The sequence below is a fragment of the Onychomys torridus genome, chromosome 2 (genome assembly GCF_903995425.1).
Source record: "Onychomys torridus chromosome 2, mOncTor1.1, whole genome shotgun sequence".
NCBI lineage: Eukaryota > Metazoa > Chordata > Mammalia > Rodentia > Cricetidae > Onychomys > Onychomys torridus.
Window position 1 is genome coordinate 123984585 of NC_050444.1, and position 141894 is coordinate 124126478.

Below are 141894 nucleotides of genomic sequence, written 5' to 3' on the forward strand. Positions count from 1 at the left end.
TTATTCCGTGACTGTACTGTCCTTTCACACACCCTCACTCTGAAAAAAGGGGAGCTCAAGGAGGCAGTTGTGTAATAGCAGGACATCATGACAACCCCTGGACTCCATGGCACTTTCCCTGAGCCAGGCATGGTTCTGAGGTTTTGCTTATGAATCCCCTGGAGAGGCACTACTGACGTCCTATGTTATTATTCGGGATACTGAGGCAGCTTAGTCAATGCCACATAGTTAGAACAGATACAGGCTCTGGCTTTCAACCAGTCCACATCTCAGTGTGGTGTTTATTAGCTCAGAGAACTTACACTACTCTGAGCCCTGACTCCCTCATCCACAAATGGGGATAATAATATCCTTTGGGGCAGTGTGGTGGTTTGAAAGAGAAATGGCCTCCAAAGGAACCTCATTGAAGTAGGCGTGGTCTTGTTGAAGGAAGTGTGTCACTGTGGGGTTGGGCTTGGAGGTCTCCTTTGCTCAGGCTACACCCAATGAGACAGTCTACTTCCTGTTTCCTACATATCAAGATGTAGCCAGCACCATGTCTGCCTGCATGTCACCATGCTTCGTGCAATGATAAACCTCTGAAACTGTAAGTTGCCATTCCAATTAAATGTTTTCCTTTATAAATAGTTGCCATGGTCATGATGTCTCTTCACAGCAATAGAAACCCTAACAAATATAGAAGTTGGTACTAGGGACTGGGGTATTGCTGTGATTTGCCTAACCATATTTTTGTTTGGAGGAATTTGAACTTTGGTACTTTGGGTTAGGAAAGCAGTAGAATGTTGAAGCACTGCTTAATGGGTCGTACCAGTAGGATCATGGAAGACAGTGGTGCTAAGTGTGATCTGAACTGTGGGGGACTGGCTCAAGAGGCTTCAGAGGAGAAAAATTCTAGTGTGTGGCCTAGAGATCCTTCTTGTGATATTTTGGTGAAGAAAGTGGCTGCTTTTTGCCCTTGTCCGAAGAATCTGCCTGAGGCTAAAGTGAAGAGATTTGGATTAATATTAATTAATTAAGGAAATCTCAAAACAACCTAGTATAGACTCTGTCATGTGGTCACTAGTTCTTGTTTATAAAGATTTGTGATGAAAAGGAGCAAGCTGAGCAGGGGAAAAGGAGCATCAGAAAGCAGAATGGAGCCAATCCTGTATTCAAGGGGATAAACATTAAGAAATGGAATAAAGGGTGGTGAGGTGACTTCAGGGCAAGATCCCAACCAGCTAGGTTTTCCACTTGTGAAAAGGAATTACAGAAAAGCTTAGAGCCAGGTGTGGTGGTGCACGCCTTTAATTCCAGCACTCAGAAGGCAGAGGCAGGCGTGTGCCACCAACGCCCAGCTCCTAATTTTTTCTTAAAGTAAAACAGCCAAGCATAGTGGCACATTCTTTTATTCCCAGTATGTGGGAGGTGGAGGCAGAAGGATCCATTTGGGGATAGCTGTGGCTACTTTAGAGTTTGAGGCCAGTGTGAGATACATGAGACACTGTCTCAGTGAAATGAAATAAACCAGGTACATGTATGAGTCAAATGGTCTGACATAGTTACACACACCTTGAGTCCCAACTTAGAGTCTGAGGATTGTGAGTTCACAGCCCACCAGGACTATGTAACTAGACCCTATCTCACCTAAATGAATAAGTCAATGCCACATTAAAATGTTTAAAGTGGGCTGGGTGGTGGTGGCAGCGGCAGCGGGGCGCATGCCTTTAATCCCAGCACCCGGGAGGCAAAGGTAGGTGAATCTCTGTGAGTTCGAGGCCACCCTGGTCTACAGAGTGAGATCCAGGACAGGCTCCAAAAGCTACACAGAGAAACCCTGTCTCAAAACACCAGAAAAAAAAGAAGAAGAAAAAAAGAAAAAAGTTAAAGTGTAGCCCCCAAGGCAGAGTCAAGGAGAAGCTGTTTGTAAGCTAGCGTGTTTCCTGTGTGTGGTCTCTCGTTGCCTTTAAAAGAACTTTGTTGTGATGTGAACAGTTGCGTCCCTTCAGCAACATTTCACCAGACAATACGCACATTTGATATGTGCCAGGTGTGAGTGTTCTTCTTCCAGAATGGGGCTCCTCCAGCAAATGATATTGTAGCTGATGAAATCACATGTGGGCGATCATAAATGATAGATCAGACCATCACAAGTCAGAAAAGAAGATGTACAGACCACACGGACGCCACTCAAAATGGACTGACAGATTTTAATTATTAGCTTGTTGCCTCTTTTGACATTTTAAAAAATCAAGTCACAGCGGTGTGCACTTGACACTGTGACCATCATAAGTAAATATGAAAAGGGGCAGTCACAACAGATGGCCCGATGGTTGCCCATCAGTCCGATGTCATCTAACACGAAGGACCAATAAGAGACGTGAGTCAGTGGAACAGAGTTTCACCAGGGCCTGCATGGCAGCTTTTGCTGGTGCCTGTGATTCGGTTTGGTCGAAGTTATAAAGCTTTTGGGTCAGCACCAGAGAATCAGAGAAGTTGAATTAGATATGGGTTGCTATGGAAACACCTATCACTAACAATGCCAACTGATTTCAATCTTTTGGCTGGAAAAGGGTCTCTGTGGTCTTTGGTTTCCATTTCCTCTGCCTTCAATTCCTCATCTCTCATTAACAAGTAGAAATACGTCCTCTGCTTGGTACTTTAAAACAACAACAACAACAACAACAACAACAAAAAAATGTTCAATATTTTAAATGACTGATTTTATGAGTGGTGAGTTTGGTCAGCTGGATTGACTGAATGCAAAGGATGCCGTATCACAGCTCTTGGCATCATCAGAAGAGTCTCTACACTTCAGAAGTCTTCCCAGGAGCTTGAGAGCCCTCCCACAGAAGGTGTTGCACGCCGGGTTGGTCTCTGCCGTGGGAGCAGTGCGGAGTTGCGCATTCACTTTTGCTAACAGCTCAGTATTGCTTTATTTTTTTCTGGTTGTAACAATTTGTGCTGGTTTTTGTGGTATGACCTGCATTGCCTCCCTGGGATTTATTTGTTTAGATCAGAAAAATCTGAGCTGGTAATTCAGCTGGGAACACAGGGCAAAGATAAAAGACATCTGGACTGGGGTGAGGGAGCACCAAGCTTGGGGAACCCTCTCCTTGGTTCCCTAGAGCTGAGCCATGTGTCCAGGTGAAGGGCAAAGCTTTTCCAGGACAGTGCGGACTTCCTCTGGATTATAGTTCCAAGGGCCAGGTTTACCCTGAAAGAGAGATGAGTCAGATGTCATCGGCCCTACCCTCCAACACATGTCACATCTGGGGTTTGTCTGAGAGATCTGGGCTAATGATATGTCCATGGGAATTGTCAATGCAGGCAGATGCAGCCTTGAGGTAGGTCGTGCCACTCAGGGAAATTGTGGAGAGTGGCACCAACATTTAACGTGAAGAGTGGGCAGGGAGTTAGGAGGGAGGCCAGAGGCAAAATGACAGAGGTTTAGGAGAAAGGGACTTGCACGTTCTTGCAACATCAGCCTTGACACTGAGTTCTTTCCATTCTATAGAATGCCTCTGGCTCTCCAGACCCGCTGTCCTTGCTCAGGCCTCTCCATCCCAATTTGGGAAACTATAGTACTTTCTGTGCCTGGTCCCCGTTCCCTTTGTCCTCTCTCCACAGACACCAGTGATTTTCTAAAGTGCGGATCTGATCAGATCATGCCTCACCTGTTCAAAACCTTCCTGTGGCTCTTCTTGGCCTTCAGAAGAAGATGAAATTCCCTGGTCCAGAACCAGATCCCGGTCATCTAAATGATTAATTCCCTTCCTCCTCATGCCTTGCCCCAATGTGCCTCACACCTTACCCACCTGCATCCTATATTCTCAACCAACTTCCCTCCTCACGATGGCTACCTGAGTCCTTGCAGCTCAAGGCACAAGCTGGCCGGATCCTTGGAAAAGCCTGTCCTTCCCCTAGAAGCTGGAAACCTGAAGTCTGAGAGCCAGATCAATTCTGACACCCACGCTCTTTCATTTGCATGGTGTCCTCAACAACTCTGGTGTTCAGTGTTCTGACAGCAGAATTGAATTGTTGGGGATTCAGAGACTTGGCTCATAAAGTAAAATATTTACCCTGTGACTCATCAACAGAAAAGCTTCCCTGATCCCTGCTCTGGAATCTCACAGCACTTGGCTCAACCTTACCCCCTCCCCTCTCTCTCCCTTCCTATTCTCTATATGAAGCAAGAACTCATGGGGTCCAAAAGAAGGTATGAGAACCCCTGAAGCTGGAGTTACAGGTGGTTGTGAGCTGCCCGACCCGGAAGCCAGGTCCCCTGGCAGAGCAGAACAAGCTTTTAACTGCTGAGCCATCTCTCCAGCTATAACCTTGTTTTTTGAGACAGGGTCTCTCTCTCTCTGGTCTGGGGCTTACCAATTAGGTTAGACTTCCGGCCACAGAGCCCCAGGGATCTGCCTGTCTGCAATCTTGGCCTCAGTGACGATATCTGTGTGCTGGGATTAAAGGCATTCACCACCGCTGCCGCAGTAATGATGTCTGTGTAAGAGCTGTCAATCCAGGGCGGTTCCAATCCCTAGCCCTAGAATTCCAGGGGCATGCATGCCCTGGGCTCAGCTTTTCCGCGTGGGTTCTGGGTACCAAATTCAGGCCCCTGTGCCTGTGTGGCAAGCTCTTTCATGGCTGTTTTTCCGTCTCCACTGCTCTTCTTTGTATCTTCCTTAGCCTCCAGACTACGGATACTGTCGACATAAGTCAGGGGTCATTTTAGGTGCGTTCTCTATTTCTTGTACTTGCACATGGCCTAACCCAGGGTAGGAACTCAGTGCCCAGGTTGCCTCAATAGTGCCATCAAAAGATGAGGTCTCAGGGAGAAGGGAAGATGGGTTTCCTGCTGTGACCCTTGCCCCTGGGGCTCCATCTGTAGTCATTCTTTGTTTTACCAGCAGGCTGTAGAGCCAGCTTGTCATCTATGTGGCTAGGCATCCATAGTCTGTTCTCTCTCTCTTTTATTTTTTTGAAATTTACCAGAGCTGAGGACCGAACCCAGGGCCTTGTGCTTGCTAGGCAAGCGCTCTACCACTGAGCTAAATCCCCAACCCCCATAGTCTGTTTTCAAGGTTTGAAATCCCTTCAGAACTACACAATTTAGCTCCTACCCTCCAGATAGGCTAATGGTGTCTGTTGGGTCATGGCTATGATTACCCTCTTTACCCTAACCAGGCAGAGACCTTGAGGGGGAAATGGTTGCTATGAGGCTGGCCTGACTCGGTTTCCAAGTCATTTTCCTGCCTCATTTCTAGCTTTTGATCACCCAGTCCGTCTTAGCAGTGACAGTTCCAGGGCCTTCTGCTTGCCTGGTGACCTTGGGTGAGCTGTCCCTTCTCTGAGCATCATGTAGAAAATGAGAACATTTCCCACTCCACTTAAAGCCAAGGGCCACTGAGATACCTCCGTGGGTAAATGCGCCTGTTGCCAAGCCAGATGACCTGAGTTTGATTGTCAAGACTCACCTGGTGAAAAGAGAATCTGACCCCTACAGGTTACAATCTGACCCCTACAGGTTACACACTGACCCCCTCCCCAACACACACACACTCACAGTGGCATGCATGGGCCCTCCTTCACACATGTGAGATCAATAAAAAAATGTAATTAAAAAAATTAAAAATAAAGGCTGGGCATGGTGGTACATGCCTTTAATCCCGGCACTTGGGAGGCAGAGAAAGGCAGATATCTGTGAGTTCGAGGCCAGCCTGGTCTATTGAGTGAGTTCCAGAACAGCTGAAGCGATGTAGAGAGACCTTGTCTCAAAAACAAACAAATAAACAAGAGATAAGGATTAGGCCAAACTCTGGATGCCGAGGCAGCCAGGAGGTTGCAGCTCCAGTCAAAAGCTGGCATGTGCGTGGGCACACTTCACTCAGCACCGGTGGAGACCAATCTCATTTTGCAGAAGAAAGAACTGGAAGGTTTTGAGGTGAAAGGACTCGCCCAGTTACATGGTGAGGAATAATGGAATACAGCTCTCCCTGGGCTGACACCCTCTTCTGCCCAGTGACACCAACTCCATGCCCTTTCCCAGACCTCTGATCCCAGGTCACCACCTTGTAGCAGATCCTGCCCTCCTGTATGACATACAGCCTCTCAGGTAGAGCTGCGTAGAGCTGGCAGCTCTGGTTCTGCATTGTGTCCACCACCACAGGGCACTGGGGACCCCTGTCCAGCAGCAGGTGTGCGGCCTGCAGGCGGTCCTGGAGGCTCCGGTGGTGCCTGATGTCCACGTTGTTCTTGAAAGCCCAGCCATCTGCAGGAGGAAAGTTAGGCTGCAGCCCCACAGATGCGACATGCAGTTCCCATGGTCTAAGTCCCACCCACTCCCCCCGCCCCCCAGACAGGGTTTCTCTGTGTAGCTTTGTGCCTTTCCTGGAACTCGCTCTGAAGACCAGGCTGGCCTCAAACTCACAGAGATCCACCTGCCTCTGCCTCCCGAGTGCTGGGATTAAAGGCATGCGCCGCCGCCGCCGCCGCCGCCGCCGCCGCCGCCGCCACCCGGCCCCACCCACTTTTAATGGAAAGCTCTACATGGCAGTGCCTTGTTAGAAATTGGCCAAGTCTCCTGTCAGAGGTGAAATGCAAGGTCACACAGGGATCACCAGAATTCAACACCTGGGATACTGACTGGCAAGGCAGACCTCGGGTCTTCAATGAGACGTAGTTGGACAAAGTGTTAGTGATTGTTAGCCTACATTTGAGCCATTGGGGGCTTTGCTAAAGGAAAAGTCTGTCTAGGGGTCAGTGGGAGTGTAGCCCGCCCCCAGGATGTCAAGGTTGCTGGTGCCTCAACTGCACGTAAAGGCAAAGGTCAGAGCAGTGGTTGTCTGGGTGGAGTGGAGTGTGTGTGTGTATCCCCACCCCCCTTCCCCAGGAGCTTCTTAGTCACCAGAATTCCCAGCCCTGCTCTAGACCATAGAGGAACGGGCTCTGAAATGTATGTTTTCACAGCCTTCTCCATGATTCTAACGTACAAGACAGTTTAAGGACTTCTACTCTGAGTGACTGAGCAGCGGTGGCGCACACCTTTAGTCCCACCACTCAGTAGGCAGAGGAAGGCAGATCTCTGTGGGTTTGAGGCCAGCCTGATCTACAGAGAGAATTCCAGGACAGCCAGGGCTACACAATGAAACCCTGTCTTGAAAGACCACCACCTTGCTGGGCGGTGGTGGCGCACGCCTTTAATCCCAGCACTTGGGAGGCAGAGGCAGGTGAATCTTTGTGAGTTCGAGGCCAGCCTGGTCTACAGAGTGAGATCCAGGAAAGGCGCGAAAAACTACACAGTGAAACCCTGTCTTGAAAAACAAAACAAAACAAAACAAAAAAGAAAGAAGAAAAAAAAACAGGGGGAAAAAAGAGAAAGAAAGACCACTACCAGCACCACCACCATCAACAACAACATCAACAATACTACTGTGGAAACTAGACAACCTCCCTCCCCTAACTATTTCTCACCATGGTGTCCTTTCCAATATACAAATCTGTTGATGGTTGTTTTTTATCTTCTACCCAGCTCCTAAATAAATCTCACATGGAGGCTTATTCTTAATTATAAATGTCCAGCCTTAGCTTGGCTTGTTGCTAGCCAGCTTTACTTAACTTATCCTGGCTGTCTTCGGCCTCAGAGGCTTTTATCTTTCTCTGTTCCTGTATGCCTTTTCTTTCCTTCTTACTCTGTGTCTGGCTGTGTAGCTGGGTGGCTGAGTGGCTGGCCCCTAAAGTCCTCCTTTCTCTCTCATTCCTTCTTTTCCCCCAAGATTTCTCCTTCTCTATATCCTCTCTGCCTGCCAGCCCCACCTGCCCTTTCTCCTGTGTTGACATTGGCCGTTTAGCTCTTCATTAGACCATCAGGTGTTTAGACAGGCACTGTAACACAGGCTTCACAGAGTTAAACAAATGCAACATAAACAAAAGTAACACACCTTATAATATTTCCAACACAAATCTGCCCTTGTCACTCTCCTGCCTAGATCTTTTGATGGGCCCCTATCACCCTCCAGCTCGATCCCCGACTCCTTAGTGCCTTTCAGCTCTAAACGTGAGCGCCTACAGGATGGAGGAGCTGTGTGTATTTTGTTTCACACTTGCTGGGTCCAGCATGAGCTTGAGCAGAGACCCAGTGCTGGCTGAGCATGGTTGAGTGATTCTGCAAGGCAGCGGCTGTTGCTCTACTCTGAGGCAGAGAAACAAGTCTGAAAGTTGAGTGAGCTTATGTGGCCAGCACATGCTAGAGCGGGAACTACACCCAAACTTTGGCTATAGACCCCTGAGCCCCTAGGACTGGTGGACTCTGGCTCTGCACACTTTCTTTCTGAAGTTCATGTCCAGTTGTCTGTCTCACAAAACAAGCATGTCAGAGCAGGAGGTGGGGAGGAAGAACTGTCTGCTGGCAGGGAGCAAGACACAGAGATGACATTGTCAGGACAGTGCCAGGGAGCTTTCCCCCAGTGGCTCAGGTGGACAGGTCTGGGTTCTGGAAAGGGTGAGACTTGCTGGGCCTGACTTCAGGAAAAGTGCAGCAGGCATGAGAACCAGGAGTTGGTGCTGGGGGTGATCTCGCCCCCTATTATAGCTAGCAACTTTTCTTTTGGAAATGAATGTGGGCCCTCTAGGATTCAGCTCCTCCAAGTGTGGTCCCTGGGCCAGCTGCCCCGTCTCTACCTGACCACACCCGGGTACCCTGGAAGTTGAGAAGTACCACCCTGGGATCTAATCAGCTCTGGCTAAGCTCCAGCTGTCATCTTGGAGACTGTCAACGCCCTGTCTCTTCTCAGCTAGGGAGATTACAGATCTCAGTGGACTGCCCAGGGCCTACCTCTCACAAAGAGATTCACTGTGCCTTGTACTTGAGCTCCTGCTGCTCAGGCTGTTGCTAAATATATATATATATATATATATATATAATGGAAAAGTTTAAATATGCATAAAGCTACAGAGAATTGCACACTTGGGCCCACGCAATTATTACTCCACGATATTTTAAGTTGTCCCCCAAATGTGAGTGAGAACAAAAGCTTCCTTGGGTAAGAGCTGTCCTATAGCAGTGTCCCTTTGAGTGTGGTTCTCACACCAGAGACAGAATCGTCACCTAGAACTCAACCCAGATCTGTGAAGGCATCTGCTTCAGCGAGGCCCCCAGGAGCATGGGGGCTCACCAAAGTTTGGTGAGCTATGTTCCAGACAGGCCACAGTGTCTCTTTGATCTTAGGCTATATCTGAATATAGCCATTTTCATCTGTGACACCTCACAGCTCAATGCCTTGAAAATGTGCTCAAACCAGCTGCCCTCCCTTGAGCCTCCGCTTATCTATGTTCCTCTTCAGACTTCTGCTCTGTGTGCCCTGGCTGCAGCAGATTGTGGAGAGAGAGGCAGAGGCAAAGCCAGTGCAGGGCTTCCCTGGCCCTCCCTCCTCCCCCACACACTATAAGATGGGCTTGGGGGATGGGAGAAAGAAGAGGGTGGGAAGAGTAGAGGCAGAGAGTCCTTTTGTACCTGTCGCATGAGCTTCTTCGATGTAGATGATGAGGAAGTCTGCTGTGGAGGCGAAGTCGTCTACAAGTCTCTTGAATTGGTCAAATTTCAAAAGAAATGAAGGTCAGGTGCAGCTGCCGAAATTCAGCACCAGCGGCCTGTTGCCTGCAGCAAAAGGGACCGTCAGGAGCCATGGCCTGTACAGTTTCCTTTTTCCGGTAACGGCTTCCCTCCTGCATTCACATCTGTTCCTTTTGTCCCTGTGGGACGCATCCTAAGCACAATGTAGAGCCCAAACCTAGACAGCATAGCTAGTGGTGGCTAAGGCTGGCTTTTGCCCCCTGAAACCAGAGGTTTTGTTAAGAGGTTTCAATGACCACTGTAGATGCTAGATGGTAATTAAAATAATAGAAGAATCCCTTCCTTCTCAGATTGCAATTTATAAAGTAGGCAGACGTCCATCCTCTATGAGATGTGATTCCTTAGTATTCAGAGTGGGTAGTTATCCCCCCTTTTTCTGAGACAAGGTCTCACTATGTAGCACTGGCTAGCCCGGAACTCACTATGTAGACCAGGCTGGCCTTGAACTCACAGAGATCTGCCCCCTAGTGCACCACCATGCCTGGCAGTTCTCTCTCATTCTCAGGAAGCATCTGAAGCTTATGGACTTGCTTCAGCACCCACACACAGCAGGTCAGCAGTGGAGTTCAAATGGACAGTGTCTTCTGGACTTGCACGTCAGTGCTCTTTCTATTAAAAACTACCTCAGTTTTCTCCTTGTGGGCAATGGACATAATGGTGAATGCTCTGCAGGGAGCTGGAACAGTAGTTCAGCAGTTTAGAGCACTTCCTGATCTTGCACAGGTTCTGTTCTTGACACCCACATTAGGTGGTTCACCACCACCGGCAATTCCGGTCCGGGGATTAGGCGCCCTCTTTTGGTGCCTGCGGCACCAGGCACACAGGTGGTGCACATACATACACACAGGCACTCACACATACAATACAAAAACAAGTCTTCAGAGAACACATACTTTACAGGATCATTACGAAGATTAAGTAAACTAATGCAGTTGAGGACTTAACATGGCGCCTGGCACAGACGAGATGCTCAGTGAATGTACACTATATAGGAACTGGTATCTCTGGAGTAGTAAAACAATGTAGAGGGCATACCAAAGGGAACAGGGATGGGACCTGCTGCAACATGAAATCCTCAAAAACGAAGCTGGTGCTGCCAGATTTGCTAAACAGATTCCTCGTGCCTTCTGTGGTCTCTCTCATCACCTGGCCTGGTGTTTTAGTTAGCTGCTGTTTAATGCTGTACTTCCCTAAGCCCAAAGATATTGGAAGGGTGAGAGCAGGCACCCGTGGTCACCGTGCAGCTCAGTGGGCTTTACATGTATCTCGCATCTCCTCCAGACCAAAACACTCAGCCAGGAGCATAGAAGCGGAGGCAGAAACTTCCCTCCTGCCTGCCCAGCCTTCTTCCCACTGGGCATTGCCTCTTCTATTCCTGGGTGTTCCAGGGTCCTCCATGGCATAGAGGCTGACTGACAAGGAGCCTCTCCCTCCAGGTCTCTCCCAGTCACTTGCCAAACTGCACAATGTCAATGCCAGTTCATGATGGGGACAGTTCATGTGACACTGGGGAGAGGTGCCCACACTAGACCCCACCTTTCCTGTTCAGTGATCTTCCCCCTTCTGGGGCAGAAAGTGGCATGAGTCACTGTGGGAGCAGGAGAGCACACCCAGTGATAGAAGAGTGAGTCTCGGAGGACATGTCTCAGACATTCAGAAAAAGGCTGTACTTGTGTGGGCTGACATTCAGGTCCTCAGAGCTCATCCGATATCCCACAAGGCTTAACAACTACATGTAGTTACAGGAATGAAAACATGAAGCCGGGCGGTGGTGGTGCATACCTTTAATCCCAGCACTCGGGAGGCAGAGCCAGGCGGATCTCTGTGAGTTCGAGGCCAGCCTGGTCTTCAAAGCAAGTTCCAGGACAGGTGCAAAGCTACACAGAGAAACCCTGTCTTGAAAAACAAACAAACAAACAAACAAACAAGAATGAAAACATGGCTAGACATATAGTGGTACAAGCTTGTAGTCCAGAACTGAGGAGACTGAGGCAGGTGATGGCTGTGAGTTTGAGACCCTGCCTCACAATCCCACCCTCTGAAGATGAAATCCTGAGGAATTTCACACTAACTTCTGCAAAATACTAATTCCCAAGCATGAGGCTCTTCTGAGTGTGGGACCCTGTGGGAGTCCCTGGTTATGCCAGGCAAGAGCCTTCTTAACTCCTCACCCAAGGCTAAGGAAAGCCCTGGGACCTACTACTGTAGCCTGAGGTTTCTATGGTGGACGCTGAAACCCTCTTGAATCCTTGTCACACACCTATTGGAGGCTGGCTGGCCCTACACAGTGACACGGCCTATATGAGCAACCACATCTCCCACGCTGCTCCTTGCCCCTGAAGGGGTCATACTCATGTCCCCATTGCAAGCACACTTCACATTCTACCTATAAGCATTTACTGAGCATTCACAAAACCAGGCGGCCGCCTCTGGCAGACGTCAGTACCGAAGGAGGCCATCAGGAATCTGACTCCGCGAACAGTGAGGTTTGTTTAGCTGGGAGACAGACCACAAGCAAGTAAACAGTCAGTGAGCGTTGTGAAACTGTGATAGTGTAAGGAAAGAGATCATAAAGGAATGGCCCACTGCAGACAGGTGGGGCAGGGAGAGCCTCTGGAGAGCTGCCATTCAACGTGAAAGGTGAAGGACAGGAATGAACCAGCCCCAGGGAAAGGAAGAAGGGCATCCCAGGCAAAGCAAGTCCATGGACAAAGTCCTCGAGGAGGGACAGAGGCCAGTTTGTTTAAGGACCTGCAAGACCACTGTCTGGAACCTGGCAGGGGAGCGCCAAGGGCAGAGTTGGCACTGGGTTTTATTCTAGCTGCAGTCCTGGAGCTATAAAGCAAGGGGGGTGGGTATATGCTATGATTCTTGCCCGCCTGGTTCCTTAGTCCCTTTTCTCATTTGGAATTCTGTGTATGACTGACAAGACAGTGCCCAGCTGTGCTATGTGGAAGACAGAAGAAGCAGGTATGCCCTCTGCCTCAGCAGCTGGGGTCGGGCAGCACTCCCCATCCGGGTCTTTGATTCTGGAGCCACTGAGATAGAAGAACTCACAGCTTGGTGGTGGTAGTCAGGGATGGATGTCCCAACTATGGTGACGGCAAGATCTGGTCTAAATAAAGATACCCCACACCCAAGTGTCCAGAGACCTTTAGTCTTGGGGAGCCCAAGCTCCTTTTCATATGTTCCTTGGCACTTACATGAGCATGGTGTGTGTGTGTGTGTGTGTGTGTGTGTGTGTGTGTGTGTGTGTGTGTGTTTGTGGTATGTGTGGTGTGTGTGTATGTATGTGTGTGGATATGTGTATGTGTGGTATGTGTGGTGTATGTTTATGTGTGTGTGTGTGTGTGTGTGTGTGTGTGTGTGTGTGTGTGTGTGTGTATTTAGGTAGGTAGATAGATGCCTGTGTGGAGGTCAGAAGATAACCGTTTGCAAAAGTCTATTCTTTCTTGCCACCACTTAGGTCCTGAGAATTGAACTCAGATTGTCTGACTTGGTTACAGATGCTTTTACCCACTGAACCATTTTTTTGCCAGCCCACAAGTTGTTCTCTGACCTCCACACATGCATCATGGCACACTTGGGGAACACTTGTTCCCACACTCATGTACATATATACACACATACATATACAAATAAATTAAAGTATGTAATAAAATGTTAAAGGAGACCAGAGTGAGGTCTGTTGCTTGCAGAAATCCCTAGCTTCATGGAGCAATCAGATTCACACTTGAAAGGCATGCTGGCTGTTGTGTGGAGTGGGATGGAGGTGGGGGGGGGCAGCTGGACAGCACTGGAGAAGGGGAGCCTCAGCCAATGCGCAGGCAGAACTGAAGGACATGCTGGGGGCAGAGGGCTCCTCGGTTGGCTCCTGCTTCATGTCATCAGTTACACATCTTCCTGTTCTGCACAGGATTTGAAGCAGCTTGCACATATGTTAAAATAGCAAAGAGTGCCAGGCGATGGTGGCGACGCCTTTAATCCCAGCACTCGGGAGGCAGAGCCAGGCGGATCTCTGTAAACTACAGAGGCCAGCCTGGGCTACAGAGCAAGATCCAGGACAGGCTCCAAAGCTACACAGAGAAACACTGTCTCAAAAACAGAACAAAACAGCAAATAGTAACCAAGGGAAGAGACCGAGGCCATCTGAGAAGTGAGGGACAGGAGGGCAAATGGGCAGGAGGCTCTAGGTTGCTCTGCGTCTTTTGAAACTCAGCTTAGTTTTTGGCAGTGCTGGAGAGCGACGTGCGTGGTAAGAGTTCAACAACTGGGCTGTGTCCCGGCTATTGTGCATCCATCGTAACAGAGCTGTGCACTTGACTTTGCATGTTCTAGTGGACAAGTAAAAGGAGATGCACAAGTCTTTATAATTTCCTAATATGGGGCCAGCGAGATGGCTCAGAATTCAAGGTGCTTGCTGCTAAGCCTGACAACCTTGGTTTGATTCCCTGACCTCCACACGTGCACTGTGGCATGTGCATGGGCACGTGTACCCACACACACTAAACATTCAAACAAATAAATAAGTAAAGCCCCAGAGTCTCAGCCTTCAGTGTGAGGGGTAGACATGCTGGTTTCTCTGCAAGACACAAAGCCCTCCTTGTCTGGCCTGCAGACTGTTTTCCTAGGCGACCCTGGGAGGTCCCAGAGTGGGGCCTTGTCCCTGAAGGTTGATTGCATGATGATTCCTCACCACATGACAGGGAGGCCCAGGCCTTAGCAGGGGAGGCCAGTCACTGACGAGCAGCTGGTCACTGGACTGTAATGACCCTAGAGAGCTGCTCTTCAGATAAGAAAGGTGCATTCAGGTCAGGACCAGCTCAAAATGTTTGCCGTCTGGAATTTTGCTTTTAATGGGCAAAAATTCAACAGGCCCTAGAAGGGACAGAGACATTTGTTTACTTAACTAGAGAGTGGTCGTCATGGTGATGAGTAGCCAGGGCAAAGTCTACACTTCGTGCCATGCCAACCTGGCAGCAGAGAGAAGGATGGGTGCTCGTGACTGGCGCCCCACTAGTGTCCACAGGCCACAGTCCACACTGTGAGGGTGTCAGGTAAGGACTCCAAGTCAGGTCTGCTGTGTTGCATAAATAGGAAACCAGTTCTAGAGCGCAGCTGGACTGGGCTTGTGTTTGTGACTCCCGGGCCAGCATGCGAGCTTCTGGCCCAGGCTCTCTCCATAGAGAACCCCCTTTTATCATTACTAGGTGATGATGCCTCTTCTGTGCACTTAGAGAGACTGCAGGTCCAAGTTTGCTCTGTGCATGTGTGTGGTGCTCAGGAGTGTGCACATACTGTGTGTGTGTGTCCTTGTTCAGGGCCGTGCAGAGGATTGGAAATGGAAAGAATCTCTCTGAGGCCCCAGGGTCCCACTCGACAGTAAAAAGCAAGCCGGAAGCACAAGCTCTTGCCCCCACTCCCCTGAGAACTGCTGTGTGACCCTGAACGGGTTCTTGACAACTCTGGTCCTTTGCATCTGAAACAGTGAAGGGGTTGTTTAGATTACATTATCTGTAAGGACTCACTCGCCTGGCCTCCCAGTCTATGCCTTGAAAATGAGTTCAATGTTCATATCCAAAGCATCCTTCAGAGTGTTTCAAAGGCCTGGGAGGTTTCTGAAGTATTATGGGATGTCTTTGTAATTAATAACTATTCGGAAAACCTTCCACAAAAGGCACAACACTGTCAGGAGTGTGTGTACCTCCAGGCAGGAGACAGGACGCCTTCCAGCTCTGGTCCCTGGTGACCTCAGCAGCCTCCCCTTGTACCCAGTTTCTACACGTGGGAACTCAGCTGCCCCTCCCATCTCTCCTGCTCCATTCCCTGAATTCTTGTCCCCATCTGCCCCTGGTTCTGGGGCTGCTAGGCTGTCAGCTTCCCAGTGAGCTCTTGGTAGTTATCCCAAGTCACTCAGGCCCAGGAGCCTTCTCTGACACTATCTTCTCTGCTCCAGAACTCCTCTCCATTCTCTCTGTCCCTCTGGTGTGCTGGGGCAGAGGCCGGTGACGTGACTCCAGGGCACACTGGGTCAATGTGCTGAAAGTCAACTCCATTTTATAAGTGAAGGGTAGAAGGTCTATCTCAGCCCCTCACATCCTTTGTTCTCTGATACAGCCCTAGGCGTCAGGGACAAACTGCACACTCCTTTTTCTTTTCTTTTTTTTTTGTTTTTTGTTTTTTTCGAGACAAGAGTCTCTCTGTAGCTTTTTAGAGCCTGTCCTGGATCTCGCTCTGTAGACCAGGCTGGCCTTGAACTCACAGAGATCCGCCTGCCTCTGCCTCCCGAGTGCTGGGATTAAAGGTGTGCACCACCACCGCCTGGCTTCTTTTCTTGAAAAGGGTTTATTTATTTATTTATTTTTGGTGTGTGTGTGTGTGTGTGTGTGTGTGTGTGTGTGTGTGTGTGCATGTGTCTAGGTGTCTGCAGAGACCAGAAGAGGGAGGTGGATCCCATGGACCTAGAGCTACAGGCAGTTGTGAACTGCCCAACATGGGGGCTGGGAACCAAACTCAGGCTTTCTGGAAGAGCGACAACCATTCCCAACTGCTGAGCCCTCTCTCCAGTTCACTACTTCCCACTTTATTTTAATCAGGGTTCATGTACAACTCTCAAGGTAGTGTGACCTTGAACTTCTGATCCTCTTGCCTCTGCTTCCCCAGTTCTAAGATTCTGGGTTCCTGTCACCATGCCTGATTTGTTCTTATTTCAGTTCTGAGGATCGAACCCACGGCCTTGAGTATGCTAGGCAAGCGCGCCACCACAGAGCCATGTCCCCAGACAGTAGTTTTCGATACAGTTCTCATTCATTATACAGCCCAGGTTGGCTCTGAACTCCAATCCTCCTGCCTCTGCTTCCCTAGTGCTGGGGCAACAGGTATTTGCCTCCATGCCTGGAAAACTGAACTCTTGGTAACTGAGACGCGCAGTTCCGTGAACTGGCCCCGAGGCAGGGTGGCTTCAGGGCCCTGCTCTTCAGATGGACAGGCAGCACATTGTTCTGGCCCTGCAGTGTCTGGTACACGGTAGTCTGCACAGAAGCTGCTGCTCCCATGGCTCTTACTGTCAGTGCCCATGTGCTGTTGGCTGGAGAAATTAAGGTCCTTTTCATGTTATAATTTAAAATCGTTAATGAGGAGACAGACCTGTCCTCCCTCTTCTACACTGAACATTCTCCTTCTCAGCCTACAAAAATCATATTCATTCGTTCTAAGCACACTTCCTCCAGGAAGCCTTCCAAGTCTTGCAGGGAGTCAGGCCCTCCCTGACCCCTGTATTTCACAGGAACATTACATTTGCTTGTTCTGTTCTCCTTTGCTGTGGAGCCATAAAGCCCTTGAGCCTAGGAGCAGGGTCTTGCCTGGGCTCCTGAGGTCTAGTTGAGGGTCTGGCGCACAGGGACCGCCCCCTGAGAAATGGAAGGAAGAGTCTGATTCTGAGTCTGATTGGTCGGTCACTCACTCACTCACTCACTCACTCACTCACTCAGTCTCTCAGTTCTTTCCATTCCCCTTCTGGGACAAGGAGACACAGTAAGGTCAACATTTCCCAAAGGGTGGTGTTGGGAATCAGCTGAGGCTCAAAGGCTTTCCTTGAAGAGAAAGGACTGTGTGGGAGTGCGGGGTGGGGGTTACTTTACAGATCTGCTTTTAGGCCTCAGAGCCTCTCTGGACCTGCCACAGACCCACTTGTCCTTGGCATCGCAGGAGCTGACACAGGATGTGGGGGATTCCACACTAGTTTGGCTGGGGAACTCTATGTGGTGAAGCTTTTCCGAGGGGATTGGGTTCCAAAGAACATACTTTGAAAAGCACTGGGTTATCCCCCTGTCCTCGGAGCCCAGGAGGTTAACTGAATCAGACACAGCTCCTCCCCCACCCCCAACGAGAAGCTCAGGTGGTGGGAGCTGGGTAGGAAGTAGCAGTTCTTTGAGGGGAGAGGCGTTAGGAAAGCCTGGGTCCAGCTGGGAGAGAGCATCTCCCTCATAGAGACCTAAGGTGGGGTCTCAGAGGATGAGGCATGAGAGCTGGGTCCTGGTGCGTAGGGAAAGTGGCTGGGCACACAAAAGGTGTTCCAAATCATTAGGTGGTAAGCAAAGGTACACAGAAGCCAAGTTCAGGTGGGCAAAACCTCACATGGGTCTACTGGAGTTAGCGTGAAGGAACTTTGGAAATAGCGATGGGGTGAACATCCCAAGCTTGGCCAGGGAGGACAGTGAACACCAGGCTGAGCCCAGGGCTCCTCTGAATGCAGATATGCGATGCTGCAGGGCGCTGTGCTGGGTGGTCTTAGGAAAAAGTGATCTGGCAGCCGTTAAGTGGAGTCTGAAAAGAGTTAAAGAACTCAAGTCGAGAGTTGAGTTCAGGGAGAGGATCAGTGAGGACTAGTTAGGGTTTCCAGAACCCAAACAGACCATATGGTGGATGAGGAAGAGGATGGAGGGCTGAGAGATCTTCAACTGCTACCGTGTGCCCACATCAGACATGGAGCACTAGAGTGGCTTGGAGCTCTGGTCCCCTCCTGGGGAATTTATAGGCTAGTGAGGGTGGCAGGTGAAACTTAGGAACCCACTCATAACTGCAAACCTTGAGTGTCGATAAAGCAAATTTTAGGATGCTAGTCAGCCTAGAACAGAGGTAACCTGGGGAAGTCAGGGCTGGCTTCTTGCAGGAAGTGGCACTGTATGTCAGCCTGGAGGCTGAGAAGGATTTCATCAGATAAAGATGAGCTGCCTACATCTAGGGGCTGTAAAGCCAGAGTGGATGGCTTGTGAAATGAACCTGGAGAGATGCCAGCTGAGAGAGAAAACCTCAGAGAATCCCACCACTTAGCAGGAGGCCAAGAAGCAGCCTGAGCGATGGTAGAAAATCTGGTGTTTTCCGATTCACTTCTCCACCCCACCTGCCCCCACTGCCCCAAGCCCCCGAGCTGAAGCAGCCTGCTGACCTTGAATGAAATCCCAGATGTTGCACTCTTGTCCTGAGAGGCGGACCACCGTGCAGTTGGGGGCCAGCCCCCCACACTCAGCCCTGTCCTCCAGCCTCTGCCACCGGACCTTCAGGACGAACCAGAAGTACTGGATGCTGAAGAAGGTTGGGACCCAGTTGTCGGGGGAGAATCGGGGATTCCTGGCCATCCCGGTCTTTTGGCCCATGGCTAGGATGTTCTGCTTGACTCTCTCTGGGAACAGTATCATTAGCACCTTGCCCACAGCCACCTCCACGGCTACCTGCAAGAATATCCCTAGCCGCTTCAGCCATAGCCCTAGCCAGGGCAGCCCCATCTCAGCAAGGGGTGGAACTGACTCTGAGGCGGATGGACAGACAGAGAGGCCCCAGCCAGACACTACTGGGCGGAGCTGGACAAAGGTGCAGGGCGTAGTAGCCAGCCCTGACAAGAGGACTGTGCCAGACAGAACAGCAGGTGTTTGCCTTGCTGTCAATTGGATGGAAAATTCCAAACCATGGGCACAGAGGTCTCTTTAAGTTATTTATCTTCCCAGGTTCTTTGTTGCCTTTTGAGAGATGCTTGGTTTCCCTCTGGGTGATTTTCATTTTTATTTATTTTATTTTATTTTTTTACAAACTCTTGAAAAGATCACATTGAAAGGGACCTTGTTAAGTCATAATGAATCCCACTATTTTATACAATTAACATTGTACAATAGAAAATAATAGTCATTTTTTAAAATAACAAAAATGGAATGCTATTAAAAGATCTCTTGCGGCTGTGGTGGCCCACACCTTTAATCCCAGCACTCAGGAGGCAGAGGCAGGAGGATCTCTTCGAATCTGAAAGCAGCCTGGTCTACAGATCGAGTTCCAGGACAACCAGGGCTACACAGAGAAAGCCTGTCTCCAAGAAGAAGAAAAAAGGAGGAGGAGGAGAGAGAGGAGGAGGAGAAGGAGAGGAGGAGGAGGAGGAGAGAGAGGAGGAGGAGGAGAATAGACAGGAGGAGGAGGAGGAGGAGAGAGAAGAGGAGGAGGAGAGAGAGGAGGAGGAGGAGAGAGAGGAGGAGGAGGAGAAGGAGATAGAGGAGGAGGAGAAGGAGGAGAGGAGGAGAAGGAGGGGAGGAGGAGGAGAAGAGAGAGGAGGAGGAGGGGAGGAGGAGAAGGAGAGAGAGGAGGAGGAGGGGAGGAGGAGAAGGAGAGAGAGGAGGAGGAGGGGAGGAGGAGGAGAGAGAGAAGGAGGAGGGGAGGAGGAAGAGGAGAAAGAAGAGGAGGAGGGGAGGAGGAGGAGAAAGAAGAGGAGGAGAGGAGGAGAGGAGGAGGAGAGGAGGAGGAGGAGAGAGAGAGGAGGAGGAGGAGAGAGAGGAGGAGGAGGAGAGAGAGGAGGAGGAGGAGGAGGAGAGAGAGGAGGAGGAGGAAGGGAAAGAAAAAGCAATCTCTTGGAAATGACTAGCTTTCAATGTTAGCCACCTTTCACCATTTTTTAAAATTATTTTATGTGTATGAGTGTTTTGTAGAAAGTATGTCTGTTCACCATGCATGCCTGGTATCTGAGGAGGTCAGAAGAGAGTGTAGAATCCTTTAGAATTGGAGTTATGGATGGCTGACATGTGGGTGCTGGGAGTAGAACCCAGGTCCTCTGCAAGAACAGCAAATGTTCTTAACCATTTAGCCATCTCTCCAGCTCTCTCTCTCTCTCTCTCTCTCTCTCTCTCTCTCTCTCTCTCGTGTGTGTGTGTGTGTGTGTGTGTGTGTGTGTGTGTGTGTGTGTAATATAAAGGGTGGCTGGGATTATGAACTAATGATAGCATGCTAGCCAGGCATATACAAATGTCTGGGTTGTATCCCCAGAAGTACAAAATAAGATAAAACAAATAAAATAAAATTGGGTTCTTGTTTTTTTTAACCTTTCTAGAGCTTTATTGAGAGAGGAAGGGAGAGAGAGAGAGAGAGAGAGACAGAGACAGAGACAGAGACACAGAGAGAGAGAGAGAGGAAGAGACACAGAGAGAGAGAGAGAGGAAGAGAGACAGAGAGAGAGAGAGAGAAAGAGACCTCGTGGAGGGAAGAGAGAAGGGCGGTTTCTTTTAATAATGAAAAATTAGTTTTCTCAGTCACATGTAGGATGTGTGGTTGAATATTTCTGGAGACAGAGCCCTCTGGGGAGGGTGTGGCCCTGAATTCCACATAGTCAGGACCATGGTTGGTAGCCTTTTCTGGTACCTTCTTTTACTTAGTAGTGTTCTCTTAGGTTTCCCACTTGATAGCCGATTTCTTTTGAAAGTGGTGAATAATTCCCCATTATCTGGCTGTACCAAACTTGACCCATTCATTAACTGGGGGGACATCTTGGTTGCTCCCAAGATGATAGATAAAGCAGATACAAACATCATATGCTGATGAAGACAGTGTGTCGACTCATTTGGACCACTAGTAGGTGCAATTAATGGATTGTGTAGTAGAGTGTGCTTGGTTTTGTAAGTAAGTGCCCCATTGTCTTGCATCATGTCAAGGATATTTTACATGCCCCCAGCAATGAGCAAGATTCCACATCTGTTGCTTCATACCTTTGCCAATGTTTGATGTTGTTAGTATTTTGGAATTTCGCTATTTTAGTATATGTACATCAGCATATCTCTCATTACAGTTTGCAAATTCTCTGATGACATATAATATGGAGCACTTTTTAATAATAGATAGATAAATTATAATCTGATAAACCCACTGCAAGTCAAAGATGTCAAAAGTTGAAAATGTCTCAGGGCATGGTGGCACATGCCTTTAATCCCTGTTCTCAGGAGGCTGAGGTAGGCAGATCTCTGAGTTTGAGGCCTGTCTGGTCTACAGAATAAGTATCAGGACAACAAGGGATACGCAGAGAAACCTTGTCTCAAAACAAACAAACAAACAAAAAGTTGAAAGTGCATTTAATGCAGTCAGTCTATCAAGCACAATAGTAGTATATCACTTAAAATTAAATTACACTTATATACGTGTGTGTGTGTGTGTGTGTGTGTGTGTGTGTGTGTGTGTGTGTTGTGATCAAGTGCGTTGCTGCCAATATTGTTTTGAATAAAAAAGTCAAACATTTTACTTTGGTCTCATTTTCTCTAGTGCTGGTTTCTTTATGTAAAGCTGAGTTTCCTGCTGACATCATTCTCCTTCTCTATTAAGAAGTTCTTTTGACGTTTCTTTCAATATAAATCATGGGCAACAAATTCTTTCAATATTTGTTTGCTTGAGAAATTCTTTATTTCTTCTTGATTTCTAAGGGATAATTTCTTTTGAATACACTGTTCTTGTTTTCTTCCTAAGGTGTACATATGTCACTGTTCTGTGTGAACTGTTTTTCTTGTTCCTTTAAATATCTTTACCTTGAATTCTGCCTGTAACATGTGAGGTGGTAGTGACGGTGACGGGGTGTGTGTGTGTGTGTGTGTGTGTGTGTGTGTGTGTGTGTGGGTGCGTGGGTGTGGGGCAGGGGTCACATGATGTTCACGTGGCGGTCAGAGGACACCTGTAGGGATAGTTTTCTTCTCCTACCATGTGGGTCCTCAGGTTGTCAGGCTTGGTGGCGAGCACAGAGCCATCTCACCAACATTGAATTTGTCTTTTATTACCAACCATCTTAATAATAGAAAGATAGTATGTTTTCTCATCCAGCCTAGAAAAAGCATCTATAAAATTCATTTGTTTGGCAGATAGAGAGATGGCTCAGAGGTTAAGAGCACTGGCTGCTCTTCCAGAGGTTCAGAGTTCAATTCTCAGCACCCACATGATGGCTCACAACCATCTGTAATGAGATCTGATGCCCTCTTCTGGCATAGAGCACTATATACATAAAATAAATAAATCTTAAACAAATTTTAAAAAATTCGTTTGTTCTATTTTAAAAAGAAATCTTAAACTAGGCCGAGTGACACATACCTTTAATCCCAATACTTCAGAGGCTAAGGTAGGATTTTGAGTTTCAAACCAGTCAGGATCTTAGTGACCTTTGTCCAAAAAATTATATATATATATATGAAAAAAGAATAAATCTATCAATACCTCAAGAAAACTAAAATCAAGACAAAGCTTCATTAACTAGAGAACTAATCTCAAAACCCCGAGTAACCTTGCTTCAGAAATTGGTCCAAGCCAGGCAGTGGTGGTGCATGCCTTTAATCCCAGCACTTGGGAGGCAGAGCCAGGCAGATCTCTGTGAGTTCGAGGCCAGTCTGGGCTACCAAGTGAGTTCCAGGAAAGGCGTAAAGCTACACATAGAAACCCTGTCTCAAAAAAAAAAAAGAAAAGAAAAGAAAAAGAAAGAAAGAAAGAAAAGAAAGAAAAGAAATTGGTCCATTTAATTGTCAATTAATAAATTCTATCTAGGAGCTGAGGAAATGGCCCAGTTGGGAAAGTGCTTGTAAATATAAACATAATGTAAATATAAAGTACCAGAGTTTGAGGCCCAGCGCCCACATAGAGATACCAGGTGTGGTGGAAGACACCTTTAACTCTAGCATTCGAGGCAGAGACATGAGGACACCTGGGGCTCACTGACCATTGGTGAGATCCAGTCCAGTAGAAAACCCTGGCTCAAAGGAGGTAGATAAAGAGGGCTCAAGAATGACACCTGGGATTGGATTATGCTCTGGCCTCTACACATACATGTATGCACTTTTATACACGCACCATGTGCACACTTACATTAAAAAAAAAAAAAAAAAAAAAACAAGTATAACTAAGGGCCAGCAAGGTGTCTCAGCAGGTACAGACACTTGCATGCAAGTCTGAGGACCCAAATATAATTCCCCAGAACCCACATAAATGTGGAGGGAGAGGAGCTGGAGAGATGGCTCAGAGGTTAAGAGCACTAATTGCTCTACCAGAGGCCCTGAGTTCAATTCCCAGCAACCACATGGTGGCTCACAACCATCAGTAATGAGATCAGGTGCCCTCTTCTGGCCTGCAAGTCATACATGCTGTATACATAATAAATAAATAAATCTTTAAAAAAAATGTGGAGGGAGAAACCTGACTCCACAAAATTGTCCTCTGACTTCCACCCACGCACCATGGAGTGTGTGTGCACGCACTCACCCCCAGTAATAATAATTACGAAGGATAAAATTGAGACTTAGTCTTACTATGGTAGCCCCACTTAGCCTAGTGGGCTGACTTCAAACTCACAGAGATCTACCTATCTCTGCCTCCCAAGTGTTAGGTTATGCCCAAAGATAAAGATTTTTTTGTTTTGTTTCTTCGTTGTTTTTTGTTTTTAGTTTGCTGCTGTTCCTAAACATCTGGAGTCCTTCAGTTCCCATGATCATCTGTTCATCATCATGTCCCTGCTTCCCAGTTGGGGGAGCCTATGAGGATGCAATAAGCCAAGGAAAGCAGAGGACTCTGGATTGTCTGGGATGTTCTTAGTTCTTTTGAAATAGGGTCTTCGTATCCCTTGAAATTCTGGTGGTCCTGCCTCACCTCACTGGGGCTGGGATTTCAAACATCACCACATTGGGTGCTGGGAATTAAACCCAGTGCTTTTGCAAGCTAAGATAGCACTCTTCTAACTGAGCTGTGTGCCCAGCCTCTGTTTGAGATTTCCCATTAAATTATCATAATAAGGTCTAGAGAAAGCAGGGAAAACTAAATCAAAGTATCAAGATGAGATGCTACATCTACTGACATCGGAATGTACAAAAGGACCCTTGGAGTCAGCTGTCTGTGAGAAAGTAGAAGCCATTTATCCACTGGAGCTTAGTCAAAAGTCTCCCAGAGCAGGCACACTCCTGCAATCCCAATTATCAACAATAATTAACAAGCAGGGTACGTTAGAAGTCAAAAGGGAAGTACCCTGTGTGGTGAGGCTAAAATGAATCAAGTGCTGCAGACAGCTATCTATAGACCCGTTCAGTCTGTGTTAGAGCGCTGTGAACAATTAATTGTGTGCCACCGCCTTGGCTGGTACTGGCCACCCAGAGAATACAATCATTCCAGGTCTCTATTCTCAAAGGGTTAACAGGTTGGCAAAGATGTGAAAACAGTAGCACTGCCGGGGCAGGGGGCAGCCCAGGGGACTAATACAGGAGAAGGTAGCTTCCTCCATGAGGACCGCGGAGACATTCCCCAGGCCCAGGCAGGAGGCTGGCCACAAGGTCGCCTGCCAGACCACTCCAGTGTTGCTGAGTCCTGCTGTTTTCGAGGTGGCTGTCAGACGCCTGGGTGGCACTGCTGAGGGGAGGCTATCCCTAGTCATCGCCCACGGGAACAGTGATTAAAAACTCCTTTTATTCTCAAGCCAGACTGCTATGGACCGTTCCTAGTTGGTTAAATTTTCCAGAGAAACCTCGAATTGGTGATCTATTTTTTTTTTCTTTCCTCAATTATTTTTCATTGCTCTGTTTTACATTTGCATGAGAAAACTGTAAATAATGCGTAAAACGCTCCCAAACTCCTGACACTGCTCCTTACTTGTGCCTTTCTCTTTAAGACGGGTCCCGGCCCGAGCGTCTCCAGGCAGGAAGTCTCCCAAGGCCGCGCCTGCTTTAAGAGAGGGGCGGTGCTCTGCCCGGAGGAGGCGGAGAAATCCCCTCCCTCCCCCGGATCTCCGGCTTCCGGGAACCCGCAGGAAGGCCACTAGTGCGGAGCATCCCAGGCCCCAACCCTCCCTGGACAGCTGGACCCTCTCCCTGCGAGGTGAGGCCGTCGGGGCTCCTGGGCCAGTTGGGGAATCTCCTGCCCGCCCCGGCCACTGCGGCTCAGCCCTCCCACTCCCCCAAGTCTGCCTGTGCACCCCCGGGTCCCTGACTGCAGGGTTGCCAGCCAACACGCAAGCTCTGCTAATTGCCTGGCTCTGCCATAAGCTCCTTACACGCACTATCTTATACAATGACCTAGACACCATCATGAACCCGTTTTACAGATGAGGAAGCTGAGTCCTCGAGGAGCGCACACACAGCAGAGAAGCAACAGAATCGGGACTCAAACCCAGGTCTGTCTGACCACAGCATCTGAGACCTAAAACCGGCTGCATTGGAGTGCCTTCCCCATCCCCCCTCCCAAATCTAGGCTCCATTCCACTTGCTTCCATCTCCAGGCTTCACCTGGTCCCTAAACATTTACACAGTGAGAGACTCCTGCAGCCAGGCTCTTCTGTGTTGATATGGGGCCTCTTGTAACCCACACTGGCCTCATCCAAATAGCATGGGACAATCTTAAACTTCCTGATCCTCCTGCCTCCATCTCCTAGGTGCTGGGATTACAGTTATACACTAGATTTTGCAGGTCCTGGGTATTGAACCCAGGACTTCCAACATGCTAGGCAAAGCTCTCTCTCAAATGACCTACAACCCCAGCCATTCCTTTATAGCAGTTTTATTATTAGCTGATGCTTAGATGTACCCCTTATATAAACTATCAATCCCCACTGAAAATAGGCAAGGGAAAGCAGTTATGGTTAAAGGCAGCTGTCCCCGGCATGGTCAGAGTCCATTCTGAGACCCACATGGTGGGGGAAAGAACTGATTCCCATCGCCACACAAGACAAAGACATGTACATACATTTTTAATTTTTAAGACAGGCTCTCACTATGCGGAGCATGTTGGCCTTAAACTCATCGAGATCCGCCTGCCACTGCCTCCGAGTGCTAGGGTTAAACGTGTACGCCACTCACCGCAGCTGGCTATAAACTTTTCTTTTGGTATGATTTTTTTGCAGATTGTTCCATTTTCCTAAGCTTATTTATGTCTTTGTTTTAGACCCCCGGAAATTCTCTTCCTCACCCCTGGGAACAGAGCCTCTGGCTGAATGGCAGCTGCAGATGACTTGCAGTTTGAAGGTATGGCATTGCGTGCCCACCTTTATCTTACAACCATAGCTTCTGCTGCCAGGGCAATGGATTTCATTTTTGACATAGAGGTTCAAGGATTTTATTTCAGACATCGTGGTAAGAGGCTGTTGGCCACACCAAGGTGTTTCCAATTTGCCCACACCAGCTGCTTATTTTTCTCACAGAATTCTTCTGGTTGGCAGCAGACATCATGAACTGGGCATAGCCCTTGCCTTGTGTTTTCTAAGCACTTACTGTATGGACACTGTTGTAAACTTCTGGGGCAAACACTGTCACAGCCATAATTCTCCACCTTGTATTTGAGCACCGGTAAGAGCGCTTGCTGCTCTTCCAGAGGACCTGAGTTGGGTTCCCAGCACCCATCCATATCAGCCTATAAATCCAGTTCCAGGGGACCTGACACCTCTTTCTGACCTCCACAGGCACCTGCACACAGTTAGCATACACTCACCCAGACACACAATCATACACATATATAAAAGCCAATCATGTATCTGGCTGTTCCTCACCCCCTCACCATCCCATCAGCTTCAGGGTACAAGGGCACCTTTGACACTGTGTGTCTAGATTACAGTCCTTCCTTCCTCGGCTCCTTGTTTCCCACCTCACTGGGAGTGGAAGCTTGGGAAACCAAGCTCCACTAGCTACTTCTGATCTTTCCATTGTCTTTTCTTAGCTCATGTCTTTTCCCACTCTTCCCCTGCCACACGGGGCTTGTGACTTCAGAGAGTCCCAGCTTAGGGCCTTTGTGTCTTCCAGAGAGTTCGCACGGCTCCTCCTTGCTGTCTTCAGACCTTGCTTCATGGAGAGCCCTTCATTGGTCGTGCTGTAGTGCAAGGAAGTGCAAGCATTGTGAACAGTGTTTGCAAAGCCCCTGCCGAGGGAGGAAGAAGGTTTAACTTTTTCTCTCTCTCCAGAGAGAGAGGCCAGCAGAGCTTGTTAGCCCAAGGTGACGTGAGAGGAGGCGGGCAGCGATGAAGACGATGCTATCGAAATGGTGTGAAGGCCTTTGGCTTCAGAAAAGAGCACATGATACTGAGGATGGCCCGGAAGGCTGTCCTGAGGAAGAATGGTAGATGACAAGGTGAAGCTCAGGAGCCTGCTGGCAGAAGTCACTGTACTTCCATCTGGAAGCAAAAGAGCTTCAGATAGGCCAGGATGTCGGGGCGGAAAAACATTACTTGCTCAAGAGGCTGAAGTTGACCTAGCACAGAGGAGAGCATGTGGGCCATCGGGGAATACTCACCTTACACTCCAGAGGGCGCCACCTGCTGCCATTCCACCTGTGCACACTTCCTTGTCTGCTCCTGGGCCCTTCTTGTTTTGTAGACCACCAGGCTGGCCTCGAACTCACAGAGATCCGCCTGCCTCTGCCTCCCGAGTGCTGGGATTAAAGGCGTGTGCCACCACTGCCCGCCAGGCAGTAGCCTGCCCGTTAAATGCTGTTGCTTTGATTTTCTTCATGAAGTATTCATGGAGCTGTGGGCACTAAGAATGAGCTAAGTAAGAGCTCCACTCCACTGCTGTACCCTGTGAGTTACAGTGTGGGTTCCAATGGTGACCACTGCTGCTTCCTCAGGCCTTCAGAAGTTCAGAGGTAAGCTAGGTGTGGTAGTACCTGCCTGGACTCTCAGCACTCAGGAGGCAGAGGCAGGAGGATCGCAGGTGTGAGACCAGCCTGGGCTGTGTAGTGAGATCTTGTATCAAAGGAGAAGAAATTTTAGTGCTGTCCTGAATTTCATTCATCCTAATCAGAGTATTGGGGTGTTCAGAGAAGTCTCCATCACTGCCAGTGCAAGTTAATGAGGAAGGTTCTTCTGGACAAATTTAGCAGTATGTTCCAAGAGTCTGAAAAAGCTGGCCTAGGGCTAGGGGATGGCTCAGATGCCATGCAAGTGTGAGAACCTCATGAAAGAAGTGGGCAGGTGTGGTGGCCATCTAGCACTAGGGAGGCAGAGACGGGATTCCCTCAGGCAAGCCAGCTAGCTGATCTATCCTGATGTCGTGGTTTGAATAGGTATGGCCCCCATGGGCTCATGTGTTTGAATGCTTGGCCCGTAGGGAATGATGTTCTTTGGAGATGTGGCCTTGTTGGAGTAGGTGTGGCTTTGTTGGATGACATGTGTCATTGTGGGGGCAGGCTTTGAGGTCTCATATATGCTCAGGCTGTGGCCAGTGTGGCAGACTGTTGTTCACTTCATGCTGTATGCCGATCAAGATGTAAAACTCTCAGCTCCTTCTCCAGCACCATGCCTGCTTGCACACTACCATGTTTCCAGCTATGATGATAATGGACTAAACCTCTGAAACTGTAAGCTAGCCTCAATGAAGTGTTTTCGTTTATAAAAGTTGCTGTGGCTCATGGTGTCTCTCTTTTTTTTTTTTTTTTTTTGAGACAGGGTTTCTCTGTGTAGTTTTGCGCCTTTCCTGGATCTCACTTTGTAGACCAGGCTGGCCTCTCGAACTCACAGAGATCTGCCTGCCTCTGCCCAAGTGCTGGGATTATAGGTGTGCGCCACCACCGCCCAGCTAAAGCTGAGTGATTTTTATTCTATTATTTCCACTTTGGTTTTGGTCCTCATGGTTTCTATGGTGACTATATAGGACTTGCTTGAGTCAGAGATGTTCAGGTGCATCAGGTATCCTACTAAAGGCTTAGATAATACTCCCCACCCCTCCTTCACTGTGTTGTATGCTCAGGTGGATCTTGAGTGAAACCCTCCCATTTCAGCCTCCCTAGTGCTGTTTTCAAAGCCACCTCTGCTGATACGGCTCGTAGCGGAGCTGAGACAGTCAAGAAGCATGAGAACTGGAAGCCAGGTCCTTAGGCATGCTGGTCAAGTGCTCTACCACTGAGCTCCATCCTCAGCTCCAGGGCTTCCTGTGGTGGCAAACACCCAGCGGCCAGTGTGGGAAGGTCTCCAGGCCTTTGTGCTTTGCTTGGTTTCAGAATTTGGCGATGGGGCCACTCTGCTAGCCACAACCCCAGATGCTACCACAATAAGCATTGAGGATCCTGATGAGACTTCCAAACACCAAGCCAGACCCCGAGGAAGCTCGGGGAGAGAAGAGGATGATGAGCTGCTGGGAAACAATGACTCTGACGAGACTGAGGTTTGAACTTGCCTTTCAGTTTTTCCCTTTTCCTTGCTCAGAATTTAGAGTCCATGTGTTTACTCCTTCTTTCTTGTGTTCCTGGTTCAGTGCCAGGCAGTGGTGACACAAAGGTGTGTGACCTGGTGACATCCTTTTGGGGGAAACAGACAGGTAAACAGACCATCACCTGTGGAAGCACTTGTGGGTGTGTGAGTCAGGAGAGCAGATGGTGGGGGGGTTAGGGGAGGCTTTCCAGGGTCAATGACACCTTGTCTAAGAGGGGGCGTGACGAGGGGAAGAAGATTGGAGGCAAAGGGAAGGGTCTTGGTAAAGTCACGGAGGTGTGGAAGAGCACGGTGCAGACAGGAACAGCCTCTGTCTTCTGCATTGGAGTGAAGGATGTGTGAAGGCTGGAGGTGAGGCTACAGACAGGCCAGGACCCTGTGAGTTTCCATCCATCCATCCATCCACAGTGGGTTCCCATACCTTCTGAAAATCGTCAGGAGCCGGTGGGCAATTTAGACCATGTATCTAGGTAAGTTTAAAGATAGTTTGTATTTGGTGGCCTTAAATATAAGTTGGAGGGCCGGGTGGTGGTGGCGGCGCACGCCTGTAATCACAGCACTCGGGAGGTAGAGGCAGGCGGGTCTCTGTGTGTTCGAGGCCAGCCTGGTCTACAGAGTGAGATCCAGGACAGGCTCCAAAGCTACAGAGAAACCCTGTCTTGGAAAAATAATAATAATTATTATTATTTTATTATATATTGGAGGAAGACAGACTAGAGTAGAGCCAGAGAGAGCCAAGCAAAATGGTCTTGACTAGAAGCAGTGGGAGTGGACTGAACAGGGCTTGGGAGATGGGGTAGGTGAAGGAGAGAGCAGGAGGGCCTCGGAGAGACATGGAGGCCTCCCTCTGATCGGGTGTGTATTCGACAGGGGAACGGTATTTCTTCAGTGTTCTGCATGTGGGATTGTGCCCACAACCCACGAGAGGAGCGCTTGCTCAGTGTGTAGCAGTGGCTTCACCATGCAGCTCTGGGGCACCATCACCAGCTCCGTGGGTCCTTTGTCACAAGTGGGATCGAAACCAGCAGACTAATCCTGCAGTGAGGAGAAAGTCTATTCTAGAAAAGATGTCCAGAAGACTGCAGTGCAGCAGGCGCTGGAGAAGTGGGCAGCAGGCTGTCCCGCTGGGAGCGTGGCCAGGAGCAAGGGGGTACATCTCGTTCGGAGGGAAGGTCTTGAGTGTCCTGTGTTCTCTGGGAAAGGACAGAAACTCAGTGCAGCTCCGCAGCTCTGCTCATGGCTCAACATGTGCTTGTCATATGTGTGTTACAGCTCCCACACTGACTTTACAACAGCCATGTAATGAAGCCCAGGGAAGCCTGCGGGGTTGTACATACCTGAAATCCAGGCACTCCAGAGGATGAGGCAGGATGATGAGGGGTTCAAGGCCAGCTTGGGCTACATAGTGAGACTCTATCTCAACTAAAAACAGAACAAAACTGTAAAAGTCTAAGGACAGTCCTGTGTGGTCAGAGTGAGTAACAGATTTGTGGTCACTAGCCTTACCCGTTTACCCATAGCTTCCAGTTATTTCTCTTGGCTGCTGGCTGGCTGCTTGTGGTTCCCTGTCTCACGCTCTCCTTAGAGGTTTCCATGTCTAATTAGGGCGTCGGAAGCCGACCTTGGCCTCTCATCCCTCTTGTGACTGGGATGGACTCAGCCTTTGAACGTTAGCTTTAGGTGGGATCCTTGTAACCTAGGAAACACAAACTGGGCCAAAAATGTTTACAGAGGCCAGGACTGAAGATGAGTTACTAACACATTTACAGCCGTGAAAGGGCCAGCCTAACGGGATAGGAACCCAGTTCAGGGAACAGGGCAGTTTTCACTGCTGACCGAGTGGCCTTTGGGTATGTGAAATAGTACCTAAAAAGAACCAAGTAGTCTAGAGAGAGGTGGCTCAGTGGTTAAGATCACCTGCTGCTCTGCCAGAGGACTAGAGTTTGGTTCCTAGCACCCCTATCAGGGGACCCCAAACTACCTATAACTGCAATTCCAAGGGATCCAGCACCTTCTGGTCTCTGAGGGTACCTGCATGCACGCGTGTGAACGCACAGATACATACACATAAATAAAAATAAAATTAAAAATTCCAAAAAGTTAACTGTTACTAAGTGCAAAGCAACAGTTTAAGAAAATCTGTTCCTTTTTCGAAAAAGGTGTATTTATTTTTATTTTATGTGCCAGTATGTGTGTCTGTGTGCATGTGAGTGCAATGCCCAAGGATGCCAGAGGATGGTACTGCATCCCCTGGGACTGGAATTATGGGCAGGTGTGAGCCATTATGGGAATGCTGGGAATTGAACCCAGGTCCTCTGCAAGGGTAGCAAATACTTGTAACCTCAGAGCCATATTTTCAGCCCCCCAAATCTGTTAACTTAAACATTGAGGATAGTTTTTAGTTTTATGTCAGCGTATTAAGTTTTAATCTTGGGAATTAGTTTTCAACAACCTTTAATTTAAAAAAAATTAATTTTTATGCTTACTGGTATTCTTTCTACCTATGTACACCTGGTGCCCAAAAAGGCCAGGATAGGGTTTCAGATTTCTTCAGACTGGAGTTAAGGATGGTTGTGAGCCACGGTGTGGGTACTGGATATCAAACCCAGGTCCTCTGCAAGTACATCCAGTTCTTGTAACTGTTACATCATCTCCCCAGCCCCAGTAACTTTGAGTTAGTGTTAGCTTGATCACACGCATAAATTGTTTTTGTACAGCTGCCCCAGAGCACTGTGACTTCTGGTTTTGTTTTTTTATTCTTCATTTTGTTTTGGGGAAAATCCTTTACTTTAGGGCATGGTCTAATTTTACATACAAAAGCCTTTCTTACCCCAAATGTTGTCTTTCCTATTAATTCCTGTATGATCGTATATTTTAATAAAATGCAGAAAGAAACTGTTTTAATAGGCCAGTAAGTTATGGAAACATGTATTAGACCTGTGCATATTATCTCCTCATAGACTTTAAGACAGCAAAGAGTCCTTGAATTTATGTTAAGAGCACTCGCTGTTCTCCCAGAGGTCTTGAGTTCAATTCCCAGCACCTACATGGCAGCTCACAACCATCCGTAACTGTGTTCCCAGGGTGTGGTGGTTTGAAAGAAAATGACCTTAAAAGGGAGTGGCACTATTAGGAAGTGTGGCCTTGTTGGAGGAAGTGTGTTACGGTGGAGGTGGGCTTTGAGGTCTCATATATGCTCAAGCCACACGCAGTGAGACAGTTCATTTCCTGTTGCCTGCAAATCAAGATGTAGAACTCTCAGCTCCTTCTCCAGCACCATGTCTGCCTGTATGCCACCATGTCCCACCATGATGATAATGGACTGAATCTTTGAAACTGTAAGCTACTCCAATTAAATGCTATCCTTTATAAGAGTTGCCAAGGTCATGGTGTCTCTTCACATCAGTAGAAACCCTAACTAAGTCACATGGGATCTGATGTCTTCTTCTGGTGTGCAGGTATACATGCAGATTATATATACTCACATATCTATGAAATATATGTACATACATATGAACTATAAATATATATGTATGTAAATAGTTAAAAGAAAAGTAAGAAGAAATTGGGAGTGTTTGGAGTTGACCTTGTTTCATGTTCCCTCTGACAGTTACTGGCCGGCCAGAAGAAAAGCTCTCCCTTCTGGACATTTGAATACTATCAGACATTCTTTGATGTGGACACTTACCAGGTCTGTGAACCGGCTTCGCTCTTTATTTTCCATAAGGGGACGTGTTTCTTCTGATGGAGCAAGCATCCTGTGATCCCGCTGTACTGGGAGTGGTCTTCCCAAAGCACAGAGGATTACTTCGTGTAAAAACTCTGCTGCAAAAGCTCAAATAACCAACTTCCAGTTTTGTAGTAGTTGAGTAGCTTAAATCCTAAGGAAAATTAACCTTGGGTGGAATTCTTGCTGTGTTGACTTGCAGGTCTTTGACAGAATAAAAGGGTCTCTGCTGCCGGTTCCTGGGAAGAACTTCGTGAGGCTGTATGTCCGCAGCAACCCAGATCTCTACGGTATGTACAGTGCCTTTGGCTTCTCTGCCACATCCTGGTACGTTCCAGTAAACGGGAGGGTTGCCTGGACGGTTAGAGAATTTCACTGTTAGTAAGGTGTACAGCGTGTTTAGTTGACTCTCTGAGATTTAGTGACAATCTGTGCAAAGAATTTGGGAGGACGGAATTTCATGTTACGTGCGTGCTGCAGCTGCCATTACTTGCCGTCCTTTGGAAGGCTCCAGGTGACGTCGGTGTCTGTCTGAGGAGGGTGAAGCTTTCTGAGTTCTGTTGATTTTCCTCCGCGGAGGATTGGGTGGTGTAGGGCGAGTGTGGAGTAGGTTTTTGTGGTTGTTTGACCGTACTCCATAGTCTCGGGCATTTGAACACTTGGTCCCCAGTTGGTGGCGCTGTTTGGGTGGAATTAAGAGGTATGGCTTTGCTGAAGGAAATATGTCACTGGGGGTAGGCCTTTAGGTTTCAAAAGCCACATGCCATTTCCAGTTATGATCCAACATGCATACCCTCAGCTGTTCTGCCTGCCAGCTGCTGCCACCCTTCACCACTGCGATGGCAATGGTTGCCCTGGTCACAGTGTTTTATCACAGCCATAGAAAAGTGACTGATCAGTTCTCTCATACTTTGTCATTCATGTACTGAGTTCCTTCTCAGCTACCAGGGTGCGTGTGTGTGGGGAGGAACTGGCTCTCCATTGAGAGTCTAACACAGGGATGGGCTAAGGGATGGTTGTAACCCCTGACTCCCTGGCTATCCGAGGAAAACGCAGAGGCTCACCCAGGGCTCCTGAGGAGAGGGCTGCACACCGTGGCCTTTTGTATTTGAGGGGAGATGAGGCAAGATGGGGACATTCTTCTTTCTTTGGACTCCCCGTGCTGGGCTGTCCATTCTGAGGGCAGCTCTTCTCCTTCAGTTAGTCTTTTCTGGAAATGTCCTCACAGTCGCCCAGTGGTGCGTTCCCTAGGTAAGTCTAAATCCAGTCAAAGTAACAATCAAGACCAGGCCAGCAAGACGGCTGGCTCATGGGTAAAAGTACATGCTGTGCAAAGCTGATGACCTTGGTTTGATCTTGAAAACCCAGTGGAGGAAGGATAGAACCAGCTCACAAAAGTTATCATTTGACCTCATGTGTGTCCTTATTTGGGGCACTCCAGCATGTATGTGAAGACTCAAAGTTGATATCAGGAGTCTTTAATTTTTTTTTTAAAGACTTATTTATTTATTATGTATACAGTGTTTTGTCTGCACATATGCCTGCAGGCCAGAAGAGGGCACCAGATCTCATTATAGTTGGTTGTGAGCCGCCATGTGGTTGCTGGGAATTGAACTCAAGACCCCTGGAAGAACAGCCAGTGCTCTTAACCTCTGAGCCATCTCTCCAGCCTGATATTGGGAGTCTTTCTAGGTTGCTTTTCACTTTGTTCTTTGAGGCAAACAGGATCTCTGTAGTTCTTGGCGAGAAACCTGTAAGCATCAACATGGGTAGATGTCAGAATAATGACAAATGCAGCTGCTGGAGGCTAGGAATGCTGTTTTGATATCATTGACAACTGTGCACACTCCCATAGATGAGACCAGAGGTTACTATGGGTGTCGTCCCCAGTTTCTCTTCACTTAATTATTTGAGGCAGGGTTACTGAGGCTGGAGCTTGTTGACCTGGCTAGACTGGCTGGTCATGGTCCCAGTCACCCTCCGGCCCATGTTTCCCCAGCACCCACTGGTCCCAGTCCTCCTCTTACTGAGTCTCCCCAGTACTGGGTTACAAGTGTGCATGGTTGTGTCTGGCCTTTCACGTGAGGGTAGGAGATGAAATTCAGATCCTTATGCTTTTACGTCAGATACTTACTGAGCCATTTCCTCAGCCCTATTAAAAAGATATTTTTAAAGCAGTATATGTACATACACCTGTTCGTTTTATTATTCTTTGCTGTTTTCTCTGTTACAAATATTTTACAATATAAAATCAATCATATAATAATACATTAAATATTATCAATGCCCTATTAATATACTATATATTAAAACATTGAATATAATAAAATTAATATATAATAATTTTGGAAATGCCCTTCATTATAAATATAACCCAAATTTAGGTTTCATTCCACTTCCACCATGTAAAAGTTGGGATTTGGGAGGAGAGGGGAAGAGAGAAGGCAAAATGAAGTAACCTGGAAGAAGCTGGGGTGAGTGTATGCTGCATGACACTGGATCAGGTAGCTGGAAAAAAGGTTACTGAGCCTTGATCATCATGGGCCTTCTCTATCAGCCTGAGGGATTTAGATTTTGTTTGTAAGCAGTTGGGGGTTCATTCAAAGCCTGCAATGAGGAGAGAAGGAGTGTAACAATACCTCAGAGACAGTTTAAAGCTAGGACAGGTTTCTGGTGAGTGCGCACATTGGAATTACACAGGCAGAGTGGTAAGCAGGCATCCGTGGCCTTTTAGGCCTGAAGTGTCTGTGTTATTAGCTTAGGGCTCAGAACAGCCAAAGAATGGCAGGCAAGGTGTCCATGGGTACAGTGGACTCCTTGACTCCAGGATCTGATCTGTGATTCAACCCACCAGAGCTCAGGAGTAAGTTTGGAAAATGCTGCTCTGTGCTAATACACGGGTCTTGGTTGTTATTCCCAAAAGGTCCAGTAGATCACCTCCCACAGCACGGTCACTGCATAATCTGAAGACGATGGAAGTGTGTGTGTGTGTGTGTGTGTGTGTGTGTGTGTGTGTGTGTGTGTATGCTGTGTGGAGATGATATGCAAACAGTGTATCAGTTTATACAAAGGACTTGAGCATCTCTCATGTGAGTGTCCTTCAGCATCCAGGAGCCGATCCCTTACTTACACAGAGGGGTGGCTGCCTAATTGCCTCCCACACCAGGTTTCCTCTTGCTGACAGATAAATCCCTCTCTCAAACAAGACTTCCCGGGCCCTCCATGGTCTGGCCTTGTCCGTCTCCGACCTCTGGTTGTCCCCTTGACCTTGACAGTCTTTCCTTGATTTTGGTCTCTGGGCATGCTCTTCCCTCTTCCTGATTCAGCGGTCTTTTCCACCTCTTCCCTTGAAACTCCTGCTCTTCCTTAGATCCAGCTGGGACAGGCCTGGCTCAGGTTTGGCACCCTTCCCTTCTGGTGTGCCCCTGGCAGACTCCTAAGACTAGATGTTGTACAGTACCTCCGTGTGGTACCTGATGTTCTATAGGCAGTGACTATGTCCCTATCGCACATTGATATGTGCCAAGTGCCTTGCCCAAGGCCTAGCAGTAGTATGTGTATTTAGTAAATATTGGCAGAGAGCATGCGTATGTTCTTTGCTTCCAAGTCATATGACACTATACTGTTTGGCCACTTGTGTTCTTATGCTTGGATGGCCTAGCAAACCTTTATTGTTGTTGTTGTTATTATTATTATTATTATTATTATTATTATTATTATTATTTTATTGTATGTGTGTGGGTGTTTTGCCTGTGTATACATTGTTTACCACATGCCTGCCTGGTGCCTGTGGAGGCCAGAGCATCAAGTCCCCTGGAACTAAAACTACAGACACTTGTGGTGGTACTGAGAATTGAACCTTGGTCCCCTGGAAGAGCAGCCAGTGCTCTTAACCACTGAGCCATCTCTCCAGCCCTAGCAAAGCTTTTTGGTAGTGGAGGTTTTGTATGTTTTGTTTTGATTTTTTTGTCTCTTGTGGTATAATAAGCTAAAATAATACTGTGAGATTTACCCTGGACCATGGCAAGGAGCCTTCACTCTGGTGAAGAAGCGAGTGGCTTGTGGAAAGCTGATATTGGTGACCCCTTGGGGGTCATTGATTGCCTCAGTTCCCTTTTCTACCTTCAGGAGTCAACACTTGCCTTTGAAAGGCCCGCATCCATCTGTGTTATTTTCCCCAGATGCAGTAATTTTATTAATTTTATGATATTTCAAGATGCCTGAAATTAGCTCCAAAGATGCTGCCAAATATTAGTAAAAATGAAAATTTTAAATATCTCAATTTAAAAACCATTGTTTGTTCTACATAGTAAATTTATTTTTTATGTGTGAGATGTTGTGTATGTGTGGTATATGTGCGTTTTGTGTGTGTGTGTGTGTGTATGTGCATGCATGCACACATGTGCATATCTGTGTGTTTGTGTGGAAATCTGGGTTGACACAGTGTCTTTCCTTGACTCCTCTCCACCTTGGTTTTCTGAAGCAGGTTTCTCGCTGAAGCTGAAGCTCATCTATTTGGCTGATCTGACTGTTCAGGGAGCTTCAGAGATTTACTGTTTCTGTTCCCTGCCCCTTCTCCCCCAAAATCTGCCGTTATAGCATGTGCTCCCATGTGTGGTTTTTCACATGGGTGCTGGGGAGCCAAATGCAGATTGTCAGTCCTGCATGGCAGGCTTCCTACTGACTGAGTTGTCTTCCAAGACCCATAGTACTTTAAAGAAAAACTGAGGGGGCTGGGCAAGGTTTCTCTGTATAGCCTGGCTGTCCTAGAACCCACTCTGTAGACCAGGCTGGCCTTGAACTCACAGAGATCCACCTGGCTCTGCCTCCTGAGTGCTGGGATTAAAGACATGTACCATCACTGCCCAATTAAAAAAATTAAGATTTATTTGTTTTATTTTCTTATGTGTATGAGTATTTTGTCTTTCCATATGTATATGCACCACATACATACCTGGTGTATGCAGAGGTCAGAGAAGGGTGATGGATCACCCAGAACTTGAGTTATAGATGGTTGAGAGCCACTATGTAGGTGCTGGGAACTGAGCCTAGGTCCTCTGCAAGAGCAACAAGTACTCTTAACTGCTACACCAACTTTCCAGACCCCTTAATACCTTTTCTAGGTAAAAGGGGATAAGGACGGTGTTAAGAAATCAAGCATGCCGGTCAGTGATGGCGCATGCCTTTAATCCCAGCACTTGGAGGCAGAGGCAGGGGGATCTCTGTGAGTTTGAGGCCAGCCTTGTCTACAAAGTGAGTTCCAGGATAGCCAGGACTGCACAGAGAAATCCTGTCTCGAAAAACCAAAACCAAACAGAGCAAAAAAGAAACCAAGCACAGGATGAAAGGACTTGCTGTTTTCATGAGGAGCTGGGGGAGAGTCTCCAGGGGAGATGATGGTTAAATAGAAAGGTACACGGCCAGATGTGTGTCTTGTCATCCGTATAGCTTATGCACATACATGCTCAGGATTCACTAGAAACAGCAGGAGCTCTGGAGACACATGCAGAGCTGGGACCAGAGGGAAGGAAGCGTGCTTGCTTTTTCCCGTGTTCTCTTTGGACCTGGAACTATTATGTTGTTGCTTGTGCAGGAGGGTTTTGTGGGCTGGCTGTCTGACTTGGAACTCACTGTGTAGACCAGGTTTGCGTCAATCCTCCTGCCTCTGCCTCCTGAGTGCTGGGATTGATTACAGGCATGCGTGACTGCCCAGCTGTGACTAATCACCTTTTCACTAGAAAGGGAAAGGAGACAACGCCAAACACATGGTCACATGGACGGCCCTGGTTAGACTTCTGAACTCCGTGTAAAATAAAACAAAAAGACACAAACGTGAGAAAGATTTGTAGCGGACAGAGGGGTAGACAGTTGTTGTAAGGAGACGGGAGAGGGTGGGATGTGAGAGTGGTCACTGTACATTATAGACATGTATAAAACTTTTTTTTTTTTTTGAGACAGGGTTTCTCTGTGTAGCTTTGTGCCTTTCCTGGAACTCACTTTGGCCCTGAACTCACAGAGATCCTCCTGCCTCTGCCTCCTGAGTGCTGGGATTAAAGATGTGCGCCACCACCACCTGGCACATGTATAATACTTTAAAAATATAAGTTTGTCCAAAAAAAAAAATGACAGCATTTAGCTGTGTCTCTCCAGCCCTGTCTGTCTCTGTCTGTCTCAGGCATACACAAACACATGGATATGTGCACATACTTGCACACACAATGATGGTGATTAAATAGGTTATAGACTTTTTTCCCTTAAGATTTATTTATTTTTCTCATGTATGTATGAGTGTTTTGCCTTCATGTATGTGTGTGTATCACATGTGTACCTGGTGCCTGCAGAGGTCAGAAGAGGGCATCAGAGTCTCCTAGATCTGGAGTTATTGGCAGTTGTGAGCCAGTGTGTGGGTGCTGGGAATCGAACCCAGGTCCTCTGGAAGAACAGTCAGTGCTCTTAACCACTGAGCCATCTCTCCAGCCCCCAAGTTGACTTTTGACTGAAGTCTTCTCCTTGCACTTCTCTTTATTTATAATGCAGAAGACCTGGCTGATTCAGCTATGTGTCCTCTGATCTTAAGTTGGGTGCTTGGGGACAGGAAGTAATCTTTGCTTCTTGTGTTCTGAAGGCTAAACAAAACACTTGTGCATGTTTGGTCCTTTACTGGGGAACCATACGTCAGTGTCTTCATTCACTTGGTTACGGGCTGTGTTTTGGCCATGGATTCTTATTGCCCCTGCTTTTTAGAGCATCTAATTAGAGTTGTGGTTTGACCTTTTGAAAGTGAACATTCCCATTAAGTGAGTGTCGATTACATCCAAACTTCTTTTCCTCTTGCCTGTCTGATGAGGAAGAGGCTGGTGAGAAATGGTTCTGAGAGAGTCTAACAGCAAATACCTCATTTCCTCTCGCGGCGTCTTCTGGTTGCTTTGCAGGCCCTTTTTGGATATGTGCCACCTTGGTCTTTGCCATAGCAATTAGTGGGAACCTTTCCAACTTCTTAATCCATCTGGGAGAGAAGACATACCATTACGTGCCCGAATTCCAAAAAGGTAGGTGAATAGTGTGGCTTGTGTTGGATGTGGACTGTCTGTAGCTGAGCTTTTACCCTCTGAGCACATTGTCCGGTCTCTAGACACACTGCACCCGGCTCTCAAATACGGCTCCCACCTCAGGGTTCTCCACCTCATATCTGTATACCCACACACAATCCTCCTCCCCACCGTGGTAAAATGCTATTGCATATAACCTTCCATCCTAAATCTATATTGTTCACTGGCACACATACTTTCACAGTGTCGTAAATCTGTGTGATTTCTAGGGGAGCTCTCAGACTGAATAGTGAGTGAGTGGAGTTTATTCTAAAAATATACAAAGGACTAATGCAATGTGCGTGAAGTCTTTACTGCAGCAGTGTTTGCATTATCCGGGGACTACAAACAATAGAGGCATTGTTCTTTAAGTTCAGATGGCTCAGCTAGCTGAGATGCCTGTAACCACTAATTATAAAGCACCTAGAGCATCCTGGGAAACCAGTCACTATGCCAAACGGGTGCCTGTTACGTTGGCAGTTTTGCTAATGACAAATCCACAGTGGTCCAGACTTGGAGAGGACCACAGAGAATGGGACCCCAGCGTGGGCTCGTAAATGACATTCTGGCTTTAAAATGTCCTTCTTCCTTTCTCCTACTCTTCTTTGACGTGTGTGTGTGTGTGTGTGTGTGTGTGTGTGTGTGCGTGCGTGTGTGTGTGTGTGTGTGCGTGCGCGCACGCGCGCGCGCATATGCCTGTATAGGAGTGTGAGCACATGTGTCACATTACACACGTGGAGGTCAGCGGACACCCTGGGTGTTGGTCCTCACCACCTTCTTTGAGATGAAGTAATTTGTTGGCTGCTGCATGCTCCAGACTAAGCTGGCCTGTAAGGTTCCAGGGGTCCCCTGTGTCCGCCTCCACATAGGAGCACGAGGGTCACAGATTCACACCACTGTATTCAGCTTTAATGGCATCTAGGGAATCCTAACTCAGTCCTCACTCCTACCATAAATGCTTACCCCTGAACTGACACCCATCACTAGACTTCTTATCTTAAAAACAACCACTATTGGGCAGTAAAGAGAAAACAGGTTACAGGGACTTGCAGGTGACAGCTAGTCCAAAGTGGAGGAAGGTTAGTCTGATTAGTTTACCAAGGCCTGGTGTCCCCCCTACCCAGGCCTTGCTAGGAGGCTGTGTGCAGCCCGGATGAGAGCTCAGGCTCCAGAACTGAACACGGGCCACAGGTCCCAGCTCTCCCATTCACCCACTTCTTCCTCTTAGGCAATGTTCCGAGTCTCAGATTCCTCACTGGCAGATGGAAATGATAGTACTCACATTATAGGGCTCTTATAAGAACGAAGAATGGAGCCTCATTCAGAGAAGAGTCTAAGGTTAGTCAAGACAGTGAGTTCTAGGACAACGTGAGCTACACAGTGAGACCCTGTTTCAGAAAAAAAAAAAAAGTTTTTGATGTGTAAGGAGGTTAGAATAGTGGTACATATGAAACAAATTCCATAACTATAATTATTGCCATGTTTATGTGTATGTATGTATAAAGGCATGTATTTATGTGAGAGCATTCATGTATTCTTCCTTTTCTTTTTCCCCTTTACTCAGTGTAAATGTGTGTGAGAGGGGTGTGTGTGTGTGTGTGTGTGTGTGTGTGTGTGTGTGTGTATGAGAGAGGAAGAGAGACAGACAGACAGAGAAAGCCAGAGTCCATGTATCTTTCTGTTTCTCTCTTTTTACCTTTGTTTGTTTGTTTGGAGAGAGGGTTTCTCTGTGTAGTCCTGAAACTCCTTCTCTACACCAGACTAGCCTAGAACTCAGAGATCCTCCTGCCTCTGCCTCCCAAGTGCTGGGATTAAAGGTGTGTGCCACCACTACCTGGCTCTATTTTTCTCCTAGACTGAATCAATCTCATGTAGTGTGGCTTTGAACTCACAGAGATCCACATGGATCTCTGCCTCCCAAGTGCTAGGATTAAAGGTGTGCGCCACCACTGCCTGGCCTCTATGTTTAATCTAGTGGCTTGTTCTGTCCTATGATCTTCAGGCAAGTTTTATTAGGATACACACTGTATCACCACAGGAAACGGAAATAGGAAGGTTTTATAACTCTCCACCTGGAGTTGCTTTGCCTAGGATTAGAACCCCAAGGCTTGGAATCTGCTTTGCCTCAGACACCGCGTTGCCTCTCGTAAAGCTCTTGAGCGTAATGTCTGATGTCCAGCCTGTGCTTAATACGCAGTAGCTACTTAATAAGGTCGGGTAGAATTTCCTTCCCCATCCCTTCTCCACCCAAGGAAAAGGGATTATGTTAGCAAAGCTGCATGTGGCTCAAAAAGGGCATTCCAACATGAGAAAAAGCTGCCATGGAGCCCTCCAAGGTTCTGGACAATGGCATGTTTTAATCGGTCTGGCTGTAATTGCTAGGAGGGGCCTGTTTTTGCAGGAGGTGTTAATTGAACTGTTCGCTGATTTTCACGTTGGAAGGGTGGGGGCCTTGGCTTAGCACGGTCTAGGATTGTCACTCCAGAAGCAGGAAGACAGTCTTGGGAGTGCTGCTCTTCAGGAGAGGAGACCAGGAGACCTTCCAGTGATGGCTCCCAGGAGCCGCTAACAAGCATGCCTGCTGCTGATGCAGAGTTATTTATGTGGGGAAGAAACCAGCATGAGGTTAGCTCAGGCACCCCTGAGCTGGAACTCTGTATTTTAGAGACAAATCACTAGACAGCATGCAGAGCAGGATAATCTGTACCCAGGGCATTTAAATACATTTGCTAAAGCAATCAGGGTCAGCTCTTGTTTTGCTAGGGAGGAAACTTGTTCTTCCAGTGGAATAGTTGGATTTTGTTTGATCCAAAAGCTCAGTGTACTTAGATGTGTTTTGGTATGGCTCTCTGAAGTATTTGAGTTATGTAATTCAGTTGTTTCAGTTAGTAGTTTTTAGTCACTGAGTCCTATAAAACCATATAGGAGACACTGGTCACTACCACAAAGATACATGCTAAGGAATCATTAGATCAACAAACATTTATAAAGCACCTACTGTATGCCAGGTGCTGTGCCAGGCCCAGGAAATACGGAGCAGAAAAAGGATGTGAAGCAGCCGGGTGGGGGTGGCACATGCCTTTAATTAATCCCAGCACTCAGGAGGCAGAGGCAGGTGGATCTCTATGAGTTTGAGGCCAGCCTGGTCTACAGAGGGAGTTCCAGGACAGCCAGGACTACACAGAGAAACCCTGTCTCAAAAAAACAAAAAACAAAAAAACAAAACAAAAAGCACGTGAAGCACCCTGATAGTATGCTTGCTAAAGGCTTAATGGAGACAGAACTGTCTGTCATTTGCAGTATCCATAGCGGCTACCATCATCTATGCCTATGCCTGGCTCGTGCCTCTGGCTCTTTGGGGCTTCCTCCTGTGGAGAAACAGCAAAGTGATGAACATCGTTTCCTACTCGTTTCTGGAGATCGTGTGTGTCTACGGCTACTCGCTCTTCATTTATATCCCCACAGCAGTGAGTACCATGCCAAGTGGAGTAAGCGGAGCTGTTTGGGGTGGAAGATTCAACAGTATTCCATGGGGCCTTGTTCTTTTCATCCTGCTGCTCCCACGCCCCTGGAGGTTCCTTTTGAATGTGAAGTGTAGAATGAATGGGTGCGGGGAAGGCAAGGGCTCTAGCCGTGTCAGGAGCCCTGGGTTAGCACCATCCACTAGCATGTGAGTGCTCTGCAAAGCCACCAGGCAGTTCATGTCCTGCTGCCGAGCGGCTCAGGGGCTTGTGAACATAGGTGCTGGGAAGGGACAGACACCTCTGAACGCTCCCTCATGTTCTTGCCTTGTCCAGGTGCTGTGGATCATTCCCCAGAGAGTTGTTCGTTGGGTCCTAGTCATGGTTGCCTTGGGCATCTCGGGGTCTGTGTTGGCAATGACATTTTGGCCAGCTGTTCGTGAGGATAACCGGCGCGTCGCCTTGGCCACCATTATAACGATCGTGTTGCTTCACGTGCTGCTGTCCGTGGGCTGCTTGGTATGTCTGTCTCTACTGTGCCCTCGTGGGGTGCTTTTAAACATGTATTTATTTATTGTGGATGTACAGGTGTAGGCACATGCATGTGGAGGTCAGACAGTTCTCTATTTCCGTTACGTGGGTTTTGGGGCTCAAGCTCAGTCCCTCAGCCTTCCCCACAAGCATCTTTATCTGATGAGCCATCTCTCCAGCCCTCTGGGTGTGTATCATACACAAATGTCAACACTTTGCAAAATCCTCAAGCTGTTAGACACAGTGGTCCTCTTTCCCTCCCTCCCTCCTTCCCTCCTTCCCTCCTTCCCTCCCTTCCTTCCTCCCTCCCTCCCTCCCTTCCTTCCTTTCTTTTTCTTCCCCCCCCCCCCAGACAGGGTTTCTCTGTGTAGCCCTGGCTGTCCTGGAACTCACTCTGTAGACCAGGCTGGCCTCGAACTCACAGAGATCCTCCTGCCTCTGCCTCCCAAGTGCTGGGATTAAAGGCGTGCGCCACCACCACTCAGCCACAGTGTTTTGTTTTGTTTTTTAACTGACACTGTGACCCAAACATCAAGACTGTCCCGGAAGGAAGGTGGCAGAGGTGTGAGGATTTGGTTGTAGTGTGTGGCTTTCCTGGTTTCTGTGATGTGGTTAAGATTCAATGTCTGGCCCGAGAGGTGTGAGTGGCCACGTGTCTCTCTCTAGGGCTGGGGAACAGGATGGGGACTCTGCCAGCTGCTACCTTTTTGGTTTCCTGTCCATGGCTAGACAAATGTTGGACATTTAAAGTTTCCTGGCTGGTTAGAATGAAGGGGAAAAAAAAGATTTCATGGGTGGGAAGCTTAAAATTGGAGTCAGTTATAGACAAGTGGATTGTTTCTAAGGTGCACAGTATTTGAAGGATGTTTAGGTGTGCCTGAGTATCCTTTCAGGAAGAGCATAGGCTTTCGAGTCATGCAGGCCCAGTAGAAGGCCAGCTCTGTCGTGTGGTGGCTGTGTGGGCTTAGCCATGGCTCTGTGCTCCTCTGAATCCTGCTGCTTCATCTGTGATCTGACTGGACTGGACTCTTCCTCTGTAGACAGCCTGAGAATCAATCAAAACAATACATAGGAAGCATGTGACCTAGAACTTGTCCAGTCACTGCTTACAGATCTGTTTGTTTTCTTTTTGTTTGATCCTAAGGAGACATGCCCAAGCTCTTGAGATGCGCACTGCCCCTGGGGACCCTTCCATCCACTCTCCTGCTGACACCTTTCTCCTCCTCTGTGTTTTTAACGTTGTCAGGTGGGCTGAGATGAAGAGGAAAATAGAGGGAAGGAGAGGCCGTTTTTAAGTCTGTGAGGACTAGAGGAGCGAGACACATTGAATAGTGGACCGAGGAAGTCATTATTAAGGATACATTTCAGCTGGGCAGTGGTGGGACACGCCTTTAATTCCAGCATTTGAGAAGCAGAGCCAGGCTTCTCTACAAAGTGAGTTCCAGGACAGGCTCCAAAGCTACACAGAGAAACCCTGTCTGGAAAAACAAAAAAACAAAACAAATAAACAAAAAAAGGACACATTTCAGGGGAGATGGCTCAGCTGTTCAGAGCATGGGCTGCTCTTGCAAAGGACCTGGGTTCATTTCTTAGCATCCACATGGAAAGTCATGACCATCTGTAACTTCAGTTCCAGGGGATTCAGTGTCGTCTTCTGACCTCCATGAGCACCAGGCACACATGTAGTACACATACATACATACAGGCAAAACTCTTTTACACATGAAGTGAAAATATATATAACCATTTTGGATGGATGGGGATGTGACCTAATGGGTAAACTCACTTGCTCTACAAGTGTGAGGACCTGAATTTGAATTTCCAGCACCCACATGAAAAGTTAGGCATGCGGACATGGTGGCATGCATCCTTCAGCTCCAGCTCTTAGGAGGCAGATGCAAGCAGATCTCTGTGAGTTCCAGGTCAGCCAGAGCTACATAGACCCTGCCTGACTGGGATGGGGGGGGGGCCTGGGCATGACTACATGTGGCTAACTACATGTGGCTATGACTCCAGCATTAGGGGTTAGAGACAGGTTGATCCTGGGAGCTCACTGGCCAGTCAGCCTTACTGAATGGCCAACTTCCAGTTCAGTGAGGGATCCTATCTCAAACCAATAAGGTGGAAGGTATGTGATGTTTCATCCTGTTTTCTTCTTGAAGATAGCATGTGTGAACCTGCACACTCACTGCGTAACACACACACACACACACACACACACACACACACACACACCAAATCAAATCAAATCAAATCAAATTAAATGGTAAAAGGAGCCATTTTGGGGCTGGGTCATAGCTCTGTTGATACAGTGCTTGCTTAGCCTGCACAGAGTCCTGGGTTTGTTTCCTGGACCACATAAACTGGGTGTCGTGGTGCATACCTGTAATTCTCTTGCTTGGGAAGCAGAGGCCGGAGGAGGGAAACTTCAACATCATCCTCAGCTACATGAGGAGCTAGAGGTCAGACAGACCTTACCTAAAAAAAAAAAAAAAATGTCTGTGGTACCTGTGTCAGGACCTGCAGGGTCTTTTACTGCCCAAGACACTCCCTTCTCAGGTAATGGTACTGAAGGTGGAATTTTCCTACCCATCTTGTTGCTCAAGAATTTTCTAGAAGAGAGCCAATGATGAGATGGCTTAGTGGGTAGAGATGCTTGCCGCCAAGCTTCATGACCTGAGTTCTAGCTCCAGGACCCACCTGATGGAAGGAGCAAACCAGTTCCTTTACATTGTCCCCTGATCTCCACACATGCTCTGTATCTCTCGTGATCGCCCTACACTAATAAATACAATTTAAAGATAAAATAATTTTTATAAAAGAACATCATTATGAAATGGAAAGAGCGCTGACCTGGGAGGTGCTCAGTGATATAAACTGAGGCACCTTAGGTGTCACAATCTCAGCTTTCCTTTCTTTCCAGGCTTCGGTGAGAGTCAGCATATGGCAGGAAACTCCTGTTCTGTGAAGGGTTCTTCAGGTCAAAGGCATCAGCAGAGGTTTCCAGGGCCACTGAGCTGCAAATTGTAACCTAATTCTCTCCTAGGAGTGACCCAAGGTCACACAGCTCATAAATTGACTAGGGCCCTTGTTTCACACTGTGACCCTGGCCTTGGTTGGTCCCCTCCCTGGGCCATCTGTCACCTGAACTTTTCACATCGCATACTCGGCTAAGGTGGTGGCGAGGCAGAGGCAGGAGAAAGGCACATTCCATTCAGCTCTGAAAGTCTCCTGATCGGGGCACGTTGGACTGTGGGCAGAGGTGTCCACCAGGAGAGGGGCCTTCTGGTGGAGAAGTTGCTGTGTTCTGGACAGAGGGAGGGAGCCCTCAGTGGTCAGATGTTGAGCCAGGGCCCTGTGTTGGACATGGCTTCTATCTTCTGGGGGAGGGGTCATCAGAATAGAGGAAGCCAGGGATCCAGTCCTGCTCACCTAACCCAGCTTTGGTCATTTCCCTACTCTGGACTCCTTTCTCTTCCCGTAGATAAAGGGGCAGGCAGATCATAGCACTGTCTGTCTTATTGGGAGGATTGGCTGATATGCAGCATGAAAATTATGACAAGTTAGCTGGGTCTGGTGGCTCACATCTGTCATCCCAGTACCTGGGAGGCTGAGGCAAGAAGAGGGCCACCCGGGCCTCATAGTGAGTTCTATGCCATTCGGAGGATGGCGTGGTTGACAAAGTGCTCCCAGAGGACCCAGTTCAGTCCCCAGAACCCATTTAAAAAGAGCTGGGTGTGGTGCATGCGTGGGATCCCAGAACTGGGGAAATGGAGACAGGGGGGTCCCCGAGGCTCACTGTCAGTCAGCTTAGCCGACTTGTGGAGTTCTAAGTGAGTGAGAGACCTTGTGTGTTTTTGAAAGAGGAGGAGGAGAGTGCCAGAGGAATAAACTTAAGCTTGTGCTCTGACCTGCACACACATTTACGTGTACCTACGCACCACATACAGGTGAACATGCACATAGACACACATATACAGAAAAGGAGAGAAAGAAAACTGTATCTATTCACGTAATCAGAAGACATCATTACTATTGAAAGTGGGAGGAGTTGGCTGGAGTCACTTGGGCTGAGGGGACCAGCTGAACCAGACAGCCTAGCCTGGCCTTCTCACTTCCCCTTGGGAAACCCGGGCTGGCGTTTTTGTCTCAGTGCAGTCACGTGCGTGGCAGCCCCACACCTGCTGAGGTCCCCCAGGACTTCTCTTGAAAATGGTCTCCACACACACCTGGCGGGGACAGCGGAGGAAGCATCCAGAGGATGTGTCCTCAGTGGGGTTTTCCAGAGTCAGACAAGCCTACATTTGAATGATCACTGCTGCCCTCAGAGAGACCGGAGCCTCCCAGCCCACGGTGCCTCAGGATAGGCTGGGCGGGGCACAGACACTGTGCCAGATCACAGGCTGTGTAGAAGCTAGAAGAGAATGCCTGTTAGAGACCATCTTATCCATCTTTTTACAGACGAAACTGAAGGGGTAGGGAGGCCCTTCTGGAGCCACAGCGACAGTGGCTAGTGCAGATGAGAGACCTGGGCCATCCAGCTCTGAGCTCAGATTGTCCTGAAAAGAGTTTCCTCCAGTGGCCGGAAGAAATCATTCCTTCCTTGCTGACCTACTCAGTGCTCCCGGAAGAGGGCCTGAGGAGCCCAGGATAGTGTGGGTACTCTGACTCACTCATGTCCCCCAGAGGACTTTCCTCTCTTTGTGCCAGAAAACAGAAAAGCCTTTAAAAGTAGGTTTGCCCCGGGGATGTGATAAGCTAGAGGGAGTATGTGGGATAAGGCAAAGAGAACGTAAGAACTCTGACAAGAGCGGCAAGGTTGGAAGTCTGGGAAACCCGAGCATGTCGTGTTGGCGCCCTCTTCTGGCTTAATAAGGGCAGAGCTGCTGGAAATAGTTCTTAGCTTTTTAACCTTGGCACCTTCCTGAGCCACCAATGCCAAGGGCGTCCTGAGCCTCCGGTAGCCCTTGGTATAGTAACAGTTTCACCTTCCCTTTGAAGGGAAGTTCAAGGCTAACAACATGGGTGTTTTGGGGGGCTAACACTAGCGTCCTCGGACCTCAAGGCAGGAGGGAAGATTTTTGCTGCCTTCTCTCACCCACCACCTCCCGATTCCTGACAGCTAAACCGGATGGTGAGTGGAAGCGCTCCTCACACTCTTCATTTCCAAGTACTGGGGAGTGAAGCGTGCCCAGCCCTTTCTTTTCAAGGTCCCTGCAGAGAGTCAACCAGCTGGTTTAGCAACAGTTGGCTCCTAAGCCTCTGGCTGCTCACTATCATGCCAACCCCAATGAGACGCAGGTAACACGGACAGTCCCTGTGAGACACAGTAATTGCAGAGGTGAGCTTTGGAGTCCGGTGGGTGCAGCTGTGAGTCCTGGCTCCGCTGCTCCTCCGTGCCTACTGATGAGCCAAGTCTCTGTATCTGCACCTGTGAGGATCATTGGAACAGCCCCGCAAGGTCATTGGGAAGATTCAGACGGACAACATAGCGCACCCAGTGAACGGGAACTAAGCTTTAGAAGGTTGACTGAGACAAATGTACAGACTGGTGGCTGCAGTCTGGTGTGATGACAGATGTGATGGGGGAGGGGAGCCCCGAAGACTGTTAACATGGCTCCTAGAAGAACGCTCACCTGGCTTCTTTCCTCCTGTCTCTCTTTTCTGACAGGCTTACTTCTTTGACGCCCCAGAGATGGATCATCTCCCAACAGCTACAGCCACTCCCAACCAGACAGTCGCAGCAGCCAAATCCAGCTAATAGGGAAGCAGTTTTCATGTCGTGGGGTATGTTACAAATGGGCAGGGGCATGAGCTCTGCGTTAGCATTAAGGACAGGAGGCTAGACCCTGTGTCTTTCTGCACACCTTCATGTGAGTGTGTTTCTGTTGTTGAACATTGCGGTTTGAAGTCCACATCCTGTCTTCCTGCAGAGCTGGCGAGCGTGGGCTCTTAGATCCCGGGCAGTGGGTCTCTGCTGTCATTACACTTACCTTCTCTACTTCCTGTGTACTTTGCAGTGGCACAGGACAGTTTCTTCATTTCTTAACTGTCCCAATGATTTTTCTGTATCTCTCTGACTTCTCAGGCTGGCCTCTGAAACCCATGTTGCACTCTCTTGAATGACCTCCTGGAGTCTCTAAAGGCTTCTGAATTTTTCTGCCTCATTTCTTCAGGGCCTCTGAGGTTCCCCTCCATGAATGTTGGCTGAGTGGGTTAGAGTGGAAGGAAAAGATCCAGCGTCATAACTTATTAGAACTGACCAGGAAGAACTTTCCTGAACTTCCTGTTCTTCCTCCTTAGTGGACCAAGGCTGAGCCTTTTTTTGGTTGACAGCTTTCCATGTAGCCCAGGCTAACCTCCAGTTCACTGCATAGCCAAGGATGACCTTGAACTCTTGCTTCTCATCCTGCTGCCTCTGGTTTTCAAATGCTGGCATTACAGCTGTGTGTCATCACGCCTAGTATGCCCTTCCCCACTCCCCTCTGGGTGAGGATTGAACCCAGAGCCTTGAACAAGCTAAGCAAGTCCGTGGTCATACACTCCATGGTGAGCTTTAGTGGGGAAGGGCAGTAATTAGTTAGGAAGCAATTTCTCCTACCACGCATCTGGGTCTCCACCTATACTTGAGCTTTACAGAGTAACACACAGTAGTGAACGGGTAAGGGAGGCTGAGGATCACACTTAACGTTTCTGTCTGTGTCTTGGGCTCTCCAAGTTCCTTGAGCTTCTCCACGCTTCAGGAACTTTCCTGTCCAGCATTGTGTTATCTTCTTCCATATGCAAAACGAGGTGGAAGATCTCCCACTCCGTTTCTTTTCTCCTCTCCTAGAGAGACAGAGGTGAATGTGCGGTCAATGCCATTGACATACTCACGATATGAAAGAGATTAAACCTTTAGTCAAGAGGGACATTTGAAAGATGTCAAAAAGAAAAGATCAGGCTGTAAAACAGAACTTCTGCTAACTCGGTCTCCCGCGGCCCCACACAGCCCTCCCATCACGTCACATGGTGAACGGCACCTTCCGACACTATAAATGCCTCCCACTTCATTCAGGATAGGGGAAGCGTCTTTGTGTGGTGCCTTCAGTGGTACTGACCATGGTACAGTGCCATCTGTCATGCCCAGACTCACCTAGATTCCCCTGCCGCCCTTCGGCCACTCTCCTCAGACTAAGGCCCACCCCTCGCTGACGCTCACAGGCTGAAGCAAAGGTGCACTTCATCTGGCAACCACCCAAGGCCTCTCAGGCTGACAGGAGCATGGGAGTCTCTCTTCACAGGTCCTGGGTTTTCTCCTTTTCCATGCTGAACATCTGGTTATTGCTGTTGCTGGAATGCATCCACACTTGCAATTTCATTGTCTAGAACATTCCTCCCTTCCCACAGATGTCACTTACCTGGTGATCCTGTCACTCTTTATACAACGAACACTCTTGTGCTCAAAACACTGACTGTCTGTGTGTCTGTCCTCTAATATATTCAGTCGTTTAAGTATTATTTATCTTCTGTGGACCAGTGTGACTCCCTGGCCCCTTGAGAACAAGAGTGGATTTCCTTGTGCACCATATAACCTGGTATACAGCGAGTGCTCAGTAAATGTTTGTAGAGCGAGTGCACACTGTGGGCCAAGAACCTTTACTCTGTTCTGTAAAGACCTGCTGTCCCTCAGTTCCTGCCTGCCTGAGCTGCTGTCTCCCAGGGTAAAGGGTCTGTGCAGTGACCAGCGGCCTAGCAGTCAAATCGAGTTTGAATGGGAGCTTCTTCTTACCTCATGCTTCCGAGGTGCCTTTGAGCCATAGGTAACTTATCTGTAAGATGAGGACGACACAGCCTATATGAGAAGGTCGTGGTGGAGCTTAGCGACAGTTTATTATAAACTCCTGGCAGCTCACACCCAGTAGTGAATGAAAGCCACCGTCCTCCTGGCTAGTAATTTATATTGAAATTTGGTGATCCCCATTGATACTTTATCTCCTTTTCATAAACTGTGTGGGGATTTTCTTTCTCCTGACAAATTCCAGCTGTAAGCCCTTCAAGTTAACAAGATGTGATGGTTAAAGGTGCCTCCAGTGCCTGGGATGATGCCTTCCTTTCTTCTCAAGGATGTGCAGTTCAGACTCAAAGGCCAGAGGAGGATGGGTTCCGTCCTCATCTGTGTGAATGAAGCTAACACAAGAGAGTACAGTTCCTTGCTCACAGCCACCCATTTGGTGGCAAACTAACACACACCTATCCCAGTCTGTTTTACAGACCACACCCCTATCCCAGTCTGTTTTACAGACCACACACACCTATCCCAGTCTGTTTTACAGACCACACGCCTATCCCAGTCTGTTTTACAGACCACACACCTATCCCAGTCTGTTTTACAGACCACATGCCTATCCCAGTCTGTTTTACAGACCACACCCCTATCCCAGTCTGTTTTACAGACCACACACCTATCCCAGTCTGTTTTACAGACCACACGCCTATCCCAGTCTGTTTTACAGATCCCCTTCCAAGGCACTGTCTCATTGGCATCTCTTACCAGGCTTGTCCGTGATTGGATAGATGAGGAGGGTGAATACATGTGAGTTGATTGTGGTCATCCACTGCTGAGAGGCAGAACTGGGACTTGAACCCAGGTCTTGGAGAGCCAGCTTCTGAGTTTGCCTATCCTCCCCAATTCTTAGAGATGATGTTCTTTCTTCCACTGAAACCTAGGGGCCACACAGCTGCCATTCATTTGTGGTGCCCTCTTGTCTGGTCTAGAGAAGTGTAGTTTGAAGTACCTGCTTCTTAACTACATGCATGGCTCATGGCAAGTCTGTGTCCTGTGTCAGTTACCTGTTTCTGCCTCCCCTCCCCACTCCCCAGTTTCTGTGTGCTGGGGAATCTGGGCACAGCTTCTTCCTCACTTCTAGGTCTTCTTACATGGCTGTGGCCATGTGCAGGCTGGACTGGAGCTGATCCAGAAGCCAGACTTGGGGAAGAACTCTTTTTTGTTGTTGTTGTTGTTGTTGTTTTTTAAATTTTATTTATTTATTTATTTAATTTTTTTTTTGAGACAAGATTTCTCTGTGTAGTTTATTTTTTTTTGAGCTGAGGATCCAACCCAGGGCCTTGGGCTTGCTAGGCAAGCGTTCTACCACTGAGCTAAATTCCCAACCCCTCTCTGTGTAGTTTTTTGGTGCCTGTCCTGGAACGCGCTCTGTAGCCCAGGCTGGCCTCAGACTCACAGAGATCCACCTGGCTCTGCCTCCTGAGTGCTGGGATTAAAGGTGTGTGCCACCACCGCCTGGTGCGGAAGAACTCTTGACTCCTGGAATTGTTGGCAGGGTTTAGTTCCTTGTGGGCCGGTGAGAACGAGGCGGCCTTGCTGGAGGCCGGCCACCCTCGGTTCCTTGTCACATGGGTCTCTTCCTATGATTGCACTGTTCATCAAAGCCAGAAACACACAAGGGGTCAATAAGAGTCTGTTAGCCAGACGGAAGTGACTGTCTTACGTAGCATAGACCCGGAGGTATGTCTTTTCCTTGTTTCCTTTCACTGTTAGGAGCAAGCCACAGGTCTAGCCCATACTGAAGCAGGGAGGAGGATAGGCAAGGGCACGAGACAACCATTACTGAGGCTGTCTTCCATTCTGTACCCAGTGCAAACCCATGGTGTGTGCTTTAAGTGTGTGCCTAGACTGTTGTCAAGCTGTATGGTAACTGTCGAAACTGAAGCTTTTGAAGAAATATAAATAGAAGTTCTAGAATTTTCTTTTCACTCTTCAGCGGGTTGGTGTGGAGCCTCTTACGTTAGCATAGACACACAGTGTCTTGTTTGCATCATGACTTGATCGTCACTCCTTCAGGTAATCCTGCAGATGGACTCTTCTAATTTAATGAAGAAGGTCTTGCTGGGGCAGGTCCCTTCCTTAAACCAAAGTTCTCAGGAGTTGGACAGAATCTTAGTTGACTTGGCCTCTGTAGGGCTTGGCCTGGCTGACTTGAATAGCACAGGCAACCGGTGCATGTTGGGAGAGCGAGCAGGCACTTGTGAGATGAAGGCATGCAAGGATGATGGTTTCTCTACTGAGCTCGAGTCTTCATTAGACTCACTGAGGAGGTTCTGTGAGGCTCAGAAAGCCAGATCTTGTCTCTGCCTCAAGGATCCTCAGTCTGATGGGTTGATCCAGACTAACAGGTCACACAACATGGTGTGAGAGAGTAGTTACTGAAGAAGGTGGTCAGCTGAGCCCTGTAGGGCTCAGGAGGGAATGACTCAGGCCTCACAGGACGGTCTTGTTTGGACTGCGTTCTGAAGGTGAGTACAGCAGCTAGTTACTCACTTCTGAATGAGTAGTCCACATCCCATGGCTTGGGAAAGGTGACAGTCTAGGCTGTTCAGTGGGACACCATGATACCCCAGAGGTACACATCTCTCAGAATGAGAAACTCTGAGTCCGGCTAGAGAGGAACAGAGAGAACACAGGGATCCTTTGCTCGTGTCCTTGGCCTAAATTACCCGACATCAAGCTTGTGAGGGCTCTGTTGACTGACTCCTGAGCAGAGACTTAAGGCTCTTTCTACATTTTACAGCAAAGGAGCTAACACTAACCCTGGCGCTATAACCCTCCAGAGAGTTGGTGCGGGGTCCAGGAAGTGATTCCCCAGCCTGGCCTACACAGAGCTGGCACCTCTGGGCTATGCACAGATCTGTGAGCTGGGGTAGCTCCATTTATGTGTCAAGTCTCCAAATGAGATAGTGATGAACGGCTTCTTTGCAGCCTCCCTGGCAGAGCATCCATCGCTTTGCCAATAAAGGGGCCGTTCAGAGGCCTGGGCACTGTAGATTTATGAGCTGGCTATGCCTTCTACTGTAAGCTCTGGGCTCCTAGCTTTCACTGAAGAAAAATGGCTTCAAATCTCAACAATAACCTTCCCTGCATAAATCTGTGCATGAGGACAGCTTAGCGTGGAATGGGTTCTTCAGAGAACATTAACCTCTTCTCTCCCGGGAACACTGGGATCCTAGGGGAGCCTCTAATTACCGGTAAGCAGGGAAGCTGCCCCAGAATAAGTCACTAAAGTCGGTAACTGTGGTCATTCTTTCTTGTTACCTGAGTGTCGGGGCTGTTTCTCCTGTGGCAAGCCCCTGGGAAGGTCTGCTCTGGCTTGTGGGATTGTATGGAAGACCACATCCGGGCTGAGGCGCCTTCCCACGGGCAGTGACAAGTATGTGTGTCCAGAGGAGAGCAGCCAGCAGCCAGTCACGCTGCAGTGTGATGAAAACTTTAATAATAGATGAGCAGAGGGTTTCTGGCGAGGCCTTTGTAACTAGAATCCTCCTGATTGGACATACGGGTTTATAAGCTGCCATCTTGAGTCTCTCATGTCACGAGCGCTTACTTCTTTTTCTTTTTGAACATGTCCGTGTGTGTGTGTGTGTGTGTGTGTGTGTGTGTGTATTCATGTGTGTGTGTGGTGTGTGTATGTTTGTATTCATGTGTGTGTATTCATGTGTGTGTGTGTATTCATGTGTGTGTGTGGTATGTGTGTGTATTAATGTGTGTGTGTATTCATGTGTGGGTATGGTGTGTGTGTGTGTATTTGTGTGTGTGTGTGTATTCATGTGGGTGTGGTGTGTGGGTGTATTCATGTGTATACATGTATATGTGTGTGTGTGTGTGTGTGTGTGTGTGTGTGTGTGTGTGTGTGTGTGGTGTGGGTGTACGTGTCATGGCACATGTGTGGGAGGCCAGAGGACATCCTGAGGGAGCCGTCTCTCTCTTTCTACTATGTGGGTCCCAGGAACTGAGAAAGGCAACAAGTTTCTGTGTCCTCTGAACCATCTTGCTGGCCCACGAGGGCTTAGTTCATAAGTTAGAGGTACAAACCATTTCCCGGGTTTCTACACATTAATACTTTTATTATGAAATCAGCTTTGACCTTGTGCTGCAAGCTCCCTGAAACCATTTAAAAAAATAGTTGGGTGTGCCTTTAATCCAAGCAGTTGTGGGGGGGGGGGCGTAGATACAGTCAGATCTCTGAGTTCAAGGTCTACATAGCAGGTTCCAGGCCAACCGGGGCTACATAGTGAGACCCTCTCTTGAAAATAAATTAAAATTTTAATTAATTCCTTGAGAATGTTATACATTTGGTCATATTCACCCTCCACTTCTCCTGACCCCTCTCAGGTTCACCCTCCATGAATCCCCCTTTGACATGTCCTCCAGCCTGCGTGGTTGCACCCTATCACACACACTGTAGCCTGTCCCTCCCACACACCAGCAGTGCCCTGCCTGGAAAATCTCTTTCCGGTCTGTTGCTTTCTCAATTTTCTCCTTTGTTCCCTTTCTTTGAGGTAGATTGGAGGCCCCGGGATGCTAGCTGGGTCCGCACTGTCCACTGTCCACTGGGCCGTCTCCCTGGCCTTAGTCTCAGGTCTGAAGTCTCTCCATGGCTGATTCATGGCTCCTCAGTGGTGCCACAAAGACGTGGTGGAGGAGTGGACAAAGCTTGGGGGTCCAGGTCGGAGCTGGTCAGCCGTGTTTCTAGGAAAGTAGAGGAAAAGCTCAGGCCTGGCCGGAGCCTTCCTGCAATGATCTCCGCATTAAGTGCAGAACTCAGGACCAAGTTCAGGATCTGTGGGGTAGGGGTGGCGGGCGGTCCTGATACTGAAGTTGAAGACCCTTGCTGCTGCTTAGCTCTGGGGATCTTTATCTTGAACCTCACTTTTTTTTTTTTCCCCTCCAGTTCTCTCACGTTTGGTGGTGTGTGGCTCTTCTGGACACAACGTCTGCCACCAGAAAGCAGGATGAGCAACGTCAGCAGGGTCCTGCTGTTGCCTTGAAGCCTTGTCCCAGTTTAACAAGAATTAAGTGTTGGTTTGGGGGTGTCAGTCACACGATAGAGTCTTGCCTGGTGTCTGTGAGGCCCTGAGAGTCCAACCCTGGAAATAAAATGCAGCCGTGTTTGACATGTGTCTTTCAGCTCTTCCTTCCCACGCACTGATCATCACTGTGACTAAAACTGATTGGGACTGAAAGGTGAGGGAGTGGGGTGGGCAAGGGAGGGCTTTGGTGGGGGCCACTGAGTCTAGGAGTTGGAGGCAAGTCTGGGCAACACAGTAAGACCTTGACCCCCAGTCACTCTCCTAACCCCATAATAATGTATAGAGAGGGCACACCTCATACCTGGGGGAAATCCTCACCGAAATCAGCATTTAGACATAATCAAGACGAATGGACTTTTTTGTTTTATTTTAAATTTTTGAGACAGCACCTTGCTGTTAGCCCAGGCTACCCTAAAACCTGTGATCTTCTTCCTTCAGCCTCCAGGTACTGTGATTACAGATGGGTCCCCTGCGCCCAGTTGAAAGCGTGTGCTTTGATACTAGAATCCACTTTTATCAGAGTCATAAAGGGGTTTGAGGGTAGAGTCCACCATAAGCAGAGGCACCATAAGAACAGAAAACAACATGTTTGGGGGCCATCAGGGGTCTTCATGCAAGTAAGTTTCAGTTTCTTTAAATTTAAATTTTCTGTGTATGAGCCTTCCCTGTACAGATGTCTGTCCACAAAGTGTGTACCTGGTGCTCTCAGAGGTCAGAAGAGGGTGCTGGGTCTCCTGGAAGTGGAGTTACACACAGTTGTGAGCCCCCATGTGAGTGCTGGGAATTGAACCTAGGTCCTCTAGAAGAGTAGCTAGTGCTCTTAACCACTGAGCATCTCTCGGGCCCCCAGTTTCAGTTCCTTAGACCTCTACTTCCTGTCTTAGTCCAGTGCCCAAGAACAGCATGTAGCTGCAGTTATCCTGTTCCTACCCAGCTCCTGTGGCCCTCAGACCCAAATAAACACACAGACACTTATATTGTTTAAACTGTTTGGCCTAATGGCTCAGGCTTCTTGCTATCTAGATATTACATCTTAAATTAACCCATTCCTATTAGTCTATAAGTTGCCATGGGACTCATGGCTCACCGGTATCCTAACAAGTTGCTTCTCATTACAACAGCATGTAAGCTGAGTGCTAGTGACCAGTTCTTCCGGGTGCACTGGCTGAATGCCCATGAGGACAGGGTGGCTAACGGTAAGGCTTGTGTACCGGACAGAAGCACCCAGCGCAGTGCCTGGCTCTACTCCTTGCTTAGTGAGTGCTGGTGGATTAAATGAAGGGAAGTGACATACAAAATGGGTTTTAAGAGCTGGGCGGTGGTAGCGCATGCATTTAATCCCAGCATGCAGGAGGCAGAGGCAGGCGGATCTCTGTGAGTTCGAGGCCAGCTTGGTCTACAAAGTGAGCTCCAGGAAAGGCACCAAAACTACACAGAGAAACACTGTCTCGAAAAACCATAAAAAAAACAAAAACAAAAAAACACACAAAAAAAACTGTTATTAAAAAAAATGAGTTTAAGAACTTAAGTCTTGACCTGGATCAGCAGGTTCTTTGGTGACAGTAGACATGGAAGTTTCTCTGGTCCAGCACTGGCCCCAAGGTCCAGACAAATCTCTTCTACCTGCAGTCTGCAGCCACTTATAAAATAACCACACAGAGGCTTATAGTAATTATAAACCGTATGGCCTGTGACTTCAGCTTCTTGCTAGCAAGCTCTTATAACTTAAATTAACCCATTCCTATTAATCTATATGTTACCATGTGGCTGTGGCGTTACTGGTCCGCCTGTATCTTGTTGCTCCTTCAGCAGTGGCTGGCTTCTCCCCTCAATCTCCTTTCTTCTCCCATCTCTTCAGTCCGAATACCTAACCTTATCCTGCCCCACCATTGGCCCAACAGCTTTATTTATCAGCCAATCAGAGCAACACATACTAATATAGCGTACAGAAAGACATCCCACAGCAGGTGACAGGTTCCTGAGCGGGAAGACCAGGGAACCAGTGAAGGAGACAGGAAAGCTGGGGTCAGGAGGTCTTGCACAAGCTGTGCCTTATGCTGAGCAAGTTTATTAAGAAGTACAGCATCTTAGATACAGTTTGCAGGGGGGAATGGGGCAGAGTCAGAAGAGAGCTAATCGTACAGTAGGGTGAAGTCAACAGGAAGCTAAGCAAGCAACGTTGCACAAAAGGAACACAGTATCTCAAGTGTGTCACAGATGGAGCACACAGTGGCCTTGGGACTGATAACTCTGGCCTCTGCAGGGGAAAAAGCCAGGTTCCCAGGAACCAAAACCTTACCTCCTTTGAGACCCAGTCCCCGATCCCAGACTGGACTTTGCCAAGTTTACCTACCCCTGGGCAAGGACACAGATCTAGCGTTCTCGCTGCCCTTTCATCAGGGCTCTGAGCAAGCCTTAGATTGGTCTGGCTCCCAGCAGAGTCTTCTGAATTTGTCAGCGTTGTTTGAGAGGGCGCTGTGTTATTTTATGACACCCACCAACTCTCAAGTGTTAGCTTAAAACATTGATGTTGTAGTTCTTGTTCATATTACAAATTCATCACAAGTTGGTGGGGGAGGTGGTTCCTTCATCCACTCAGATACTGGAGCAAGGGGTACTACCGGTTCTAAAATCTTTGTGGTCACTGTGTCAGAGGAAAAGACCTCTGGGGCATCTCACAGTGGCAATGAAGTCTGCAGCTATAAATGACTCAGGCACTCCTGCTCATAAGAACTCAGGGCCATGCCGACGGGTTATTTGAAAAGGTGGGTGACAGGGCTCGGCTCAGTGTCAGTGTGTTGGTGGAAATAAACAGAATACACTACTGTCTCTCTTTTTACAGTTGAGGGACCATGCTGAGGTTGAGTGACTTGTTCAGGCTTACCTGCTCTCTGCAGGGCACTGGGATGCATTTTCCCGGCTTTTGCTGCACTCCAGCGGTCACCCGTGGCCCGTATACTCTTGAGTGTCCAACGGAGAACTCTGGTGCAGCCTGTCACATACCTGCACCTGAGATGCCATTGGTCGTGCTCTTCACCCACGGGTCTCATTTGACCGACGTGTCACAGGTGTAAATCCATCTATGCCGCGTTGAAAAGGGTGAAAATTTGTGTGCGCAGCTCGGATTACACGCTTTGCTCATCTTACGTGGGTTTCCCCGTGGTTTGCTCTTCATTGGTTGTCCTCACGAGTTCTGACACCCAAGAAGCTGACAGCAGAGATGGCCCTGCCACATGCCACAGTGAGTGCAACCTGGACATGGGGAAGAGGGAGGAGCCTAAGCTTGCCTATCAGTGGACTGGCCAAGAGGAAGAGGGAGGAGCCTGAGCTTGCCTATCAGTGGACTGGCCATGAGGAAGAGGGAGGAGCCTGAGCTTGCCTATCAGTGGACTGAACCTTTCAGAGTCTTCCCCCAGGCCTGGGGTTGGGTCTTTAAAAACAGTGGCCTGCTCTGATCGCCCCGCATTTCAATTCCGTTTGCTCCGTTGACTAAATGTGCTTGCACAAGAGATGCTGGGTGTCCGAGCAGCTGTTTGGCAAAGCAGACGCCTTTTATTTCCCTTTTGCAAATTTCATTAAGAGCTGGTAGCCTTCTTTCTGAAAAGGACTGAGTCTGAGGCTAACCAGATGGGCAGAAGGAAGGGTTATTTGCCAGCCCAACCCTTGTATTTTACAAGCTTATAAAATATAAAAATCTATACCATTGAAGAATTTGAAATGATTTAGTAAATTTTTAATATTTTAAAAGTACAAGTCCGGGCGGCGGTGGCGCACGCCTTTAATCCCAGCACTCGGGAGGCAAAGGCAGGTGGATCTCTGAGTTCGAGGCCAGCCTGGGCTACAGAGTGAGTTCCAGGAAAAGGCGAAAAGCTACACAGAGAGACCCTGGCTCAAAAAAAAAAAAAAAAAAAAAAAAAAAAAAAAAAAAAAAAAAAAAAAAAAAAAAAAAAAGAGCCCCCCCCCAAAAAAAAGTACTAAAGAAATTTAAAAACAAAAAAATTCCCATATTTCTGTGTGTTGCTGGGTAGTTTAAGATGAGGGTTCAAGATTTTCGGGAGCTTCCAGAGGTTAGATATTTGACTAACTTCTCTATTACTCACTTTTACTTTTTAAAAATGTATGCTTCTCTGTTAGTCATTTAAAAACAAAATATTTATTTTTATGTATTCTGGAAGTGTATCTTGCAGTACCTGTGGAGGCCAGAAGGAGGCGTTGGATCCCTGGAACAGGAGTTACTCATAGTCATGAGCCACCATATAGGTGCTGGGAATCAAACATTGGTCCTCTGGAAGAGCAGCCAGTGTTCCTAACTGCGGAGCCATCTCTCCAACCTCCTATCAGTCACTTTTAAAAATCTTTTTTATTTCTTTATGATTAAAAATTATTTTGCAGGCTGGAGCGATGGCCAGAGGTTAGGAACACTAGCTGTTCTTCCAGAGGTCCTGAGTTCAATTCCCAGCACCCACATGGTGCCTCACAACCATCAATGATGAGATCTGGTGCCCTCTTCTGGCTTGCAGGCATATATGGAGGCAGAATGTTGTATACATAATAAATAAAAATGTCTTTAAAAAATATTTTGCTGTACTTTTGCTATTGTGCCAGGCGGATCTCTATGAGTTCAAGGCCAGCCTGGTCTACAAAGCGAGTTCCAGGAAAGGCGCAAAACTGTACAGAGAAATCCTGTCTCAAAAAACAACAACAACAAAAACAAAAAACAAAAAACAAAAATAATTGTTCTGAATGGGCATTTTATGATACACTTAATTTCTTTTGTCCTATTTAATAAGCATTCTTGGACTTTTACTAAAATGACTAGCACTTTGGAAACAATAAGAAGCAAGACAGAGTCCCTGCTTTTGTGAGGGTTAGGAACCAGTGGGAAGTCAGCGGAAGGAGCAAATGAATACTCACTTACACAAGATGACTTAAGAATATGATGAACATGGGCATGATGTCCTAGGCCTGTAATCCTAGCACTGAGTAAGCTGAGGCAGGAGGATTATAAGTTGAAGGGCAGTCTGGACTAACATCAAGACCCTGCCTCAAAGTCCAGGCAAAGCTAAACAATATAAGAAAACCTAAAAAAATATAAGTGGCTTGACCAAGAAGACTTCATCTTTCCTGTGTAAACTGAGTCAGGGTGTGAAGTAAGATCTCCCTGGACTGGTGTGGTTGTTCTAAATACTGGTTTCCTTTAAACCCAGTGGCAGGTCTTATCCTATCTTCCTGCTTCCCAGCTCCTTTGAGGTGAGTAGCTTTCTTCCTACTACATGCTCTCCTCACTCCCATAATGCTCTGTTTCACCAAAAGCATGGCGTCAGCTGACCGTAGACCAAGACATCTGAAACCACGCATCAAAGCTGATGCGCTCTCTCTTAGATATTTTTCTGACTTATCTTAAGTTGATTCTTTAAAAGTTTTCTCCATGACTGGTTCAGCAGAAGGTTTTTTTCTTCTCTGGATCAACGAGATATAGCCTGTTTATCTTGCAGTGCTTCAGGTGGGCTCGGTACTGATGTAATTTGGGGATATAATAGGATCTTAAATAAGCCAAGAAGCCAAACGGTTCAGAGCAGCCTTGTGTCCTCTCAGGGTGTCTCAGTAGCCTATGAGTTTCCTCAGTCATCAAGACTCCGAATCTACTGACTTCCTTGCCTTTCTAGGGTATGGAGTGTTGGCATGGCATGCAAGTGAGTACAAAAATGTGTTCACACTGCTCACCCAGGGCTTTCAACTGAGGCCAAAAGCAACCAGAGAAGGGGAAGGGGAACTCGAGTTAGTGAGAAGCTGTGTGTGTGTGTGTGTGTGTGTGTGTGTGTGTGTGTGTGTGCATCTCCACCTTGCTTCTCTCACTGGCCTAGAGCTCAGAGTAGACTAGGCTCAATCTCTGCCTGCCAAGCACTGGGATTATAAATTCCCACCTGTGCTCAGCTTTTTCGCCTGGGTCTGGGACTGAATTTATGTCTTCATGCTTGCATAGTGAGCATGCTGCTGTCCAAGGTCGTCTTTCTTCCTTTTGGGAGCCGCTGTTTCACGTGTTCTACACTAGTCTCAAGCTCACTATCTAAGGATGAATTTGAATTTTATATACTCCTGCAATCAGTGTCCTGAGTGCTGGAATTACAGGTATGTGCCACTGTACCATGTTTTTGGGTGTGCTATAGATCAAACCTAGGGTTTGGTGCAGGTTAGGAAAGCTTCTGCTAACTCAGCCACACCCTGCCTTCAATGGTTATCTTTTTTTTAGCATAGTATTTACATCTTCACCCCATCAACAGGATGTTGTGTGTTTTTATCCTTATGTTACACTTGAAATAGAAGCTCAAAGAGGATCAAGATACTGCACTTAACAAGTGTTACAGCTGGAGCTAAAAGCAAAATGCACCTTTCTTAGCAATAAAAGCCATTTAAAAAAAAAAAGATTTCAATGATTTACTGAGTATTAAGAAGGAGGCTGGCATTCTGAAAAAAAGTGAGAAAACCACATTTTCAGTTATTTCTAAATTTATAATATCCTTACTCATTCCCAGGGGCTAGTACAGGGGCTAGTACAGGGGCTAGCCCCAGCCCCCCCCCCCCCCCAGGGCTAGGCAAGTGCTCTACCACTGAGATGAATCTCCAACCCCATAGTACAGCTTTATTTAAACAAAACAAAAAGAAAAAAGGGAGGAAGGAGGGAGGGAAAGAAAGAAAAAGAAAAGGAAGGAAAGAAAGGGAAAGAAATAAAGGGAAGGAAGGAAGGAAGGAAAGAAAGTAAGTAAGAAAGAAGGCAGTCAGGCTGGAGAGATAGCTCAGAGGTTAAGAACACTGGCTGCTTTTCTAGAGTTCCTGAGTTCAATTCCCAGCAACCATATGGTGGCTCACAACCATCTGTAATGAGATCTGGTGCCCTCTTCTGACCTGCAGGCAGAACACTGTATACATAAAAAATAAGTATTAAAAAAAAGGAAAAGAAAAGAAAAAAGGACTACAGTTCCCAACATGCTTCACGTTGCATCTCGAGCCTGTACTTTGGAACTCCAAGTTCCAGAATGCAACGCTCCTCCTCCTCCTTTTGGTTCACAGTGGTCGTCGAGACTACAGTTCCCAGCATGCAGCACCGCCGCCCTTGGCTTTTGGCGCCCCGATGGACCCTGCTTCGGAAAGACGTTTTGGACTCCAGACGACGGTTCCCTGAGTCACAACCCCCCTGGGGGCATGTGGCTATGAGGCAGTTCTGGCCGGCCGAGCCTGTTCAGAAGAAGCCGCAGGGAGATGGCCTGGCGGGTGTGCAGGGCTCTGCGCAGGCAGTATTTCGGGCAGCCCCAGCTGGGTCCTCCCGGGGCCTTCCTGCCTTTGAACAGTGGTGGCGGGCGTGCACTCCGTCCCCGGCACGCTTGAGAGCAGGGGCCGCCATCTCCATGGCCACGGCTGCGAGTGGGCCCTGCGTCGGCGGGGCGCGGGACATCCTTTGGCGCGTGAGTTAGCGCGCGGTGACACTCACTGCCTCCTTGTGGCTGGGCGGGCAGGCTCTGGCCGTGCGGTGCGCTTGGCTGGAAGTGGCCTGTCTTCGGGCGGTTTAGGAATAGCGCGTAGGGACCTGACCACCTGGAGAATTGGGTGCATGGGTGTGGGGGTGTCTTCAGTGGAAGTTAGGTCTGGGTGTTGATCTGGAGTCCGAAGTGGAAGTTGGTCAGCGCGGGTGGGATAAGTCTCATGGAAATTTGGACATGTTAGGAAAGATGTAGCGCCAAATGCTAGTGGTTCGAATTGCTGCATAATGCCTTGAGATCCTAAGGGTTACGAAATGGGAATGGGTGCCCTGTGCTAAAGGAATGTGGTGTGGCCTTAGCAGACGCTGAGCTTATTATGTATTCTTGGTTTAAGACTGCCCCATGCATCGATTCTTTTTTTTTTTTTTTTTTTTGATTTTTCGAGACAGGGTTTCTCTGTGTAGCTTTGCGCCTTTCCTGGAACTCGCTTTGGAGACCAGGCTGGCCTTGAACTCACAAAGATCCCCCTGGCTCTGCCTCCCAAGTGCTGGGATTAAAGGCGTGCACCACCACCGCCTGGCCCATGCATCGATTCTATGTGTGGGCATAAGGAGAATAGAAGTAAAGATTCTTTTTCGAATAGTATTTCTCTACCTGGATGTCCTGTAATGTATCCCTGGCTAAAAATAAGATATTTAGGTCTGTTTGTTAACCACCTGTATCACTAGTCACTAAATCCTGTAGAATTTATTCCCTTTTTACTTCTCTTTACGTGTGTGTGTGTGTGTGTGTGTGTGTGTGTGTGTGTGTGTTGTGTTAGTGAGCACGTGTATGCACTTGATGTTATACTTGACTCTGGACCCAATGCCATCATCAGTTGCCTGACAGTGGGAGGTTCTGTAGGGGTATGTGACATTAGAGATATGGCTGGCAGCCGTTGGGTTTCTCTGTAACTGCATGGACTATGATTTGGGTATAAATAGTAGTTAGTGGTCAGCGCTAGTAGCCTCTATGCAAAGGCAGGATTTGCAGAGCTAAGTTCATGTCACTACTGACTTCATGATTGAGGAGTTCTGTTCGATTTTAGGTTTTGGGTTGGAGGATAGTTACAAGCATCATTTGGTCGGTGTTGCTTCTACCTGTCTGTACCACAGCCTTTATAATCTTCAGCAGCATCGATTTATTTCATCCTATACAGTGGCTGTCAGGTAAGTGGCAATTTCCAGTTACTGTCTATAAATTGACACATCAAAACATTCACTTTGAGATAAGGTAAAGGCACTCCCCGCATAACATAAGCTGCCATTTTATATAAAAATCAGTAAGTGTGTCAGAGCTTTTGTATGATGACAGAATGGAAAGGTCATTAGAAGGCTACAGAAGTAGCCTAGGTATGGTGGTGTACACCTGCAGGTCCATTGTCACTTGGGACGCAGAGGCAGGATAATTTGAGTTTAAGGCCAGTCTGGAACATACAGTGAGAAAAAGAAAAAGACACCACACCAATAAAGACTTACCCTTTTGTCTTTTCCTTTAACAAAATATGTTTTGTTTTGTTTTGTTTTGTTTTGTTTTGTTTTTCTGGAGCTGAGGCCGAACCCAGGGCCTTGTGCTTGCTAGGCAAGCGCTCTACCACGGAGCTAAGTCCCCAACCGTTGTTTTTTTTTAAAATGTGTATAAATATTTTATCTGTATGTATGTATGCTCATCACATGCATGCCTGATGCCTATGCATCTCCTGAAGCTAGAGTTGTAGAGGGTTGTGAGCCACCATGTGGGTTCTGAGAGATGAACCCAGGTCCTCTGGAAGAGCAGCAAGTGCTCTTAACTGCTGAGCCATCTCTGCAGCCCCATCCCCCCCTTTTTGTTTGTCCTTCCTTTTTGACCAATTTATTGATTTTTATCTTTTAAAGAAAGAGTGCCTTCCCTGTCATTCATCTATTTAAAATTGTAGATAGAAACTGTGACCTATATTCTTAAAAAAAGAAAAATGTCTAAACTAGCTGGTTAGTGGCATCTTCCCCCCACCCTCCAGACAAGCTTTTTCTATGTAACAGACCTGGCTGTCCTGGAATCTCACTGTGTAGTACATGCTGGCCTCGAACTCACAAAGATCCACCTGGCTGTGCTTCCCGAGTGCTGGGATTAAAGGTACATGCCACCACTACCCTGTTAGTGGCACATTCTTATAGCCCAACTCCTTGGAGGCTGTAGCAGGAGGTGCTGGAGTTCCAGGCCAGCCTGGGCTACATATGGAGTAACTATTTCAAAAGCAATAAGTGACAAAGCAAAAACTTTATAAATATTTAAAGAATACTTCATTCTTACATTGTGACCAACAAATTAAGAGAGGCCAAAAATAGAGAATGACAAGGGAGACTTAAGAAAGTCTGCCGAGGAAGAAAAGATGGAAGCAGGCTGAAATGTTTGTTGGAATTTTTGGGTGGAAAGTAACATGATGATGTTCAGGAGCTAAAGGGTGGCTGAGTGGGTAAAGCTTGCTGCTGAAGCATGAGGATCTGAGTTTAGATCCTCAGCATGTACATAAAGCCAGGCATGTGACATGCATCATAACCTCAGCATTGTGCTGGGGCCCGTTGGTTAGCCAGCCAGCTGGTGAGCTCTGGGTTCAGTGAGAGACCTTAGGTCAAACGTAAGATGGAGAGCAACAGAGGAAGAGACTTTCACGTGTGCACGCATGAGCAAGCACACCCACACAGAAATAATTTAAAACAAGCAGTGAGTTCGTTGAAATATCGCTATTGGCTTCTGTCAGTTGTAGCCATTACTGTGTGCCAGTACCTCTTTCCTGTAATGCCACATAATGAGGTGGTGTATGTGCTTTGTAAGTACAACACTGAGGTTCAGGTTAAAATACCTTGTTCAACATCCAGCTAGTAAGTGACTGAAGTCTCTGTCTTTTGTTTTCCCATAGTATGACATAATAGATAATTTTCAAAAAATTTAAGGTCGGTGATGATGGCACACACCTTTAATCTCAGCACTCAGGAGGCAGAGGCAGGCAGGCAGATGTCAATGAGTTTGAGGCCAACCTGGTCTACAGAGGAGTTCCAGGACATCCAGAGCTGTTAACGTAGAGAAACCCTGCCTTGAAAAAAAAATTAAAAAACATAAATATTGTCAAACTAGGTTTTAAAATCTTGAAAGTATTCCCTAAGATTAAAAAGCACGAATTACTTTCAGAAATTTTTTTCTCAATAATATCTTCCTTTATTTTTCTTTTGTAAGAACCTGCCAGTTATCACGGAGTTAGAATCTTGCATTGTTTGGCCTTTGGAAGTATTGCTGCTAATTGATAGAGTCATGCTTTTGTTGATGTGTGTCTGTCTCTGCCAAGTCACACAGGACTGATGAAATTAGCCCATGAGCCAGTGCAGAGATGGACTAGTGGAGATGATTAACTGTGGAGGCTTAGGGAAACTGCAATTAATTTTGGTCTCTGAATTCTGCTTTGAAAAATAATTGCCTTCATTAAGTGAGTCTGTTCAGCAAACATGTCCCATGCCTCTTTCTTTTGTTCATATTTTTAGATAGTAACTTACATAGTTTAAACTTGGAAGCATGTTGGTTGTTGAGTTACTCTGAAATGCGATGTTTTGGTTTTTCACGAGTACATCGTTGGTTTTTGTTATTTAGACCAGCCCTTTAGATGACTTTTAAATTATACCATTTCCATGTAACTTTGACTTTAGTTGTAGGCACTAATTGCATTTACTAAGTAGAGTTTAAAAATACTGTTTACATTTTGAAAAGAAACTTGGTATGTTGCTGTGGCAGCTTTCACATGATGAAATGTTTGCATATGTCTGTATGTTCTCTGTTACTAACATCTGTGTTTTTAAAAGAAGTTCTAATACTGTTCTCCAGTACCCAGAACAAAGTCTCAATGACTCACTTGGGAGCTTTTGTGTTGATGTCCTGTTGTAAGCAGTGCACAAATAAATTCTTAAAGAGAGAAACAGGCCAACCTTTGAGCTAAAATTGCACTTGTGGAGTCGGCTGCGACGGCTCAGTGGTTAAGGGTGCTTGCTGTGCATCATGGGGGCCAGGGTTGGGTCCCAACACTCACAGAAGAGACCAGGTGTCCCACAGACGCCTGAAACTCCAGCTCCGAGGGACCAGTGTCCTATGCTGTGTCCACAGGTACACATACATCCCCACAGACATCTGTACACCCAAATGAATAAAGTTGAAAGCACTGGTTGTGTTTTGAACTCTTGTATTGCAGTGTGCGACACAACTGTAAGGCTGAGTGGGCTTCACTAATTCCTTTCTCTTGTGTTTCAGATTCTTTCAATGACTTATGTAGTTCCCATGTAATCTTCTACCTCCTGCTGCTGTCAGTGGTGATTATAATAATAAGTGTTTTCAATGTGGAGTTCTACACAGGTAGGTTTCTGAATGTGAATCTTTAAAAGTTTGAACATCAGGGATGTAGCACCTGCTTGAACACTAGCACTAAGGTTTGAGGGAGGGTCACCACAAGTTCAAGGCCAGCTTTCGCCGTGTAGTGGGCTAGACAGTTAGCCTAGGTTAGATGGCTAGACACTGTGTCAAAACAAAACAAAAACAATTTATTCTACCCAGGGAAGAATACCCACATTCTGTTCCTCGGGTGGTCCGTACTATTGTTTTGATGTTTCTCTTTGGAAGATACAGTTAGATCTTTTATGGCAGACATTCTATGAGTCTGCTTACAGAAGTTGGCTATATACAGAGTGGTCAAAGTCATCAAGACAGTGGAGTAGTGGTACCAGGGGCTGTCGGTGGAAGGGCTTGGCCACCGGGTAAGGTTTGTCGGGAAGACAGAAAGGTCAGGAGGTGGTGCTGGGCTGGTTGCCAGCAGTGTGAATGTCCTCATGTCTCAGAACTGTGCATTTAAAAAGGCTTCAAATCATAGATTTTATTTTATATTTTACCACAATGAAAAAATGAATGTAACCCTTTTAACAGTTCACAGCTAGCAAGCTGTGAGTTAGCAAATGAATTAGGAAGTAATTCCTTTTAGGATAGGGGACAGATCTGGGCTGACCTCAGATTTGTGGTACTTCTGCCTCAGCCTCCTGGATACTGGGATTGCAAGCATATATCACATATATCACTGGCTTTGTAAGGTTCTCTCTCCCACCCCACAATAACAAAGCCGATGGTTTTAGAATATTTAATTAAAACAATTGGGCCTTGCCTTAGGAGAATCCTGGATTCCAGAGCATTTTCACGCCTTTTTCAGACTCCTAATTTTGTCACTTGGGGTTTTCTGATTATTTATTTATTTGTTTATCTTCCTATGACATCTTTCCTCTCCTTTTAGCTTTTTAGTATTAAAAAAAGTGTTCTATGTTTTAAAAAAACAGTATGTGAAATTTTAAGTCCTGACTGGATATTGTAACATACTGTGCTTTCATAGTGCTTTCTCATTGCCTGGGGCTCTGTCTATTCTAACCGTTTCCTTGGCTTATGGCCTGTGTTCTTACACTCTCTACTGTGCTCCTGGGCCATCCTCTATGTGTAGGTGGGCCAGGTGAGGGCGCTCAAGTCAGTGTCTTTATTATTTTATTTTATTTACTTTTTGGTGTGGTGGTTTTTGTTTGTTTGTTTGTTTGTTTGTTTTTTGAGACCAGGTTTCTCTGTGTATCCCTGGTTGTAATGGAACTTGCTTGCTTTGTAGACCAGGCTGGCTTCAAGCTCAGAGATCTGCCTCCCTCTGCCTCCTGAATGCTGGGATCAAAGGTGTGCACTAGTGTTTTTAAAGCCTCACTGGTCATGTTGGCTTGTCCTGTAGGAGTAGGCTTATGTGTGTGCTGTGTGCAAAGCGTCATGTGCTCCTAGCTTGCTCCAGAGGGTCTGTGAAGTGTATTTGCTGACAGGTACACTGGGCAGGTGTGAGGGAGTATGGGGCCTCCTTTGACCCAGCGTAGGCGTGTCCTAGAGGAGCTGGCGGCTGGACCAGACTTGAAGGAGGGCTGTATTAGGCAAAGGAGAGAAATGGTTTTCTAGGGAGAAGATGGATCTTGAGAGGATGTTGAATGATGTGGCAGGGTTTGTCACATTAGGAAGTCAGTCACATAGTTGGCTTTCAGGGTAATCTTTTGTTGTTGTTTTTTGTTTTGGTTTGGTTTTTTGGTTTTTCAAGACAGGATTTCTCTGTGTAGCTTTGCGCCTTTCCTGGAACTCACTCTGTAGTCCAAGCTGGACTCGAACTCACAGAGATCCACCTGGCTCTGCCTCCCGAGTGCTGGGACTAAAGGCGTGCGCCAGCACCACCTGGCCAGGGTAGTCTTAGTGGGAAGAGGAGGTGATGGCTGCTCCCTACCTAAAGTGCCACGTGTTCGAGCCCCCCCTCCACACTTCATTTCTTCCAACGCCATCATCTCTTTTCTCTGAGTATACTAGAAGAAGATTATTGCGTGTCTACGTCAGGCAGCTTAGACATAAAAATGCTTTGTTCCATTCCCACAGTTGTCTCCCAGGTCACTTCCAGAGAACTTTTTTGGGTTGTTGACAAGGTCTTGAAATACCTGTATAGAAGCTCATATGCAGGCTTGGTGGGTAAGGAGAGGGCCAGCTCTAACCTCCACATGGACCTCCCCACAAATAAGTAGTTTGCAATAACTGTAGAAACAGTTGATATTCATGATGGTGACTTTTGCCTTTGGTTTATTTTTCACAGGTGGATGCTGTAGTGACTTTCATATACTGAGACAAAGGCAATTTAGAGCCATCTCCTAAATTATTTTGTGGCTCTTAGGAAAATGTCTGAGTTGGCATTATGTTAATTACCAGAGAATATTAATTTAAAGAAATGAAAAGGCCAAGTATATGGTAATCAGGAGGCAGGCAAGGGGCGGATATCAGCAGTTCGGATACATCCTCCACTATGCAATGAGTGAGGCCAGCCTGGGCAACCTGAGACCCTTGTCTATAAAACAAACAAAACCAAGAAAGATTCCCTGTTTTTTCTTGTGTGTGTACCTCTTTTTATTTATTTTACATTTTTAAAAGCTCAAGTTGTTAGCCTAAGAGCTGTCTGCACTGGGTGTTACATTGGTTGGGTGTTGGTGGTAAGGGAAGGTGGTGTTCTCCCCAGCTTCAGGCACCACAGTCACACAGCCACGGCGCTTCCTTTCTCTGCAGTTGTGCCCTCCATACCTGGCTCCCGACTGGCCCTGATAGGGAGGCTCCTCCACCCTCAGCAGCTCATGCACTCCCTCATCCATGCTGCCATGGGAATGGTGGTGGCGTGGTGCGCGGCCATCATCACCAAGGGCCGGTACAGTTTTCTCGTGGTCCCCTGCACCGGAACTGAGAGGTATAGTGAATGTTTTTTTTTTCTTCTTTTTCGGAACCGTGTTTACTTTCTTTCCAAGTCAGAGGAGAACTGTGGAGAGCAGTAGTGTTGCTCTGCTCTTCAGACCCTCACAGAAGTTCCTGTGTCTGTGTATGAACCGTAGTGATAGTCTGTGTTTGAGGAAATGAGCAGAATTCTAAAGACATTTGTATGTGGAAGGCTCTGTACAGGTGCTGTTGGGTTCCTGGGGGTGATTCAGGGGCAGTCTCAGCTGCTTGAGAGATGAGAGTGATAGGCCATGGATGGAGAGACATATAATAAGGAAAAGGAAACAAGGTCCACGTCAGTCAGTCAGGTGTGGTGCTCCCTAATTTAGAGGCCAGTGCTCTCCAGATCCGGTATCTTTCTAAGAACTTTAAAGACAGCTTCAGAGACCCGGAGAGGGATGCACAGTTAGCAGAGACCTGAGAAGCCCTGAGCTCCATTAGGTACATGAAGACTATTTGTCCTTCCTTGTCCAATGAAGTCAACTTGTCTTGGAAGCAGCAGGACTGTGGTGCACATTCTTACCTCAGATTTCCAAGGAAACAGAGCAGTAGTCAGGATCTCGTGCGTCAGGGGAAAATGCTTTGTTAATCTTTTGCTCCTGTTTACCTAGAGTGAGTCATTTTGTTAGAATTGGGGCATTTCTTAAGTGATTAACGTGGAATTTTGCCTTCTGGCAAGTAGCCTTAAAACAATGATCATGTGTTTTTGACTGTTGAATTAATAGCTAACTTTCCTCTCAGCTTAGATAGCCCTGCCGCCCAGACCTGCATGAATGAGTATCATCTGTTTTTCCTGCTGGCTGGAGCATTCATGGGTTATAGCTACAGTCTTCTATATTTCATTCACAACATGAATTATCTTCCCTTTCCCATTATACAGGTAAGATATAATTTGAGCGTTTCCGTAGCTATAATATTAACATTGCCATATCTATACATATGGCCAACCTCATTTGATTATGTCAAGATTTGATCAGGAAAACTCCATGGTAAAATCGCCTGACTGCTGAGTTCAGGTCCCGTGAGAGAGCAGAAGCACAGGTGTCTAATCCCAGGTTGCCTGGAGGACCTCCCGAAGCTCAGAGGTCAGCTGGCCTGGGGGTGTAGGATAAAGAGACCCTGACTTAAACACGGTGGAGCAGTGAAGAACAGTGCACAGAGGTGGTTCTCTACCTCCACAAATACCCCTCCCACTCAGACCATACCTCCCCCCCCCCCCCCCCCCCCACACACACACACGGTCTTTAGCACTGAAATCATCACAGGGCAGTTGAGAAGACATCTGTGTCAGTGAGACTTCGGTGTGTTTTGCAAGCTGTAGCCGCCCTTTCCTGCTGCCACTCAGAATGCTGCCCCTCTTTCCTATCCTGGTCACAGTAACACTGCTGTGATTTAGCAGGGCTGGAGGAAGAGGGTGACAGCATTCAAGTGCTCTTGTAGCCACTGCTTAAGGATGTGCAAGAACACAACAGTTATGTCTCAGACCTAAGGCATGGGTGTGTAAATAAAACTCTTGCACCTGGTTTGAGTGGTGTAGTTAAAACTATGCTTCCGTTTTTGCGTGTGTTGCATGAATGTGTACATGTGTATGCTTGCTCACTTGTGTGTGTTGAGGCTAGAGATTGATGTTGGATGTCTTCCTCAATTGATTTTCACTTTAGATTTCAAGACAAAAATCTCTTACTTAGTCTGGAATTTATTAACTTGGCAAAGCTAGCTGGCCCCTGAGCTCCAGAGATCGTTCTGTCTTGGCCTACCTTAATGCTAAGAGTACAGGCATGCACTACCACTTCTGACTCTTTACTGAGTATGGGGGATCTGAACTAAGGCCCTCACGCTTGGATGGTGTATACTCAATTAACCCGTTTTCCCTGTTCATTCACTAGGTTTGTAAAAAATCTAATCTGAAGCAGGTGAGCTTCAGCAGGCACAGGTACTCGGAGCACAGATCTGATGGTCTGCACTCAGTCTCTGGATCCCACAGTGGACCAGCTCTCAAAAGTTGTCCTCTAACCTTGAAATGCACATTTTGACACAATTCTGCTTGCAGACAAACAGACACACAAATTTTAAAAATAAAAAAACAAACCCCCCAACTAATCTAGTAGGAATAAAGCTTGTAACTGAACCATGTGTTTCTGCTGTTTCTTCCTGTGTTTTTATGTGCTTCATTTCTGTTGTGGATGTGAGGCCTAGGCACTGGAACAAGCTTTAGAACCAGTCCCTTCTCACTGGCTCCCACACGGGTGGGAGAGACGTGAGGTGTGAAGCAATCGTGTGGTAATGAGAATTTCGTCTGTGAGGACGGTACACTAGGGTTCTCCCAACTTACGTGTCTCATGCCTATTGTATCAGCATGAGCTGGTGAGCAGACATCTGTCAGAAGATCATGTCCCTCAAAGACTCTGACCCTCACCTTCCTCCAGTTGTGTAGGAAAGACACTTGCTGCCTAGGAACTCTTTACATTTGTGTTAAAAGTAGGATGCACCCACAGTATCTTGAGAAAATTCCATACGGGAATACCCTGTTGTGCATGACCTCAAGTCCAAACATGACACATACAGAGAATGAGAAAAGAAAGTGTTGGAGAAAGTATGACACTCTTGCTGGATCTCCAGGTGAACTCGACCATCTGCTTAACGTCACAGATGTGCAGTGACTACAGGAGCTGATAGTCGACAGTGCTGATGAATTATTGTTTCTACCATATAATGCCAAGTTTCATGCTTTTGTTGTCATTTCTTTTGATGAAATTTTGGATTCTTGAATCTCTAAAGTTCGTTCTAAAATGATAAACTTTCACTTCAGATTAACTTTGTAAGAATACATATATTTAGACAGGGTTTCACTGCATAGCCCAGGCTAGTCCTGAGCTCTGGCTCTTCCTGCCTCAGCTTCCCAAGTGCTAATGATAGGCCTGTGCTTCCATATTGGCCAAAATGTATACTTGGGACATCACTTGCAGCCTGGGTGGGCGCTGTTTTTTGAGGGTGGCAGGCCAGTGGAGTCAGAGAGGTAAAGATGGGGTGCTAATAGTTGAAAGGATGGATTTGGGTGCCCGGAGCTGTCTTTTCTCATCAGTCAGATTTGTGCCTTTGTTTTTATTGTGGTTAGTCTGCCTCCCTGAAAGGCTGAGGTTAAGGAGCACACTGGCTTAAGCTTTTCACTGTCTAGGAGCATTGCTCACACACAGTGTGTGATCATGTCTTGTACATGTTGAGTTGGTGAATAAAGCAGGGTGAGTGATAGGAAGCAAGAGGAGAGAAGACAGTTCCATTCTTTCCCCTGTTAGCTTCTAAAGAGTGATGGGATACTTGATATTGTCAATATTCTTACTTCTAATCTTAGTTATAGAGTGTAAAAACTATTAACTATTTAAACATCAGAATAGTCAGTCTCTTTTTGTACAGTGATTGTGGGTCTTTAAGTTCTAAATTACGTTTTTATTTGTGTGTGTGTGTGTGTGTGTGTGTGTGTGTGTGTAAGAGAGAGACAGAGAGAGAATGTGTAGGAGTTGGTTCTGTTGTATCATATGGGCCTCATGTGGGCTAGAATTCCGATCATCAGGCTTGGCAGCACTTTATCCACTGAACTATCTCATAGGCTCCCAGTTATAGTTTGTTTTGTTCCAATTTAATTCTTTTTGGTGGTGGGGATTGACCCAAGGCCTGACACATGCCAGGCAAGCTCCTGTACCATCTAGCTGCATCCCTAGATCTTACCATTGATGCCTCTATTAGTAGTGTCCATCTCAGAATGGTACTGAACGTGTTGTTTGACATTTTTCTTGTTGTTTTCCACAGCAGTATAAATTTTTACGCTTCAGGAGATCTCTCCTCTTACTAGTTAAACATAGCTGTGTGGAATCCCTGTTCGTGGTCAGAAATTTCTGCATTGTGTATTATTTTTTTGGTAAGAATTTCTACCTTGTCATTTAGTATATTATTAGCTCATAGTTTAGAAAATGTCAATTGCAAAGTTACTCTTTATTGAATTAGTATCTTTTTTATAGTTGTTCTTGATCAGTTAAGGGAATTTTTATTAAAGGGAATGTGATATATACATGTAAAATACTCTTTAAATGGGGAAGAAATCTCTTGTGTTGCAACACAAGATAGGCCGTGAGCTGTTACGGTCAGACAGAACAGAACTATGGTTATGGAGGCTGGAAGCTGGGGGAAGGGAGGAGTTGTTCAGGGCGGTGTTCAGTCTTGCACCGGGAGGTAGTTCTGGAGATGTGTTGCATAATAGTCAGCAAACAGCTCTGGTCTGCACGATTGAAGGCAATAAACATGGCCAAGTCAGAGGACAGCTTGCAAGAGTTGGTTCTCTCCCGTCATGTGGGTTCTAGTGGTGAGCCAAATCACCAGCTCCAAAGCAACACAGCTACACATTGTGCTCTGTGTGAGTGAGAGGCAGGGATGAGTGACTGCTCACCTGTGGCATTCGAGATGGGGTGATGGAATTGGTCGTAGTTCGTGGTGTCCATCTGTTAGCCACAGGTATTGTGTACTGAAGTGCTGGAAGTGCTGCATATAGTCTATCACAGTTGTCTTACTTTGTTTTTAATAACCATGATGACTAAGACGTGTGTATCTCAGAATTGTACAATGGAAAGACTTCCAATATTTAGAAATGATTCTCTTTTCCCGTCCATTCCTAATCAGACAGCCTAGCATTTTCCCTGAGGTCCCCCTGTGTTGAGCACACTGAAGAGGTGTTGGTCTAACTTCTCACGCTCCTGTCTTGGTATTGTTCTTCTCAGGCCATATTCCCAAAGCGTGGATCAGCACTGCTGTGGACCTTCACACAGACGAGTAAGCCAAGTCTAATTTTACCTGCGGCCTGCCTTTTCAGTTTGCTGCTTTCTAGATGCTTTGCCTAGGTTTGTTCTTGAATTTTTTTTTTTTTTTTTTTAATTGAAATACGAAGCAACAAAAGAGAGGGAGGTGCTTGGAGTTTGAGGCCAGCCTGGTCTACAAAGTGAGATCCAGGACAAGCTCCAAAGCTACACAGAGAAACCTGTCTCGAAAAAGCAACAACAACAACAAAAAGGCTGAGATCATTGTTTTTATAATACGTGCAGTACTCTGAAACTGTTTATAATGGCACACACATGATCCAGAAGTCCAAATTATGCTTTTGAGACTATGGTGGCCTTGAACTTCAGATCCTCTTGCCTAGTTGTGTTTTATGGGTTTAAAGAATTAAGCCATGAATTAGCACTAGTAAGCTTCCACCTGTCCTAAGAGTTGGGCTCCTAGACAAGGCTCTGACTTCCACAGTAAATGGTGCTGTGGCGGATTTAGAACTCGGGGACCTGCAGGGCCAGCCCCTGCCTGCAGTTTCCCTATGGCTCCCTGTGTACCTCTGCGGGAATGTTAGGGAAAGAGCTTCAGAAGGGTACCAGCAAATAGACTGTCTTTCTGACTATGGAGTCCTTGTCTCTGGCTTGGGAATTCATGGTACTTACTGTTCCTAGGCAGGCTCACAGGCCTCTTGACACCATAGGCGGCCTTCTGAATGTCTCACTACTCTACCACGTTTGGCTCTGTGGTGTCTTCCTTTTGATGACTTGGTACATCTCCTGGATACTCTTCAAAATCTATGCCACAGAGGTCAGTATTTGCAGGTTTTGGTTAATAGTGTTGTGTTTCAGAGGATAGAAAGTGGTGCGTTCAGCAGGTCGCTGCGCAAAGCATGTTACTCAGGTGCTTTTCAGTTTCATTCTTCACGCTGTCTCCCTCCCTCCTCCTCCCTCCTCCCTCCTCCCTCCCCCCTCCCCCCTCCCTCCCCCCCTCCCTCCTCCCTCCCTCCTCCTTCCCTCTTCCCTCCCTCCCTCCCCCCTCCCCCCTCCCTTCCTCTTCCCTCCCTCCCCCCTCCCTCCCTCCTCCCCTCTTTCTTTCTTTTCTTTCTTTTCTTTTCTTCAGGGTTTCTCTGTAACTTTGCGCCTGTCCTGGATCTCACTCTGTAGACCACGCTGGCCTTGAACTCACAGAGATCCACATGCCTCTGCCTCCCGAGTGCTGGGATTAAAGGCGTGCGCCACCAGCATCTGGCACTCTCTGTGTTTCCAAGGAACAGAGTTGGTGCTAACAGAGTATCTGGGAGTTAAACTGTGTGGTATTTGCTGTGCTTTACTCAGAGCCTGGCTTTTTTCCTGGGTTTTGAGTACGAGATGGGCCTGGATTTTCAATTAATTTTACATGCTATTGAAATAGATACTATCAACATTTAAATATGCAGTTATATAATATTTGCTTTTTGAAAAACATCTTGAAATTTATTAAATAATTCTGAAAATTGAATTAACCTGGACAATTCTCACAAGAATATTTTTAAAAAAGATTTATTTTGTCATGTGTGTATGGCTATTTTGCTAGCATTCATATATATGTGCACCACATACATGTCTGTTGCTATGAATCCCTTGAAACTGAAATTACAGACAGTTGTGAGCTGCCATGTGGTTGCTGGGAATTGAACTCAGGTCCTCTGGAGGAGCAGCCAGTGCTCTTAACCGCTGAGCCATTTCTCCAGCTCCATAAAAATTTTTTTTTTTAATTTATTTTTATTTCATGTTATTGGTGTTTTGCCTACATGTGTGTCTGTGTGAGGGTGTCGGATCCCCTGGAATTAGAGTTACAAACCATTGTGAGCTGCCATGTGGTTGCTGGGAATTGAACCTGGGTCCTGTGAAAGAGCAGCCAGTGCTCTTAACCGCTGAGCCATCTCTCCAGGCCCACAAAAATCTTTCTTAAAAAAAAAATCAACTAGATGTGTTTGTCACAGAAGTATTGTATTTGATTTTACCATCTCTGTTGTAATTTTCAATGGCTTCACAGGCTCTTTGTTCCTGGAGTTTATTTCTGTTAGTAGATGTCAGTTTGATAAAATTGGGACAGTGACACTTGGGAAAATATATTTGTTTTTATTTAGAACTTTATCCATATAAGTGTTTTGCCTGCATGTATATCTGTGTACTACATGAGTGCCTGGGGTCTGTGGAGCCCGGATGAAGACGTTTGATCCCCTGGGACTGGAGTTAAAGATACTTACATCCACGCAATATGGGTCCTCTGGAAGAGCAGCCAGTGCTTTTAACTGCTGAGCCATCTCTCCGGCTCCCACAGTAACATTTTTTTAAACAGTGCTTTTGCAAGGAGCACTGAAGATGTTGATTTAATTGTATTTGTCTCTCTCTATTCTCAGTCAGTGCTCACTGATTATAACAAGGACAGGAAAAGGATTCCTTTCCCATTCTTTGTCTGTGACTCTATCCGACAGGCTTATGTGTTCCCTGTTCAGCCGCCATTTGCGGAGGAGTCTGACGAATGCCTGCCGAGAGTCCTCTCCAGCAGTGCTCCCCTCATCGTCAAGGTACCAGAGTGTGCAGTTCAGTTACCGTTCCCTCCTTCCCGCGGTAGACGGAATAGTTAGCAGAGCTAGGCACATAGATAGACTTCTTGAGGGCCTCGAACCTCAACCTGTGGGTCAAATGACCCTTTCACAGGGATTGCCTAAGACTGTTGGAAAACACAGATATTATGTTACAATTCATAACAGCAAAATTACAGTTATGAAGCAGCAACAAAAGTAATTTTGTGGTTGGAGGTCACCGAACAGGAACTGTATTAGGAAGTTGAGAACCGCTGGCCCAGAATATTCTAGTATTGGTACTGTAAAACTGACCTAGTAATATCATTAAAAAATTTTTTTTTTGTCATTTCAAGTGATTAAATACAAAAGTAAAGTACCCTGGGTATGCACCAGCAATGTACATATGTTTCCCAGGATGGCTTTGAACTCTTGGATTCATCCTGAACTCCTGTCTCAGCTGCCTGAGTAATGGAGACCACCGACTTGCTCCACCAGACTCAGCTAAGCTAACTTTTCATAAACACACACAATTCTCTCAAGCATAAGATGCTGTGGTAGCCAACTAAATCTATAATCTTTGCAAACCATTCCTGGCAATAACGCAGAAACACTGAGTTTTTACATTGCCGAGCTAGACCCACTTTTATTCCTGCAGTGTTTATCATCTCAAAGGTAGTGTGCTTAGTTGTATGTTGACATACGAGTTACTGAGAATTCTAAAACAAATTGTAATCACAAAAGTTAAAGAAGTTTACAAATCAAACTAAATGAGAAAAATTGTTTTTAAATTATAATTTGAGATTGTAAAGAAATCCAAATATAACAGGATATTACTTATCCTGCTAAAAGGTCACGGTGCCTTATTTATTGTATACTTTTATGTTTTTCAGACAGCGTCATGCTGTGTAGACAGGTTGGACTTGACTTTGCACTTGTCCTGCCTAAGCCACCTTCTAAGTGCTGAGGCATGTACCAGCATGCCCAGCTAGCTTACTGCTTCAAAAATAGTTAAAGAAAATGCTTGGAACCCAGTGATTTTGTCACTAGAGAAGCTGTAAACAAGTAGGAAAATGAACCATCGAGGCACTAATTGCCAGTATTAGCTACTTGTTTGCCTACTTACTAAATCTTTCTTAGTAGGCAGGTGTCAGGTACTGCTGGCTGCATTGGGTACATCGATGACTAAGACATAGCATGCCTAGTGGGAAAGGCAGATACAACACCCGCCCTCCATTTGTACTGGCAAGTGCAGTGCTGCCCATATCCCCGGCTCCCATCCCAGGCTGCTTCAGAAGGAGCACACCTTTGGAGTAGAGGCTTGCGGGGAGAAGGTGGATTTTCAGGGAAAAGCTATAGCCGTGTGTTTTATGTGTTAAGCACTGCCTTTGGGTATGGCAGCGAGCAAGATAATGTGCAGAAGTGCCACAGTTGAGAGATGTCAGTGTGTGGGAGTACAGAGAAAATTCCAGAAGGAAGCCATATTGGACTTTTCTATTACAAAGCTATAAAAATACAGAGCTCTGTAGTTCTTGTGTGTATCTGGAGCTTATCGTATATAGGGAGGTAGAGCAAGAGAGTTCCAGAGATCCAGAAAGGAAGGTTGTGGTCCTGAAATACTTTTTTTTTAAAAGATTTATTTATCATGTGTACAGTGAATGTTCAGCCTGCAGGCCAGAAGAGGGCGCCAGATCTCATTGTAGATGGTTGTGAGCCACCATGTGGTTGCTGGGAATTGAACTCAGGACCTCTGGAAGAGTAGCCAGTGCTCTTAACCTCTGAGCCATCTCTCCAGCCCCCTGAAATACTTCTTTTTAAAAAGTCCATCTGATTGCTCCTCGGATGCGAGTCTAGCTCTTGTGTATGATTCTGTTAAAGCTTTAACATCTTTCTTTTTCCCTTTTAGTATTTGGCCTTACAGGACCTGATGTTGCTTTCTCAGTATTCTCCATCTCGAAGGCAAGAAGTTTTTAGCCTCAGCCAACCAGGTATTGCTGAGAGTAGTAGATTTGATTGTGTGCGCGTGCGCACACACAAGGTGCTCCAAACTTTTGGAAGAGAGGTCTAGTTCGTCCATGCCACACATCCTAAGTCCTTAGATGAAGAATGGACTAAATCTTAAATGACTTAAACGATTACTTGGCTGTGGGTAGAATTTATGTCACCAGGGAAAGCACTTATTTATTTGTGGATATTCATTTCTTTCAGCTCCTTAAATACCTGAATCTGAAGAAATTATGTGTGTCTTAGCAGGACAGTACAGCCTAAGAGTCTTAAGAACGAGGTGGCTTCCTTCCTAGATGGGAGTAAGGACTGGAGTAAGATGTTTGTTATTTGGCTCCATGGACAGAGCTCTCTGCTCCTGCTAAGTTACTCTGCCTCCTTTCTAGAAGAAAAGGTAGACCGAGACTGGACTGATGGTGCCTGAGGGCGCTCTTGGCAGGCCGGACTCTACTGTACTTGCCAGGCAGCTCAAGGCTGTGGCTTTGCCCGAGCTCTCGCCGCCGGGTTCTTGGCAGGGAAGTAGTCCAGCCCCAGCTCCAGCCCAGTGGAAGGAGCCCGGGTAGCCTGCTTTCTCATTAGTACTCCATTGTTTTGCTAAACTCGCCAACTCCCCGATTGTCAAAGGATCGTATTGTGGAAATGAAGCCGAGTTATATAAAAATGTAATTGACCAGATTTACTCTCTCTAGTGGTGAGAAACCAGAGCTGGTGCTGTGGGGAAGAAGGAGCAGTGGTGCTTTCCTGTTGTACCTGAGCTCATCCTCTGCAGTCATTTTTCTAGAGATTCGGGCAGCTGACAAATATCATGTGCTCTGCCAGAGAACTTCTGCTCTGGGGCATATGATTAGAATTTAATTAGAATACTATACAGCTCCTAGTTGTCCTGAGTGCTCGCTGATGAGGTGATGGTCCCCTTACAGGGTACCAAAGGAGTACGTGTGAGAGTGATCACGTGACAAGGAAATGAATGACATGGGGGAAGTTCTGCTCTTCTTAACACGCAATGGAGCATGTGTGGTCTTGACGTGATAACTTGAGTAGACAAAGGTCATGGAAAATCAAAGACATAGATGAGAAGAGAGTTGTTTTCTAAAGAATGAGAATTATTAGTTCATGTTAAATAGCACAATGGCACATAGGTAAGCTCTCCAAGTACAAAAAGTTGAGTGGTAGAGTCTGGGTCTGCTTATTTTGGTGTGTGATTTTTAAAAAAATTTTTTTTTGCTTCTTCTTTAATTTAATGAAGTTTAAAATCAATTTTAAAAACTAAAAACATTTATCATTATCAAATAGCCAAGTCACTCCTAGAGATATAATAGCAAATAATGATGCTGTCTTTTTTAAAAAATTTTTGAGACATAGTTCCCCTTGTAGCCCGGACTGTCCTGGAATTAGCTCTGTAGGCCAGGCTGGCCTTGAACTCAGAGATCTGCCTGCCATGCCACCCACCACACCCAGTGCAAATACTGTCTCTTATACATGGTCTCTCCCTCATCTATAGGACATGTTCCAAGGCTCCCAGTGGTGCCCAAAACCCTCTGTGCTGTGAACCCTCTGTACCCTGTGCTTTCCAATGTATATACAACTGTATACCTATGATAAAATGTATAAATTAAGCACTATAAGGGATGAACAACAATAAGAAAATAGAACAATTGAAATAATATATTATGAGGAAATTACTGTATCACTACCCTTGTGCCATGGGGCCATTATTGAATAAAGTAGGGGTGTTTGGACACAGCATTTTGATACTGTGACACTCTGTCTGATAACCTAGAGGATTACCTAGTGACTGCCCAGCAGGTAGTGTGTGTAGTGTGAGTGAGGACAGTCAGTTATCGTGGAATGGCACTGGATTAAATTACGCTATTCAGAAGAGCTGATCTAAAGCGTAGAAGTCGTTTTTGAACTTTTGTACTTGCTGGTTTTGGATCATGGCTGCCTGGGGAAATGCAGAGTTGGACTGTGGGTAAGGAGGAAGTCCTATAGATGAGCGTGAGGAAGCACTGAACAGCTCGTGTGACGGCCACTGAAGAGTGGGTCGCATACATCCCAGCTCTCGCTGCCTTCCTTCACTTCCACAGACTTAGCTGTCTTCAGCACTGCTGGGAAGTAACCGTCTTTAAAACCATGGCCTAGTGCGTGGCTTAATTTTGGCAACCTATTTGGGAGGTTTTTAAGGGTAAAATCCAAATTTTTGTTAGCAGACTTTTGAGCAAATTGATTCAGCCAAGCAGTTGTTAGATTGCTGTGTACTAGGTGAGTAATAACTTAACGGAGACAGTGGGTCCTGCTGCAGAGTGGGGTGAAGACTGATTACCTCCTGCCCCAAGCTTCCAGAATACAGGAATTCTTACTTTTTAAAAGCTGTCGTTTGCTTATCCTAGGTGGACATCCCCATAACTGGACTGCCATTTCGAGGGAGTGCTTGAATCTTTTAAATGATATGACTCAGAAACTGGTTCTCTACCAGGAAGCTGCTGCCACAAACGGAAGGATGTCTTCATCGCACCCAGCGGAGCCCAAGAGACTGAGTTCTCCAGGTGACTCTTGGTCTACGCCAGGGGGAAACACGTTTCCTAGAAGAGGGACAGCACTTAATTCATGGTTATTGGCATGTGTGAGGTATATATGTTTAGAAGAGATTAATCCAACATGATGACAATACCAAATATTGTATTGAACCAAGAAAGACAGACCTTTGTTATCATTGTAGATTGAAAAGCAACAAGTCATTGAACATTAAAACATACAGTTTTTTCATTTTTCAGTTAATAAAATGCTTTAGATTATGTCCATTGTAACAGTAGTGTTTAAAAGACTGATGCAGCCTGGTGTGGTGGCACATAACATTTAATCCCAGCACTCAGGAGGCAGAGGCAGATGATCTCTGTGAGTTCAAGGTCTGGTCTACAAAGTGAGCTCAGGACACCCAGAGCTACACAGTACAACCCTGTCTCAAAGTCATGTGATGAAAAGTTTAGCACTTTCAGTGACTTTCTGTCTGTCTGTCTTTTTTTTCTTTTCTCTTTTTTGAGACAGTAGCCTTGGCTATCCTGGAACCCACTCTGTAGACCAGGCTAGTTCTGAATTCGCCTGCCTTTGCCTCTCGAGTATTGGGATCAGTGTTTAATGTTTTATTGCAGTTTTATTTAAGAGCAAAATCCTAATGCAGTGCATTTGTTTGTCTTTGTGCTAGAGTGCTGAGAAAGTGCCTCTGATTTTGTATAGTGTACTAGAACTGAATTGGTCGTTACAAGCTGACTTTTTGTTGTTAGTTTTTCTGCTGATAAATGATTGAATCAAGATCCTCACACAGGCTAAGAATATATTCTACAACTTGGCTACTTTAGCCCAATATAAGGTGGTTTTCAATGAAGCTGCTTTTTGGTCAGATTAATAAATATCCTGGGAAAGTAGTCTTTTTCTTTGGTACCCAGGATTGTGCATACCAGACAAGTGCTTTAACACCGAGCTACATTCTCAGCCTTTTGTTTTAACTTCTCACTTTGACACAAGGTGTTAGAAGTGCCCCTGGCTAGCCTTGACAAACTTTAGCCTGGGTATGCCTTGAACCTGTAATTCTCCTGCCTTAGCCTCCATTTTTGTTTTTTGAGATAGTTTCTCCGCGTAGTTTTGGTGCCTTTCTTAGAACTCGCTCTGTAGACCAGGCTGGCCTCGAACTCACAGAGATCCGCCTGGCTCTGCCTCTGAGTGCTGGGATTAAAGGCATGTGCCATCACTGCCCAGCAAATTAACTAATTTTTATGAATCTATGTATTGCCTCATGGCTTTTCCTATTTTCTAGCATCTTGCTTCTTGGGTGGCTCCCTGGCTTCTCCTGACTCCTCCCTTCTTCATCCGAGTCCTCAGTTTGATTGTCCTACCTAACTTTATCCTGCCTTTACAAAGCCAATCAGCTCTATTATTAACCAATGAGAGTAATACATATCCACTGCACACAGAAGAATTATCCCACAGCACCCAGCAACATCTTAGTCTTTGGTGGGACTTTTTTGGAAAATGCCAGCATTTTTTCTTGCCCATTTTTATCATAAATTGGATGGGTTTAGCCAAATAGTAATTAAAATAGGAACATACAGCCAAACTGGATAGATTCTGATGCAGTGAGTTTCTCCTGTTTAAAAGTAAAATACAGGTGATGAGTTCATTTGAAAGTACTTAGAGAAATGAGCCTTGCAATCAGGATACTCGTGGAGGGGAATGAGACCACACGATGTGACAGGCAACAGAAGGTGTCCTAGGGCTGCTGAGGTGACTCAGCAGGTAAAGGTGCTTGCTCTGCAAGCCTGGTGACCTGTTTTGCCTCGAGCCCATGGTGAAAGAAAAGAACCAATTCTCAAGAGCTAGAGCTATCCCTTGACCTGTCCACATGTGGCTGCTCTTAAGCGCACATACACACACACACACACACACACACACACACACACACACACACACACACGATAATAATGCACAAAAAGAACAAACCAATCTAAAACTCTTGGAGGGGTTCCTGAATGACAACATAAAATCTGAACATGGACTTAACTCTAGATGGAAGCCAGCTATTGTGCTCTCCTTTAATGTCTTAAAGCAGGGAGTGTAGACCTGAGACCCTCTGCTGGCCTGCCTGGGCCATGTTGCCTCATCTGCACTGCATCTGTTCTTTTACAGAAGAAACTACTTTTCAGACACCAAAATCTAGCCAGATGCCTTCAGTGCCACCGTTGGTTAAAACATCACTGTTTTCTCCAAAATTATCTACTCCTGATGTTTCCAATCCTATTGGGACCCCATTTGGCTCCAATGTAGTGAATCGAATGGCTGGAATTTTTGATGTAAACACCTGCTATGGGTCTCCCCAAAGTCCTCAGCTAACAAGAAGAGGGCCGAGATTGTGGACTCACACTGGTGAGGGCTGTTTGTTTTCTAAAATTTGGAGTCTCACAGTTGCAGGGTTAGACAGCCTAAGTTCTCACTCACCTTATCATTTCTTTTTAATAGATCAGCAAATATCTGAGTTTTCTAATCCATCTCCCTGTACCTCTGTCACTGCTGAGGGTAAGACAGTGAGACAGCCCAATGTGATTTACTTATGGATTCAGAATAAACGTGAACAGGTAGGATGATACGTTTATAGGTTTTACATGTACATCATTAGAAGATTAAGGATCTCACAAACAGCTTTTTGTTTGTTTCTTTTATGCTTCAAGTGTCAGATTGACTCATGAAATTGCCAATATTGGAATGTTTTGAATTATAATGCGTTTTACATGACTTAATTCTTAAAGAGATAGTTGGGTTTTAGGCTCTGGGTAAAACAGCAAATAAAACAAAGCCCTTCCGTATGTTTATATTTTAGTCAGGGAAGCAGATGAGTAAGCAAGTAAATTACGCTCTATTTCTTTAATGTAGAGTGCCACTAATTGGATCAATGGAAGGGCTGTTCTTGGAACTATTAGGGGCAAAAGTTGCTTCATACTGTGACATGCTATTATCTCAGAGCTGCATCCTGATAGACTATGTCCAAAATAGGAAAAATATACTTAAAAAAGAGAATTTGATGGCAAGAAGTAGAGCAGGAAAGACGACAGTTAGAGGAAGGGTACTGTTTCCTGTGGCTGGGCAGAGAGGTCTCAGTGAAAAGATGACACTTCGGGAGAGCAGCAGGGACGATGGGAAGACTCAGACCCAAGAGAGGGCATGCGTGCGTGTGGCGCGTATGAGCAGTAGTGCAAACTAGTGTGCCTGGAGCAGACTGAGGGACGGTGGCTGGGGGGCAGGTGCGCTCAGAGGTGGCAGGCACCAGAGTTTGGGCAGCACTTGATGGTGCTAAAACTGGCCTTTCCCCAGTGAGAGGGGAAACTGCCACATTGTTTCATTCATAGGATATTATAATGTCACTTACCTTGGGAAGGAGCTCTTGAAATGGTGGGACTGAGGTGAGCCTTGTCCTTATTTGGACTTTGAATCCTAAGCAGCCGCGGAACCAGTGCTAAAGCCGCTGCAGTGATCTAGTGGGGACAGCTCTGTGTGATCATGGGGTTGCGATGGCACCTGTAAAGTATGGTCAAGGTCTGGATACATGTTTTCATACAAATGTAATAGAATTTGCCTGGAATTTGCTTTTGGTACGCAGGAGAAAGTGTCAGTGTTTACTGTAAGGCTTTGGCCTGAGGCACCAGACTAAAATAGTTGCAGGTGATTGGGGCAGTTTCCCACTGATTCGGAAGGAAGAGATTAATAGAGGTGAAGTGGGGACTTAGTTTGATTTGAGTCTGGCAACTTTGAGATACCTGTTTAGAAAAACAAGTGAAAGTTAGATGTGAAACAGAAGATTCTTGTGATGATGTACTTTCAGAAGTCATCAGCGTGCAGACAGCATTCAAAAAGCCCTGAGACTCAGTGCTGTTGAGTGTGGCTACAGAAGGGAAGAGAGAGCTCTAAACTGGACCCTCCACTGATTAAGGGTCCAAGAGATGAGGGAAGAGCAAAGGACTCTTCAGGAGCAGCAACTGAGGCCAGGAAAGAACGTTTCCCAGAGCAGGACAAAGTGACAGGGACAGCGTGGGGCGGGGTGACGGGTTAACATGGGAGCTGGGAAGGTGGGGTCACCAGGTCTACTGTTGGGAATGGAACCTAGTATACATAGGCAAGCACTCTACCACTGAGCTACATCCCAGTCAGTTTTTATTTTTTGTAGGATGGGATCTCTTAAGTTGCCCAGTTCGCCTCAGACTTCCTCTGTAGCCCAGTCAGGCAGTCTTTGAACCCCAGTTTCTGAGGCTATAGGTCTGAACCATCTTGCCTGAGTTTTGACAGGAGCTCTTAGGTAGAGAAGGGTGGTCAGTGGGGTTGGGGATTTAGCTCAGTGGTAGAGCACTTGCCTAGCAAGCGCAAGGCCCTGGGTTCGGTCCTTGGCTCCAGAAGGGGCGGGGGTCAGGAGGGATTAGGAGAAAAAGTGGATACCTTCCAAGAAGCCAGTCCTTGAAGGACTTTTGCCATAAATGGAGAGAAAATGACCAGTAACTGGAAGGAGTTGTGGGGTTAGGGACTTCAGAAAACCATCCTTTTCTAAATGGGAGAAATAGCACCATGTTTGCTGATGAAGTGAGGAGGCTAGTGTAGAAGAAAGGAGCCGGTGAGACACAGTACAGTCCTGCTAGGTTTTGTGTAGTAACTAACCAGGTCCTGCCTTCTACTTCCCTGTGGCTTAGTATAGCTTTCGGTGAGTCTCCCAAAGCACAGATTTACTTTCCACTCAGTGGACTTTGAGTCTGATATAGGAGACTTATTTTCTGTGAATGTCACCTTGTAGAGAATGTCTTGGGGGTGGCTAAAGGGACAGCAGTTGTATCAAATTGAGAAAAATCCAGGTTTAGAAAGTTCTACCCAAGCCTCTGAGGTTTCCTTCTATTATGGAAAGGCTGTACTTGGGTGTCAGTGCATGTGTGTGGAAACACAGTTAAGGGTGGTGGCTTAGCGTGTTTATCCAATCCATAGCACAGTTCTAGTTACTTACATAGCTTATTGTAACTATTGTTCATTGCTACATTTACATTTAGAGAACTTAGAAATGTGTGCTATACTTGAGTAGACTTGAAAGAATAACCTTGTTAATTCTTTTTTTTCCAACTCAGATTAAGAATTTCTTGTCAAAACGGGTGCTGATAATGTACTTTTTTAGTAAGGTAAGAATATCAAATGACGGCACTGAGAATTAATCCATCAAAAAATTGCATTTCAGGCAACAAAGTTGAATTCTGTGCCAGCATTGTGGCTTACATTTTTTATCCCACAGGATCCAGATGCTGAGGCAGGAGGATTGAGAGTTTTAAGTGAGACCTGGCAACTTATGAAGTCCTGTCCCAAAAAAGCCCCAACACCAAAAAACAAACAAACATAACAAAACCCCAAACAAGCAAACAACACTTTCAGCTAGTCTCCCCCTTGTCTCAGCTGCCCCTGGGTAGTAAATGTCAGCTGAGAAACTAAAGATTTACTTGTGTTTTCTGTTCGATGTAGCTGTTTTGTATGAATCCTTTCTCAGGTAAAACCTTTGTCCACATATAGGGCAGAGTACTTGTGTAGATGAATTTTTTTTCTGGTTCTGCCCAGCCCCACAAACCCTGTAGCCCTTTATAAAATAATCACTCAGAAGCTTATATTAATTAAAACGTCTCAGCCATTAGCTCAGGCCTACCACTGACTAGCTCTTACACTTAAATTAACCCATATTTTTATTTATGTTTAGCCAGGTGGCTTGGTACCTTTTTTCAGTTTTGTCTTTATATCTTGTTTTTTCTGTGTCTGGCTGGCAACTCCTGACTCAGCCTTCCTCTTCCCAGAATTCTTGTCTGTTTAATCCGCCTATACTTCCTGCCTGGCTACTGGCCAATCAGTGTTTTATTTATCAACCAAGCAGAACAACCCATTCACAGCATCCAGAGCAATATCCACAGCATACTTGCACACCTTCACCTCTCTCTGTCCATACTGCAGTGTTAGTGTACGGGCTTGTGGAGCCTTTGGCACACACAAGCAAAGGTTTCATTATTCTTGTGTACTCTCTGAAGCCATACAATGATGGCTGAAGAGTTGAGCAGCCCTGGTGTGAATGTGTGACTCTGCGTAAGAGCCGTTTCTACTTCTTCACGGTGCCTTTTCCCTACAAAGGAAGGGCAGATCTGCCTTTCCAAAAACAATCACCTAGGACCGTCCTTTAGCAACACGGGCCGTATCCCTCTCGGAGAGGATGGGAGTTCTCTGAAGTGTTACTGCAGTTCTTGGTCTCCAGAGCAGAAAACAAACTTCCTGAGTGTCTTATGTGTGACATGCACTTCACTAAAGTCCTGAGTGTCTTATGTGTGACATGCACTTCACTAAAGTCCCTCCTGTGACTCTGACAGTGTTCCTCTCTTGATCCGCATTTTATGGAGAGGAAGTTTCTGCTAAGCAGAAAGTCTTTTCCTCTGGGAGTGAATATCTACTCTGATTCTAGTCTGTAAGAGCTATTGTGTGGTAAGGAGCTGTAGGTGGAGCTGTGGTGTGGTGAGGGGCTGTAGGTGGAGCTGTGGTGTGGTAACAATGTAGACAATTCTGAGGAACACTGTAGTAATGAGCCCATGTCCATTGGGTGCTTAGGTAAAGCCAGCCTTCTTGTTTTTAGTTTGGGTTTTGAGATGGTCTCAATAAGTTACAGTTGGTCTTGAACTCATTCTTTAGCTCACACAGGCCTTGACCTTCAGATCTTCCTGCCTTAGCCTGCCAAGTAACTAGGATTACAGGCCTGTGTAGCAGAGGCCTGCCAGCATTATTTAGCTAGGCCAGCTGTGCCCCATACTGCCCACCCAGGGCACAGTGAAGGAAGTCTGGGGGTTGTCTGTCTGTCTGTCTATGGGGTTGAGAGTAGTAAGCAGTCCATGAGAAGTAACCATAGTTACGGGGTCTTTTGTTCAGAAGAGCATTAGGAACGCTCCTTAAGTGACCACTGGGCTGATCACAGGGACCTCTTTAAATGAGAAACTGAGGCACTTAGGGACTTAAGCCTGGATGCTCTGTTGTACTTAAATTCATATAAGAAATTATTTCAGTTTTTAAGTTTTGAGGGCAGCCATGAGTCTTTTATTGTTACAGATCACACAACTGATAAAAATGGCAGTTTTCACACAGGGGACTTTACTTAAATATTTTTGTTCTATTTGTAGCACCCAGAGGCCTCCATTCAGGCTGTTTTTTCAGATGCCCAGATGCATATTTGGGCTTTAGAAGGTAAGCAGTATTTTTGAATGGTAATCTGTAACTGAATTTAATTAGTTAATTTTGAATTCTGGTTCATGAGCGGTCACTTCTAGGATTTCAGATACTTTTTGTTTGTTTTTTTGTTTTTGTTTTTGTTTTTGAAGGCAGGGTTTCTCTGTGTAGCTTTGCGCCTTTCCTGGAACTCGCTTTGGAGACCAGGCTGGCCCCGAACTCACAGAGATCCGCCTGGCTCTGCCTCCCGAGTGCTGGGATTACAGGCATGCGCCGCCACTGCCTGGCCTCAGATACATTTTTATCTTTGTTTTATATGGATAATTTTCTTCCTCCCTGGCCCACCAGTTCTGGGGACAGAACCCAGGCCTCATAACTACTAGGCCAGCACTCCCACTGAGCTGCAGCTACAAGCCTGGATGGGTTTTGATTTGGGTAGAATTTTTCTTGTACATAGATAAAGATGTCTTTCTGTGTAATTGAAGTGCAGCCAGTTGATAGTGTTTACCTTAATGGTCGCTTCCATTGAAATATGAAAACTTAGCTGTTAAAGAACTGTTTCACATATAAATACCTTCTTGGTGCTTCAGGACCCAGGCGGGCCTGGCTTGACCACTCTATGAAAAGTGTCCTCATAGCTGTCAGGCCTCCTGTGTTTGTATGTTTTGTTTTGTGGCTCTAAGGCAGTTAACACTTTTTTCAGGGTTTGTTCCATCTTTTGTATTACAGCTCTTCTTTATAGTTTTCTTTATATCCAGACTGTCAGTGTCCTCTCAAATAGACATATTACAGGCGAGTCTGTCTGACTTTGCTTCCCCGTGTTCTCCTCCCCTTGAGGTCTGTCTCACCTGGTAGCAGCATCATTTACAGAAGATAGATTTGGAGTTGTCCAGACTACACTCCCAGCTATCCTGAATACTCTGTTGACCCTGCAGGAGGTAAGTGACCTGTCCCAGTGTTGCGCGTGGCTGCAGGCTGTCCTCCAGTGCCCTGTGCTTCTCTCTGTTTCTATAGGCCAGTAATAAAACATGGCCAAAATGAAAATTCTGCTTTCACCCTTAGGAAATTACAATCTGAAAGAGAGAACAAGAAGAACAACTTTATTTGCTTAAAACTTTCACAGAAACTGAAAGAGAAAGTGTGCTTTAACCCATTGTGGTAGGCTGCTGGAATTAAGTAGATAGTTCAGGCAATTTTGTGCAAGTTTGGATTCTGTCTTTTGTTTTTTGAGACAGGATCTTACATATCTCAGACTGGCCTTAATTAAACTTACTATATGCCAAGGATGACCTTAAACTTGTGATCCTTCTGCCTTTGTCTCCCAAATGCTGGAGTACTATATGTAAGCCACCATACTCCACTTCACTCAGTTTTGTGTGGTGCTGGGGATCGAACCCAGGGCTTCATGTATGCTCAGCCAGCAAGCGTTTTACCAACTGAGCTACATCCCTTAGCCCAAGAGCTACTGAAAATGGCCTGTGAAATCATCACCCAATCAAATAAGTTCCCTGTGGGCCAGAGGCTCAACACCTAAGACCACTGGATGTCCATCCAAGGCTGGGTAGTTGGTTTTTCCATAGACCTTTTTAGTCCTGTATTTATAGGAAGGCAGAAACAAACAAACAAACCAAAAAAAAAACATACTTCCTGCTTTCCAACAGGCTCTCTTCCTCCCTCCCTCCTTCCCTCCTTTATTTCTTTTTCCTTTCCTTTTCATTTTTAGAAAAGGTCTCACTATGTAGCCTTGAACTTGGCCTCAAACTTTGCTCCTGAAGGCTGGGAGTAAAGGTGTGCATCGCCGTGCCCAGCAGGCTTCCTTTCCTTCTCTCCTATTTTACACTTTTGTTTTGTCTTGGTTTTGAAACAGGATCTTACTGTGTAGTCCTGGCAGCCTGTAACTCATAGAGATCCACCTGCCTGCCTTCTCCTGTGCTAGGATTAAAGACAAGTGCCACCACGCCCAGCCCTTCCTTTTTTAATTCAAATGATTTGTTCTAGTCTACCTTTTGTTATTGTGGTCATGGGAAGTATAAACAGAGCTTGGGGCATTTAGAAATAGTGTTTGGGTACAATAGTCTCTTTGTAGGAAGTGTTGAGCTGGGCCTGGAGAGTAACAATTGTTGCATCTTTTTTTAGTCTGGGGAACCTTTTAGGAAAGGAAAAAAAGAACTTGCTCCACAGTTCTGTTTAAAATTTAGTTCATATTACCACTTACGAAATCTTTATCAGTGGTTTGTTCTTTTCCTTTTTATTATTGTTGCTTTGAATATTCTGTTCGAGTTTTTTTACTTTGGGGTCTTTTGTGATAGGGTCTCATTAGGTATCCCATGAGGCCCAGTAGAGCTCTAATCCCCCCTCCTTTGCCATCCAAGGCTGGGATCATGGTTATGCAGCACCCATTCCCATTCCAACATTGCCTAAATGCACAGCCGGGCAGCTGAGACTTGGTCGTGTTTTCTGTCCACAGAACATCATTGCTATCTTGTGAAGGAAGTGAAAGCTCTGATTACAGATGAGGAGGCTCGCTAGTGCAGTAATGTACGCCCGAGTTTACACACAAACCTCAGAGAGGGCAGAGCTAGGACGTGTACCTAGGCTGACTCAGGGTATTGACAGTGTAGATGCCTCAAGAAGAGCAGCAGATTCACATCCTTCATCCTTGACCTAGTCTGCCATTTTGTCCTGGGATTTGGTTTTCTCCCACTTAGGATTCTTGAGAGAATGATTCTATTCTTGAAACTTTTTGGCTCATGATCTATAGTATGCTATGTTCAACTTATGTGTATGTGTAATAGGAACAAGATTCTTGGCACAGTACTTACTTAACTTTAACTATGCAATGTATCTTAATGTTTTTTTGTTGAATTTTCTTAGAGAGTACCTACTGGACCCATTGAGGTTGAGTAAATGGTGCAAGTGAGCTGCATGGCCTCTGACTGCACAGACCTCACTGCTCTCAGTGTTTCTTCCGTGCTGCTCTGTTCACATCTCCTCCACTGTTGGAATTCCTGCTTCTTCAGAACTTACTAGAAGGAGATCTATTTATGTGGATTGCAGTTACCCATACCTTTGAGTGGAAGGATACAAATTCCAGATTTGTGTAAAAGTCAAGCCTTTCCTTGAAAACAAAGGGGTTGAGATGGAGAATGCTTTTGAAGGGCAGGACAGAAAGAGACAGTGAGAGGGGCCTGCACTATACAGTTGAGAGTCAGAGGGCCAAGAACAGGACCAGGGAGCTGACACTTGACTCTGAGAATTCAGAGCCCGTCCTTTGTGAGTCTCGTCTATCACAGACAGCCTTTTTGTTGGATTCACGGATAGTCTCTGGCTGCACCCAAACACTACTGCCTGTTGAGCCATCCGACTGACCAGTCCAGTAATGCTCTTAAAGCCCTGAGGGTTAGAAAGGAAATGAATGGTATTGAATTGCACGAGGTAGGAGTTTATGCTGTAGCACTATGTGCTTTCTGATTGTTTCATTGAGTAAGAGGCTCTGTCCATGAGTTAGTGTTTGAAGCAGTAATATGATGAATGGAATTTTTTTTTTTTTTTTTTTTTTAGAGAAAGGTCATTTCCTTTTTTTTTTTTAAAGGTTTATTTATTTATTATGTATACAGTATTCTGCCTGCATGTGTCCTTGCAGGCCAGAAGAGGGCGCCAGATCTCATTACAGATGGTTGTGAGCCACCATGTGGTTGCTGGGAATCGAACTCAGGACCTCTGGAAGAGCAGTCGGTGCTCTTAACCACTGAGCCATCTCTCCAGCCCCAGATGAATGGAATTTTAAGATAACTGCAACAGCAGTAATGGGATGTGAATGGTGGTGACTTCTTTGATACAGAAACTGCAAGTTACTGTGATTTGATGTCCCTATTCATAATTACGGCCAATGGGAAAGCTGATGTAGAGCTTTGGGAAAGTGGCAGGTAGCGTATCTAGTGAAGCTGAGATGGGAGCCCTTGCTCCGAGCACAGCCCTCTTGCTTTACAGCCCTGTTTCTCTGGTTCTTTGCCCTCACGTCCCTTTCGGCTTCCCCCTTGGCTGCTTTCCCTCTCCAGGTTAGGCCTTTAGTCTGATGCTCCGGCGGCTTTAGCACTGGATCCTGGAAGTCTTTATCTTTGGGTTTTCAATCCCTCCCCCGCACCCGAAAACTTTCTCCGTCTGCTAACCGTCCATTCTTCTGTCCATCGTTCCTGACTCCGCTTTCTTCAGGCCTTTGGCATTCCTGCCCAGAACTATGACTTCAGCTTCTTATCTGAGATGCCCCTCGTTCTGACTAGACACTGCTGCTCTTCCCTTGAGCCATCAGCTTTAAAGCCACTGGAGATTATACCATTTTCCTTCAAGTATGACTTACTTTCTTACATGACTGTGTTCTTTTTTGTCTAGAACACTTTTCTTCTTTCTTCTGGATCCGCTTTGTAATTCCCATGTCAACCCTCAGTCAGTCAGAATAAAGGCAGGGATCAATGTCTCGTTTTCTTCTTCCTAGCATGTGATACCTGGCAAATGACAGGTGCTTATTAAAATACTTGTTGGATGCCTGTTATTTGCTTGTTTACTGTATATGTGAGCGAAGCCATCTCTTCAGGGGCTTGAATTGAGTGGCAGTTCTGACACAGTGGGCTAATTATAATGACTGCTCCTTTACTTTGAGGAGGCAGAGATGTGTGAGTCATATTAGTGCCATTTTATGTCTGGTTTTATGTTCTATGATCTTGAAGGGATAGTTCCTCACAGTGAAGAGAGTAACTTCTAAGTGTCTCAGTAATCGAAGGCAAGTTGTGTAATAGTTAAGGGATGATGGTGTGGCTGTATTCTGTTTTGTTTTGACACTCCTCAGTGCCAATAGATCAGTCATTTAGCTGTGAATCAATAAAGGCCAATGAAAAGGATGGGGAGGCTCTCACCCTTGAAGCTATCCAGAGGGCAAGGAGTGGAGAGATGGGTATCCAGAGGTGGTTCCTGCTGGTGGCCACACTATCCTAGTGGGTCACGGTTACTTCAAATGACTCACAAATTCACACACATCTCTGCCATTTGCATTAGGTAACATGTATCCTAACAGATACCCAGATGTTTCCCAGAGGTTTTTGTATGCTGTTTTGGTTAGTTAAAATAGAAATTCACTTGAGAGTACGACCGAGTTCATGGTAGTTGATTGGTCATCAGTGGGTAGATAACAGCCAGCATCTTTTGAAATTTAGTTGCTATTGTCATCTTTAAAGGAGATCCTTAGAGGTAAAACGTGGGCCAAGATAAGTGTCTTTAAACTACAAAAATTTTAAGTTACTTATATAATGTAAAATATACCATGAAATTATTTTGAGGCCAGGCATGGTGGTGCACATTTTTAATCCCAGCACGCTGGAGGCAGAAGCAGGTGGATCTGTGAGTTCTAGAGCAGCCTGATCTACATAGAAAGTTCCAGGATAGCCAAGACTACATAGTGAGGCCCTGTCTTTAAACAAATTTCTTTTTTCCTCTTCTCCTTCTTTCTTTTTCTTCTTTCTTCTTTCTTCCTCCTCCCCCTCCTCCTCCTCCTCCTCCTCCTCCTCCTCCTCCTCCTCCTCCTCCTCCTCCTCCTTCTCCTTCTTCCTTTTGGTCAAGTTGGGCCTGATGGTCTAAGCATAAACTCTCAGTTGTTAGCCGGGCAGTGGTGGCTCATGCCTTTAATCCCAGCACTCAGGAGGAAGAGCCAGGTGGATCTCTGTGAGTTCGAGGCCAGCCTGGGCTACCAAGTGAGTCCCAGGAAAGGCGCAAAGCTACACAGGGAAACCCTGTCTCAAAAAACCAAACAAAAAAAACCTCAGTTCTTTGAGAAGATGAGATAGGAGAATTGCAACTTTGTTGCTCACCTAGGCTATAAAATGAACTCAAGATTAGCCTGGGCAACTTAATGAGACCCTATCTGAAAATAAGACTATCAAGAAGGTTGAGGATTACCTCAGTGGTAGAGCACTTGCCTAGTATGCTCAAAGACCAGGCCCTGGCCTACATTCCCCAGTAGCAGGGGGAGAAGAGTCAGTGGACAGTTGTGTGGCCTGGGCTGTATTCCTTCACACTGTAACCATCCACACCATCAAGCTCTAGACCCTGTTCACTGGAGAGCATGGTGCGTTAATAGTCTCAGAGAGCCTGTTCTGAAAGTACAGTGTCACCTTGAGTCAGGAGGTCAGTCCTGTTGTGTTCTTTTGCCTTCTCATCTGCAAGTTAGATTCTGATCCTGAAACAGTGAAATTTATTCCATTCACAGATCCACTTATCCAACAGATACTTAACTATCCAGCAGTTAACCATGGAATGACATACAGAGTGGAAAGACAGACATGATTCTTTTCCAACAGGAGCTTGCAGGTTAGAACACAGCCACACCAAGAGCTAATTACTGAAGTTGGGCAGTGGTGGTGCACCCATTTAACCCCAGTACTCAGAGAGTTTCAAGGTCAGCCTGGTCTACAGAGCGAGCTCCAGGTCAGCCAAAGCCACACAGAGAAACTGTCTCGAAAAAAACAAAAAACAACAAACAAACAAACAAACAAAAAAAATGCATGGTGATGGCAGACCATAACAGACGAGTCTGAACTAAGATTGTGGGTCTTACCTTTGTGTTTGTGTGTGTGTGCATATGTGCCTGTGTAATGCAGGTCAGTGGGTCCCAGGGATCAAATTCAGGTCAGCAAGCTTGATAGCAAATACTTTAACCCAACAAGCCATCTTGTTGGCCCTAAACTCAGATAGTTTTGGAAATGAGCGGTAGAAAGGGATTTGAAGTGGCCAGTAGCTTCCTTCAAGATAAAGAAGTCAGAAGGAAGTAAAGGTGGAGGAGAAATATCCTTGCAGGCCAGGGCTTTCAGTTTGAAGGTGTGTTAGTTGATTTTCTCCTCACTGTGACTATTGGATAAACAGCAGCTTACAAGAGGATGGGGTTGCTTGAGTTCTGAGGCACACAGTCCATCATGACAACGGAGGCATGATGGTGGAGCAGTTTTGTCCATGGCACCAACCAGAGAGCCAAAGAGAATGCAGTGGTCATTTGTCAGTCGCTTTGTCCTCTTTATTTAGTCCATGGGAGGGTGCTCCCTACATTGAAGGCAGGTCATCCTCCCTCAGTTAAACCTCTGGAAATCCTCACTACCACCACCACCACCACCACCACCACCACCACCACACACACACACACACACACACACACACACACACACGTGTGTGTGTGTGTGTGTGTGTGTGTGTGTGTGTGTGTGTGTGTCGCCTAGGTGATTCTTAATCCAGTCAAGTTGACAGTGGAAATTGGCCTTCATAAAGGCCCAGAGAGTTTTTCACCAGTACCCTACAGTCAGGATATATATCTCATCTCTCTAGAATTTTATGCGATTTGACCTAACTTATGTGTAATACTCCAAAAGAAATGCTTTATAAAAATGTTTGTAACAGCTTGGGAGATTAAAACAGGGCTTGTTTTGCATGACCAAATTTCTCTTGAAAGACTACATATTGCTATGATTTATTCAATCAAGATCATACCCAATAAGTGGTTGAGTCAGAATTGGCAACCAGACTTTTGGACCCCTGGTCCTAAGCAGTCCACATATCAGATTCTTTCTTGAGGGCTTGGCAAGGGTGTACATTTCTTCACTTCCTTTCTTAAGACAACTGCCAGAGTGTCAGATCTGGAGTCAAACATAGTTGGGTTTTATTGGAAAAGATGCTGCATTTCTTTGCATTTCAAGATTCCATTAATTAGCTGGGTAGTGGTGATGGCACACACTTTTAATCCCAGCACTTGGGAGGCAGAGGCAGGGGGATCTCAGAGTTCAAGGCCAGACTAGTCAACAGAGTGAGTTCCAGGACAGCCAGGGCTATACAGAAAAACCCTGTCTCAGAAAAACCAAACCAAACAAAAACAAGATCCCATTAATTAGAAGCTATAAATCCATGTTAGAAATTATGAAATGTACAAAAGGATACATTACAGGACCAGTGTATCTCAGTGTATGTATCTGGGCGATTTGAGTAGTTCCTGCCTAAGGAGGCGTGGAGGGTGAAATGGATCACCCTGTCAAGTCACTTGACCTCTCTTAAGTAAATGTTTGTTCAATCCTGTGTTGTAGGACAGAACTCTATATGTAAAAAGAGCTTTCAGATTAAAAGAAACATTTCCCTCTAAATTCCCAAGAACTTGTGGTTGTGCTGGAAGGAAGCAGTGTAGGAGACCCAGCACAGGACAGCTCCACATCTGTATCCAGGCGTCCCTGCTTTCTGAGATCAGTGTCTTGTTCATCAATGGAAGTACGTGTCACTTGTCACTTCTGAGATGCTTGGTACTGAAAGGGCTTCAGATTCTGGGGTTAGGGGAGATAGGTCAGCCAGTGAAATGATTCTCACACAAACATGAAGACGTAAACTTGATCCCCAGCAACCACAGGAAAGCCAGTGGTGAGTTATAGTCCCAGAGATGGTTATCCCTGGAGCTCCCTGGTCAGCCTGTAGGCTCTTTCTAATTATTGACCCCAGTTCCCAGTGAGAGGTCCCCTCTCATCAAACAAGACAGACAGTGGCTGAGGAATGCCACCTGAGGTTGACTTCTGGCAAACATGCACAGAGTCTTTGAGGTTTTGAGGTTTTTTCAGATTTGAGAATATTTGGATAGACTTTAGTGGTTGATGGTCCCAAATCTGAAATATCCCCCAAATCCATTTTGGAGCACTTCAGATTTCAAAACATTTTGGACTCAAAATTTCAGATTGGGATATTCGTAACTCTGCACCTTTCAGAATTGTGAGAGTTATCAGAAATAACTAGAAAAGTCTAGAATGGTTTATTGAGGAACGGAGAGGATGGTGAGTAGTAGGTGCTGTTAACGTGAGCGTGGCTGCTTTAGCAGGTGTGATTTGAGATGACACTTTTGAAGCACTTACCTCAGTTACTGGCACATAGTAATTTTAGTCACTCATTTCAGCCAGGTCTTCAGTACTAAGAGTGCTTTTCAGCCACAGGCCATTTTGTCCTCTTGGAGACATTTAACAATGTCTAAAGACACTTCTGATTTTCTTTATTTTGGCTTTTGCTCATGTACAACTTCGTGGAAATATAAGTGGGCAGTAACTTTCATAATGGCGGCCTCTCTGTAGGCTTCCTTAGGCCCAAAGTGTAAGCAGCACTCCCAGGGTATTTTGTCTCTGGGTTGTGCTGGGAGTCCCTGCTTATTCTTACAGTTACTTATCGACACTGATGGTTCTGTGAGACCCTCCTTAAGGAATCTGAGTGGAGCGCAAGGACCACATACAGTGAGTTCCTAAGAGGCGATGCTTGTGTGCGTCCCAGCTGTGAGAGTTAGTTCTTCTGTAGGTAGCGCATGGGTTGTTGTAAACCACAGTGGCCTGTGCTGAACCTGTTCCTAAGCTACTTCATACACTTGACCTTAGTCGCCCCTCACCATGTACTTTCATTGTACTTGCTCTACTTAGTCACTTGAATGTTTATCTAGTTAGTATTTTAAGTCATTCCTTTTGACTTAATTATTTAAAAGAAAACGTAACTGTTGTTAAAAGGAAAAATCTAGTTTAGCTTCTTGTGGGTAGAATACAGGTTTAAGATACTATTGGATCCCAAACTATATCATCTATTTTAGAATTCAGGTTAAGAATTCTTTTTTTTTTTTTCTGATTTTTCTGAGACAGGGTTTCTCTGTGTAGTTTTGGTGCCTGTCCTAGATCTTTGTAGACCAGGCTGGCCTTGATCTCACAGATATCTGCCTGACTCAGCCTCTTGAGTGCCGGGATTAAAGGCATGCACCACCACCGCTTAGCTAAGAATTCTTTTTCTTGATGATTTTTTATTTTTATTTTATGTGCTTTGGTGTATGTCTGTATGAGGGTGTCAAATCCTCTGGAGCTGGAGCTCCAGACTTTGTGAGCTGCTGTGTTGATTCTGGGAATTGAACCTGTGCCATCTTTTCAGGCTCTAAAAATTCTTTTATGTATACCATTTTAGACTAAACATACTATGTTAAATTCCTGACAGTGTCTGAGGTGGATCCCCTAAGAAGGAAAATGAAATTTCTCTCCCAGGAAGTAGCTGAGCACGTGTAATGGGTGTGGTGAGGAGGTGGGGACTGGAAATAACCTGGGTCAGCTCAGGTCAGGCTTTCTGCAGGTGAGGTAAGTTCAGGTCAGTTTTGTCACCAGAGCAGCTGTAAAATAGTTTGTCATTTTTAGGTGTCTTTTTCTTTTCTTTGTTTTGGATTTCAGATTTGGGGGTTAGGCAGTTAAAGTGAGGAAAGTCGGTGGTTTTCATTTCTCTGTGGATGTTACTGTTTGCTGAAGTCCTCGAACCTGTGGCCTTGTTGGCCTTTTTTCCTGTGAGGTTATCAATGACTGCAGAGTCTAAGAGGATGATGGCTCCTGATGGAGCCCTGATGCAGTTCCATTCTGCATTTCTTCTCTGAGCAGTTCTGACTGGAAGGATTGATGTTTTCGGACTGGAGGAAGCACTTGCTATATAAGCTTTAGGTCCTGAATTTGGCTCCCTAGTACCCAGGGGGAGAAGCCTAGCATGGCAGCATTTGGCTGTTATCTCATCTTTGGTGCGAGAAGGGTGCCCATAGGCCAGACTCCTGAAGCACCGGCCAGCCTAGCCAAATGGAAGTGAGAGACTTTCCTCAAAAAACAGTGTGGAGAGGGAAAGACAGCTGATGTTGGCCTCAGGTCTCCACATGCATACACACACACAGGAAAGTGGTCCTTTCTGGATTTTATTCCTTTCAAAGAACAATTATGTAGGCGGAGTTTTTTGATGGGACTGCAACCAGCTCTGTTTGCCAGCAGCTTCCAAATAACCACTCAGAGACTTACTATTAATTACAAGTGCTTGGCCATTAGCTCAGGCTTATTACCAACTAGCTCTTAACCCACTTCTGTTAATCTATGTGCTGCTCATGGCTTTTACCTTCCTGCATGTCCTGCTTCCTTCCTGTTTCGCTGAGAACTCCTCTGACCCTGCCCTTCTTCTTCCTAGCATTCTCTCTTCCCTAAAATCTTGCCTAGATATCGGCTAATCAGCTTTTTATTAACAATGAGAGCAACACATTTTCACAGTGTACAGAAGGATTATTCTACAGCACAATGCTTACAAAAAGTTCAATAAAAATTGTTTTCTTGCAGTTCCCATTTGATATATTGGGTCCTTTTAAAATCTAAGGGCAGGTGTATTATGAGAGCATAGTGATTTGACATTTCTAGTGTTTGAACAATTTATTGTCATCCTTAGAATTCTTTCTTCCTTCCTTCTTTCCTTCCTTCCTTTCTTTCTTTCTTTTTTTTTTTTTTTTTTTTTTTGGAGCTGAGGATTGAACTCAGGGCCTTGCACTTGCTAGGCAAGTGCTCTACCACTGAGCTAAATCCCCAACACTATTTCATTATTTTTTAAACTATTTTTTAATTTATGTGCATTGGTGTTTTCCTTGTTAGTATATCTGTGAGGGTGTTGGCGGGTCCTCTAGAGTTGGAGTTACAGGCAGTTGTGAGCTGTCATATAGATTCTGGGAACTGAACCCAGGTCCTCTGGAAGAGCAAGCAGATAATGCTTTTAACCACTGAGCCATCTCCCCAGTCCTGAATTATTTCATTATTAATAATCAGTTTTCCCCATTTTTGGTAAAAGACTAATAAAACATAAGAATGTTAATACAGTGTGGTTTCAAGAAACACTAAATAAGAAGTTTGGACACACATCTTTGTAGTTATTTCTTTATAAAGGAGTGAAGTTGGTAAGTTCAAATTTTAGAAACTTCTTCTTTAGCTGAGTGTTATACATGCCTTTAGTCCCATCATGTGGGAGGCAGCAGCAGGCGGGGTCTACATAGCACGTTTCAGCATAGCCAGGATTGAGAGTCCCTCTCTTACAAACAAACAAACAAAACAGGTTTTTAAAGTTTGCCTGCATGTGTATATTGTGTGGCTTGTGTAGGCCAGAAGAGGGCATTGGAGCGCCCAGCCTAGAACTGGGGTAACAGGTGATTGTGAGCTGCTGTGCTGGTATGAGAACCAACCCCAGTCCTCTCCCAGAACAGCTAGTGTTTTTAATCACTGAGCCATCTCTCTAGCCCCGAATTCAGAATTTTTTTTTTTTTTCAAAAACAGCAACAAAAATCTTCCATTGACAATGGCAGAGGAGGATAACGCCGCTCAACTATAGCAGTTGCTTAGACAAACCAGAAGAGTGCCAGAGTCATGCAGCAATAGCTCATCTTTGTAACGTTACATTTGTTGGTCATTACATTAACAGAATGTAGTTGTTAATAGTGAAAATTAGTGTTATTTTATTTCAGTTAGCTCAGTCATTTTATCATGATCAGTATAAAATTGTTAATGAGGTATTTTGTGGATTTTTTTTCTTCTTTTTTTTTGGTTTTTTGAGGCTGGATTTCTCTGTGTAACAGCTCTGTATCTTGGAACTCTTATTTGTAGACCAGATTGGCCTTGAGTTCACATAGATCTGTGTGCCTCTGCCTCCTGAATACTGTCCGACAGGTATTTTGTGTTCTTTCCTTTACACTGTCTTTGGATATCTCCGGTGTTTCTCACTGTGTAGCTCATCTCAATTCAGTGCTGCCCCATTTCAAGTTCTCAGCAGCTATATCTGACTAGTGGTTGTTGACTTTGTCAGCATGGCTCTGAAATCTAATGTCTGTGATGACACTGATCTTACAAGAATTGGAGATCTTGTAAGGGTGCCACATGCCTGTAGTCTTACCACTTGGGCAGCTGAGGTGGGAGAGATGCTGGCTTGGGGCCAACCAGTACTACACATTAGCTACAGACTACCTTCAGAAACATAGAAAGACCCTCTCTCCAAAATAACACATAGGCCTGGTGAGATGGTTCAGTGGGTAAAGCACTTGCTGTGTAAGCTAATGGGCCTGGTTCAAATCCTGAGAACCCATGTAAAGCTGAGCATGGTAGTGCACACCAGTTTTTTTATTATTAAAAATTATTCTGTGTATGTGGGTGTTTAGTGCTTAGTGCCTGCAGAAGACAAAAGAAGGTGCTAGCTCCTCTGGAACTTGAGTTTTCGAGCTGCCATGTGGTTGCTGGGAATTGAACATTGGTCCTGGAAGAGCAACTAGTGCTCTTAACTGCTGAGCCATCTCTCCAGCCTCAGCGTACATCTTGAATCTCAGTCTGCTTATGGAAAGATGGGAGGCAGGGACAGAAAAATCCTCAAAGTCCATTGGCCATCTGGCGTGGCATTTGCAGGGACAACTGTCTTAAGGTGGAAGATGTATCTGATGCCTGACGCTGTCCTCTGACTGCACAAGTGCAGCATGGTATATGTGTAATTCCCATACATGAAAATCACTTCAGACAGAACAGTGTTTTGTGTGTGTGTGTGTGTGTGTGTGTGTGTGTGTGTCTGTAGAGGGGGTGCGGGGGAGGCAGAGAAAGAGACACACAGAGAGAGAGAGAGAGAGAGAGAGAGAGAGAGAGAGAGAGAGAGAGAGAGAGAGATGTATGCACTGTAGAGGCCAGAGGATAGCCTCAAGTGCCATATACTTTTTTTTTGAGACAGGTTCTTCGTTGGCACAAATGTCCACCTGTCCTCAGTTATAAACTGGTGTCCCTACTCCTGGTTCTAGAACAGTATTTAAGTCTACTACATTGAATGATTGAGTGTATGTGTGTGTGTGTGTGTGTGTGTGTGTGTGTGTGTGTGTGTATGTGTATGTGTGTGTATGTGTGTGTGTGTTACCTATGACATTTCACCATGTAGGTCCTGAGACTAGCACTCACTCATCAGGCTTGGTTCTAAGTTCTTTAACCTGTTCAACTATCTTGTGAGCCCTAGAACCATATATTTTTAAGAAGAAAGGGGAATATATATTGTATTCTCACTAGTGAGTCACTCAAAAGGAGAACATCCCTTAATATTTTTCTGGTCTTAAAACATTTTATAAGGTCTTCATGTATTCTGCAAAGATGATACGTGCACTTTCCCTTGATCTTACATGATTTTGTGTACCAAACTTAACATCATTTATAAGAGTCCAGCAAGTAATAGAGATGTTCAAATAAGAAAAAGGATGATGGTAAAGTTAATGCAGTTTTTGTATGGGTCTCATGGATTTTTATTTATAAACCTAACAGGGAAATTGTTTGTAATTATATTGCAAAGGAAATTGTCTATGGTCTCTTCAGCAAAATTCTGAAATTTAAAAAAATTATTGCATTTTGATTATACAAACACAATAGCCAGAACCACCGATGAGTTTGGACATAGTCAGAATATATCTTCATTTTAAATCAGTATTTACAGACAAGATGTGTTCTAGGTTTTGCATGGCAGCTGTTGGACAGCTAGCTGATTGCATACTGAGGATATTCCCAGTTCAGTTACATCTTCTCTTTCATCCTGAAAAAGGAGCCAGGTGTGTTCCCCAAGCCTTTAATACCAGCAAACAAGAGGCAGAAGGGGTGGATCTCAGTTCAAGGCCAGCCTGGTCTACACAGCAAGTGCCAGGTTAGCCAGGATTGCATAGTAAGACCCTGGATTGTTTTTGCTTTTAGACTAAACCTGCAAAATACTGGGTAAAAATTGAGTTTGCTACCTTTTTTTTTTTTTTTTTTTTTTTTTTAAGATTTATTTATTATGTATACAGTGTTCTGCCTGCATGTATGGGAACCAGATCTCATTATAGATGGTTGTGTGAGCCACCATGTGGTTGCTAGGAATGGAACTCAGGATCTTTGGAAGAACAACCAGTGCTCTTAACCTCTGAGCCATCTCTTCAGCCCCAGAGTTTGCTACTTTTATATTCTGACTTATATTTGCATATTTTACATTATCTGTCATTCTTTTGTCAGTGTATTCAAGGCTACTGTGCGTGCGTGCGTGCGTGCGTGCATGTGTGTGTGTGTGTGTGTGTGTGTGTGTGTGTGTGTGTGTATGCACGCACATGCATACATGCATGTGTGTGGTGTTAGGTAGGAATCCAGGAGGTGATGTAACTAGACTATAAAAGTCACAAGTTCAGTGGATCCACGTAGTAAAGGAAGGTGGCTGTTTTCTGGGTATAACAACATGAGATCAAATGTGTGAGGAAATTACAATGACAATAACCTCCCCATTATGACTCAGTGTTCTTTCATATTGTTCAAGTGTTTCTCCGAACACTACCTCCCATGCTGCCTAAAGTATTTCAACTATGCCCAGTCTTGGAAATAGCTCTAATAAGTGATCATTGTGAAAGAACAAATGATTGGACTTGAAGTTAACATGGCATCTCAACATATGCATCAAATTTTGTTCTTTTTCCAAAATTCTAATGTATGGTAAGAGAATTGTTAAAACACATAAATCCATAAGCAGGGCAGAGTCAATAGCAGCCCAGTCTGTGAAGCTGGTGAGCAGATGTCGATAGGTTTAGCAGATCCCAGAGGCGGGTCCTGAGTTGGCAATGGGAAGGGCTCTTGGTACCTTTGCCACCAAGGTCAGGCACCAAAAAAAGATTCAGAAACCAGTTAGGATAGGTTCTCTGCTGCTAATTGCTCCTTCCCCACCCCAGCCTGAGGTCCATCCTCTAGAGACTAGAACATGGGCCTGCACTGGGAGAGGCCTGGCAGCATGGGGACTGCACAAGGTGAGTTCCACTGAACACTGGGGCCCAGCCCATCCCACAGGATAGTAGACGTCTGTTCTCAGGGTGACCTAGGGACAAAGACTTCAAATGACTGAGTGTGGAGTTCACCTCAGTGTCCATGCTGATCACCTTCCAGGAAGCCTGTCAGCTGTGGGAAGCTTTAGTCAGCTCCTTGGGAAGTTCCACTTGCAGTCAGGAGCCAAGTATCACCAGCTTTCTGAGGAAAGGCTCTAATATGACTGATAGAGACCAAAAGAAGCAAGGGAAGAAAAACAAAAGAACTATCATCAAAATCCACAGAAATAGGGATATTATATCCTTGAGCAAAAATAGGATACTAAAAAAAGAAAGAACAACAGGATGCCATACAGGGCTCTTGAAATTCAGACCATGATGGCTGGGGCAATTTCACTCCTGGTGATTGTGTCTGTGGCTCTCTGATCACTCTTGCCACCATAGGCTAACATGCTTCGTCTTTATTTCTCTCTTCTCATACTGTAATAGCTGTGATATTTTAAAATTATATTGTTTGGGGCTGGAGAGATGGCTCAGTGGTTAAGAGCACTGACCCCATTCAATTCCTAGCACCCAAATGCAGTTAACAACTAACTCCAGGATCTAACACCCTCACACAGACATACATGCAGGCAAAACACCAATGCACATGAAATAAAAATAAAGTTTTAAAAATTACATTATTTGCTCTTGGCCTTCCAAAGACTTGAAGCTTTCATGTTTTTAGCTGTATCAACTGTAAATAAACTCTGTTTCACTGTGTGTGCTATCTTTTGTCCCATCTGCTACTGCTCACTGGTACCTATCCTCTACAACTGTAAAACCTAATTTAGAAAGAAAAAGAAGGGAAAAAGTGGCCTTGTTTAGTAAAGGTTCAAGTTCTGGTCCTTTTTGCTAAGATCAGGATAAAAGCCGTCCCCTGTCACCAGTGATAAACAGAATATGGGATCTTGGGGCTTCGCTGGGTCCTGGAAACCTGAGATGTGCTGGACAGGTGTTTTCAAAGTGTTGTGACTGATTCACTGAAGAACACACATGACTTCATAGATGTGTACATTATCTATAATAAAAATTTCACTTGTTAGACTGACTTGATTCTCTAAAATTTAATTTTTTCTTTTAACACTTATTTCTCATGAAGGCATCAGAGGAAGCTTGTAGGTGTCATTTCTCTCCTGTGGGGCCTGGTGATTCAACTCCAGTGAACCTAGGTCACTCAGCTTTGCAGCAAGTGCCCTTACCAACTGAGACATCTCAGGCCTCGCCTACCCTGGCTTTTACAATCATCTGAACGCATGTGTCTTTCTTCCTGGTCTAGGCCGTTGACAAGTACTTCAAGCTTCCTCATGCTTCGAGTAAACCATCCCGGATTTCAGGAAGCCTTGTGGACTCATCCTACAAAACATTAAGATTTGCCTTCAGGGCCTCACTGAAAACCGCTCTCTACCGCATAGCCACCACGTTTGGTGAACATCTGAAGTAAGTTTGCCCATCTGATCCACACTGATGATCTGTCTCAGGAGTTCTGTGAGGGCTGGGTACGAGAAGGCTTGTGGACTGCAAGTTTTCTTATAGGTCCCTGATGGTTCTCTGTGAGTAGAGCTTACTCTACTTGGTATGGACTTGGTATTTGTATTTACATTTATAAACATTCATAAATGTGTGTGTGTGTGTGTGTGTGTGTGTGTGTGTGTGTGTGTGTGTGTGATTTATTTAAATTATCAAAAGATCCTTAAAGGAGAAAAAAATCCTGAGTGCCTTTCCAGAAAAGCATATTAAAAATAATTCTCTTTTTACATTTTGGTCAGGAAACTTTAAGACTTGGGTACTTGGGTGAGCAGAATATTCCATAAATGAGGCTGTGGCGCTTTGTGAATCATGCTGGAAAAACACCGGCAGATCACAACACCTTCAGAAACTGAACCAGAGAGAAACCACAAATGCCAGACCTGTTTATATTTAGTTTCATTGATGTTTACTGCTTTGCTCTCATGAAATTCTCTAGCTGGACAGGATGAAGGACACTGGTTTCCTAACTAAGCTATGTTTATTGTAATTAGAAGTGAGTTCTAGAAGGCATGAGAGCTCGTTCCATATTTTTGTATGTAGTCAGTAACAGAATACTGTATACTGCCTGCCTTTGCTTTCTCTTCCTTGTACCACACAGGGCAGGAGCAACGACTCTGGGCTCACTTTGGTTCTGTGTGAGAATATAAAAGAACTGGATCCTTGAGACATTTATTTAATTGTTTAAAAGCCAACAAAAGTTATGTATTAACTTCCAGACCTGTGCTGTTCAATGTGATGGCCATGGATTGTAGCTTTCCCTTTCTTTTTCTCAACAGTTTTATGTAGGGCAGGGGTTAGTCAGTGGAGGCACAGAATAGTTCACTCTTGTCTGATAGGACATGCATGCTACAACGTGAACCTGAAAGGCGGTCATACTTGCCCTTAAAAATTCTGTCCTCTCAGGCCAGGTGGTGGTGGTGCATGCCTTTAATCCTAGCTTTCAAGAGGCAGAGGCAGGTGGATCTCTGAGTTCAAGGCCAGCCTGGTCTACAGAGTGAGTTCCAAGACACTCAGGATTACATAGGGAAATCCTGTCTCAAAAAAACAAACAAAAAAAAGTATCTTCTTTCCTTTTTTTTTTTCCCCTCAGAGCCAAGGACCGAACCCAGGGTCTTGTGCTTCCTAGGCAAGCGCTCTACCACTGAGCTAAATCCCCAACCCCTCTTCTTTCCATTTACAGTACTAGTCTGCCCATATGATACAAGCTGGCATGTAGGGTGTGCTCAGAATGTATTCACTGTAGGGTGTGAGCTGGCATATAGGGTGTGCCCACTCACTGATGATGTAGAAGATGAGTAGGTGTGTGTATCTACTGACAGCAAAAGCAGAGAGCATGGGGATGGAGATACGGATTTACTAGCTATGAAAGGTAGGTAGATGGCTGATTGAAAGTTAGGAGAATGAAGTTCTGACTTTCCCCTTACTCTGAGGAAAGCCATACCTCATGTCACTGGCACTGATGAGCAGTTGAGACAGGGTGGTACAGTGGGAGGAGTCTTAGCTCTGGCGTTGCTGGAGCATGTGGGTTATGTCTGGTTGCTGTCTGAGCTTGTGGAAAGTCGCTGAAGCAGATCAGCCAGGTAGTTAGTTATACAGCCAGCATTCAGACCAGCTCTTACTAACTCTGGTTCTCTTTTTTTTTTATTTTTTGAGCTGAGGATTGAACCCAGGGCCTTGCACTTGCTAGGCAAGCACTCTACCACTGAGCTAAATCCCCAACCTCAAACTCTGGTTCTCTTAACCAGTGAGCCATGTGGTCCTTGAGCTCTGCACCTGTAGGTGGCATTTAGGCCCTACTTTGCTTTTTTTGGTGTTGATAGTGAAAAAAAAAATGGGATCATTCATTTATGTAAAGCCCAGCATACAATATGTATTGAGCTCCACACTGAGAACCAGATACAGATGAGGTAAACTCGGGGTGTTTTGTTGTTGTTGTTGTTGTTGTTTGTTTGTTTGTTTGTTTGTTTTTGTTTTTCCGAGACAGGGTTTCTCTGTGTAGCTTTGGTGCCTTTTCCTGGAACTCACTCTGTAGCTCAGGCTGTCCTCAAACTTACAGAGATCCACCTGGCTCTGCCTCCCGAGTGCTGGGATTACAGGCATGCACCACTGCCCAGCCCTGGTTTTTTGAGATAGGTCTCTCTGTGTACCCTGGGCTGTCCTGGAGTTTGCCATGGAGGCCAGGCCAGCCTTGAACTCAAGAAATGCACCTGCCTCTGCCTCCTGAATGCAGGGTAAGAGATGTGCACTACTATAGCCAGCTCCATTGGCTCATAATTAGGTAAATTTGGTTTGCCTCCAGATTATAACATCAAAATGTACTTGAGTGGCAGAGCTGAGAGAGCAGTTCTCTCCCTCCAAGTGGAGGGAGTTACGTGGCAAGATGGTGGTTAGTTGGTGACAGCCACCTCATGAGTACCTTCCTAGGTATCATCTTTCAGTGAAGTGACTCCATTGGAGGTTTCTTTGTGGGGTCAGGAAGCAGAGACGATCAAGAGGCATTGTAGGGTAATCTGTAGCAAAGGCATTCAAACAAAACTATGGCACTTCAGCTGTCTGGAATTTTATCATTCAATGATGATTCTGTTAATTAAGAGCTAGAAAACCGCTGGACGAGGTGGCAAGAGCCTTTAATCCCAGCACTCATGAGACAGAGGCAGGCAGATCTCTGAGTTTAAGGCCAGCCTGGTCTACAGTGTGAGTTCTAGGACAGCCAGGGCTACACAGGGAAACCCTGTCTCAAAAACAAAACAAAAAAACAAAAACAAAAACCAAACAAACAAACAAAAAGAACTAGAAAAACCAACATTTTTGTTATATTCCATTTTTGTTCAAAAGTTTACACAGAAGTTGTGTACGAGTTGTAGGGTGTTTTTGTCTGCCTTCTGCCAAGATAATGTGCTTTTGTGATGGAGAGTGAAGGGAGAACTGAGTCCCCATCCATAACACAGTGTATGTTCAAAGGGGAAATAAATCCAAGCCACCAAGCTGTTACCTTTGAAAACGATTAATGGAATCTATTGTGTTTTAACCAAACATTTTAGTTTAAAGGATTTTATATTAAAGGCAATTCAAATACTCCACAATTCAAAGATAATGTTTGAGTCTGGTTTGAATAAAATAATAAAATCCAGAAAATCTACTGCAGGGCCTGGAACTCTGCACAGCAGGTTCCATAGTCAAGCAGGTTAGAGCGATGCATGCACTTGTCAGTCTGCATTTGCTCTGGTCTTTCAGAAGGTAGAAACATGCCATTGCCCAATGCAAGCCCTTGCCTTCATTAGATTGAAGAAGGTTTTCATCCAGCTTTTTCAGAAGTACTAAATAAGTGAAGATTTCTATTCATTTTTAATTGTTTTGAAAAATATTGACTTTGCGCTCTGTGGTTCACTTAATATGCTTAATGTAAAATAAAGCTTATGCTTTGCATTTATGTTTCATTTAGTGCTGTACAAGCATCTGCAGAACATCAGAAAAGACTTCAGCAGTTCTTGGAGTTCAAAGAATAGTTAAGTAATATAAACTGTGTTCATTACCCTGCTGATACAACTACAGATGGGACAGTAAATGTTCAGCATTCTTGGATCAGAAGAAAATGGACTAATTAGATGCTTCCTTTGTCGTGGTGCTTGCTTTGAAAACTATACTTTAATGGGAGAAATCATGGAAAGAAATTCTCAGCAGAATAACCGAAAACTGCCTTTTCTGTACCAAATGCTTTTTGTGTGTGTGGTATAATAAAATCTTTATTCAGTTTTACAGGAGCATCTATGGCAGCCGATCTGTCTCTCACTCAGATAACTTGATAATAATTACTCACATTTTTTTTTTTTTAGAATTTACTTTTGAAAAGTGGAGCCAGCTCAGAAGTTAAAGTAGGGTGACTTGATACAGTCTTTCCTAATCAATTGCTTTAAGAGTTGAGCTCTTTGTAAACTCAAAATACATAAACTTAAGATTAGTTTGTTTACTAAAGGATAAAAATGGTAACAGTGGAGAAAAATTCACAGTAAAAATATTGTCTACAGGACATATTTTGTTAATCTGTTAGGTTGTGTTTTTGTTTCCAGGGACAAATTAAATTTGCATGATTGTCCAAAAAGAGTCTCAATTTACAGATGCTAACTCTATGTAAAGGAATGTGGAAAACTGAGTTCTTAAGTTACATGATTAAACATTCACATTTGGGTTTTGAGAAATAATTGAGCAAAATCTACGGATTCATTTTGTATTATGCTGGTAAACGATGAGAATATGGGTATTTCCCAGCCAGTTTTGCTTTCTTTTTTGAAACAGCATTAAGCGATTGGCAGAGGTTTTCAAAGGAGGGAAAAGGTTTTGTAAGAAGACCGTGGAAGCTTCCCATTCCCCGACTGTTTGTCTTTAGCAGATCAAATTATGTTGTGAGTCTAGTCTGTCTTCAAACAGGGAGCAGCCTCAGCTGTGTTAACTGACTAATTAAAATATAATAGGACAATCTTGGGAGCCAGAAGCACACTGTCATCAAGTTGTGAGTGAAGCCAGGAAGCCCAAGGGTTCACTGTACTCAGGAGCCTGTCCCAAATGTGCATGTGGTCATTTTATGTCTTATTAGATCATTTCTTTTGAGCTGAAACATGGGAGGTCCTGCTGGTACATATTCATTAGACTAGCTTTGGACCAAATCCTCCTTCATAAATCCTTTCCTGTTATCTTTTCCCTGTAGTGTCCCCAAAAGATTCCTTTAAAGTCAGCACAGTATTGTATATGAATCTTAAATGTGATGTGTATGCCTAGCCTTTGTTGGCTTCATTGACATATTAAGTCTTTATGGTAGTGTATTTCAGCTCCACAACCTATCACCCCTTCAACCAGCACACGGCAAATTATAAATGAATCCTGCTGGGCTTAAAAGTGCCTTTATGGGACAATTCCCCATTGTCAAGTTTTGGGTCTTTTAAGTGTCCCCTCTACCTTGTGTATGAAGTTGACTTGATCCTTTTTTCAGTGTGAACGTTGGGTTTCCAGTGTGTTAGTTTCTTACAATAGCCAGAGAAGCATGGCTAGATAAAGGAGGACTGTTGTGTTCTGTGAATTGAAGCCATAAGCTTTTTATATTCCCTGGCTGCCTCTGACTGAAGCATTTCAGGAGAGAGGCCTTAATCTTCTGTTTCCATAAAGAACTGCGGCATGTAACTCACAGAAGAGGGCGATTCCTTCCAACTCCGACTTATTTTTATGAAATGTCTTGTCCGGCTTAGGTTCTTACCATGCCCATGTCCTCTGGGTGCAAGTGTATCTGATAGCAGTATGAATATTTCTGGATGTGCTGTGTATGAGATAGAGACCACACCATGTCTGCCTGGTGGGAGCAGGACACTGCCCATCCCTTCAGATCTGTATTTTATTTGGAAGGTGGCAAGGGTGTTCTTAAAAGGCACCCTTCTTCCTGCACAAAGGAGGACCTGAGGGAGGCCAAGAGGAGAGAAACATTTCCTTTGGTGAAGTTACGCCCTGCCGACAAGCCTGACAGGACAGCCTGAAAATGAGTCTGAAAGCCTTCCTCTGGCTGTGAGCACAAAACAGGATTGTATCAGCGCCTGTGTTTGCGATTCTAATAGGACCTCCAAAGCCACAAAGCTGCTTTTGCAGAGTAGTGGGAACCTTCTAGAATAAACCTTATACTGGTGAGTAGACATGGAGAAGTCATACAAGGTTCCTGTGCTGGATTTCTTCACGAGTGTGTGTGTCTTCCTCTTACTATTTATGATAATCTGTTTGTATCCTTTTGTATGCCATTGAAACTGAGTTGGTAGAAGAATAAAGTGTCCATTCCTAACTGAGACTGTTCACTGAACTCTGTGATCTCTCTCTCTGTGTTTCCTTAACCATTGCATGTTAGTCTCAGTGTTGCTGCTTTTAGAACCTGCGCAGGGTTTAACTTTATGAGTAACCAGCTCTTGCCCTTAACCAGCTAGTCTGCTGGGTGATCTGTGTATGGTAGTAATTTCAAAGAGCCTGAATTCTGAAAGTTTCTCCTTTTTTTTTTTTTTTTTTTTTTTTTTGTCTTGGCTCTTTCTTCCAAAACTAAACAGAGTGCAGGTGCTGAAAGCTGTCTCTTAACAGAGGTTTCTTTTCTTGCCAAAATAGTATTTCTAAACAGATCGGATTCCCTAGGCTAACAGTTCTGTCTGTCAGCTTTACTTAATTAGTTTGAACTTCACCTCTAGGTAGCTGAGTAATAGGATGTCTCTTGCTCTCCCAACCCTCAGTCACCTTTTAAATCAAACCACTTAATACATTCATTAGTTACCAATCCAACTATTCTTAGCAAGAAAACAGTCTAATTTTTATGACTGTTTTAGCCTAATTAGTTTGAAGATAGCCTTCTGTGTGGTCAGGGCCAGCCTCAAACCCATGGTAATCCTCCTGCTTCAGCCTCCTGAGTGCCAGGTTCTATACAGGTGTGTTTCATGCCTGGCTTCTGCCCATCATTAAAAGTAAGCTGAAGTTGCAGTGTCTGCTGTGCCCAGTGAGAATTTTCCATCACAGCAGTGATGGGACTTTACACCTTTAGGACCTGATGTTTGTTCCCTTTACCTGACTTTCACTTTTTGCAAACTTCCTTTTTTTTTTTTTTTAATTTGTGTGTGTGTGTGTGTGTGTGTGTGTGTGTGTGTGTGTGTGTGCGCGCGCGCGCGCGCCATGTGTGTGCAGGTGCCTGTGGAGGCCAGAAGAGGACACTGAACCCCTTGGAGCTGTGAACTAAGGTGCTGGGAACTGGACTCAGGTCCTCTGAAAGAGCAGCAAGCTGCTGAACCATCTCTCCAGCCCCCAAACTTCGCAGCCCCAGCTCTTCAGAAGGAGCTTCTTTAACCTTCCACCTAATTCCATGTATTCCGGCGCGAGCCTCACCTCACCACCCTCTTACACTAAGTGTTTGGTCATTCTCTTTTGGGCCTAGCTGGTATGAAATCAAGCCGAGCACAGAGTTGCCTTTCTTGAACACTATACCCTCTACTCCTACCCTGATTTCACTCACCACCTTCAGTAAACTTGTACCTGCAATCCTGCAGTGCAGGGAGGCTTCAGTGGATTCTTTGTCGGCCTCGTCTTCCCACAGCTTTTCATCTTTAACCTCGAAGTGTCCTTGGGTGTCCTGGTACTAGCCCGCTCTGCTCTGGTTCAAAGAGCTGTGGGGCTGCTGTTTGCCATTGGGTGCTCACCTTCCATCTGGCCTGCATCCACAGCTTTGACTGGATACTCTTGAGTTTTCCTCATAAGAGATCCTGCTGGTAGAGTGGTTTTGGAAATCCTGTGGGCTGTCACTGACAGAAATAATTGGGAGATGGCTTCTCAGTCACAAATCTTGACCTTGATGGCTTTTTGGAACCATGTTGACTCTTGATTTATTCTTTTATCTCTAGCTCCTGAATCCACTGGTTCCTTCCGCACAGTGTCATCACTCACAGTTACAAGACAATACACTCACCCCCAAATTAGCATAGATTAGACAGGAAAATTGGACCTCAAGGCACAGAAAGTGTCAGCCAAAGTATAGATTGTATCTAGGTCCTCTGAAGAACTCGAACATTGTCGGTATCTCTATGTGGTTCTCTGCTGTATCTTTCTCGCTGCTGACTGACTGGCTTTCCACTCCTTCAGCTGCCCTCTAGCTCCTGAGTTTACTTGTAATGGAAACTGACCAGCTGTTTCTGAATGCCAACCGAATTCCAGAAGAAAGAAATTGGTCCAGGTGGATCAGGTGTCCAGTTATGCTGGAGGCAAGGTCACGTGGTGCTAGCATGGCTTCTGAAAAGCCTGTCTTTACTGATGAGAGCAAGGTGGAGGGTAGAGACGGGTCTTAGAGACTCTCGGGATAGGAGACAAAATTTGGGGTTCAGGGCCTTCAAAGGGGAACTTGTCCTTTTTTCCAAAGGATAACAAGACTTGTAGTTAAATTGAATTAACATGATCTCTACAGTACCTTCAAGGCCTGGTAGAAGCGGTCATGATCTTCTGGAGGAGAACACCCTGGGCCTGATTCCCACAAGCACCAGTTCAAAGTAACCAAGCCCAGGAAGACAGCAACTTGATTGAGAACCAGCAAAAGCAACAGGCAATCCATAAAAATGGAGAGAGTTTCCCGATAGAGCTGTCAGACATACTAAAGTAATTAAGATTCCTCAGTGAAATTATAATTCAGTAGAGAACTGGAAATCATGTATATACACAAATTCACATAATTCATTTTTGTTTATACAAACAAGATTTGAAAAGGCCATAACAAATTCTAGAACAAAAAAATTATCCTGGAAGGAGTTTATTAACCTAGAATTTCATATTCAGCTGCTTTTTTTTCTTTTTGAGACAAGTAGCTCAGGCTAGCTTCCAACTTCTTGTCCGCTTGCCTCCATCTCCTGCTGCTGGGGTTACAGGCATCCTAAACCATGGGTAGTTTATGTAGTGCTAGGATTGAACCCAAGGCTTTGTGTGTGCTAGGCAAGTGCTCTACCGACTGAGCTGCATATCCATGTCCCGTAGCCGGCACTTATCTTCAAATATGGTGGGGTAAATCAAGACATGTCAGACAAAAGCTGAGAAATTCTAACATGAGAGAAACTTCTTTATAAAGTAGCTCCCCTGCCCCCCCCAGGAAAATGGAAGATTGGTGAAGAAAAGAAGAGAAAAAGGTAAACATGAATATCAATGTCTTGCAGGTCTTAATATGTAGAGAATTTGTGTGCATACACAAAGACCGGTAGGTAAGTCAGCACTTGGGAGTGAAAATGCTCTCAGGTCTTTTTTACATTGTCTGAGAAAGACCAGTGGTAGGCTGTTTGTGAAGTAGCTCAGGCTCCTATCAAGCCTCTAAGTGCCGTGACTGCCAGCCTGTGGTACCATGACCAGCGTGGTAAATTTTGATACGTTAGAAGATGTTCACTATATTTTAAGGAGAACCATTCAAAGAATAAAAAAGAGAGTGAATGAAATAAAAAGACCTTACAGGGGGCTAGAGAGATGGCTCAGCAGTTAAGAACACTGGCTGCTCTTTCAGAGGGTCCAGGTTCAATTCCCAGCACCCACATGACGGCTCACAACTGTCTGTAACTCCAGTCCCAGGGAACCTGACACCTTCACATCCATGTACATAAAATAAAATTAAAATAAATTATTTTTAAAAAAAATCTTACAGCCAGGCATAGTGGTGCACGAGTTTAGTCTCAGTACTCCGGAGGCAGAAGCAGAAAGATCTCTGAGTTTGAGGCCAGCCAGGTCTACAGAGCGAGATCCGGGACAGCCAGGGCTACACAGAAACCTTGTCTCAAAAAACCAAACCCAAACCAAAAACCATCATTAAACAATTTAAAAATCTTTGCTGTTAACAAAAGACACATGTAAAAGTATAGGGCTGGATATGTTGGAAATAAAAGGCTTGGAAAAGATAAAAAATGACATTTATAAAGCCAAGTATTATTACACATTTTGACAAAGTATACCTTAAGGCAGAAGAAAAAAAAACCAAACTTGCTATGAATTAAGAAAAGTGCTTCAAAAAAAGGTCCAGTTCCTCACAAAGACCTCTCAGTACACCTGGTAACGGCCTCAGAGTACAAAAAACATTCTCGAAGCCAGTTTATTCGAATTGCTTAAGGAAGGTAGGTGTTCAGCACTGGCTGGGGAGATAGAAATTGAAACTACCATGAGACACCTTTGCACTCACATCAGAGAAGGGCTGGTGTGGATGAAGTAAAACTCATAAAATTGTTGGAAGGAGTGAAGAAATGGACAAAATCCCTCTTAACACTTAAATTTTCAGTTCCATCAACTAGTGTAAGCCCAAGAAAATTCAAGGGCTGTACTCTCCAAAAGCCATATCTACAAGACGCTGTGTCAGAATTCCCCAATAGTCTGAATTGCAGGGTTTGGATATATAGCCTTGGCTGGCCTGGAATATGCCTGTCATGAAGGCAGAGCTTGAGCTTGCAACGATTGTCCTACTGCCTCTGGAGTGCTGGATTACAGATGTGTGCCGCCTTTTTTCCCCAAATTTTTGAGACAGGGTTTCTCTGTGTATTCCTGGCTGTCCTGGAACTAGCTCTGTAGACCAGGCTGGCCTTGAACTCACAGAGACCCACCTGCCTCTGCCTTCTGAGTGCTGGGTTTAATGGCATGTGCCACCACTGCCTGGCCCTTTCTTGTTTCCTTTTTTTTTTTTTGTTTTTTTGAGACGGGTTTCTCTGTAGCTTTGGAGCCTGTCCTGGACTAGCTCTGTAGACCAGGCTGGCCTCGAACTCACAGAGATCCACCTGTCTCTGCCCCCCCGAGTGCTGGGATTACAGGCGTGCGCCACCACCGACCGGCCCTTTCTTGTTTCTTAAAGACGACTTCCCTTTGTAGTTGAGGCTGGCTTAGAAATGGACACTGTGGGTTACAGGTATGCACCACCGTGCCAACTAATCTTGCAGTGCCAATAGTCTCCTAAAGAGCCAACTGTGCAACAGTGTAAAAGATCACGTAGGCAAAGGAATGCATGCCATGATTGCTTTATACACATTTCAAGCAAAGGTAAGAGTTGATGGTAACAGAAGTCAGGACGGTATTAAGGGGAGGAGGCTGTGTACTGACTTGGAAAGGAATGAGGCAAACTCTGAGGTTCTGGAATGTCTGTCTTAATTTGGATCACGTGGGTGTACACCTCACTGAATTGAGAATGTAAGGTTTGTATACTTTGACGTACATAGTGCCTCAAGGGGAAAAAATGCGTGGAGCCTAACAAAACTACAAGGAAAAAGGGACAAACCATTAATTAGGACAAGACATTTTATATTTTCCACTTCTAGATAGGACACAACTTTAGAAATCAAGGTTGTAGAGTATTTGAATGATGTGATTGGTAAAAATCCTAATGATACCCAAGGAGCACTGTGCGTACTTTCAGAAAAACCGCCGTTCTTTGCAAGACCTTCATATAGCGTGTTCACAGTCTGGCTAGACGTTGGTTCATAATTAAGTCTCAATCAATTTCTGAGGACTTAAGATCACTTAAAAGCATGCCTTTAATTCCAGTACTTGGGAGGCAGAGGCAGGTGGATCTCTGAGGTCAAGGCCATCCCGATCTACAGAGTTCGTTCCAGGACAGCCAGGGCTACACAGAGAAGCCCTGTCTTGAGAAAATAAAAAAATAGTCTCACCTTGCATGGTAGCACACGCCTTTAATCCCAGCACTTGGGAAGCAGAAGCAGGGCAGATGTCTGAGTTTGAGGCTAGCCTGTCTACTTAGTGAGTTCCAGGACAACTAGCGCTACATAGTGAAACCCTGTCTCAATAAATAAATAGAAATATGTCTCAGTAAGGGAACCAAGGTAGAGAATTAAGAAACTTGCTTTTAAGTCACCCATAGCCCAAGTAGAAAATATGGGTAAATATTAGAAAAATATTTTTCACTGAGTGATTATGTTGGAACTTGTGAGATTTTTTTTAAATGCATGTAGTAGAAAAGAAAGGCTGGGCATGAGTGTGTTAAGCATGACTTTAAAAAGCTAGCGTCATGTGCTCACTGCAGTGCTCACCACTGTTTTCAGTGCCCAGGCATTGCAATCTGCCACCATCAGGCCTCTCTTCTCCAGTGGTCTTGGAGTTCCTTGGGTTCAGAGACCATGGCTTATTCCTGTCCCTAGTGCCCACTAAAGTACTTTGCACATGGTTGATCTTTGTTCAGACTCAAACTCGTCACTGTGTTAGAGATGTTATTAACCCAGGGTCTCAGACGCGGTGTTTATGAACCTGAACACACGATGAGAATGCGTGAGGCTGACTGGCTGGAGGACGCAGCAGACTGAGGCCAGGAGTGGTCGGTGTGTTTGGGAGACGGCGGAAGGTTGAATTATGATATAAAATCTCTGTTTTTAGCATGCCAGAAACTCGTGAGAATGATAATACTGGGGTTGGGGATTTAGCTCAGTGGTAGAGCGCTTGCCTAGGAAGCGCAAGGCCCTGGGTTTGATCCTCAGCTCAAAAAAAAAAAAAGGAGGGGGAACCCATGGCTGATGTGTAAAATTAAAACACAAAGATAATAACAACAACAAAAAAGATGATAATACTACTGCAGTGGCAGGCAGCCCTGTGATGCTGATTTGCAGCTCCTGTTTGACCTCACACCTTAGGAGATGGGCGTGGGCTTTATCTGTAACATCTCAGCCAACAGACTGCCTGCAGGGCCGTGTCCTGACTGCTCCCTAGCTGGGTTTCTGGGCCCTCTGTGAAGGGGACTGTGGGCTTTTTAAAGCTGCCTTTGTGGTGAGCTGTTCATCGCAGCTGAGTCAGCCGCGGCTCCAGGGGTCTTTCCTCCGTTTTGTTGTAATGCTCCTAATGATGCGTTCTGACTCTTTCCCTCTGTTTTCTACACATTTGTCACCACTTCTGCGTTTGGACCTTCATGCTGGAAAATCTGAGGCTTACATGGAAGATTGATTTTTAATGCTCCTTGTGTTGTTTTCTGCTATAACATTTGCATGCAATTATGTTATTTTAAAAATAGGAGACCATGGAGTTTGAAAAAAAAAAAAAGAATCTTCTGGGTGGATGAGCAAATGGAAAGGCTGGCCTTTAATTTTGTTAACATCCCAATTACATCGTGGTAACCCTTGTGAAGATTTCTGTCCCTTGTAATGTAACACCTGGTGTTTGTTCCAGTGACAGGGACTATCTTGGTAGACTCAACCCTTGCACAGTCTTGGAAGAGGTGATTGGAAGACTCACGTTTCCTTTAGCCAGCAGAGGTCACTATTTCAGAGTGGTTAGAGGGGAAATTTTCCATACTCCACAGGCCTCTTTTGTTTGCAGGAGTGAGAGGGTTTTTAACTCATTGCCCTCCCCCATTTCCAAGTACCTTACAAAGTGAGTTATTCATACATATATATTGTGTTGAAAAGTGGGCATTGGTGAAATTATTAAGGCCACTCCACTCCACGTAGTTAAAAGGGAGCTTGAGAAGTCTTCTAGGCAACTGCTTACAGTGATAAGAGCTATCATTTATCAGGTACCTACTGCATGCTGGGGGCCTGTGCTCCGCTTGCTACATACATTATCTTTATGTATGTAGCCCATCTGCCTTTCAGGGTTCCTGGGTGACTTTGGGGAAGACAGTGGGGATGAGAAGTGAAATGATTTGTTAGGTGGATTCACGTGGAGGGTGCACAGATCTCTGTGCTTAAAACTAAGCTTTTAACTTTTATGAAAACTATTTTACCAAAGGAGGATTTTAGTGGCTTCAAACAGCAGTCATGGGGGCTGGAGAGATGGCTCAATGGTTAAGAGCACTGACTGCTCTTCCAGAGGTCCTGAGTTCAATTCCCAGCACCCACATGGTGGCTCACAACCATCTGTAAATCTGTAATAAGATCTGGTGCCCTCTTTTGTATACATAATAAATAAATAAATCTTAAAAAAAACCCAGCAATCACACAGCATGTATAAGGTATGTATATTCTTTTTTCACTTTAAAAATATTTGTTTTTATTTAGGTGTGTGTGTGTGTGTGTGTGTGTGTGTGTGTGTGTGTATGTGTATATGTGTGTACCACGTGTATGCAGGTGCTTATCGGAGCTAGAAGAGGATGTCAGAAGATCTGGAGCTGGAGTTACCAGCGTTTGTGAACTGCCTGTTGTGAGTGCTGGGAATTGAACTCAGGTCCTTTCGAGGAGCAGTATGTGCTCTTAACCATTGAGCCATTACTCCAGCCCTTTACATTAAAACAAAACAAGCCCCGGTGATTACAGGACTTTGTGCATACCAGGTAAGCACTCTGCCAGCTCTGTTTTTACTTTTTATTTATTTTAGTGTGCATGTGTATGGGGGTAGGGCATGTCGTGTGAAGGCCAGAGGACAGCAGTGGGTGTCACCCTCAGGGACACTGTCCACCTCCTTTGAGATAGGATATCATCTGGCCTGGGGCTCACCAGGTAGGCTAGGCGAGCTCCTGGAGCCGCTAGTCTCTGCCTCTCCAGCACTAAGAAAGCACATGTCACATACATAGCATTTTTACATGGATTTTAGGGACTGGAACTCAGGTCCTCATGCTTGTAAGGCAAACATTTCACTGAAGGAGCCATTCCCCGAGCTCACTTTTTGAGACAGTCTCATCAAATTGCTGAGGCTGGCCTCGATGACTGTGTAATTCAGGCTAGCCTTAAATTTGCAATTCTCTTGTCTCAACCCGCACCACGAGGCCTGGCTGAGAAGTGTGCATTCTTAATTATTTTGTTTATTGTTACTGTGTGTGTATATGATTATTGTGTGTGTGCTATGCATGGTGTGTGCATGTGTGCATGGTGTGTGTGGTGTATAGTATATGTGTCTATGATGTGTGTGTGTGTGTGTGTGTGTGTGTGTGTGTGTGTGTGTGTGTAGTCCTGTGCCTGTGGTTCATGTGTGGAGGTCGGAAGATGACCTTTAGGAGTTATTCTCTCCTTGCACTGTGGGTTCTGGGAATTGAACTCTCGCCTTTGTAGCAAGTACATTTACACTTGGAGCCATCTTGCAGGCTTCTGTCTCAGTGGCCTGAGAGGTGTGCATTCTTGAGGCAAAGCTGTAGAAGTAGCTTGACTTTGTATTTTTCTTTTCTTACAAAATCTAGTGTGCTTTCTCCTGAAGAAGCTAAACCTTGCTTCTTGGTGTCCTTGAAACTGGGAGCTGTGATGGTTCAGGTCTCCCTCCTTCTCTGGGAAAAATAAACACGAGGGATATGTTTTCTCCAGATGTGTCCCAAAGTTGAGACCTATCTAGTGACTAAAGTTGACTGAGGATTTATTGAAGCTTTAAGGATTTATTATTCAAGCTTCCTACTTGAAAAGATACTAATTATTTGTAAATGAAATGGGAAGACCTGTTCTCCACAGCAGGCTTTATGTATTCCTGTTATAAAGTTAATCACCAGAATGTTTCTTGAAGCTAGAGAGACCTATAGGACAGCTGGGTCACCACTGGGTGGCAAGTGGGCAGGTTGACCCCTCTTCTGAAAACAGTAAAAAAAAAAACCTTTGTGTTTTTTTTTTTTTTTTTTTTTTTTTCTTTTCTTTGCTTGTTTGCTTTTGGTTTTTGTTTGGTTGGTTTGGTTTTTTGAGATAGGGTTCCTCTCTGTAGACTTGGCTGTCCTGGAACTCAATTCTGTAGACCAGGCTGGCCTTGAACTCACAGAGATCTGTCTGCCTCTGGGATTAAAGGCATGTGCCACTACCGCCTGGCTAGCTTTGTGTTTTGGTAGCTGCTAAGAAAGGTCTTTAGAGTCCAGACTCTCCCATATTGGCCTGGTGCACTCCTGGCCACTAGTCTTCAGATAGTTTTGTGTTTTGTGTTGCTGTTAGCCATTTAAGTTATTCTTAGAGTATACAATTATATTGTCTTTAGTTTTTATTTTTTCTTCTTGGAGACCGGGTTTCTCTGTGTAGCCCTGGCTGTCTTAGAACTCACTCTGTAGACCAGGCTGGCCTAGATCCGCCTGCCTCTGCCTCCCACATTTTAGTTCTCAGGGAGAGAAGCAGGGAGGTGTAGTCTCTGCTGGGGATGCGTGACAAGAATTGCTGGTGGAATGGTTAATGGCTGTGGGTGTGAAGGAAATGGAATTGTTACTATTGACTCAAAGGATTTTGGCTGGATCAGCTGGTTGAGTAGAATTGCCTTTTGTCGGGCTAAGGAACGGATTTGCTGGGGGCAAAATGGCTTAGTTAACTTTGGGTTTGCAGGGGGCAGGGCTGGGGGCAAAATGGCTTAGTTAACTTAGGCTGCATATTCCAAAAGCAACAATTGGAATGGCCTCAGGAACAGACATTTCATTTTTTTTCATTAAAACAAAAAATTCAGGCTAGGCTATTGGTGCTGTAATGGTGATTCCCTGAGGCTGTCAGGGATTCAGGCTACAAGTGCTGTCATGGCGATTCAAGGCTGTCAGGGATCAGGGATTCAGGCTATAGGTGCTGTCCTGGTGATTCTCCAAGGTTGTCAGGGAGTGATTCAGGTCAACAAGAATGGGCCTTCCCTCCTTTTTAAGGAGACCTGAAAATCCATACTCTTACACTCTTATCTCATTGGTCAGAGTGAAGTCACATGGCCATGTCTGCTAACAGAGTTTGGAAAATGTCTCTGAGAGGTTATATGCCATCCCTTCATAAAGTTGTGACTGTACTGTTTAGGAGAACAAGGGAGAATGAACAACCAGCTGGGTTGCCAGCCATCCTTTCTAGAATTAAGACCTGGAAGTGAGTTCTAGTCTCCTCTCTGTCACCGATTGGCTTTGTGACCTTGAGCTGGGATTCCTACTCCCCCAAACCTCCATTTCAGCTGCCACGTCAAGGAATCGGACTGAAGAATTTGGAAGTTCACTTCTAGCTCTAACAGTATGAGTTCTTGGGCTTTGCATACAGATGTCAAACTCGGAGTTTATAAAAGAGATAAGAAATGTTGGAGAAACGACTCATGCAAGAACATGTCAATCAAGCCAGCAGTGGCGTGCGGGAGTCCCAGTGCAGGAAGGCCAGGACAGGAAGGTCAACTGAACTCATGAGTTTAAGGTCACTCTGGGTCACATAGCAAGGGCCTGGTAGGGAAAAAAAAGAAAGAAAAATGTCTTTCAAATGCCTTAAAGCTGATTTTTAAAAAAAAATAGATTTTATAATTTGCAATCAGACTTACTGATGAATACAGTTTCGTTCTCACTTTGAGAATGCTTTGTGAGTGTATAGAGGACGAAGATGTGCCTGAAAAAAAGCAGGGTGACGGTGCTGTGTGCTCTGCATCAGCCTGAAGCTTGTGGAAGAAGAAAATGAGTAAATGTGAACCGTCGGTTCTGCTTACTCACAAGAGGTGCTGTTGCAGCCTCGTTGACCTTTTTGACCTCCAGTTTGCTCTGTACCTGCCGTGTTACAGCACCCCTGTCTTCAAGGGGATGGCAAAGCCACACACAGGTTTGTAACATGGCAGAAAGCAAATGTTCTTAGGTGGCTGACGAAGGGGTAAGGACAGAAGCTGTATGTGTTTAGCTTGGGGATGGGAAAGCAGGCCGCATGGAAAAGTGGCCACAGGGAGTCCTGGATGGATGGGGCTGGAGCAGCCAGTCAGGAAGGAATTCTAGGCCAGAGGATCAGAAGGGCCTGCTTCAGCTGGACACAGGGCATGGTGGGAAGATCATAGTATTTCCGGATCAAAGGGACCTAGGGCTGAGCCCTGAACCTACTGTCCAGCTCTTAAGTTTTTGGAGCTCACGTTGTGCCTGTGGTAGGAGGCAACGCCCCCTTGTCCCGGCATTGGTGTTGGAATTGAAGGTTATAGTCACCTGCGGTTGGCTGTGTGAAGGTACCTGCCACAGGGGTGGTGCTGCGCTTCCACAGCCCCCTCTTTATGGACAGCTTTGATTGACCCTCATCATTTTTCAAGCTGTCAGAACTTATTGTCTCTGTTGGCAGCATCTGATGTACATTTTGTATTGTCTTATTCTGTTTGTCCCCGGCATCCAGTGACTCGCTGAAAACCAATTAAAACTTCTATAGAAAAGCAGTAGCATGTAATGAGCTCGTGGAGGGATCTGACTTAGGAGCCTGTTGGCTGTGACATCTTCTTTGCTTCTGGAAACCACTGTTAGGGCTGAAGAATGCCTTGGGCCACCCAGGGAATATTCCAAACTCTCAAACTTCTGTTTCTCCAGGCCCCCAGCCTCTCTTCCTCCCTCCTGCATTGTCCAGCGTGTCAAGCTTGCATCTTACACACATTCCAGACCTTCTCCCATGCCCGCAACTCCGGCTGCCCAGTCCAGGCTCCTCAGCACCTCTCTCTGGCCTTCTGCCTACTCTTCCCAAAGCCGCTCTTGCCCCCTTCTCTTGCCATTTCCTACCCGACAGCTGGGCTACTATTTTCAGAACAGATCTGATGGCGTCTGTCTCCAGCCTACAGTCTTTCTTTGCCTTTAGGACCTGGCCTGCCCCCTCCCCCAGTGTCATCTGGTGTCCTGCTGGCCTCACTCTGCCGGTCCACTCACACTGCTCTGCCTCTCCTGCCGGGAAGGGATCTGATTCCCTGAGCTTCAGGGCCTGTGGACATGTTCTCTGTCTAGATGGAAAGCTCCACAGCTTTCTACCCTCAGAGGTTCTAGTTTTGCCCTCACGTTTACGGTGAAAGTCGTCCTTTGCCCTTTAGATGGGGTTTCCTTCCAACTCATATTTTTTCAGCACGGGCCATTTCTCCCCCAGGTCTGACCGTGATTGTACACCCATCTGTATGACTAGCAGAATATTTGTGTCCACCATCAGCTGGGAGCACTGTCACTCTCTGGACCGAGGATGGTGCTTGGAGCACGGTAGGTGTGCAGCAAAGGCTGGCAACACTGCTGTCTTCCTCCGTCACTCTCCACTGTAGTCTGTGAGACAGGCAGGCTCTCATTAAGGAACCCGGAGCTCACTAATTAGCTGGACTCCTGGGCACCAAGCCTCTGGCTTCCTACTGTCTCACCTTTCGGCTCGGGAATTACAGGTGTGGGTAATGCCCAGCTTCTGTGGGTTCTGTGGGTCAGAACTCATGTCCTTACAAAGTATGGCAAACACTCTTCCCACTTCCCCTCCCAGACCGAGGAGGCGTCTTACTTCTGAGATCCCATGGGATATTCTGCAGAGATGATTATGTACGCCACCTGTCAAGAGAGACTTTGACTTTCTTCCTTTCCAACTTGTATACTCCCCCCTCCCCCAGAAAGGGTTTCTCTGTAGCTTTGGAGGCTGTCCTGGAACTCGCTTTGTAGACCAGGCTGGCCTCGAACTCACAGAGATACACCTGCCTCTGCCTGCCGAGGATTAAAGGCGTGCGTCACCACCGCCCAGCTTTGTATACTTCTTATACTTTCCCTTGCTTTACTGGGTCTGCTAGGACTTTCAGGGTGCTGCTGGAGAGGAATGATGAGGATTGATATCGTTGCCTGTTCCTGATCTTAGGGGAAAGTATGGTCTTTAAGTGCTATATGTACGTGTGTGATGTTGGCTGTAGGTTCAGTGTTTTTTGTTTAGTCAGAAAATTCCCTTCTAGTCCTAAAGTAGTTTGTAGTCTCTTATCTAAAACACCCTTAGTAGCTGTTTGTAACAGTGATTTATAAAGAGATGTTCCAAGTTGTATTCTTTTCTCCCTCTCCCTCTCCCTCTCCCTCTCCCTCTCCCTCTCCCTCTCCCTCTCCCTCCCTCTCTCTCTCTCTCTCTCTCTCTCTCTCTGTGTTGTGTGTGTGTGTGTTACAGGTCAATATCATTGTCTGCTCTCCACTTTATCTTTTGAGACAAGGCAGCTAGCTCACTGAAGATAGAACTCACTGATTGGTTAGACTGGCTGGCCAGCAAACCTCCTCCTCCTTTCTGCCCCTGGGATTCTCCTGTCCCGGCCTCCCTAGCATTGAGTACAGACCCACACTGCCATGTCTAGCTTTTTAAATGGATGCTCGGGGTCCGGACTCTGGTCCTCATACTTGTATGGCAGGCACATTACCCACCGAGTCATCTTCCTTGTCCTGTATTTTATCTTTAAAAACATCTTTGGTGCTGGGGAGATGGTTCCGTGGGCAAACATATGCTATGCAAGCTAGATGACCTCAGTTCCAACACCCAGAACCCGTGACAAAGTGTAGCAGGAATCTTAAAAGTCTTATTAATAAAATCAAATCTGAGGCTAGTTATTGGGGTGAACGCTGGAAGATCAGAGACACAGAACAAGCCACAGTTTCCTCACCTCACCAGTTCCTCAGCTGGTCTTGTTTCCTCAGACTGAATCCTCATCCCAATGGCTCTCAGCTGAACTGTGCTGCTCCAAAGCCTATGCTTAATCAGCCAAATGCTTAACTAGCCAAATGCTTCTAGTTTCTGGTCTTCACGACTTATATATCTTTCCACTTTCTGCCGTCACTCCCTGGGATTAAAGGCGTGTGTCTCCATGCTGGCTGTATCCTTGAAGACACAGAGATCCGCCTAGCTCTGCCTCCCAAGTGCTGGGATTAAAGACGGGCACCAACACTGCCCAACTTCTGCTATGGCTTGCTCTGACCCATTTTCTAGCCACCATTTTTGGCTCTGTTCTAGTGGCTGTCTGTTCTCTGACCCCAGATAAATTAGGGTGCACAATATTGTGGGGAACACAATACCACCATAACAAAGCATGTATGTTACTCTGGCACTTCCCTATGGGCAGAGACAAGATTCACTAGAAATGTGGGCACTTGGGCACACAGCATCTTTGTTAGATGTATGCTAGAATGGCAGCCGTGGGGTGGGCTTTTTATTAATATTAACCATCTCTCATTTTCTGGCTTGTTTTATTTCCTGCCTTTGCATGAAGTCTCTGGCAGCTCTGCTGGGTCAGGTATTGCCATCTTCATTTGGCAGAGGTAGCATTCAGGAACCAGAGATGGGCTTGTTCATGGTTCCCCATCTGGATGGCATCACAGACACAGCCATTATAGAAGCCTTGCTCGAGGCCATTCCCAGCAAATGCCCACAGTGTAGTGATGGAAGCCCTGGCTTTGGACTCAGGCACACTCTGTTCTTATTAACTTTAAAAAAGTTGGTTTAATGCAATGACATTTGCATAACATAAAATTAACTATTTAAAAGTGGGCAGTTTAGTGGCATTTAATATATTCCTGGTGTTGTAAAATGTCACCTTTATCTAGTTCCAGATTTTTTTTTCAGGACCCAAAAGAAACCCATGCCCATTAAACAGACTCCCCCTGACCCCAACTCCTTGCCCCTGACAATCATCTGATTTTTGTCTCCATAAAGAACCTACTGATTATTTAATGTAAGTGGAACTACATAATTTAAGACCTTTTATGTCTAGCTTATTACACTTAGCGTGTTTTGGGGGCTCATTCACAATGTGGAATAGATCCATGTGTCTTTCCTCTGGGAAGTGAATTATACTGCACTGATGTAACAGTTTATCGACCATCTGTTAATGAACATTCAGGTGGTTCCTACCTGTTGGCTGTTGTGAAGTGAGCTGCAGTGTGCACACTTGTACTTGTTTTCAGTTCTTTTGGGTTTATATCTAGAATTGGAGTTACTGGATTACATGATAATTCTGTTAAGTCTTTGAAGGACTGCCAAACTGTTCTTCATTGTTGCTGGGCCACTTTACATTCCCACCAGCAATACATGAGGGTTCCCAGATCTCCACACCCTCCATCCTCCCCCATGTCCCCTTTGCAGCCATTTTATCAGATTTAGAGTGGTGTTCCGCCATGATTTTGCATTTTCCTAATGACTAATGATGTTGGGCATCTTTTAACATCTTTGTTAATCTTCTTGATGAAATGATAATTCAGATCCTTTGCTTGCCCCCTTTTCAGTCCCAAGGACTGAGATCATGGCTTTGTGTGCTTGGCAAGCTTTCTACAATTGAGCTACATTCCCAGCCAAACTTCTTTTCACCTTTTAGAGTGAAACAGGGTCTCACAAAGCCACACAAGTTGGCCTTGAACTTACTCTGTATTCTTCTGTATCTGCTTTCCAATTCACCTGAGATCATAGGTCTGTGCAGCAGGTCCAGCCTTTGCCCATTTTTAAAAATTGGATTGAATTTGGGTTTAAGATTTTTTTCTTTGCAGGGGAGGTTTGTTTGTAATAGGGTCTTAAAATGTAGCCCAGGCTTGCCTCAAATTCCTGGTCTTTTTGCTTTAGCCTTCCAGGGGCTGGGATTAAAGGCCTGTGCCAACACATTCACCGCTATAAAATTCTGCTTTTCTTTCTTTCTCACACTCCCCCCCCCCTTTCCTTTTGGCAGGCTCTCACTCTGTTGCCCAGGCTGGCCTCGAACTCTGGAACTCAGCTAGTTCTCTTGCCACAGCCATGCACAGCAGCACCCAGCTAAGACATCTTTTCACTATCCTCTGATGCAGAAATGTTTAATTTAGGATGAAGTCAAATTTATCTAGTTTTTCTGCCATTGCTCATGTTTTTAGAGCCACATAAAGATGCACTGTTAATTGCAGAGTAAAGACTTATCCCTGTGTTTCCTGGTTTTTGAGTCCTGATTTACTGCTTGTAGATGGCGTGAGATAGGGGTCTACTCTTCTGCATGTGGTTACCCTAACAGCATTTGCTGAAGACAGTATTCTTTCTTCAGTGAGTGGTTATGGCATGCTTCCTGAAAGTCAGTAGGCCAGTCAGACACTATGAACTATGAGAACTTTGATACATTTCTTAACCTTGAGCTTTTATTTCCTTATCTATAAAACAAGAATGAAAGCCTCTTATCTCAGAGGCTTTGTCAGGACAGCATGAGATCAGACATAGGGCATAAACAGTGAAAACAGTGGGGCAGAGTAGGCAGCGGAGCATCCATCACCTCACCTTCCTGAAGCTCCACGGCACAGGAGACTGTGGACATAGAACTGTCCACTCTTGTCCCATCCATCTTCTGAATGCAAGCTTGCACTCCTGGACAAACACTATGAGGAATAACTCTTCTAGGGAGGAGAAGTACTTACCTAGAAATGCAGGCACGCGTGAAACAGTCGTCTGTCTTTAATAATCCAGTTGCTCCATGTTGACGCTGTGCATGGAATTCTTCTAGTTTTCGGGGTATACAGGCTAAAGACTACCTCTGCCCTTGCAGGCTTGTAAAAGAAACAGATACAACTGTGTGATAAGTGCTGAGACAGATTCAACAAAGGACTCGGAGTGTGTGCACGGACTTGAGAAAAAAGAGCTTGTAGAGGAAAAAGAGTTGAATTGGGTATTGAGTGACTTGTGGGTGGAAATGTGTGGTGTGGATACGAGGGAACTGTGTTAGCGTAGGAACAGGACCCACAGCCATCAAGGCATCCGCATAAGCTCTGGGTTCTGGATGAAAACTCTTCTACTTAGGAAGGACTAAGGGTTAAATGGTATTCTGATTAAAGACCATTGAGCTGGCTCAGTGGGTAAAGGTGCCAGCTGCGAAGCCTGATGACTTCCACATGGTGGAAAGAGAACTGAATCCCACAGGTTGTCCTCTGACCTCCATATGTTTTAAATATGATTTTTATGGGTAGGGAGGTGACTCAGTGGATGCTTGCATGCAGGTCTGACGATCTGTCCCGAGTTCAATCCCACAAGGTGGCAGAAAAGGAGGGACTCCCAGAAGTTGCTTTCTGACCTCCACACATATGCCGTAGACATGTGCACCTGTGTGCATACAAACGCACCCATGTACACTCGCACGTGCGCGCACACACACAGGCATGCACACACTAATATTTTCTAAGCCTTGATTTTGGGATTGGAGAGATGGCTAAGTGGTTAAGAGCACTGGCTGTTCTTGCAGTGGATCTGGGTTCAGTTCCCAGTACCTACATGATGGCTCCCAACCATTTGTAACTCCAATTTTAGGAGATCTGAGATTCTTTTCTGACTTCTGTGGGCACCGGGCATGCATGTGGAACACAGACATATACATTCGAGCAAAGCCCTCATACACATGCAGTGAGTAAATCAATCTTCAAAAACAACAACAACAAAAAACCCCTTAATTTATACGGCCATTGGAAACTGTTGGTGACGTTTAAACTGAGGAAGTACCATGGCCAGATCAGTATTTCAGGCCGACAGGGGAACCACTGTGGAAGATGGAGGAGCAGGAAAATGAAGAGGAGAAGGAGGAGGAGGAGGAGGAGGAAGAGGAGGAGGAGGAGGAGGAGGAAGATGAAGAGGAGGAGGAAGATGAGGAAGATGAAGAGGAGGAGGAGGAAGATGAAGAGGAGAAGGAGGAAGATGAAGAGGAGGAGGAGGGGGGGGGAGACACTGAGAACAGGAAGAAATATAGCAAGGATAGGGGAGGGGGGCTGTCAGGGCCTGGGATGATGCTCAGGTTTCCTGTTTGGGGACTTGACAAGGGTCATTCATCTGGTGGGGGGCAAAATAGAAAAGGGCAAAACAGGAGTAGGAGAAGTGGTGTTTGCTTTGGCAGATGAATCCAGATGGGTATACCCAGCAGACAGATTGACCTCGGTTAGTGTGAAAAGTACATATACCTACGGTCGTGTGAATCTTTCCCAGGTGAAATGGGGGCACAAGTTGAAAGCTTTAAGAAGCTCTGGTTTAGCTTGCTGAAGTGGGTAGTGGGTTGCTCTTGTTTTGTTTTCTGATTAAAAAACATTAATGAGTGTTAATGCCACAAGTATGAAAAAAAAAACAACCCATAAACCCCATAATCAGTTAACCCTTGTGGAAAGGTAAAAATAGACAGTGCATCTTGTGAGAAAATACCAATGTTTAGAGAAGTATAAAAATGAAAAGTGCAGGCTTCCTGTGCCTTCCGACCCTTTGATTTGCTAACAGGCCCTTTGATTCCCTCCAGGAAAGGTGTGCAGAAGCCTAGCAGACCTGCACATCCGCAAAAAGCGTTACCACAGGCAGTGTTTGAGAAGTCCCTTGAACTGGGAGCTCAGTCAGCCTTGCTTGGCAGATCTGTGAGCACTTGAAAGGTCCCTTGCTTCCAATCCAAGGGCTAGCCCATGGTGGGGATGCAGTAAAGAGTAAACAGCTGTTGCTGTGTTGGGAAATCCAGAGAGCTTTTGCCTGCTTGTCCAGTTGGTTAAGTGACGCATCTGGCAAACGTTTTCAGTCTGAACTAAATGTTCAGTGCCGTGTGTGTGTGTGTGTGTGTGTGTGTGTGTGTGTGTGTGTAAAATGGGTACTGTTTGTGAGGGAGCAGAGTGCTCACCTCACGGCAGGGCAGAACAGGCAAAGCCAGACCTTCCAGCTTTCTGAGGGATGAACCAAGTAGGGCTATTTGTCCAAAGCCACATGCCTGTTGGCCAGAGCCGGGACCTACACTACAGAAGTGGGGTGTGTGTGTGGGGGCAGGGGGCAGGTTCAAGTACTGGGTGGCCAGCTGGTGAGCTATTCTTCCTTCTTACTACTCTTCCACTCCATCTTAAAAGTGGCAGTCCCCGATGACAAGTTCCCAGAAAGAGGCAAGACCTCTGGGGTGCCTGTGGGTCCCTGGGCCGGCACATTACCTGCTGACACCTGCCCTTGGTAATGTGAATGGTACAAAACACTGGTGTGGGAGTCAGGAAGCCTGCTCTGCCACATCCTACCCTGTTGCGGCTGGCCATGAATGTGGGGGTGGGTTTAAATACAGCATCAGGGTTCTTTCAGTTACCGATACTGTTTGCAAGTTTTAAAATAAGGTATTGGAAATTAAATTTTAATATTTTGTGGCTGGAATTTTTTTTTTTAAACCAAGATTCTGAGAATGCTGCTTCTTCCTATGTTTAGAACCCCAGTCTGTGAACCTGGCCCTTTGCAGGAGCACCACACGTTTCCCAGTTTAAGACTGAGGCCAGAGACCATTCTCAGTTTAAAAGCCAGGCAAGACCCTCTGGGCAGATCGTTGTCATGAGTACAAAGAGGTAGGTGTTGGCAGCATGCGGATACGTTTTGAGGCTTCCCTGGATCCTCAGTAAGCAAGCCCCAGAAGATCGATCAGACTCCCCATTTTGCACGGCTTAGGAGGGCTGACTACTGCTCCCGGTCACTATGGAGCCTCATGAGCGCTCTTACACACTGAGCAGGGTCCCTTGAGACCCTGGCGCCTGGATGAGGGAGAGGACGAAGCAAGGGACGGGTACAGAGGAACTCTGAGATCCTCTCTCCCCCGATGGATCCTTTCTAGAGAACATCACAGAAGTAAAATCGTGAGAAAGTGGGCTGAGGCCTGGGTTCGGATCCCAGCTTTCCTATCGACTTGCCGGGAAATCTGTGCGACGTCTTCAGGGGAGCCGGTTAGAGTCTTCAAAAACAAAACAACTCGCCCAGCACTTTTGCATCTGTTACCTCCGCTTTAGCAGGTACTGCCATTCCCATTTGCATTTCCCATTCCCGGGTTGCGCTGGCTCTGCCTTCGGGGCCCTTGCCCTCCTCCTCCCGGCGCCGCAAGGTCCGGCCGAGTCCCCGCAGCCGGCGTGCAAGGCTCCGGCCGCTGTCAAAACCTCAGCCCGGGCGCGCGCCGCCCCGCCCAGGCCCCCAGGCGAGCGGCACGCCCTCTCGCCGCCATTGGCCTAGTCCGGCAGCCCCCGAGAGTCGCGGCCCGAGCGGTTGTGGGCAGCGGCGGGCCGCCCCGCCCCCGGAGTGTCGCCCCGTAGGACGCGGCGGCCGTGGCGGTGGCGGCGGCGGCGGCTGCGGGGGCTGCGGCGCCAGAGGAGGCGCACCGTGCTGTGCGCCCCGCGAGCCGCTGCGCCCGCGGCGAGGTGAGAAGGGGCGCGGCCCGCGCCGGGGACCCAGCGGCGTCCAAATCGGCGAGCTCAGGGATGGCGCGGGGCGCGCCGAGGGGCGAGGCGAGTTTGGGGGCCCGGAGGCCTCGCTCTCGCGGGAATGATGCTGGAGATGATGCCGAGGCTCGGGCGTGAGCCTCGCGGCTGCCGGCGCTCTGCAGTGAATGGAAGCCGGTGAATGGGAGTGTGTGGCATGGCTGGTCTCCGAGCGCGCATCGACCCGGCGCGAGTGTGCGTGGGAGCCGGCGTGCGTGGGCGACGTTGGTTGTGCGTGCTCCCGCGCGCCGGGGATTCAGGGATGTGTGTCTCTCGGGTGCGCTTTGTGGGCTCGCGCAGTGGGGTGCGCGCTCATCTTCAGCCTGGCCTCGGGCGAGTGGCGGGGCTCGCGTGCAGTGTCTGGGCTCTGCTCAGCCTGCCCCGGAGCACCTGGAGGTGCGCAGCCAGGGACTCATCTGAGCCCACTCCCTCTCTCCCAGAACCCTGCTCAGCGAGCCCCGACTGCTGCCCTCTCCCTGTCCCTTTAGGGAACTCGGGACAGGAACTCCCATCGCACCCCAGGCCGTAGTTTCGCCATTCGTCCGAAGAGGGCTAACCCTGGGTGGAAGCGGATTAGGATGGGAGGGCGCGGTGGGCTTCCCCGGAACGTGCGGGGGCCAGGGCGACGGCAGCGAGAGGGGGACGACCACAGTGCGCGAGGTCAGGTGGCTCAGGGAGAGGGGTTGGTGTGGCGACGCTGACAAATCTTAGCGATCAAGACTAAGTAGAACGTGACTGTCCAGACTATGGTCCCGGGGCGGAGGGCTCAGCTTCCCGCACTCTAAAGCCTGGTGCTTTCTCCCCTCTGCAGGAGCCTGGCGCGACCCCCAGCCGTGCGCCCCGCCCCGGCGCCATGCATTGCGAGGTGGCCGAGGCACTTTCGGACAAGAGGCCAAAGGAGGCCCCTGGTGCGCCCGGCGGCCCGGGCCGCGGGCCCGCCGGCCTGGGAGCGCACATGGCCTTCAGGATTGCCGTGAGTGGCGGCGGCTGCGGGGACGGGAACCCTCGAGAGCTGCTGCCTCGGCTGCCCGTGCCACCACCACGCGCCCACGACCTCCTCCGGCCCCGGAGTCCTCGCGACTATGGCGTGTCGTCCAAGGCCGGCGGCAGCAAGGGTGAGTCCGACAGCACTAACGTGCTGGCCGCGGGGCGTGCAGAGGTCCGTCTGGGCTGCGGGCGCCGGCGCCGCTGCCACACCGTCTCTTTAGGGATTCTCTGGAGGACTTCGTGGAACTTTTTCTTAAGAGTTCCTCCGAATTTCTGCAGTTGCTTGGGACTCGCCTGTCAGTCTGAGCCTATGCCTGGAAGCATCCAATTTAAACCAAATAAGCATGTTTTGGAAGGAAATGTGTATATAGAAAGCTTACTTTACATAATTTTGCTTCTGTATGTTTCTGATAAAAAGTCATGTGAAACGTCAAAGTTTTATTGTACAGTTAGTGTATCAACTTCTGTGTCTAGTAACTGTTTCTAAGCAGCTGAAGGCCTACTTTGAACTATCCCAATTTCTGAGAGGGGGGGGGGAGGAAGAAAGAAAGAAAGAAAACAAAACAGAGGACTTTGGTAGGATCTCTCCCTTAGGAAACTCAGTTTCCCCATCCGTCAAGTTAGGAATTTATTATGCCAGATGATTTCATGACTCCTGACAGGCGTTTTTCTGAGTCTGTAATCCAGTCTGGGCCAGATGTTGACTCAGAAGTGGCTTTTCTGTTTTTGGCGAAGCCAAGGCAAGTCCAGAACCCGCTATGGGCAAATTCAGGGACAGGTGCTGGTATTCTCCTGAACATACTCAGCCAATCATAGTTAATTATTACCGGCCTGTTATGTATAGGTTTCATGTTAACAGATCATTAACCAGACATTAGAGAGACTGTTAAGGGATGTGCCATTCTGCTTTTTGATTTCCCATTAGCCGAACCAGCAGCTTTTGGGTTTGAGCATGTCAGCTCCAGGACCCCTTGATTCTCTTCCCAGGTGGTTTACAAGGAAGTCAAAGCCAGTGTTTTAGACTTGTAGACCCTCTTAGCATCAGTGCAGCACCTTAGGCCAGCTTGCTTCCAGTTCTCAGCCTGGTTAGAAGAAATGAATGTGCAGAGAGTCCTCTCTGACTTTGAGGGGAGAGGGCCTTCTTGTCTTCAGTCTCTTTTCCAAGGAGAGTAATTTTTTGTAGGAGAATGAATATGGGAAAATGCTTATAGAATATTTTTTCTGGGATGCATATTTAAGGACTTTTACCAGAAAAAAAAAATGTGTGTGTGTGTGGGGGGGGGGGGTGTTCAGTAATGCTTGCTAAAGAGAGCTCCCTGGCCTGCTGGGTTCCAGCAGAGGTCCTTTCTTACACTTATGCCCATCATCTGCAGATCAAGTCCCGCACAGCCCTGCTTACTGCTGTCCCTCACACAACCATGGTTTGTCGCTGACTGGAAGCATTTCACTCGATACTGTGCATATTGCTTCCATCCTTCCTAACCACGATTCTGTGTTACCCACAACACATCACCCCTGTATAAAAGATTGTAAAGTCAGGGTTACATTTGGAAAGGCCAGGGAAGGTAATCGATGGGAGAAACCGATCCTTTGGACCTAACTAACACTGGTCTTTCTGGTTACAGTCTCCCAGTCGCTTCTAAATTGCTTTTCTTCACAGCTGTGGGGCTGTTGGGGTGGAGTCGATATCACCCATTTGAAAGGTGAGAATACTGAGGCCTGAAGGTAGGGTAGCCTCTGCAGCTCTGGGATAACTCAGGTTAGAGAGAAGAAAGTCTGCGTGTTCTTCAGAGTCAAACCCGGTAGTCTGAGAGAAGAACAACTTCCCCCCTGTCTTCTCCGGGTGCCCTCTTAGGAACATCACTGAGCAAACGACACCTTCTTCCGAGGCCCCTCCCGACCAAACAGTCCCCCCAACCGTACAACCCTTTGAATGTATGCTGTCCAGCCCCGTCCACTCAGGCTTATTAGAAACAGACTAGCAGAGATACCGACTGAAGCATATTTATTGGCTGTGCTGGAAATGCTAAGACATCCAGCCTCAATGGGTGGGATGACGGAAAAGTTAGCTCACTCCTCTGAGCCTCTGGTCTCCTCCTAGAGATTGACTTAGACAAGACCATTTTAGGGCTGAGATAGTAATATGTTTGATGTTCTCAGCCTCTGGATTTTCATTTGCATGGAGATGATAATGTCCATTGCAGGGTCAATAACACAGGGCAGGAAGGATGCTATGGAACTACTGAAAAGGTAGGTCACTTTTATTAATACTTGTAGGGCACCATGCTAGGGGCAGTGATCCTGGAGGTAAGGGCGGCAGATTGAGGCGTGAAAAAGCTTTGATTTTTAAATGTTCAATGTGAAGGGCACTAATGCTGGTGCACTGGCCAGGAGAGGCCAAGGGGTACTGTGTCTTGGGTTGTTCTTGGCCTCTCCTTCCCATGAATCGAGAGAAGATTACAACACTTGGTGTGGGGTCAGGGTTCAAATGATGTGCCTGTTGCCTTGGACAGACCTTAAGCACACGAAGGGATTGAGCTAATGAATATTTCCAGGTCTGGACCGGGAGGGACTAGGCATGGGGTGACATCATGGACTAACGTCATCATCGTTTGTGATAAGAATCACTGTCTGTTTATGGCCAAGTCTCATTTATCCAGATTCCAAAGAGCTGAGAAGGCCAAATTGCCAAATCTAGCATTTTTTAAATTATTATTAAACACCTGACATTCTTTTGTAAGTCTTGGAAAGAAGGAAAACAGCGGAGCTCTCCCTGGAGGATAGCTTTGTGGCTGATGATGCCTAGTCTGTACACAGGCCTTCAGTATTCAGAATATATCCACACACTTCCCATCATCTGTCTTTGCCTACCTTGTGGGCTTTTCTGAGGGAACAGATCTGCGGGGTGCTTGTATTGGATGGGGCACACACTGGCTCTCAGGAAACGGACTCCGTTTTTATGGATGAATGCATGGAGGTTCTTGGATGTCCTCAAAGCGACTGGCAGTTCCTGAGGCCTCTAGCTCCAGGTCTTTATGGTTCTGAAACTTGTACCATCTCCATGTGTACACTTGAGTTTAGAGCTGGCATTCATAAGTAGGGCCTTCCAAACATCGCCGGAGAATTTAACTGCATTTGTTTTTGGTATGTCTCCTGTCTTAAATGTTTGGAAATTAGTAATCGTCTCTATACCATGTCTTGAAGACTTTGTAGTTTACCAGATGATTCCATCTGTCCAAACCGGATAGTGATGGTACTGTTTGATTTGCAGCGACGAAGTGGGCCTGGGCCCTTTTTACCAACTACCGTACACAGCGAGCAAAAAGGGAGACTGACATCACCACAAATGTGAACTCTGTCATTAGTAAAAACAGTCCCCAGAGCAAGGCCGTGAATTCCCCCAAAGCAGTCAGTCCTGTAGCTTAAAAACAAAAACAAAACAAAACAAACAAACAAAACAACAACAACAAAGAGCAGTTATTGGCTGTGTGCGGGGGCGTCAGGCTGCTGGTGTGGAGCTGGCGTGATGGTTTCAGTGTGCTATCTGGTGAGTTTTTTTCAGCAGATCAGGAAGCTACTGCCATGTTCCGAGGAGGTCAGGAAAGGCTAGCACATCTGTAATAGAAAGGTGTAAGTTATTTTTAAAGCATTTCCCCCTCTGGCTCTGGTGGCCAATTTGCTTTGCATTTCATCCATTTTAAAGTGCTGGTCCTGGGATCCGGAAATAATCAGATCCAAATTTTTTCAGTGCTTGAGGTTTCAAATAAGGGGGAGAAAAACCTGCTGGCCAAATGTCAGGCTCAGTGAGACAAAGAGAAACAAGTGTGTGTGTGTGGGGTGGGGCGGGGTGGTACACAAACTAGATAGGAACATGTTGCGTCTACAGTCGCAAGAGTTATGTATCTGACAAATCTTTTATAGACCTATAGCGGAAATATAATTACCGAAGATTCCCTTCAAATTTTGTGCAGCTAGAATTCCTCTCCCTTCTCTGCCTTCTAACCTTTCTAGAAGCTGTTAAGACTTGGCTGGCAGAACGAAAAGGAGCCATCACTTAGTGGGGGCCGTGTTTCCCTGCAGTTTACCTGTAGTGCGCTTAGCTGACCCCAGGTCTCAGGACCCTCTTGGCTGTGTAATCTGATAGGGTGTATTGCTCTGTCGTCCTGGTCGTCGTCGTGAATTTTCTATGTTGTGGTTTTTCTCCACACTTTTGAAAAAGAAAACTGTCCCGTCTTAGTTACTCATCTCCCTGCATTTCATTTGCACGAGAGCGAATTTGTAAGTTATTTGTAAATAAGCACACTTATTTGTAAAGTGCGTCAAAATCCCACTGCAGGCATAGGTACAGGAATCATTTAAAAGCTATATTCTTATGTTCTTTGCTCTGAAGGTTGCATAATTATCATTTTCTTTGGTTTTATTTCATGGAGATTAGCCAGCATCCTAGAGGAGAGGAGAAACTTAAGTTTGGAATAGGGGTTTCAGTCCTTTTTTGGATAGGATTAGAAAGAAAAAAAATACCCAACAAACAATAAACTTTATTTAGAAGTCGACCATCACTAACTGTGTGTGGCTTTTACTTTAAGAAGAGAATTTCCTTGGAAATTTTGAAACTGATACAGGGGTACCATGCATGTGTGTGCGAGTACACACACACACACACACACACATCAAAAGTTAAATGATCACCCGTGGTTTGCTAATATTCTTTTTTCCCCAGACTAGATTTTAGTTGCAATTAGTTTGGGCCTAAAGAGTCATGCTGTGTCTTTAGGTAGGGGCTAGTTAATTCTTGTGTGTAAAGAGCACAAAATGTTCAGTTCAAGGGCGAGAAGAAATCAAACAGACTTCAGTGGGCTTTGAAAAGTTTGGCTGAATAATACAGAAAGCACAAGCTGTAATTCTAGGCCGGGAAGAAACAAAAACCCAACCCCGGACTTGTGAAGTATCTGTTGTCTTCCCAGGGCTCATGATTCTAGCTGTTGAAAATGGATTGCTTGTTTATCAACCGCTGCTGCCCAAATTAATAGTTTACAATAAAAAAAAAGTCTTCAGCATTGGAAGCAAAGTCCGGCCACTGACAGCTGAGTTACTGAGTAAGGAAGGCAGAGGAGGAGGGGGACTGTTTTGTGGCTGCTTGGGTCTCCCGAAGCCTTATTTATAAGAAACCGAAAGAACACAGGCTGCTGTGCTGGGGTGGGCGTGGAGAGAGCGCAGCCCTAACCCAGGGGTCTCGTAGTTTCCAGTCGCTGGATGCATCTGTTTTCTTCTTTCCTGCCCCCCCCCCCCCAAACTCTAAAGCGTTGTTCCTTCAGAAGGTTCCGGCAGAGCGGGAGGATTGTGTTAGCATTATGAGCTGTGTTTTGAAACTCCGCGTTTTGAGTCAGATACATGGAGAGGAGTCTTCAGCCTGTGAACTGAAGGATGTATTTCCTGTAGGGCCTGAATTTATTTGACGATTGTGGTTGAACAGCCTGGAGCATACACATGTACCCTAGTACAACTTTGATGCAGGGGACTAGGCCTTTTGCTTTGAACCTTGATTTCCCCTCTCCAAAGTGGGAACAGTTTGGATGGATGATCCATATCCCTTTTGTGCTCTGAACCCCAGGACCCTATATTTCCTAAGCTGAGAGAGTTAGGAGAGCCCTGGGCATTGAAAGAGACTATATATAATCTCTAGGCCAGGCTAGGGCTTTTGACTGTGCCTTCTAAATCCTGACTGCTGAAGGTGAATACAGAAGGGAAGGAAAAGGGAGGCACACCAACCTTTATTGAGCACCTACTGTGTGCCAGCCCAGACATGGCACAGCTGTGAGTACATTTACTCGTGACTGGTGTCCCTGTGTGGAAAGCAAAGAGGCATTCTCTGAATTCTGCAGATGAGGATCGAGCTAGGAAGTACCTTGTCCAAGGTTGGGCCGGCGGGAAGTAGAGAGCCTAGCATTTGAACCATGTTGTCTGAAAGCAAGGCCAGTATTCCCCCTAAAGCACAGACTCTTGTGGGACAGCTTTTATAAAACTTGTGTGTCTTATAGTTGGCTGAGCCCCCCGGGGTCTCCCTTACTGAGTTCTCAGCTAGCAGGCCAAAGTGAGGTTTGGGGAGCACTGTTTGGTTCTGCATTGCTTACTCACTCTCCGCCCCCACCCCGGAGATGGGTTCCCAGTGTGATTTGTGTCCTCAGGAAG

At 46.1% G+C, this 141894-nt stretch overlaps 4 protein-coding genes across 7 annotated transcripts in view; 3 read left to right on the top strand and 1 right to left on the bottom strand.

The window, feature by feature from the left end:
• Positions 1-3103: 3103 nt before the first annotated feature.
• Positions 3104-18897, bottom strand: Dio1 (iodothyronine deiodinase 1). Its single transcript, XM_036179141.1, has 4 exons — positions 18561-18897; positions 9494-9637; positions 6054-6253; positions 3104-3196 (listed from the first exon to the last, which is right to left on the bottom strand). Exons 1-4 carry the CDS (start codon positions 18895-18897, stop codon positions 3104-3106), a joined length of 774 nt encoding a protein of 257 aa, XP_036035034.1.
• Positions 18898-24827: 5930 nt separating this feature from the next.
• On the top strand, positions 24828-57319 carry Yipf1 (Yip1 domain family member 1). Of its 3 annotated transcripts, none has more exons than XM_036179140.1 (12): positions 24828-24905; positions 25041-25246; positions 25448-25541; positions 26309-26388; positions 29351-29514; positions 33172-33252; positions 33491-33578; positions 40221-40337; positions 43677-43843; positions 44174-44356; positions 50040-50155; positions 57097-57319. In XM_036179140.1, the coding sequence occupies exons 4-11, from the start codon at positions 26358-26360 to the stop codon at positions 50127-50129; spliced, it is 921 nt and encodes a 306-aa protein (XP_036035033.1). In that variant the 5' UTR covers positions 24828-24905; positions 25041-25246; positions 25448-25541; positions 26309-26357; the 3' UTR covers positions 50130-50155; positions 57097-57319. The 3 variants fall into 3 exon arrangements, with proteins under 3 accessions (XP_036035033.1, XP_036035032.1, XP_036035031.1); XM_036179139.1 differs by having other exon boundaries at positions 25473-25541; XM_036179138.1 differs by lacking the exon at positions 25448-25541.
• A 7176-nt stretch (positions 57320-64495) lies between these two features.
• Ndc1 (NDC1 transmembrane nucleoporin) lies at positions 64496-114234 on the top strand. 2 transcript variants are annotated; one of them, XM_036179905.1, is made up of 18 exons: positions 64496-64695; positions 65798-65918; positions 69019-69120; positions 71866-72040; positions 72808-72946; positions 75874-75979; positions 76833-76884; positions 77550-77685; positions 79355-79447; positions 81351-81432; positions 83839-83994; positions 86129-86365; positions 86459-86574; positions 89095-89145; positions 91162-91225; positions 92045-92145; positions 108178-108338; positions 111871-114234. In XM_036179905.1, exons 1-18 carry the CDS (start codon positions 64639-64641, stop codon positions 111932-111934), a joined length of 2013 nt encoding a protein of 670 aa, XP_036035798.1. In that variant the 5' UTR covers positions 64496-64638; the 3' UTR covers positions 111935-114234. The 2 variants fall into 2 exon arrangements, with proteins under 2 accessions (XP_036035798.1, XP_036035797.1); XM_036179904.1 differs by having other exon boundaries at positions 64497-64695; positions 75871-75979.
• Positions 114235-134563: 20329 nt separating this feature from the next.
• Positions 134564-141894, top strand: part of Glis1 (GLIS family zinc finger 1) — a 191598-nt gene continuing 184267 nt past the window's right edge. The window contains exons 1-2 of the mRNA XM_036179906.1: positions 134564-134658; positions 135530-135833. Of these exons, the coding sequence (XP_036035799.1) occupies positions 135572-135833 (262 nt within the window). The 5' untranslated portion in view covers positions 134564-134658; positions 135530-135571. The remainder of the gene's footprint in view (positions 134659-135529; positions 135834-141894) is intronic.

Coding starts and splice junctions, on each gene's coding strand:
- Yipf1 (XM_036179140.1), top strand. CDS start 26,358: ATGGCAGCTGCAGATGACTTGCAGTTTGAAG. Junction 40,338..43,676: donor CGTGCCCGAATTCCAAAAAG/GTAGGTGAATAG, acceptor TGTCATTTGCAG/TATCCATAGCGGCTACCATC. Junction 43,844..44,173: donor TCATTTATATCCCCACAGCA/GTGAGTACCATG, acceptor TGCCTTGTCCAG/GTGCTGTGGATCATTCCCCA.
- Ndc1 (XM_036179904.1), top strand. CDS start 64,639: ATGGCCACGGCTGCGAGTGGGCCCTGCGTCGGCGGGGCGCGGGACATC. Junction 83,995..86,128: donor CAAGAGACTGAGTTCTCCAG/GTGACTCTTGGT, acceptor GTTCTTTTACAG/AAGAAACTACTTTTCAGACA. Junction 91,226..92,044: donor GCATATTTGGGCTTTAGAAG/GTAAGCAGTATT, acceptor CCTCCCCTTGAG/GTCTGTCTCACCTGGTAGCA.